This window comes from Lagenorhynchus albirostris, chromosome 4 (genome assembly GCF_949774975.1).
Source record: "Lagenorhynchus albirostris chromosome 4, mLagAlb1.1, whole genome shotgun sequence".
In the NCBI taxonomy this organism is placed as follows: Eukaryota; Metazoa; Chordata; class Mammalia; order Artiodactyla; family Delphinidae; genus Lagenorhynchus; species Lagenorhynchus albirostris.
In genome coordinates, this window is record NC_083098.1 from 62,386,953 (window position 1) to 62,513,080 (window position 126,128).

The following is a 126,128-nucleotide window of genomic DNA, read 5'->3' on the forward strand; positions in this document are numbered from 1 at the left end:
TTTTCTTCTAGTAGGCATCATGTGAAGCATCTACTCTGAAATGGTAAGAGATTGATTGATTGATTGATTGATTGATTTTTTACTATTCTTGAGGTTAAAGATCCTCTATTTTCTTCCCAAAATAAGCATAAGGAGATTTAGGGAAGGCCTTAATGAATTGTTTGTTTTATTCATATTTAGTGATTTAGAGGAGAAAGAACTTGTTCTAAATTCACCTTTGAAACTAGAATATTGATTTTTCACCAGATTAAGACCCCATACATATGTATTATACTTAAACAGCTATCTTTAAAAGCTGAGTTTACCACAAGACCATAAACTGTCATTACTCTCCATCTAGTGGCAAGATAGGTTACCTGAAAGCAAGAAAAATTCTGACACTCGAGTACTAGAGCCAAATATTTAAAAATAGAACAGTAAGTATTATAGCATGGAATAAACCTCACCCCTGTTCTGTTAAATTTTGATATAAATAAAAACTCTACGTAGGGGCTTCCCTAGTGGCACAGTGGTTAAGAATCTGCCTGCCAATGCAGGGGAAATGGGTTTGAGCCCTGGTCCGGGAAGATCCCACATGCTGCGGAGCAACTAAGCCCATGCATCACAACCACTGAGCCTGCGCTCTAGAGCCCTCGAGCCACAACTACTGAGCCTGCATGCCACAACTACTGAAGCCCGTGCACCTAGAGCCCGTGCTCCTCAACAAGAGAAGCCACCGCAATGAGAAGCCTGCACACCACCATGAAAAGTAGCCCCCGTTTGCTGCAACTAAAGAAAGCCCGTGAGCAGCAATGAAGACCCAGCGCAGCCAAAAATAAAAAAGTTTTAAAATACTTTATGTAAAATAATCCATGATTGTAATTTGATATTGTGTCAAGTCATCTAATTTGGAAATGAAAACCCTTGCTGGATGATAACAACCACAGGCCTTTTCTTGAAAGCATTTCTTCTTAACACTTTAAACATTTTATGATCTTAAAAATCTTATTGTTCTTAAGAAAATGCCAAATTATATTTTAATTGTTGCAAGGAGAAGATTTAGAAAATATGTTGCCAAGCAATTTAGAGCAAATCAAAATCAGAATTGGGTCACTGGCAGGATATTTTTGGTGCAAGAACTTTGTAGTCTGGAGGTGTTAATCAGAATATGATAGTACATATAATTAGCAAAGGTAGCTGATAGTCCCAGATTAAGCTGACATTCAATATTGACCCCATATGGGGTGGTTGCAGTGGGCATCTACCTGCTCCAATGTGTTCAACATTCTATTAGGATTAGTTCATGCCATCTGGTTATTAAATCATTTGGGTATTACTCCAGATCCTAAGGGACACAAGAAAAAATAACAAACTAGGAGTAATGCAAATAGTATGAAAAGAAAGTAAACAAATTGAGAAATCTTTAGAGGAAGCCAAGTAAATGGACCAGACCAAACAAGAATTTTTTTTTTTTTTTGCGGTATGTGGGCCTCTCATTGTTGTGGCCTCTCCCGTTGTGGAGCACAGGCTCTGGACGCGCAGGCTCAGCGGCCATGGCTGACGGGCGCAGCCGCTCCGCGGCATGTGGGATCTTCCCGGACCGGGGCACAAACGTGCATCCCCTGCATCGGCAGGAGGACTCTCAACCACTGCGCCACCAGGGAAGCCACAAATAAGAAGTTTTAAAAGCATAATAAATAATCTTAGAAAGCTAAAGGAGGAAACTGGAAACAGGAAATAAGAAAATCAGTTATGAAGGACCAATTGGAGATGTTGAATATGAAAACTCTACCAGATGAAATAGTATAGTAAGAATTGTATCAGAAACACCTTACTACTGTTTTGTGGATACTGTTTATCAGAATGAATATACTTGAAAAACAAATTAGTAAACTGCAAGATCAGGTCAATTAACATTTCTGAAGGAATTAGGAAGGGACAAAGTGGTACTAAAAAAACTGAGAGAAAAGTTAAGACATAGTGACAGAATTTTGCAAGATTAAAGAATGATATTAGTATCTAGATGGAAAGAGTGCAGAGAAAGTGTTGAAATAGGAGAAATTTCAAGGTAGCATTTTAAAATCTAATTAATTATATGTAAGGCCCAAATAAGTTATTGTAAGGTGCACAAGGCCTGAGAAGGCTGACACAGAAAGATCCTATTTGAAAACATTGTGGGATGAAGTGTCTGAGTAAGGAAAGGAATGAATCCAAGAGGTAACTAGAGATGTGGAACGTGTGGGAGAAGAACTTGTGCTTGGATCAGAAGCTGCTGGAGCATCTTTAATTCAAACAGCTTCAGGGAGAGACAAGATTGGACTGCTTCCTTTACCCCAGAGATTTCATAGAGTATACATATGTGTGACATATGTCATTGGTATGTGTGTATATTTGCTGGAGGAACAAAGGCCAAAAAAACCTCCCATGAGTTTATTTACAAGTTGTACATGTGAATATATATGTACTATTTCCTATGATCAGAGGTGATATTTAAAATATATAACATGTAGTACAGCATGGGGCACTGACCCATCAGAGCAGATGTCAGTCAAAGGGCTAGAGTAGATTCCAGGAAGCTCCTGCTTGGTCCTTCACCTGGGGATTAGGGGTAGATTTGGGACAGGCTGGGGCAGTGGGAGGCACAAGGATGGGGCTCAGGGTAGCTTCTATTTACGAACAGATATAGAATTGTTCAAAACTTTAACAGTTGGTATGGTCACGTATACTGGCAGAATAGCAATGTGCCTTCATGTTTGATGATGTAATGCAGTTTTCTAAAAGATACTTTACTTTTTTTTTTTTTTTTTTTTTTTTTTGCGGTACGCGGGCCTCTCACCACTGCGGCCTCTCCCGTTGCGGAGCACAGGCTCCGGACGCGCAGGCCCAGTGGCCATGGCTCACGGGCCCAGCTGCTCCGCGGCATGTGGGATCCTCCCGGACCGGGGCACGAACCCGCGTCCCCCGCATCGGCAGGCGGACCCCCCAACCACTGCGCCACCCGGGAAGGCCCTACTTGTTTTTTAAAACAAACCTTGGGTAGATGTTATATTCCTGAGAGATGATGACAGTTCCTGAAGTAAAACGATTTGGTATATTGGAGTGCCTTATCTTCTTTACATGGCAAGTAAGAAAAAATAAATAAGGGATATTAAGTTATAATAAAGAAGAGAGAATAATCAAATAATCTTACTCAAGATATTTTCCTGACAAGTCAGCTTGCTTGGGTTTTCACTAAGTGTTTCTGGGTTATAAATATCATGTACCATTTTCTTTCCTATAGTTTAAAGAAAGGTGACTTAAGACATGAAACCTATTAAGCTAAGTTTTAAAAAAAAAAACTTTAGGATAGTTTCCTCTCATTGCATACCTAAACCAAACTGCAGGCTAGTGCCAAGCCCAGGAGATCTGAGCAGAGTCACAACTTCCTTCAGACCAGTCTGCACACCCATGAGTGAGAAATAAACGTCGTTTATTCATTGAATTGTTCAGTTGTTTGTTACATAGCAAAAGACATTCCTTTGTCACTTATTAATGTATTCATCATTCATGTGTGCTAGGTATTGCTGTAAAAATCTAAAGCTGGTTTTTCTTGTAAAAGATTGATTAGGCCAGTTTCTGATAAAACTAATGAGGAAAAAGGGAAGAAGATGCAATAAATAACAGCACCCATGAAGTTTGCATTCTGCTATTGAAACAGAAAATACACAACTAAACATGGAAACCCAAATGGCTGATAAGAGTTATTTACCATTACTAGTAATCAGAGAAATGCAAATTAAAGCATCAATTAGAAAGTCTTATATCAAGTAGAGGTGAGAATGTTGGGAAATAAGAAATCTCCCAGGGACTTCCCTGATGGCGCAGTGGTTAAGAATCTGCCTGCCAATGCAGGGGACATGCGTTCAAGCCCTGGTCCGGGAAGATCCCACATGCTGCAGGGCAACTAAGCCCGTGCGCCACAACTACTGAGCCTGCACTCTAGAGCCCATGAGCCACAACTACTGAGCCCACGTGCCACAACTACTGAAGCCCATGCGCCTAGAGCCTGTGCTCCACAACAAGAGAAGCCACTGCAACGAGAAACCCGCGCACTACAAGGAAGAGTAGCCCCCGATTGCCGCAACTAGAGAAAGCCCACGTACAGCAACGAAGATGCAATGCAGCCACAAAATTAATTAATTAATCAAATTTAAAAAAAAAGAAATCTCCCATAAAGCTTAAAAGAAAGTAAGTGCAACCATTCCAGAGAGCAACCTGCAAGTACTTGGTACATTAACTCTACTTATACTCTCTATAGGATGTAGCAATTATGTCCTAGGTCTTCTGCACATGTCCTTAAGAATATTTTTTACAGCACTGGGTGTGGTAATAAGAATGGAAGAAGCCTAGATGCCCATCAGGAGAGAAATGAGAAGTAAGGTGAGAGATAGACACATAATAAAGTTATATGCAGTAATCAGAATTAATGTTCTAGATTAATATATAGCTAGGTGGATCTTAAAATATTTTGGCAAGTACAAAAAAAAAGAAACAATATGAGATTTATAAAAGAATATCTTTCAAGGAGATTAAACACACACACTCAGAAAACAACCCTACATTTATTTCTAAGGATACACGTGTATCTAAATAAACATGGAAGAGCATATATTTTAACACATGTATTTTTACACAAGGGTGGAAGAGAGATGATGGATGCATGGAAAAAATAGTGAAATGAAAGGAGGAAAAATAAGAGAAATTGGACAGATGCTGATAATGTACGGTGAAATGGGGGAAAGTGATTAATTCAACTTTGTGCACTTGATCATCTAAAAGTAATAATACATAGTACAACCTGGAGTATGGGTTCTGGGGTAATTTGAGAGCATATGAAAATCAGTGCTATCTGAGCATGAGCATGTTGAATTCTCAGGCTTCTAATGATTCCCTTCTCTTATATTCTTTCTGGGCTAAGGGAAAGATAATAAATATCATAGCAGTTGTACTTTAATTCTGTTTTGGCAAATGATAATAACGAGATAAGCTATAAAGCTCTAATTGATGCATCTATGTATACTAGCAAACATAAATGTAGAAAATATATTTAAAAAGAAGATGATGTACCATGATCATCAAAAACTTCACCTTTCCATGTGACAATTATGGTGATTTTTTTCATAGTGCGAATTCTTTTGCAATTATCTCATTAACTGGTATAACATGAGGCTTAAATTGCATTCTCAGATTTTAATATGTTATCATTAGAAATTACTTCAATTGTAACTACCATTTTATCTTTCTTTAGTTATCATTCATGACCTTGAATGAGGAATATCTTTGGAATATCTTTGAATGAGGAATATCTTTGGAATATCCTTTTGTCTTGCACTTACCCTCTGTTCCATATTCTATTTATTGTCTTGCTTCCTTTGAAAAATCACAAAAGGAAAAGAAGGCAGTGGAGTATACAGCACAGCCTGTTAGAGGAAATAGCTGAAATAATAGTTTCTTAACTGTTGAATGTGAATATTAAGAGGATATTATGCTTCCATGTAGAACATTTAATTATATTCAGTGTGTTTTAACATCACTGACTGCTCCTTAGTTGATGGTGTAGGGAACGTTTGTCATGTGGAAAAATGCCAACTTTACATCTCAGGGAATCTGAAGAATGTCCTTGCTTCCTGATTAAAATGCTTCAAAAAGTTTTAAAAGAAGAGTGTGTGTGTTTGTTTTTTGTGGTGAGGAATGATAGACATTACCATTTGAGAAAGAAAAAGCTTGTTATATCACTCAGTTGATGATTACAATTCAGCTGTCATCTGTTTTTTTCATCTAACTAGTGAAGGTTAGGTTACTTATTTCTTTGACTAGGTGAATTGAGAAGGCATAGGTTCAGAAATATTACCTAAGGAAACTGATAATTGTGGTGAATTGATTTATATTCACTCTGTAAATGGGTGGTGATATGGCTTTCCTCTTTATTTTCATCATAATTATGCTTTCTTTTCTGGTTATTTCATGTGAATGTTTATACATATTGCATTTCAAAATGATTTTGTAGTTGCAAAAATGACTATTTTGAAATCTATAGACAGATGAACAAGCTAACCCTTTGGGATCTGACTGTGTTGGAACTATGAGGTCCCGCTTATTTTTCTTAGCATTTGTCTTCTGGTTGCTGATTATTGTTACCATTCCTCATGATTTGCTCCCCAAAGAGGTAGGATCTGTGAGACCTGGTTCCTCCGCTTCTGATTTTGATCCATCCCTACAAAACAGGCTAAGTCACAAACTCCCTGGTTCATTGCCACAATAAGCAGGGTAACTGAGAATGACCTATAGTACTTTCTTTCAGAAGATCAATCATTCAACTCACTGAATGTTAATTACTAATTTAACCCTGGAGAAGGACATTTCCTTTGTTATTCTCTGTAGGAAGATATATTCTTCAGAGATCCACAGTTCTTTTATATCATAATGTAGAAAAGGTAATATATTCTTTTATGAAACATCTGAAATTCCAGTCTCTATTTAATGGAAAATGAATAACATTAGTCTTTATTTCATTGACCCTTTTTTCTAAAATTGTTTGATATGACTGTATATGAAAACAGGTGATGCTTCTGCTAGATCAGGAAACAGAGCTTCAGTAGTTAAAGAGAAATCATAGAAACTCATCCACATATACTGTATTTTTGTAACTTTGGAGTTGCTATCTGCTGATATTCATGAAAAGCTGTTGGTTAAAAATGATACTGTGCATATGAGGTCAGATATCTAGGCTCCTATATCTTTGAATAGAGTCAGGTAAAATACTTTCTTTTATAGCTTTTTGGAGGCAGAACTATTTCATTGACTTCTTGATTGACTTTCCCTGGAACCCAGAAATTACCAGGCATAGCTCACTAAGCGCCTGAAGTAAATGTTTGTCTTTTGTTGTTCTTTTTGCCCAGAGTACAAACTCTCTTTGTAAATTTGGGGAATTCTCCACCTTAGGCATCTTTGACAGAAGGCCCAGAGTCCATATGCTCTGTATCCCAACTTCCTTTTCAACTAGGGCGCAGGAACATGACCAGGGCTCAACTAATCTGCTGAACCCACTCAACTTTACATTGGGAGCTAGTGGAGAACCTACTCTAATAGTGGTAGCAGTATGTAAGTAACAACCTGTGGCAGGGCACCAGTGAAAGTAGAACCGGTATGGCATATGGTGTCTGGTTGCCAAAAGTGAGTGGCTGTCCAAGTGAGTAGGGGGGCGGGGTGGGGGGGTAGTGGAGCTGGAGCCAGGGCTGCTTGAAGAGCAAAGGGCTGGGAGACCCGGCACCTGCCTGCCTCTCAGCTCGGTGCCCTGCCCGCCAGTGGTGCTGCATCCGCAGAGCTACAGTCCCTGCCAGAGGAGCTGCAGAGGCAGTATGAGCTGCGGGTGCAGGAGGACCTAGAGGAGGCTTAGGTGGTGCCTCTAGGACCTGGAAGAGGCCCTGAATGAGTGAGCCTCTGCCACCATCCACCACGGCCCCAGGGGGACTACAGGCTCCTGGGGCACTCTGGCATTTCTGGGTCTCTGGATTCCCCCATGCATGAAATGGGCTATGATTATCAGCACTCCCACCCTGGGGCCCTCTGACCCTCCTTGGTTTCGACATTAGGGGCCCCACTCCCATCAGGGTCCAGGAGCTCCCCACTGCCCCTGCTTGCTGAGGCCCCAGAGCCCTCTGACCCCTCTCTGCCCCTCTCGCCTGCAGGCCCTGATCTGTCCATTTGCAGTCGAGGAGGATAACAGACAAGGAGGAGCCTTCCAGAGGTTGAGAACATTCGATAATGGAGTTCTCCCCAGAAAACATAATTGGAGCCTAATCAAGAATCGTCCCTGGGCTTCCCTGGTGGCGCAGTTGTTGAGAGTCCGCCTGCCGATGCAGGGGACGTGGGTTCGTGCCCTGGTCCGGGAAGATCCCACATGCCGCGGAGCGGCTGGGCCCGCGAGCCGTGGCCGCTGAGCCTGCGCGTCCGGAGCCTGTGCTCCGCAACGGGAGAGGCCACAACAGTGAGAGGCCCGCGTACCGTAAAAAAAAAAAAAAATCATTTTAAAAGTTATTAATAGACTAGATCTCTTATTAAAACATTTCTTTTTAACTGTAGGTATTTGGCATGGAGAGTTTAGCTGTATTCAACCCTGTTGATTTGTTCCTGCATTTGTGCAATTTTATTTCTAAGTTTTCTTCAGTTCTTACATATCAAAAGCAAGTGAGATATAGACTCTGCATGTGCATGTATTCTGAGTTTTTATTAACTGACTGAAAGACGCCTTTATTTTAGAAAATAAATTGTATTTGTATTGTATCTATCCTCATAGTTATTATTCTACATCCAAGTAAGTACCTTGTTACAGCTCTTATCTTTTACCTCTCAAAGTAAGGAAAATGAAAACGTTTATCATTTGACAACTGTCTCAAATCCTTAAGTATACCATACCCTAGATAAAATGTCTACTACTGGTAAGAAGAATGAGCTTTTTATGGGTATGATATCAAGAACTGACAAACAATATGGAATAATGGAGAACACACAAAAAGAGTTCCCAGAAAAAGTTCTTAGGGATTTGTATTTCTTGTGCCTTGAATATTTTGATAACTAGCCTAAAGGAAAGGATTTCAAATCTCAGACCGGTTTATAGAAGGGACCACTCACTGTCACTATGGCTCCATGGGTATTCATGGAAAGTCCTTGTTTGGTGGGACTTATGCCTTTTTCTTACATACAAGACCAAGTTCAATCATGCTTCTCTTTTACTTAGACCTCTTACTTCGATCCTCCATGGTTCTCGGGAATGCTGCCCTGCTGCATCCTCAGCCATTCCTTTCACTAATTTCTCATTTGTTCCCTATGCTCATCCCTGATACAGTGGTTCTGATTTTTTGAACCATTGTTTAAAACCTACTTTTGTCCTCAGCATACTCCCAAAACAACCTCTGCCTCACAGATCTTCTGTCTTGAAAGTCACTGCTAATGTCCCCTTAGCCTGATCCAGCAATCTCTTTCTGATTCCCTTTATGGACTCAGATCTATAGCCAGACGGCCTGTGTCCTAATCCAGCTACGCTATTTACCAACCGGGAGACTTGTGGTATGTTATTTATCTTCTCTAGGCTTCTGTTTCTTTATCTGTAAATTGGGCTAATACTTGTTGTGAGTGTTAAGTGAGCTAAACATATAAAGAACTTAGTATAGTGCTCAGCACACTATAGAAAGTTCTCAGCAATTGGAAACCATTATTGCTGTGGTTGTAAATTTTTCTCATTCATTTGTTCAGTAATATGTATTGAATTCCTACTACATGCTAGGCACTGGAGCTATAGAGAAAGGGGTCTAGTCCCTGTGTTAAAGAAGATCATAGTCTAGTTAGGAAAATATACAGGGAAAGAGAAAATAATAATGATGTGAGATGAGAAATACATACAATGAACCACCAAAATTGACATTGGACCTAGATTTACTGATATGGAAAGATATCCATAAAATATTGTTAAATAAAAAATAGATAAAAACCCATTTTTATTACATATTCTATTATTTTTCCTCTAAGCAATGCTGAGCACCTGAAATACTTCAAGTACATGGTAGGTACTGGGAATACAGAGGTGAGTAAGACAGACATACATATGGAGTTCGTAAATTTGGTGGTGGGGAAACTGGTACTGAACACATAATTCCAAGTAGTATGCCTGCTATGAAGTAGATGTAAGAAATGCTATACCAGCTTTTCCAGAGCTAAAGTAGATTAGAAAATCACTTCTCTGAAAATGTAACTTCTAAAGTGAGATTTGAATGATAAATACAAGGTACTTCCATGAAGCACTGGAGTAAAAGTGTTCACAGCGGAGCGAATAGAATGACAAACTCTAAGGTGGACAGACCATGGTATGTATAAAAAGGTGAGAACTCCAATGTGGCATGAGGAGGAAGAGGTGGGGAGAGTGGCATATAGTAAATATGGAAAGGTAAGTAGTGACCAGATCTTTCCTGGCTTTACAGGTTATAGTAAGGGCATAAAATCTTTCCCTAAAGGCAATATGAAATTTTAAAAGACTATTAAGGAGAGGAAAGGTTTGAATAATCTATAGTTTAAAAAAGATAATTGCCCGCATTGTGGAAAGTAAGAAGGGGCACAAACACACATAGGGAGGAGGATATATAGCAAAATGTGTTCACTTGTGGGCACAAAGTGAATATCTGGGATAGTAACAGATTTGACTAATTTGATTCTCTTTAAACTGGTTTTCTATATTTTTTTGAAATTTTCACAGTGGATCAGTATCATTTTTTAATAATAAAAACAATAAAACATATATTAAAAATGCTAATACAACATAATAGGTGCTATAGCTAAGGAAAGTACAGATTAGGAAGGACATCTAATCTAGACTGATGGCGAACACCTACCTAGAAAAGGTGAAAGATGAATTAACTGCTGAGGGATGAGTAGTTCAGCCAGACTAAGAAAGGGAAAAGAGATCTTAATCAAAAGCAGAGCATTTATAAAGATATGTTGATTAAAGGGAAGGTAGATCAGAGTGCAAAGTATGCCATGACCAATGATGTGGCTGAAGAGGCAGGCAGGGGAAAGGCATTAGATATTATGCTAATAAATTTTAAATTTATTCTTCAAATGGTAAATAGTAATTGAAGAAATTTTAGCAAGAGAGTGACATGGTGAGATTGGCATTTGAGAATGATCATCCTAGTAAGAAGTGGGATAATGTACTTCATGAGAACAAGATCAGATATAGAAAGACCGATTCGGAGTTTGACTCATGTATTCAATAATAATAGTACCAAATGCCTCGTAGGTAATAACTATTAGATCAGGCATTGGAGAAACAGTGGTAAACAAGGGAGCTCCAAGGTGCAGAATGGCTCATCAAGAATGTTTCCTCTACTTCCAAGAAAGCAAGCTAATGACATTTTATAGTACATGCTCTTAACAAAAGATCATTCCCCCCCCCTTCTTTTAAAATAAGATATTTTATTATAGGTACTCTGTCTTTGGTGTGTTTTTATTTGCCCTTCTGAATCCACTGTCTATCCTTCACCGCTCTCTACCTTATTCTTATTCTTCTCTATGCCTTATTCTTATTCTACCTTTGTCCTGGGGGGCAGACCTGTTTAGACAACATTAATAGATTCTTACACCTTCTGACTTCCATTTAGTTTCAGCCAATAGGGAGGCATAGGAGCAGTAGATCAGGGACTTGGGAAAGGATGAGGTAAGGGTACTTACCTCCTGGCTCCCTCCCTGCAAGTCTGCCTTCTGTGTCCCTCAACTGAAGGTCACTGCTCATCTCAAGCCAAATCACTCTATGTGACTTTTTCTCTCCTTTGACTTCTGGCCTAGGAGCTACAGATTAGCTGCTACAAAACCTCGGGTTCCTACATTATACCTTATAATTCCCCCACATCCACACCTTAGAAAATAGTCTCTTTATAAACAATCCTCCCTGAAAATAATCTATTTAGTTGTGCCATCTATTTCTTCTTGGGACCCTGATTGAAGAAGAGTGAGTTCATTGTCTAATCCATGACCGATATTTTGAAACTTCACAGTAGAATCAGCTGTACTGAAGGATATTGTACAGAAAGCTTGGACTTGAAGAACACTGAGCTCAAAACATTGTATGAGGGAAGGTCTAAAAGAATGACTTTATGTAGTTTCCCAATGGGCAGGAGGTGGGTGTTTTTGGTGGCACATGAGTTACGCTTGGTGAAGACATTTTTAGAGGTATAAGCATGTCTCTGGATATGTGCTAAGCAATGGAAGAATAGATTGTAGTGAATATCCACTATGGTTCTATTTTATGCCAATAATTTTTCTTTTAATCTTATATTCATAAAATAATCTGGATTAGGACACTTGCTAATTCAGCAAGACTTTTATTAGAACAAAAGAGTATGATAGGACATAAATTTACCTTTCTGGGACTTCCCTGGTGGCACAGTGGTTGAGAATCCACCTGACAATGCAGGGGACAGGGGTTCGAGCCCTGGTCTGGGAAGATCCCACATGCCACAGAGCAACTAAGCCCGTGTGCCACAACTACTGAACCTGCACTCTAGAGCCCACAAGCCACAACTAGTGAGCTCATGCACTGCAACTACTGAAGCCTGCATGCCTAGAGCCCATGCTCCGCAACGAGAAGCCACTGCAATGAGAAGCCCACGCACCGCAATGAAGAGTAGCCCCAGCTCGCTGCAACTACAGAAAGCCCACGTGCAGCAATGAAGACCCAACACAGCCAAAAATAAATAAATAAATTTATAAAAAATAAGAAAAAAATACCTGCCTGTGCATGAAATCTAAAATGATACAAGTAATTGAGATTTTTTTTGTTTTGTTTTGTTTTGGCGGTATGTGGGCCTCCCACTGCTGTGGCCTCTCCCGTTGCAGAGCACAGGCTCTGGACATGCAGGCTCAGTGGCCATGGCTCATGGGCCCAGCCGCTCCGCGGCATGTGGGATCCTCCCGGACCGGGGCACAAACCCACGTCCCCTGTATCGGCAGGCAGACTCCCAACCGCTGCGCCACCAGGGAAGCCCAGTAATTGAGATTTTGACAACACTCACCTTAAATTAAGGCAAGTAACCAGGGAAGTAGCACAGATGCATTCAAATTTAGTAGAACACCAATATTTGCAATATTTATGGTTTAATCATGTTCTTTTTATCATGATATGGTATGTGATATGACAATTGAAGTGACTATTCATATTTAAACTATTGCCCCTTTTCACATTTTCTTCACCCATACTAGGAGTCCTTAATAATGAATAAGAATGTTAGGGTTAAAAGAGAAATTATTGTCTAGTCTCTTTAGATAATCCTAATCCTAATGTCGTAATACAATATCCTTTTTGAAAAGATTGCAACCAGTGAAAGAATAATTGGTTAACATGATATATCAAGCTTAAAAAACCCTAAATGGGACCTTCTTAATACCTGTCTTTCCCTACAATAAGCAGAGTTTCTTAAGAGGTCACTATTTTCTGACCCTTCTGAATGATGCATGAGTATACCAGGAAGACAGTCATAACAAATCTCTTGACACTGAGCCCTACCTTTTCCTGCAGCTCAGTGAGAAGGAACTTTGCATAGCATCCTATATGAGGTGGCAAAATTGTTCTAGTATTGGGTTATAGTAACCTTTTCCCTGATTAAGAGTGGAAAAGAAGACAGTACCATGTAAAACTTCCCATGGATTCATAAGAAAGAACTGCTAACTTGGTGTCAAATCTTGAACTTAGATACAATGGTTTTGAACATTGTTGCTATCTTATTATAGTGGTCATTCAATGGAGGGGTAGTCCTGCCTTCAGAAAGGGTACTGATATTTAGATCATGTCCTTAATGGATTCATTGATAAAGAACTTCATGCATTTGATAGTACAAGAAGATTGCAATTAAACTTTGGAGATGTTGGAAGGGTATAAGTGCACAATAGAATACTGTATGGGTATTCAAAATGATGTTGTAGAAATGAATTTGTTGACATGGGCAGATGTTCATGATATATATACTTAAGTAGACAAAAAGACTAAACTGAATGTATGAGTTAGGATAGTTTTGGCAGCAAGTAACAGAACATCCAACTCAAAATGAATTTAAAATGATGTATTTATTATTATAATTATTAGATGTGTTAATCCAATTGATCTAGTCCAGAGATAGGGAAGGCTTTACAGTTGGTTGATTCAGTAACCTAACAATGTTATCAAGGAAACCACGATAGGCAGAGCTTGTTTCTCTTTGCTCTATCACTCAAAATATCTGCTTTATCCTCCAGCTAGTTCCCCAAATAATTGTAAGATGGATTCCAGGTGCCATTTGGTATAACTACTTGATTCCTCATTAACACTCAGATGGAGAAGAAGAGAATGGCTATCACTTGCTGTAAAGACTGAAGAGGAACCTTTTTAGAAGTCTCTAGCAACCACCTCCTCATTTATCATTGGCTAGAATTGCATCATATTCAGATTTCTAAGCTCATAGTTGGCAAAGGGAATGTGACTCTCTTTAGACTAGTCAGGCTTACTCACTGAGCTAATATCAATTTCCCAAACCAGAGTATTGCCATTCAATGGAGTATAGGTGAAATGCATTTGGAGAGTCAAATACAGTTTTAAAAATATCTATCTAATGTCTATCTTTGAATAGAATAGAAAATTAATCCCACAGTATGATAGCATTGGGCAATGGAATTACATTTCTTTTACATGTTTTCCTTTTCCTTACCTGCATGTAATAGTCTTCTATAACTAAGTATGCATTGTTGTTGTCTCTTTAACCTTTTAGTATGGAAAATTTCAAGTCAATCCAAAAATAAATGAAATAGTATAATGAACCCTCAGGTATCCATCACCTAGCTTCAACAATTATCAACTTGTGACAAATCTTGTTTCATGCATTTTTTTGTAATAAGAAAAAAGTTGATTTTAGTTAAAAAGATGTTAGGATCTAGTCACCTACTTATTTTCTCTAATCCATAGAATTCACCTTTATGCAAATCAGTACGATTAAGCTAAGGATAGCCCAATATTGTTCTTACCAGGTGCTTGAGATACTTCTCAAATTGTGCCCAATGTATTTCTTTGAAAGTTTGGTTTTGCTCAGCTTCTTAGCCTGCCTATCCTTCTCAGAAATTTGTGCTGCAGTATCCCCAACATCAAGAGGAAAAGCACATGACTCTAGGAACTTGGTATCAAAATAAAGTGGCTCACTTGAAAGCACAGAGTTCTTTTGAAATTTCATTTTTACTTTTAAAATCCATGAAAATGTGCATTTTAGTCTATGTTTATTAGAAATAGAATGTTCTAAATTACTCACAGTTTAATAAATTTGATACTGTAGGGAGATGGTCCATGTTGGTCTTATGGCTTCCTGTCTTCCGAGGCACCCTGACAAATACCCCTGTGAACACAAGGTCCCCAGTTTGAGAGGCACAGCCTTTTGAGAGGCGCAGGCTTTTTTGCATTTCAGACCCTGATTCTTCCCTCTGACTTTGTTTCCTTGACTTTGAAACCCCATTCTTTTTAAGGACTTCGGAATTCAGTGTTCTTACTTTTCTCCACTGCAGACCTCCTCAGTTAGTGTACCCTACCCTAGGGACTAATCCTTGGTTGTCAGCCCTACTGACTCATCTTGACCAGGTCTGGCCCAGTATCCTGCAGGAAGATCTTGGACCCACAAAAACACAAGGTTGAAGATATGTGTTCATTTAACAGATCTTTATTGAGTGCCAACTATGTGTCTGGCACTTAGCTAGGCCTTGGGAATAGTGTAGTTAAAAGAAAAGACACAGTTCACTGTCATTAGGGACACAGGAATATACAGACAATTATAAAATGGGCTGAGAAGTGCACATAACATGAAGTATAGCATCCTATGAAGCTCAGAGCAGGGCTCCTTAAGGGGCTCAGGAATGTCTTCCAAGAATGTGATGCAGTATAACGAGAGGGAGACAAGGAAGGAGTAGCTTGGTGGTAATTTTCTCTATTTGAATGAAAACTTACTCTGGTTCAACCACACAGAATGGTTTCTTAGAAGTAAAGGGATAGTCAAAAGTGGCATTCAATATGGGAAATTGTTTCCAGGGTTGCTTATTACACTGATCCAGCAAGAAGGGACTAGCACAAAGACTTTGATTACTTACAGGGAGAAATTAGAAAAAAACAATTGTATTCCTTTCAGACTGAATTTTTTTTGTCAACATCTTACAAGTGTATTGTGTATTTTATTCAAGTCTCAGTACTATTTACTCGTGCTGTTTCTTCTTCCCAGAATGAATTTTTTTTATATCTTGGTGAAATCTTAATCACTGGTGAGTCTTTGGCCTTCTATAAAATCTCTGCCAAGCAGAATCAGTTGCTCCATTCTCTCTTTCTCCTTAACCCTTTGTTTCATAACACAGGTGGAGCTTCCATCCCTATCTGCCTCTCCTCCTATGCCTTCCTGCTTGCAAAAAGCAATTAATCATTCTACCTTCTAACCTCAGAACTCTGTATAGTATTTAAATATAATAAATGTTTTAAAGAAATACGTGTATTAAATGGATTAAAATTTAGTTTAATTTTCATAGTCAACTGATTATTTTGATTACTCTATCTTTAAGACTATACTCTCTCGGTATTCAAAAATTTTGTTTATTTTTTCTTTCTTGTTTCCCAACAAAAGAATGAGGTAGTGGTGGTGACGTTGGCATTTGTTCTGAAATCATCTTGATTAGGTGAATAAGATGTGAGACTGATTTCCCACTGAGTAATTCAGAAACAAACACACCCAAGCAATGGTGAACTCCTCTAAGGCGGAGATAGAGGGATAGGCCTTGTCCATGCAGTTAATCAGGGCTGCGGAATGGAGTCGAATGAGAAAACAAATGAAGAAAGGCCTGTGCCTACCCTTTCCATGCTCTTCTACAGATGTATAGTCCTGCACCTCAAGTTACTTAAGCAAAAGACTGTTCTATATTTGGACTTTTTCTTTTCCACTGTTAGCCCTCCTTTCTCTTCCATTTCAGGTATGTATCAGACACAAAAATGCTGTAGAGTGACTCTTGATAATGGATGTTCCCCCTTAAATCTTTTTTAGACAATGAAAAAATGGCATAGCAGTTCTGACAGCCTGTTCAGGTGTTCTATTTTTAATAATTTGTATCTTATACTTCCACATATTCCACACAGAGGGCAGATCTCATTATCACTTGTGTATTTTGTTATAACTTTATTAGGCCCAAACAGAGCCACTAATGCGTAGGAAAACATATTACTGTAATAAATTAAGATTTGGGATGGTGACAGGAAGTTGTGGCTTTCAGAGACCAAAATAGCCTTGTTTGTGATCTTAGAGAAAAACCAAGAGTTGTTCACTTAGGGCCAGTTTTAAACAAGCAGAACATCGTATTTTACAACAATATTTCTGGTAATTTTGCAAATGCTTTTGAGTGATCCTGCTGTACTAGGCACTGTGCTAGATGCTTTGCAGAATAAAAGATGAATAAAATAAAGTTATTTCCTTAAAAGAGACTGCAGTATCAGTTAACCTTTCCCTTCACTGTAATCAAAATCATTTGTAACTTCCAAACAGAGACATATGTGCCAAACACAACCTGCTAGAACTTGTTTAAACAGCTATTCTAGGTTCCACAGTTCAAGTTCAATTAATTTAGCATCACTTAACCTCATTTAATTTGGACACTTCTAGTATTAGAAAATATCTTCTATACTATCATCCATCAAATTATTAATATTGTTAAATATCTACTCCTATCTCTTTTTTAGAATGAGGCTTACAAAAAACTATAGGTAAATTTTAAAAAGAAACCAACTAAGACTTTGTATCTTTGGATGTTGAATAGTGAACTCCTCCTCTAAGGCAATTTAGATAATTTACATGTATATGTATATGTGTATATATATATATATATATATATATTCTCCTTATGATTAGATTTATAGATTCAAAAATGGCAATACTTTTGATCTTGAATTTAATGACTTATCAAACATAATTTAAAGGTGGAAAACCACCAATCTAGAAGGTAAAAGTGCACTATTAAATTATGGTAGTTAACTCAGCCTATAAACTAGAACTAGACTCATTTGGCTCAAATCCAAGATTAGACACCAGTGTGTCACCTAGGTTAAGTTACATAAGTCCTGTCAACACAACCAAAAATAAACAAGTGGGACTACATCAAGCTAAAAAACTTTTGTACAGCAGAAGAAACAATCAACAGAGTTAAAAAACATGAGAGAAAATATTTTCAAACCATTTATCTGATACAGGGTTAACCTTCAAAATACATAAGGAACTCCTACAACTCAAAAGCAAAAATACTAGTAACCTGATTATAAAAATGGGCTAAGTATTTGATACACATTTCTCTAAAGACATACAAATGGCCAACAGATATACAAGATAAAAACATCACTAATCATCAGGGAAAAGCAAATCAAAACCACAATGAGATATTACCTCACACCTGCCTGGATGGCTATTACAAGAGAAAAAGACATTGGTTAGAATGTGAGGAAATTGGACCTCTGTGCACTGTTGTGAGAATGCAAAATGTTACAGCTGCTATGTAGAAAAGTATGAGGTTCCTCAAAACATTAAAAATAAAACTACCATATGACCCAGCAATCCCATTTCTGGGTATTTATTCAAAAGAATTAAAATCAGGGTCCCAAAGAGATATCAGCACTCTCATATTCATTGCAGCACTATTCACAGTAACCAAGATGTGGAAACAACCTAAGTGTCCATAGTCAGATGAATGGGCAAAGAAAAAGTGGTATATAAATACAACTGAATACTATTCACCCTTGAAAAAGAAGGAAATTCTGAAATGTGTGACAGCATGAGTGAACCTTAAGGACATGATGCTAAGTGAAATAATTCAGTCACGGAAAGACAAATACTTTATTATTCTAATTATATGAGGAATCTAAAATAGTCAAATTCATAGAATCAAAGAGAATAGTGCTTTCCAGGGGCTGGGGGAGATAAGAAGTTACTAATCAATGAGCATAAAGTTTCAGTTAAACAGATGAATAGTCTCTAGAGATGTGCTGTACAATATTGTACCTATAGTAAACAATAATGTATTAGATATTTAAAAATTTATTAAAAGGTAAGATCTCACATTAAGTGTTCTTATCATAATAAAATACAATTTCAAAAAATTACATAAATCTTTGTATCTCAGTACCCTTGTCTGCAAAATGGAGATGGTAATAATGCCTATTTTATAGGGTTGTTGTGAAGATTAAATCAATGAATGTGTGAAGTCCTTAGAAGAGGCTATGGCACAGGTAAGCACTCCATAAGTGTTACCTGTTACTATTTTTACTTGAGTGTGTGGGCCTGCTCCCTAATTATACCAGTAGTCTCCCACTGTGACACAAAGTGGCTTTGTGTCACTTAGGTGGCTTCCATGTCCTGGCTATTGGAAATAGAGCTGCAATGAACATTGTGGTACATGACTCTTTTTGAATTATGCTTTTCTCAGGGTATATGCCCAGTAGTGGGATTGCTGGATTGTATGGCAGTTCTATTTTTAGTTTCTTAAGGAGCCTCCATACTGTTCTCCATAGTGGCCGTATCAATTTACATTCCCACCAACAGTGCAAGAGGGTTCCCTTTTCTCCACACTCTCTCCATCATTTATTGTTTGTAGATTTTTTTTGATGATGGCCATTCTGATTAGTGTGAGGTGATACCCCATTGTAGTTTTGATTTGCATTTCTCTAATGATAAGTGATGTTGAGCATCTTTTCATGTGTTTCTTGGAAATCTGTATATCTTGTTTGGAGAAATGTCTATTTAGATTTCTGCCCATTTTTGGATTGGGTTGTTTGTTTTTTTGATATTGAGCTGCATGAGCTGCTTGTATATTTTGGAGATTAATCCTTTGTCAGTTGCTTCATTTGCAAATATTTTCTCCCATTTTGAGGGTTTCTTTTCATCTTTTTTATGGTTTCCTTTCTTGTGCAAAAGCTTTTAAGTTTTATTAGGTCCGATTTGTCTCTAGGAGGTGGGTCAAAAAGGATCTTGCTGTGATTTATATCATAGAGTGCTTTGCCTATGTTTTCCTCTGAGTTTTATAGTGTCTGGACTTACATTTAGGTCTTTAATCCATTTTGGGTTTATTTTTGTATATGATGTTAGGAAGTGTTCTAATTTCATTCTTTTACATGTAGCTGTCCAGTTTTCCCAGCACCACTTATTGAAGGGGCTGTCTTTTCTCTATTGTATACTCTTGCCTCCTTTATCAAAGATATGTGCGTGGGTTTATCTCTGGGCTTTCTATCCTGTACCATTGATCTATATTTCTGTTTCTATGCCAGTACCATACTGTCTTGATTACTGTAGCTTTGTAGTATAGTCTGAAGTCTGGGAGCCTGATTCCTCTATCTCCGTTTTTCTTTCTCAGGATTGCTTTGGCTATTCAGGGTCTTTTGTGTTTCCATACAAATTTTGAAATATTTTGTTCCAGTTCTGTGAAAAATGCCATTGGTAGCTTGATAGGGATTGCATTGAATCTGTAGATTGCTTTGGGTAGTATAGTCATTTTTACAATGTTGATTCTTCCAATCCAAAAACATGGTATAGCTCTCCATCTGTTTGCATCATCTTTAATTTCTTTCATCAGTGTGTTAAAGTTTTCTGCATACTGGTCTTTTGTCTCCTTAGGTAGGTTCATTCCTTGGTATTTTATTCTTTTTGTTGCAATGGTAAATGGGAGTGTTTCCTTAATTTCTTTTTCAGATTCTTCATCATTAGTGTATAGGAATGCAAGAGATTTCTGTGGATTAATTTTGTATGCTGCTACTCTACCAAATACATTGATTAGCTCTAGTAGTTTTCTGGTAGCATCCTTAGGATTCTCTATGTATAGTATCATGTCATCTGCAAACAGTGACAGTTTTACTTCTTCTTTTCCAATTTGGATTCCTTTTATTTCTTTTTCTTCTCTGATTGCTGTGGCTAAAACTTCCTAAACTATGTTGCATAAGAGTGGTGAGAGTGGGCAACCTTGTCTTGTTCCTGATCTTAGAGGAAATGGTTTCAGTTTTTCACTATTGAGAATGATGTTGGCTGTGGGTTTGTTATATATGGCCTTTATTATGTTGAGTTAGGTTCTCTCTGTGCCCATTTTCTAGAGGGTTTTTTAAATAATAAATGGGTGTTGAATTTTGTCAAAACCTTTCTCTGCATCTATTGAGATTATCAGATGGTTTTTATCCTTCAATTTGTTAACATGGTGTATCACATTGATTGATTTGCATATATTGAAGAATCCTTGCATTCCTGAGATAAACCCCACTTGATCATGGTGTATGATCCTTTTAATGTGCTCCTGGATTCTGTTTGCTAGTATTTTGTTGAGGATTTGTGCATCTATGTTCATCAGAGATATTGGCCTGTAGTTTTCTTTTTTTGTGACATGTTTGTCTGGTTTTGGTATCGGGGATGGTGGCCTCGTAGAATGAGTTTTGGAGTGTTCCTCCCTCTGCTATATTTTGGAAGAGTTTGAGAAGAATAGGTGTTAGTTTGTCTCTAAATGTTTGATAGAATTCACCTGTGAAGCCATCTGATCCTGGGCTTTTGTTTATTTGAAGATTTTTAATCACAGTTTCAATTTCAGTGCTTGTGATTGCTCTGTTTATATTTTCTGGTTCTTCCTAGGTCAGTCTTGGAAGTTGTGGTTTTCTAAGAATTTGTCCATTTCTTCCAGGTTGTCCATTTTATTGGCTTATACTTGCTTGTAGTAATTTCTCATTATCCTTTGTATTTCTGCAGTGTAAGTTGTTACTTCTCCTTTTTCATTTCTAATTCTGTTGATTTGAGTCTTCTCCCGTTTTCTCTTAGGCTAAAATTAGTCTGGCTAATTTTATCTTCTCAAAGAACCAGCTTTTAGTTTTATTGATCTTTGCTATTGTTTCTTTCATTTCTTTTTTCATTTCTTTCTGATCTGATCTTTATGATTTATTTCCTTCTGCTAACTTTGGGGTTTTTTTGGTCTTCTTTCTCTACTTGCTTTAGGTGTAAGGTTAAGTTGTTTATTTGAGATTTTTCTTGTTTCTTGAGGTAGGATTGTATTGCTATAAACTTCCCTCTTAGAACTGCATTTGCTGCATTCCATAGGTTTTGGATCATCGTGTTTTTGTTGTCATTTGTTTTTAGGTATTTTTTGATTTCCTCTTTGATTTCTTCAGGGATCTCTTGGTTATTTAGTAGCCTGTTGTTTACCCTCCATTTTTTTTTATTTCTTACAGTTTTTTTTCCTGTAATTGATATCTAGTCTCATAGCATTGGTGTCGGAAAAGACTCTTGATATGATTTCAATTTTCTTAATTTACCAAGGCTTGATCTGTGACCCAAGATATGCTCTATCCTGGAGAATGTTCCATGAACAGTTGAGAAGAAAGTGTATTCTGTTGGTTTTGGATGGAATGTCCTATAAATATCAATTAAGTCCATCTTGTTTAATGTATCATTTAAAGCTTGTGTTTCCTTATTTATTTTCATTTTGGATGATCTGTCCACTGGTGAAAGTGGGGTGTTAAAATCCCCTACTATGATTGTGTTACTGTCGATTTCCCCTTTTATGGCTGTTAGCATTTGTCTTATGTATTGAGGTGCTCTTATGTTGGGTGCATATATATTTATAATTGTTATATCTTCTTCTTGGATTGATCCCTTGATCATTATGTAGTGTCCTTTTTGTCTCTTTTAATAGTCTTTATTTTAAAGTCTATTTTATGTGATATGAGAATTGCTACTCCAGCTTTCTTTTGATTTCCATTTGCATGGAATATCTTTTTCCATCCCCTCACTTTTAGTCTGTATATGTCCCTAGGTCTGAAGTGGGTCTCTTGTAGACAGCATATGTACGCTGTTGTTTTTGTATCCATTCAGCCAGTCTATGTCTTTTGGTTGGAGCATTTAATTATTCATATATATGTTCCTATTACCATTTTCTTAATTGTTTTGGGCTTGTTATTGTAGGTCTTTTCCTTCTCTTGTGTTTCCTGTCTAGAGAAATTCCTTTAGCATTTGTTGTAAAGCTGGTTTGGTGGTGCTGAATTCTCTTAGCTTTTGCTTATCTGTAAAGGTTTTAATTTCTCTGTCAAATCTGAATGAAATCCTTGTTGGGTAGAGTAATCTTGGTTGTAGCTTTTTCCTTTTCATCACTTTAAATATGCCCTGCCACTCCCTTCTGGCTTGCAGAGTTTCTGCTGAAAGATCAGCTGTTAACCTTATGGGGATTCCCTTGTGTGTTATTTGTTGCTTTTCCCTTGTTGCTTTCAATATTTTTTCTTTGTATTTAATTTTTGATAGTTTGGTTAATATGTGCCTTGGCATGTTTCTCTTTGGGTTTATTCTGTATGGTACTCTCTGTGCTTCCTGAACTTGATTATTTCCTTTCCCATATTAGGGAAGTTTTCAACTATAATCTCTTCAAATATCTTCTCAGACCCTTTCTTTTTCTCTTCTTCCTCTGGTACCCCTATAATTCGAATGTTGGTGCGTTTAATGTTGTACCAGAGGTCTCTGAGACTGTGCTCAATTCTTTTCATTCTTTTTTCTTTTTTCTGCTCCCTGGCAGTTATTTCCACCATTTTATCTTCCAGGTCACTTACCTGTTCTTGTGCCTCAGTTATTCTGTTATTGATTCCTTCTAGAATATTTTTAATTTCAGCAATTGTGTTGTTCATCACTGTTTGTTTGCTCTTTAGTTCTTCTAGATCCATGTTAAATGTTTCTTGTATTTTCTCCATTCTTTTTCTGAGATTTTGGATCATCTCTACTATCATTACTCCAAATTCTTTTTCAGGTAGTTTGCCTATTTCGTCTTCATTTATTTGGTCTTATATGTTTTTACCTTGCTCCTTCACCTGTAACAAATTTTTTTGTCCTTTCATTTTTTTTTTTAACGGGTGGTGCTGTATTCCTGTCTTACTGGTTGTTTGGCCTGAGACGTCCACCACTGGAGTTTGTAGGCAGTTGGATAGAGCTGGGTCTTGGTGTTGAGATGAGGACCTCCAGGAGGTCCAGTTGATATTTCCTGGGATCTGAGGTTCTCTGTTAGTCCAGCAGTTTGGACTCAGACTCTCACCACAGGAGCTCAAGCCTGACCTCCAGCCTGGGAACCAAGATCCCACAAGCCAGTCACTGGAGGCTCCTCCCATCCCCTTAAGTGTCCATGGTCCCCTACCGGTGCCTGGTAGGTGCCCTAGTTGTCCAACAAGTATTTGAGTGCTTATGTTTCAGGTGCTCTGTAGGTCCTAGGGATAGAGTCAAAGAGAACAAGATAAAGATTTCAGCTTAAGGGCTTTCATTCTAATGAAGGAAATTGACAATAAAAGAGAAACAAACACATGTATAAATAATTTTAACAATTAATAAGTACTTTGAAGAAAAGGCAGGCTAATGGGATGAAGAGTGATGGGGGGATATTAATGGGACAGACTGTTTCAGATGGAATGGTCAGAACTTTTTTACGGAGATGATATTTGAGCATAGATATGAGTAAAGTGAGAGAGTAAGTGCTAGGAAAATCAATGAGAAGAAAATTCTAGAAAGTGGGAACAGCAAGTATAAAGGCCATGAGGCAGATCTGAATTCAGGTGTTCAAGAGCAAACAGAAGGCCCATGTGGTGGTAAAGTGAAGTGACATCTATATTTGGAAATGAGGTAGGAGTAGGCAAATAATTTTGGATTAATAGATATATTCAATGAATCAACAAAAATGATGGAGCATTTTGATAAAAAATACCTCAAGAAGTATAAAATATTATAGAAATTAGGGGACATACTAGATATATTTGTAAACAAGATTTTACATTGTTGAGTAGGACTTTTTCTGTTGCTTATAATTGAAAAGAAGAGCTAAGTAATACCCTTCGTATGAAAACCTCCGAAGAGATGCCAAAAATTGGGGTCAGTCACTGCCCTCCACCAAGGGTAGGCACACTGTGAGGTAAAATAACCTGCTGTCCTAACAAAAACCAGCACTCAACTCCTCATATGTATAAGGAGAAAACTAGGGAGAAGAGTGGTAAGAGCCAGTAACTCCTGAAGATCACAGACCTCAGAGGAAAAGGTTTCTCCTCTTCCCAAGGGAAGAAGAGAGATTATTCTCTTCTCTTCCTGAAGCCAAATTATGGCTGCCCATTGGGAGAATCATGTGTAAAGAATGTTTGTGTGTGTCTGCAAGAAGCAAGAGAGGTCCACCTGGAGCTGCTATGGTAGAGCCCTGTTGTGAAATTCTTCTTGGGGAAGTTAAGCATTTGCCATCTGATGTTTAAGCACCACCTGTGAACCAAAGACAGCTGCTCACTTCTAGTCTTCAGATTTTTGAAGAGGAGGAGCTCACTGCATTAGCTCACATTAACAGGGAAGTAAGGGACTGGAGTTTGTTCCTGAGAGGGAATACATAGCCCCCTCTATCCCATGCTGGTGTTCTGTGGCTCTTGGAGGGTTCAGAAGATGATGTCAGTGGTTACCTTGACTATATTTGAAGCAGCACAGAGGAAAGGAAAGGGGCAGGATAGCTGCTCAGTGAAGCGAGGGAGTCAGGAGCAGAACCAGTGTCAAAGCCCAAAGTGGACATGGTTACTTTTCCCTGAGGGATTCCTCAGTGATTGGGAGGCTCAGATAAAGCTGAACACCATCCAAAGAAAACCAAGCACATCATCAGCAAAGAATTCTCAATAACAAATCTATTAGCAATAGACATAACTGGATTGAACCAGAGAAAGACGAGGGACACTTTCCCACACCGACACATAGCTGATTATGTAAAATCTCTACTATCCTATCTCCTCTGTCTGACCCCAAGCTAGAAGAAATAAGCGCTGAGGAGGAGGAGCCAGACCTCCTTCCAACTTCTCTACTTCAAGCAGCCAGTGTCATAGTTTATGCTTGCGTTAAGGGGAAAAGGAGGTGATCGTATTTATATCAGATTCACTATTGAAGTTTTACACTAGACAAAGGTTTAAAATTAGACTATAATTAATAGAAAATGATTGTATGTACCAAGATTTCTTTAAGGAATATGAAAAGGAGATTTGGCACATCACGGATAGAAGCTTTTATTGGAATAAATATTAACCTATGGTGCATTTATGCACCTATTGAGATACATTATAGAATCCAGCAAACTATGAGACATAATAATACAAACTACACAGGAGCTAATAAGGAGTCAAAGTGCACTAATCTAAAATAATAATCTCATGGGGTTTTATGTTATTTAAAAGTAAATTTTCCTCCAGCTCCTCAGTTTTGATAAAGTATCGATATTGTCAATTGCCTCTTTGGTGTAACAAAGTTAATTAATCTTCCCTCAATCAGCAATGCATAATCCTAATTCTCCAGGCCTTTGTCAAGGATATGAACTCAGAATCTCCTTTTCTGTTCTTATAAAGGTCTTCTGAGAGAAGTGATATTTAGGAATGTTCATCTAAGGAACATAGCATCCCTAGTTAAGGTAATTCAAGTTCTACCTTTGGATCAAGCTAGACCAAAAAGTTTTTTTCTTTTCTATAATGAGAATTATCTAAGTTTCTGTTGTTATCCTTACTGCCAGGAAGTTCAAAGCCAAATTGCCAGCTCTATCAAAGCAAGTATAAACAATATAGAGAGATAGTATATTTGCATTTGTAGTTTTTCTTGAATTTGATCCTTATTTTATCAATATATTTATACATCTTGGGGTGTCTATTTGTAAAGAGGTAGAGTGTAGATAAACACATTTAATTCATATCTCAGGAAGAGTCTGTTCAGAAGACTGAAAGGTGATCCCTCAACATGAAATTCATAAATCTTTTTTTTGTGTGGGCTATCAAATACAAGGAATACATTTATTTATTTGATAAAGAAAACATGAGAAAAGTGGGTTGGAATGGGCTCAGACTTATTCTCAACTCACCACTGGAGTCTTGGTGTCTGTGCCAACAGTTCAGGAATCAGCAGGCTACCTGGAGATGGTTTATAACAAGAAGTACAAAACCCAAGGCTCTTCTCCAACACCCCTCTGGTCAGTGGAGAAAGCCTGCAGTGAGGCAAGAGGGGAAGTTGTGCCATTCTTCTCACCTCTCTATCACCATTTCATCTTCTGCTTGCTAACCTTGATGTAACTTGAGAGCTGTCCTTGCTTCGGCTGTGCAGTCCAGAAGCAAGAACTTCATCTGGGAATCTTTTCGTGTTATGCACAGTGGTTCCCCCCAGGACAATCCTCACTCCGGGAGTGGTGCGGTTCAGGTTATAAACTGTTAGAGCCTCTTCATAGGTGGCTCCTCCAATTATAAACACAATGATATCCTGATGTCTGTCTCTGAGTGTGCTGGGGCCTAGATAAGGATACAGGTTTTCCTTAAGCTTTCCTTTGATGAGATGGTCCAGGTTCTCATGTAAGAAAGGCTGATGCTGAGCATATACATTTTCTACTCCCTTCAATCCTTTGAGGAAATGTTTGGTAATAGCCACAGCGTCTTTGGGGCTGAAGAGGTCACTTCCTCTGACCCGTTTACCACCATATTCAACAACTGTAGACACAAGCTTTCGATACTTCTCAGAAACACCTTTATTCCTAAGGTCCATCATAATCCTGGTAGGCTATTGCTGCTGTGTCGCTCATAATGTAGAGGATAAAGCATCACCAGGCTGCACGCATCAAACTCTGTTACTTTGGGGTTCTGCAGGAGCCTCTTTACATTCTGGAGAGCACTAGAATGGTCATTTTGACAGGCCAGTTCTTGCTCAACGTCCAAAACCTCCAGCAGATTCCACTCACTGACCAACTGAGACAGCTCTCCAACCACTGTCATGTGCTTTGATACAGTCCCAGACATCTTCTTGAATTGTGGGTAATTCTCAACAAAGGCCTTCATGTCTGCTATTGATTCTAGTTTTTGCTGTTCTTTTGGTTTCTTCTTCTGAAAGTCTTCCATGAGATTCTTTATGTTGCAACCAATCTCAGCAAAGTTCAGGTACATATTGTTAGTGTAGAATTCATCATTTTCAGCAGATAGGACCACCTCTCTCATGTCTTTACTGATCCCTGGCACTCTGGAAAGATCAATCCGATTGTTGTTTATGCCCAGTAGTTCATGGACCATGGCCTGATATGTCCACTGGTTTAGCAATGGGGTGATGGCATCATTGCAGCAATCTAAAATAAGTAGCAAGGGAGGAACCTCAGTCTGCCGGAATTCAAACAGTTCATATTCTTTAGTTATCATTTGCTTAACATTCTGCAAGTCTCTTTGCTGCCTCTGATGAAAGCTGGTAATGAATCATGGGACATTTCTTCAGAGATAAAAGGAGAGCTGTCAGTCCTTGAGTTGCTCTGGATAGTTGGACTGGATCCCAATTTCGACCCTGGCAGCAACCCAGAATATTGAGGGAAAACAAATGTGGATTCACAGCAATGTAATCACCATAAAATTCCTGAACCTCAGCCACAACTTCCTGTTCATCAGGTTCAGCTAATGACTTCACATTACTCTTGCTGATCACATTACTGAAATAAATAAAATATATACTGTATTTGGGTCTTCAGAGCTCCTGAATCAGATAATCCACACTCTCCTGCTAGTGTGGGATGGTCTCCTGCAGAGGCAGAGGGTGGCTATGGCTCACCATGGGGGCAAGGACACTGGCAGCCTGATAAATCTTAAAAATGTTTTTTTAAAGACTAATTAAAAAAAATGTTTTAAAATTAAAATGGGTCCAAAAATGTTATCCTCATTCACTCACTAGTTTAACGACTAGTCTATATTGTATACCCAATACATTAAACAATAAAGATTGTTTTAGCATTGTTATTGTCTTTTAATTGTAAAAACCATATCTCTGGTTTTTGCTATATGTATCACTATGTATTGTAAAGCTTAGCAGATCCTCATGTCAATGGCCAGGAAAACTATCCCTAGCATAGGAGATAGTTATAGCAGGTGCAAAACATCTTATAGAGGACTTTGTTTTTCATTTCATAAAACTTTATTTGATTAAAAATTTGCCTTTTCTGTGTACACTGGAATGCTTTATTCCCTATGCATTTTACAGAGTTACAGTCTCTCATTTTAAATATTACCCCAAAAGTAATTTCAGAAAAAAAAAAGGTTTTTTGAAACTAAACTTGACTTTTAAATAATCATATGGACAAACAACTCTCAAACAAAATTGGGTTAATAATATTTCTTGCCTGCTTAACTACATGACAGATTTCTTGTCCCAGTCCCCTTTCTCAAAAGAAACATCATGTGGAAACTAAGCTAGAGAAAAGATTCTTCCCTAAGGCAGTTAAGGGAAAGGGAAGGGCCAGAAATTTCTTTGGCAAACAATTATATGCATAGCCATTTGTGTGTAACTGTTTTGCTTCAAGTACAGTACACTCTTTGGAGGGAAGGCGAGATGTTGTTCAGAGTGGGAGTGGTACTCTCCAACCAGCTGAAGTGCAGGAAGTTATCTACAGCCTCTTCCTCATGCTTGTGGCTGCATCCTGGAATCAACTCTGCCAACCCTATGAGTGCAATACCAGGTTAAAAGCCAATGCTAGTTTGGCTGAGATGGTCTCTTCCACTGCAAAACAATGGATAAGATGGGACTGAGAAACAACCACTACATGATGACATTCAATAAAAAAGGTTTAGGGGAGATAAAAAAAGGATTTCAAAGACAGGGACAGATAGGCTGGTGAAAAACAAATCACATTTTTGCTAAGAAAATTAGATAAAGGAGAGTGACAGAATGGTGATAGCTTGTTCTTCAGAGGAGCTCTGCATGATCTCTTTTTGCTGAAATAGAGGCCAAAGGTTAATTAATTATATTAATGCTCTTTGTTTTCTCAGCTTAAACAAACTAAGGTGCATGGGTACCTTCAAAACAATACATGATAGGAGGAAATGGATCCACAAATGACAAAATAGCTATGTTTACTCTGATAACTAGCTCATTCACTAGTTTAACATTGGTCTGTTGTTATGTACAACCCAATAAACTGGCCAATGAAAGGATCGCTTTAGCATTACAGAGACATAATCTAGGTATAACTTTGAGGGTTTCCGTAAATTAATCAGATTACTATCCTTAAGCATCCATGCATTGATATTATCAGGCATAAAAGAACTTGGTTCAAGCCAGGGGACTTGAACCACCCATGACTAGCCACACTGGCACTATACCTCTTTAGCATACTCATCCTTGTGGCCATCAGATGCTTCATTGCTATGACATTGCTAAATATGTAAAGAACTATGGGATGGTTTGTTGGCTGGTAAAAATGCCTGTGGTCTAGTTGCTATTTTACTAGTTATGCAATGTGACATATCTACTATAGGTTTCTAAGAGACTTGAATCCACAAATATATTCCTCCTGACTCTGCTTCCACATTGCACAGAAGGACACAGGTAAGACAGATTGTCGTATCTCAGAAACAAAGAGGTGGATAACTCTGAATACATTTTCTTCACACCATAGCTTAGGGCAAAGGATTGCAGAATAAAATTTATGATTTCAGAAAAACAGTATAAAGAAAATAAATATTTGAATGAAAGACAAATTTTTGCTCTAAGATACTATTTTTCCCTCTTAGAGATCAATTAATTTAAAACTGATTGGCTCTAAGAATGACTTTTTTTTTAATTTTGAATTTTGTTTTATTTTTTTTTATACAGCAGGTTCTTATTAGTCATCAATTTTATACACATCAGTGTATGCTTGTCAATCCCAATCACCCAATTCAGCACCATCATTCCCACCCCCCCATGGCTTTCCCCCCTTGGTGTTCATACATTTGTTCTCTACACCTGTGTCTCAACCTCTGCCCTGCAAACCGGTTCATTTGTACCATTTTTCTAGATTCCACATACATGCGTTAATATATGATATTTGTTTTTCTCTTTCTGACTTACTTCACTCTGTATGACAGTCTCTAGATCCATTCATTTCTCAAAAAATGACTCAATTTCATTCCTTTTTATGGCTGAGTAATATTCCATTGTATATATGTACCACATCTTCTTTATCCATTCGTCTGTCAATGGGCATTTAGGTTGCTTCCATGACCTGGTTATTGTAAATAGTGCTGCAATGAACATTGGGGTGCATGTGTCTTTTAGAATTATGGTTTTCTCTGGATATATGCCCAGTAGTGGCATTGCTGGATTATATGGTAATTCTATTTTTAGTTTTTTAAGGAACCTCCATACTGTTCTCCATAGTGGCTGTATCAATTTACATTCCCAACAGTGCAAGAGGGTTCCCTTTTCTCCACACCCTCTCCAGCATTTGTTGTTTGCAGATTTTCTGATGATGCCCATTCCAACTGGTGTGAGGTGATACCTCATTGTAGGTTTGATTTGCATGTCTCTGATAATTAGTGATGTTGAACAGCTTTTCATGTGTTTCTTGGCCATCTGTATGTCTTCTTTGGAGAAATGTCTATTTAGGTCTTCTGCCCATTTTTGGATTGGGTTGTTTGTTTCTTTAATATTGAGCTCCATGAGCTGTTTATATATTTTGGAGATTAATCTTTTGTCTGTTGATTCATTTGCAAATATTTTCTCCCATTCTGAGGGTTGTCTTTTCGTCTTGTTTATGGTTTCCTTTGCTGTGCAAAAGCTTTGAAGTTTCATTAGGTCCCATTTGTTTATTTTTGTTTTTATTTCCATTACTCTAGGAGGTGGATGAAAAAAGATCTTGCTGTGATTTATGTCAAAGAGTGTTCTTTCTATGTTTTCCTCTAAGAGTTTTATAGTGTCCGGTCTTACATTTAGGTCTCGAGTCCATTTTGAGCTTATTTTTGTGTATGGTGTTAGGGAGTGTTCTAATTTCTAAGAATGACTATTAAAGACATACCTTGAGTGCATGAAAAGCTCCATTCAGTGGATAATTTTGTATCATGTTTCATTCCTCCTTCTTTCCCTGTTATTCTTCAAATTTCTATTAAAAGGTAAGTAATATCATGAAATTTGATGATACACACTGTTAATACTCTTTGCGTAGGGTGAATGAAGGCCTTTTATATAGGAAGGAAATAGTTATGGTTGTATTTTGACCGACATCCACTCATCCTCTATTTACGTATCCTTTGTCTCTGGTTTTCTATAATTTCTAGCTTATATTCATAGGGTTTTTAAAAAATTCATGAAAGCCCTCTCATTTTTTTTTCATTTACACGTTCAGGTATACATAAACTTAAGTAACTAGACCATATGAAGGATTTATTTGAGTTTGGAGTCTGGATTTTGGTAAAGAGAAAGAGTCATGGGGTTCTGTTAAAATGAGTCTGACAAGTCTTGGCCCAAAGTCACTCTGAGGAAGAATATGTCTTCCTTTGAAAGCAAGAGTATAATCAATATTTTCATAAAATATTAATATGAAGTAGAATATAGTATGTCAAGCCAGTATTAACATTTCATTAATGAGGATTTCATTTTTTAAAGGCTATATAACAAGAACAGATTAATCTCATAACCTGAAAGTTTTTACTTCATTATTGTTTCTTTATTTCTGGCTAAATTGTACTTTCAAGTGAGTAGACAGAAACATGATACTATATATTAAGTAACTTCAAGTAAATATCCATGCTATTCTTCAGTGTTAAGTGATCTCTTGGCTAATAAAAAAGGTAGATGTGATGCTCTCTCTAGTCCTAAGTACAGTGTGCCCCAATGTAGAGGTTTCTTGAGTTACTGTTAGAGAATGATTCCAATTCTTAGCAGCCTAATCCCACACTTCAGTACGGATCCCAACTTCTACATCTGTTCAGATGAGCCATTGGCTAAATGGCTGTGTAGTAGTATTCAACAATATTTATTTGTCTTCTTTATGGTGATTTTTAGGACTGGTCATACATACCCCCTTCCTCCTTCATCCTCTCTCTCTTTTCCATGCATATTTTTGAGAGCCCATATGTCTTAGGAATAAAGTTACTGTCTGTTAAGAATTCACAGTCTGCTGGGGTTGAGATAAAAATAAAAAATTCTAGTACAATATGATAAGTGTTATGATACCATGAGAACACAGAGGAGAAACACCTTATCTAGTTTATGGGGATTAGGGGAGGCAATTTAAAGATTATACCTGACACAAATACACAGATATTTGCATATACATGTGTTGGCACACATTTTAAAAAACTAGGTTATTATCATCTCAGAAATAAGGTAGTAATGCCTCAGTGTTGGCTGATATGCCTGCCTCCACCATAGTAAAAGAAACACACTGTCTTAATTGGGGGTTAATATTTGCAAACTACTTGACTTTTCTAGTAGAACGGTGGCACATAATTTTGAGATATTAATGCTTTTCTAATCTCCGCTGTATTTTCAACAGCTGACTTATAGTAAATACCAAAGTAAAACTTTTATAATATGCATGGTAGAGTGGAAAGCATGTCAGATTAGTTTTAAAAAAAGTAGGTGTTAGTCCTATATAGAGGCATTAACTATGTGATTTTGACCAATTTAACTTAATTAAACCTCAGTTTCTTCATTGGAAACATGAAGAAGCTTAGCAAGATGATTTAAAAAAAGTTTTCTTCTAGATTTAAACATCTGACTTTTATTGAAAAAATCTGGTTTATATTAACATTTTGAAATCATTATAATCAGAAGACAATAGATTTTAAGTTCCCACTCCTAGGAAGTGCTTGTATTATTGATGTTCTCTCCCTCCCTATAAAATTTGACTTCATCTTACTAGTCACACAGTTCCCATTATACTAGCCAAGACTTGTCAGACTGGTTCTAGTTAGATCATCAGTGACTTCTTTCTTCACCTCAGTCTAGCCTACAAAGTTGCTGATAGAGCCTGGATACACACACACTTGATGGCAGACCTCGGTCTCCACAGGACCATTCCTCGCTGGTCAGCAATGTATCGGTGAGTTTTCTTCTCTTTTCCTTTGTCTTAAGTTAACTTGCTTAAAGTGGCATGAACCACACCAAGGAATGTGTAGGTCTCCAATTTATTATTTGCTTAATGTGGAAAAATACTTTTGATATTTAACATGAAATTATGTCAAGAAATAGGCTTCTCTTCCTTCTATACTAGTGTTCCCTGTCCTCTTGTGACCCATCCCAAATGTTTATGTACTTTCAGAAGAGCTCAACAAAAGATAAAGGCACATGGTGTTTAACAACTGTCTTTTAGTTTGTTTTGTTTTGAGAAAAATAGAATGTGTTTTTAGCTTCGGTTTTATTTGTCTCAAGTTTATTATATTATATTATATATTATATTATATTTAATACTCAAAATTATACATGAAAAAAAAATCTAAAACCATGAAGATCAAACTTACACTTCTTTCTGTAAGTAAATAGTATAAACTAAAAAATATATATATGTTTTAAAAGAACAAGAAACAATTTAAGAAGGTAATGTGATTAAATTATTATAGTTGGATTTTTAAAATAAATCCAGTGATGTACCTGGTCAAAATCAACTTCTCTAATAGAGAAGTCATAATTATTCTGAGGTTGTTTTCTTTAAAAGTTAGAAACTAAACAGTAACAAGATTTCAGTGTACCAGTTTGGGCTCTGAAAATAATTTTATCTTCATGTTAAAAATTCATTTTCTCTGATTGAGATATTGGCATGCTCTTTTTTGTTAATTTCTGTTTTGAGAAGAAAACAGTTTGAAAAGTATAAATCTTCTAATGGAATCTTAATAGTGAAAAACACTCAGGCTCTGTAGTTGATAGGAAGAAAGTTCTACATAGTCCTCATGAGAAATTTAATACTCTCTATATTTGTTGATGAATCAACTAAGAGCGACAGACATCACAAATTAAATCAGACTTTTCAAGGCTTCCTGCCTTCTGCAAGTACTTCTCTATAATCCATGATGGTTTTGTGTCCTAGCCTTTTTACCTAGATTATCTTTAAGAATATTACTATAGAAAACAGTGCTTTTATTTAAACATATAATTTCTATCAAACTCAAGATTCTAAATTGATTTCAGGCTTTGTCTATGCTAAATCTGAGTGAGTCTGGAGTTTGTGTAGGGGAGTTATAATTTGGAGGTATTGGAACGAATTTTCCTGAGTATAGTCTCTAATTTGAAGCAAAGATGTTTTCAGTCTTGCTTCAGAGTAGATGGAAGATACCTCTCAAGGAAAAACAAACAAACAAAAAACTCCTTCCTGATCTAAAACTTGTATACAAAGTGGAGCATATCGATGTTTGAGTCAGCCTAGGAGATGTTCAGAGAATGGGCTAGAGTGAAAAGGGATTAAATTTATTAGCACATTTGCTGGAATAAGTGTACCAACAAGAATGCTTTGAAAAAAGAGGTATATTGAGATATATAGGCAATTTCTTTTTAAAGCCATTTGCTCATAACTGGGAAGGCATATCAGAAACAGGTGGAGAGTTTTATCAAATGGCATGTTCCTTCCTCTTTGACCAAAATTTTGATAGCCCCTTCCTCACTCCACCTGTTCTAAATGAAAACCACTATGTTAGAATTTAAAGGTTAGAAGAAAGTTAGACCAGGTAAACATTATTCTTCAGATGCTATCATTTTCTCCAAACTGATTTTATACTATCCTTTGAATATGAAGAAATCAACACATTAATTTTATAAAAACACATACAACAGGTTAAAGAACACTTTTTCAGGTATAAGTTTATAGGGAAGAGATTTGAGAAGAGAAGAATATATTTATTAAATATATTTATTATTGATAGGAATGTCTGCCAACTGTATTCACCAGCAACCACTGACAACCAGCAACCACTGACAGCAGACCAAATTTGTAGACATTAATATCTACACATGTTTAGATAGATGAAGGTAAACTGAGTAATATTCAAATGAAACAAAATGGACAACTTTAATTTTTACTTCATAGGGTAAGCATTATCTCTCAACATGTGACCCATGGACCCCCTCCATTAGATTCACTGGGTACTTATTAAAAACAGAAAAGTCCAGCTCCCATCCAAGAAATTCCCGTGAATCTCTGGTTGAGGCATGGGAATTGTATTAAAAGTTACACAAGGTAATTCTTATTTACTGTACAGTTTGAGAAGAACTGATACAGTACAAAGCCATAAAAAACAGGAACTTGTAAGATAGAAAGAAATTAAAGTGGAAATGAAATAGGTCAGTTTTTGAAGTGGTAGCTTTTTGTTTTATTTAAACTGGTATAATTATACCTCAATGGGAGGTGTTCTCTCGCAGTTTACCTTTTCCTCCAAGGGAGAAGAGTAGTCATTTATGCAACATAGTGATGATTAAGGAATAGAGGCTAATTTCAGAATGTCTGGAAAACTGAAGGGAGGATACAGACATAATTTGGGTAGTTTGTGTCAGACAGGGAGGGTGGTCTTATTTGGATTAAGAATCTATTTGTTTACAGGGAAAAATCTCAATGTAAAATTAATCTATTGTAGCAACCTCTTCCTTTTTGCCCTGAAATTAGTCAGTAGATAATGATACTGAAGGGTCCCTCTACTGAGGTGCAGGTCCAGAGTTGCTTTATGATAGTGTTCCAAGCGTTTAATGCTGTGCCTCACTTCTTCAGCTAAGATCAGTCCTGGTCCATGTAACAACTTTTAATGAGTTCTCATTGTGTACTAAGTTCTGTATGGAAGAAAACTTTGTTGAGCACCTATTATGTATTGCACATTTTGTAAAATGTTATCTGATTGAATTTTGGCAATACTTTGAGAAACCATTATTGTTATCTCTCCTTAAAAAGATGAAATAACTGCAGCTCAGATTGTCCAGGGTTAGTAAGTGTTGGATCTAGAACCTGACCTTGGCATTTCTGGCTTTAAAGTCTATGTTCTTTCTACTGTAACACACTGTCTTATCATGTGTGGGAAGCTAAAAGAAGAGTCTTTGGAAAGTTTGCCCTCTAACAGAGAAATGGAAAACGTGCACACATGCATATACACACACAGAGAAAATGTGTATGTATGTGTAGGCATACATGTTTATATAATGTATAGGCAAAGAAACAGGTCAGTTCAGGTTAATATGAAAGAATGCACATATATGCTGACGGAGGAAGGGTGGTGGTATAATTTTACTTTCATTGACAGGTCTTTACAAATGTTTTGAAGAATGCACAGACTACCGTTATATAATTTTCTTAAAACTGTCTCTGTATTTAAACAAGATAAGAACATGACCTAACTTTTCCGCACTATCTCAAAGGTGATCAGTGACTGAGAGTACAGCACGTCAATTATATTATCACTGTTTTCTAAAAAAGATTGCAACATTTGCTATTGTGTGAAAATCAAGTTCATCTTAGTGCAGCATTTTATGGAAGGAATTCATCAGTCTGTAATAATTATAACTGTCTAGTGAACCTTTGTTATTTTTTCATTATTGTCTGCTTTCCTCCAAAAATATAATTGCTTCAATATAATAAGGGAATAAATAGAAACATTCAAGAAAAAAAGCAACATCATGTGCTTGTCAGCACTGAGATTTATAATTATGCCTGATGCTTTTGTGCCTGAGGATGGGGCTATTGGGCAGTTGTGGAGCAAGTCTTCTAAGATGGTCGGTGGTGAAATGAGTGCTCTGTCTGCGTTTCATGGCTTTATCAGGGTTAGATTTTAGAGGAACTCCACTAAGTACATCTCAAAGCACACTCCTTTGGACATATTCTCATCAAAGATGGTGGATAAGAATTGTGGAGAATGTTCTCACAGTTTCAAGCATAATTTGATAGGTTTGAAATGAGTGGATTAGAGGGTAGGAAAGTTTTAAGATGTTGAGGGAAAAAAAATGCGCTGCAGACATACCAGGTCATGCCAGAACCTGCAAGCTGAACCTTCTCCCAGGTACATATATGGCCTGAATGTTTGAGCAATTTCTGAGAATTTTACAATAGTAATTCTGAGAAGATAGAACTAAGTTTAGGGGAATCCAAAGTATCAGTCACCATTAAATTCTATCTTGCAGTCTTTCAACCTTTTATCTGAAGATGTCAGATGATGTCTTTTTTTTGAAGCTGCAAAAGCAAATACAGAAGGATTTAGCACTCTGTTTAAAGTTGAGCTATGATTCAGTGCAGAACAAATAATAATTGCTATCATTTGTTTCACAAGTACTGTGTACCAACTACTGTTCTAAAATAGCATGCACATTTAATCTTTATAACAAACAATGGTTATATTATTATACCCATTTCACAGATGAGGAAACTGAGGCTCAGACAGTATTTGCCTAGAGGTGATAATGGCAGAACTGGGAATTAACCCTGGTCTATCTGACTCCAACCCATGCTCTTAATCACAAGGCTATACCATCCCCACAATTCCTCCTTTATCTACCTAGGTGATGCTACTGCTATGCTGACTTAACTGTCTTATTGTGTTAAAAGATATAAAAGTTATATTTACAAGGAACAATGTTATTGTTCAATGGATAATCTTCTAAGTAGACCTCTGAGGATTGTAGACAGGAAGCATCTCTGTGTTCTATAAATTAAGGGATACCACAGTCAAAGATTAGGTAGTTTGCATGTGGTCACAGGAATGGGTGAGTCAGTCAATACTAAAGCTTGAATCTGTCCTCCCAGTTCACCTGTGTACTAAGTCCAATGTTGTCAAGTAGAAGAGTTAAACCAACACAGGTGTCTACCTGACCCAGGAAATATTGTTATTGTTATTACTATTACCATTTGAATTTGTATAGAATTATACGGACTTTTAAAAATTGGTTATTGCACATTAAAAGCTTAGCAGGTCACAGCAAAATTCAGAGAGGGTACATGTAGTAGGATATATATGTATATACACATATATATGTTCTTTACACATAATTCCAACATATATTCTTATTTGATACCTATCAACAACTGTGAGGCAGACAATTTTAATATTATCATGATTTTACAGATAGGAAAACCAAAGATTAGGAAGACTGAGATTTCCAAATCTCTGAGTAAGTGATTGGTAGAACTGGAGTTTGCCATACATTTCTAACTCTGGTCCTGAACTTTCTAATACTCCCTGCTGCCTCCACTACATCATGATCCCTGGAATCACAAGTGTTCCCCTTGGTTAAGCAGAGGTAACTTTCCTTTCTCTTTAAACAATTAGCTTAACCCTTGTGTCTCAACTTTCCTAGTCCAGAAAATACCAAAGATAATAAATAATACATCTAAAATATTTCAAACCAATCTTTCAAACCTTACAGTACATTCAAGTTGTAATTAAGCACTTGGATATATATTACTGGATTCAACAGCAAAGCTAGATTTGGGATTCCTTTTTTTCTTTTAACATCTTTATTGGAGTATAATTGCTTTACAATGGTGTGTTAGTTTCTGCTTTATAACAAAGTGAATCAGTTATACATATACATACGTTCCCATATCTCTTCCCTCTTGCATCTCCCTCCCTCCCACCCTCCCTATCCCACCCCTCTAGGTTGTCACAAACCACCAAGCAGATCTCCCTATGCTATGCGGCTGCTTCCCACCAGCTATCTATCTTATGTTTGGTAGTGTATATATGTCCATGCCACTCTCTCGCTTTGTCACAGCTTACCCTTCCCCTCCCCATATCCTCAAGTCCATTCTCTAGTAGGTCTGTGTCTTTATTCCCATCTTACCCCTAGGTTCTTCATGACCTTTTCTTTTTTCTTAGATTACATATATATGTGTTAGCATATGGTATTTGTTTTTCTCTTTCTGACATACTTCACTCTGTATGACAGACTCTAGATCCATCCACCTCACTACAAATAACTCAATTTCGTTTCTTTTTATGGCTGAGTAATATTCCATTGTATCATCTGACACCGGTCAGAATGGACATCATCAAAAAATCTAGAAACAATAAATGCTGGAGAGGATGTGGAGAAAAGGGAACACTCTTGCACTGTTGGTGGGGATGTAAATAGATACAGCCACTATGAAGAACAGTATGGAGCTTCCTTAAAAAACTAAAAATAGAATTACCATATGACCCAGAAATCCCACTACTGGGCATATACCCTGAGAAAACCATAATTCAAAAAGAGTCATGTACCAAAATGTTCATTGCAGCTCTATTTACAATAGCCTGGACATGGAAGCAACCTAAGTGTCCATCAACAGATGAATGGATAAAGAAGATGTGGCACATATATACAATGGGCTTCTTAAGTAGAGTTCTAAATCCTTGCACAAAACTGTATATGTCATGGCTGACCATTGGCTTGATGTATAGATTCTTAGAGCTAAAAAGGTCCAAAGATGAGTAGTTTTACACATTTTCTTTACCAGTTGAATCCCTTTCACACATAAGGCTAATGCAAACCCCTGCTGCGTGGAGCAGTGTTGCTCTGGGTGGAGTGGGAATAAGGCTTGGGAGCCTCACCTGTTCCATCTTCTCCTTATCCCCTCAGTCACATGAGGCAATTTGAGGGATTTTTCAACCTGTTTTGAAAACAAATTAATTCCTCATTATGAAGGAGGAATAATGACAAAGCCAACATTTGCTGTGCATGTACTGTGTACTTGGTATAATGCCAATTGCTCCATAAGCGTTATTCCATTTAATCCTTAGAAGAACCCTATAGTTAGGTTCTATCATTATCCCCATTTATGGGAGGGGAAATGTAGACTTAGAGAAGGTGAGTAACTTGCTTGGAGCCATCTAGCTAGTAAGAGGTAGAGCCGGGGCGAAACCCAAGCTGTTTGACGCAAAAGCCCAGACCTATATCCACTAAGCAAGAAAATAGAAGTCATTTGCTTAAAGTCGTAGAACTTTTTACAATGAGATTGTCGATGAAAACTTGGTCTCCTTATTTATTAGCATCAGATTTATTACTTGTATCTCAAAATTGTGCAGCTAGAAAATATTAAGTAAAAATATTTTATTAAGTAAATATATTTCTTGAATGTCTTCTTCTCCCAAAGATAATTACATAAAAAAATCACAATTTACTTTGATTGCAACTAATCTGTTTTGCATATTGCAATAGTATCAGCTTAGATATGAGTGACAGGAAGCTTAGGATAAAGTGGCTTACATAAAATGTCATTTTATTTCAGTTTAATGTAAAACAAGTCTGGAGATAGTCAGGTAGGGGCTGATAGGGAGGTTTACCAAGTAATTAGGAATCTAGGCTTCTACTGCTGTGCTGTCCTATCAACATGAACATATATCCTCCCAATCATGGTTTAGTATGGTTGCCAGAGCTCCAACTAGCACATCAGGATTCTACCCACTGGAATAGAGACTCCATTGGTCAGAACTTATATTCACAGGGAGAGTCATGGATAAAGGACATTATTCTATTTTCCAGGGGGCCATATGCTCAACCAAAAATCAAAGATTCTATTATTAAGGAAAATATTTGGGATAGGCACATATGAGTCTGTAGCACAGACATGCTTAGTTCGAATGATGAGAGGTATATCCTGTTGTGATGAACAGTAGGCAGATGAATATATGGGTCTGAAGTTTAGACAAATAATCTGTATTTATAGATTTGGTAGCCATCAGCATTTAGATATGAATTAAAGACATGGACATTAGTGACTGAAAATATTTAGCCCTTTTGGATAAAATAATACTTTTTAAAATAAATTTATTATTTTTGGCTGTGTTGGGTCTTCGTTGCTGCTCACGGGCTTTCTCTAGTTGGGGCGAGAGGGGGCTATTCCTCGTTGCGGTGCGTAGGCTTCTCATTGCGGTGACTTCTCTTGTTGCGGAGCACGGGCTCTAGGCGCACGGGTTTCAGTAGATGCGGCACATGGGCTCAGTAGATGCGGCACATGGGCTCAGTAGTTGTGGCTCATGGGCTCTAGAGTGCAGGATCAGTAGTTGTGGCGCACGGGCTTAGTTGCTCCGCGGCATGTGGGATCTTCCTGGACCAGGGTTCGAACCCATGTCCCCTGCATTGGCAGGCGGATTCTTAACCACTGCGCCACCAGGGAAGCCCTAGATAAAATAATACTTTTATAATTTTATGGTATTTGCACAGTAAATTCTACCTAATTCTAATATGAATCTGAGCATATTTCACTATGTTATTATTAAAATGCCAATATATTAAAGTATAATTAAGTAAATATATTTATATTAAGTAAATATATAATGATCAACTTCACAAATTTGTGTTCCATCCAAAAGTTAAGACTCAATACTTCCATTATATTATAGGTCAACAACTGAGGCAGGAAATTCATTAGTCAAGAAATCCCTCTTTTGGAAGAATAATACAAACACTAACAAGAGTCAATACATTTCCAGTTGTCTCTCATTGCTAAATTAATTCAGATAGGGTTTTATTATATACAGAAATTTCTAGATTATCTGAGGGATTCTTTGTGTATGGCTTATAGTACTTGCCAGGGAAACAGCAGCCAGGAGGACACCACACAGTCTAGCACATGTTGCAGCTGGCACACTCCAATTTTAAGGCCCATCAGTGGCTTGCACAAAATGCAGTTTTACAAGTCTAGGAATTTTAAAACTGGCTTAGGATGCAAGTAGTCAAGAAACTTAATGACTTCCTCATATGAAACTTGGATTATTTCAAATGACTTGCAGACTCTTAATTTGACCATTCCAAATGATCTGGCATGTAGCCATCAGAAAAATAACATGTGAAAAATTATGTTAAAGTTGATTGTTTAAAAAATGCTAAATTTTAATTATAATAATGTTGAGCATTTTTAGGTTATTTGAGGCATGGAAGGCGAGCTTTGGTGGAAACTAAAGAGCAGCTAGATCAATTAAACTTCTCATTGTTTTCTAACAAATGAAGAAAATGAGAGCATACTTTGCATCATTTAAGTTGGGGGTTACAGGATGCTGGAACTTCCGTGATGTTGAATATGCTCTCAGATTTCTCATCTGAGAAACTTAGGACTTAGATGAAAGGACTTAGTCTTTCAATAAAAGTTCTAAGATGGAGACACAGGTCACTAGTCTTCCAGTTCAGAGTTATTTCCACCATATCATGCCAACTTTCATAAGAGGCATCTAGACAAAGTCATGAGAAAGATTTGGTAGAAAGATATCTAATGTTACAAAACAATTTCTGAAAGGGAGTGCTATACATTAGCAGCTTCAAGAGTGTCTCTAGCTCAGGTTTCTCAACCATTTTTTCTTCTGACACAACAGCCACAACATAGTCACACACTCCCTGTTAATGCTTTTTTTTCCTTCCACATTTTAAAATGCATACAATTCCCTACGACTAGCTGCAACGGTGTCTCTTGTCAACATTTTTGTGGGAAACTGCTGCTTTTAAAATTGCTGACTCAGATCATTTTGACTTATTATCTTGAACTGCAAAGAGTGTGAAGAAAATAAAGCAAATATGTTAGTGTAATTAAGTGTTAAAGTAGCTCACTTTATAATTCTATAGACCCATACCTAATTACTTAATAATATCTTTAAATTTTTTGCACCCCATCTATCTGTGACTGTAAATTTCTAGACGTCAGGCAGAGTGCCAACCTAAATCTCAGTTTGTAGTTTCCTGTGACACATCATATCTGGCTGGGAACTTAATAAAGAGCTAGATGATAACACAGTGGAGACCAGAGACATTCGTTACAGTTGAATTGTCACTAATAGTTATATAACACACATGTCCAATAAAAGCCTGATGATACCATATTTGTAATCACAAATTCCTTTTAAAGTAGGTGGGAGGAAACATATTATCACTTGAGTTTTATGGTTAGTTAAATATAGGAGTCGTTAAGCTATGGGTTTTACCTAAGTTAACAGTTAGTGGTAGGGTTTTCTTTCATTCCCAATATTTATTAAAAACTTACTATTGCACTTAGTAATACTATGCTTATTAAAAACTTATTATGGTACTAAGTAATAATATATTTTTATGTCTATGATTCAACTTTTAGGTACTTTATAATGTGAAAGTGCCACACAGAGCCATTTCAATAATTCGCAAAGTGTTGTCAGATATTTAAAAACATTATCTTAGAGCTTGGTATAAATAATTTCACACTGCTTCCCCCACATAAAATTGTTTTTATTGAATAGTCATTGGTGCCATTTTCCAGTATTGAGGGGCATACTAAGAGTATTATAAAACTAATTTTTGTTTCTATGCTAAGAATATTGTGGTGAATAGAGTTCATGATATTACACAGTATTCTTTTTATTAGAATCTGAAAGAATTGTATTGTGGCTAAGTAATTGCTCAGTTTTAATCTTATGGGTGACATGAAGAATGTAACTGAATAGGGTTTAGTTGTTTTCTTGTTTAGTTTTGTTTAGTTTTGCTTTTGAGTTCGCTGCTAGAAAGCTACAAAGTTTGTCATCTGACTTAAGGAAATATCTAGATAGGAATTATGACATGTAGTTTTAGTACTCTTCTCATTTTGTGTTTTCACTTATGTTTTGCTTTATTCTTGCATCTCTATGTTTAATTTAATACCATATATGTAAATGTAATTTAATACTATACATCACTTTATAATTATATAAATGTAAATATATATCTTTATAAGCTACCTTAAATCAGTCTAGAACAAGGTAGAATATAAATAAAAACATTTAGAATAAAAACAATGAGTTTCCCACCATTTGTCTTGGTGCTATTAAAAGAAAATGGAAACAGTTGTCTGGTAATTAGACTACCACCTTATTATGTTTGTAACTTCTCTTTGAGAACTATTCACAGTTATTATGGTAGGGAATGCAACCATAATTCAGTCCAAGGGCCTGGCTGATGCTATCAGACACTTTATAGGTATGTTTGTATAACAGTGGACACGGCAGCAGTAGGCTATTTGTAATTTATTTTTTGAATTGTATTTTATTTATTTTTTTATACAGCAGGTTCTTATTAGTCATCAATTTTATACACTTCAGTGTATACATGTCAATCCCAATCTCCCAATTCATCACACCATCCCCACCCCCACCCCCCCGCCGCTTTCCCCACTTGGGGTCCATACATTTGTTCTCTACATCTGTGTCTCTATTTCTGTCCTGCAAACTGGTTCATCTGTACCATTTTTCTAGGTTCCACATATATGCATTAATATACGATATTTGTTTTTCTCTTTCTGACTTATTTCACTCTGTATGACAGTCTCTAGATCCATCCACATCTCAACGAATGACCCAATTTCATTCTTTTTTATGGCTGAGTAATATTCCATTGTATATATGTACCACCTCTTCTTTATCCATTCATCTGTCGATGGGCATTTAGGTTGCTTCCATGACCTGGCTATTGTAAACAGTGCTGCAATGAACATTGGGGTGCATGTGTCTTTTAGAATTATGGTTTTCTCTGGATATATGCCCAGTAGTGGGATTGCTGGATTATATGGTAATTCTATTATTAGTTTTTTAAGGAACCTCCATACTGTTCTCCATAGTGGCTGTATCAATTTACATTCCCACCAACAGTGCAAGAGGGTTCCCTTTTCTCCACACCCTCTCCAGCATTTGTTGTTTGTAGATTTTCTGGTGATGCCTATTCTAACTGGTGTGAGGTGATACTTCATTGTAGTTTTGATTTGCATTTCTCTAATAATTAGTGATGTTGAACAGCTTTTCATGTGCTTCTTGGCCATCTGTATGTCTTCTTTGGAGAAATGTCTATTTAGGTCTTCTGCCCATTTTTGGATTGGGTTGTTTTTTTCACACACACACACACACACACACACACACACACACACACACTGTATTTTATTTTTACAAGAGCTAAATTAACTGACACCAAGCATTATAAATGGATGACTAAAACAAAAGCAACAATGATTGCATTTACCAAACACAAAACACACTCAAACTATGTCATAATATTGACATTCAGTCCAGTAATCCTCCACTGTAACAGCTCCTTTACTTTGCAGTGAAAATTGATTTGTATATTTTTTGCCTCTGAGTCCTTGTGGGGCTTTTTTGTTTTATTCAAACAGAAATTCACAAAAATTATAATCATCTTCATCAGTTCACTCAGTCCCATGTAATTTTTTTTTCATCTTCATCTTTTGTTAGCACTTTTATGAATTCTTCAGTTTTCCATTAGAGTTCTGAAAATGCTTATTCATTCAGTTCAGCAGTATAGTCAGTTACCAGAAACCTGTACTTGTCAGAGTCTTTTCCATGAATTCCTTGAAGATGAAACCCATTATAGGAACATATTTGCAAAAGCATCACAGTGGGTTGTTTGTTTTTTTAATATTGAGCTGCATGAGCTGTTTATATATTTTCGAGATTAATCCTTTGTCCATTGATTAGTTTGCAAATATTTTCTCCCATTCTGAGGGTTGTCTTTTCATCTTGTTTATGGTTTCCTTTGCTGTGCAAAAGCTTTTAAGTTTCATTAGGTCCCATTTGTTTATTTTCGTTTTTATTTCCATTACACTAGGAGGTGGATCCAAAAAAATCTTGCTGTGATTTATGTCAAAGAGTGTTCTTCCTATGTTTTCCTCTAAGAGTTTTATAGTGTCCAGTCTTACATTTAGGTCTCTAATCCATTTTGAGTTTATTTTTGTGTATGGTGTTAGGGAGTGTTCTAATTTCATTCTTTTACATGTAGCTATCCAGTTTTCCCAGCACCATTTATTGAAGAGACTGTCTTTTCTTCATTGTATATCCTTGCCTCCTTTGTCATAGATTAGCTGACCATAGGTGTGTGGGTTTATCTCTGGGCTTTCTATCTTGTTCCATTGATCTATATTTCTGGTTTTGTGCCAGTACCATATTCTCTTGATTACTGTAGCTTTATAGTGTAGTCTGCAGTCAGGGAGTCTGATTCCTCCATCTCCATTTTTTTCCCTCAAGACTGCTTTGGTTATTTGGGGTCTTTTGTGTCTCCCTACAAATTTTAAGATTTTTTGCTCTGGTTCTGTAAAAAGTGCCATTGGTAATTTGATAGGGATTGCACTGAATCTGTAGATTGCTTTGGGTAGTATAGTCATTTACACAATATTGATTCTTCCAATCCAAGAACACGGTATATCTCTCCATCTGTTGGTATCATATTTAATTTCTTTAATCAGTGTCTTATAGTTTTCTGCATACAGGTCTTTTGTCTCCCTAGGTAGGTTTATTCCTAGGTATTTTATTCTTTTTGTTGCAATGGTAAATGAGATTGTTTCCTTAATTTCACTTTCAGATTTTTCATCATTAGTGTATAGGAATGCAAGAGATTTCTGTGCATTAATTTTGTATCCTGCAACTTTACCAAATTCATTGATTAGCTCTAGTAGTTTTTTGGTGGCATCTTTAGGATTCTCTATGCATAGTATCATGTCATCTACAAACAGTGACAGTTTTACTTCTTCTTTTCCAGTTTGGATTCCTTTTATTTCTTTTTCTTCTCTGATTGCCATGGCTAGCACTTCCAAAACTCTGTTGAATAATAGTGGTGAGAGTGGACATCCTTGTCTTGTTCCTGATCTTAGAGGAAATGCTTTCAGTTTTTCACCATTGAGACTGATGTATGCTGTGGGTTTGTCATATATGGCCTTTATTATATTGAGGTAGTTTCCCTCTATGCCCACTCTCTGGAGAGTTTTTATCATAAATGGGCGTTGGATTTTGTCAAAAGCTTTTTCTGCATTTATTGAGATGATCATATCTTTTTTATTCAATTTGTTAATATGGTGTATCACATTGATTGATTTACATATATTGAAGAATCCTTGCATCTCTGGGATAAATCACACTTGATCATGGTGTATGATCCTTTTAACGTGTTGTTGGATTCTGTTTGCTACTATTTTGTTGAGGATTTTTGCATCGATATTCATGAGTGATATTGGTCTGTAGTTTTCTTTTTTTGTAGTATCTTTGTCTTGTTTTGGTAACACGGTGATGGTGGTCTCATAGAATGAGTTTGGGAGTGTTCCTTCCTCTGCAGTTTTTTGGAAGAGTTTGAGAAGAATGGTGTTAGCTCTTCTCTAAATGTTTGATTGAATTCACCTGTGAGGCCGTCTGGTCCTGGACTTTTGTTTGTTGGAAGATTTTTAATCTCAGTTTCAATTTCATTACTTGTGATTGGTCTATTCACAATTGGAAGATTATACCTTTCTAAGAATTTGTCCATTTCTTCCAGGTTGTCCATTTTATTGGCATAGAGTTGCTTGTAGTAGTCTCTTAGGATGCTTTGTATTTCTGCAGTGACTGTTGTAACTGTTCCATTTTCATTTCTAATTTTATTTATTTGGGTCCTCTCCCTCTTTTTCTTGATGAGTCTGGCTAGTGGTTTATCAATTTTGGTTATCTTCTCAAAGAACCAGCTGTTAGTTTTATTGATCTTTGCAATTGTTTTCTTTGCTTCTATTTCATTTATTGTTGCTCTGATCTTTATGATTTCTTTCCTTCTGCTAACTTTGGGTTTTGTTTGTTCTTCTTTCTCTAGTTCCTTTAGGTGTAAGGTTAGATTGTTTATTTGAGATTTTTCTTGTTTCTTGAGGTAGGCTTTTATAGCTATAAACTTCCCTCTTAGAACTGCTTTTGCTGCATCCCATAGGTTTTGGATCATCGTGTTTTCATTGTCATTTGTCTCTAGGTATTTTTTGATTTCTTCTTTGATTTCTTCAGTGATCTCTTGGTTGTTTAGTAACGTATTGTTTAGCCTCCATGTGTTTGTGTTTTTTACGTTTTTTTCCCTGTAATTCATTTCTAATCTCATAGCCTTGTGGTCAGAAAAGATGCTTGATATGATTTCAATTTTGTTAAATTTACTGAGGCTTGATTTGTGACCCAAGATGTGATCTATCCTGGAGAATGTTCCATGTGCACTTGAGAAGAAAGTGTAATCTGCTGTTTTTGGATAGAATGTCCTATAAATATCAATTAAGTCCATCTTGTTTAATGTGTCATTTAAAGCTTCTGTTTCCTTATTAATTTTCTGTCTGGATGATCTGTCCATTGGTGTAAGTGAGGTGTTAAAGTCCCCCACTATTACTGTGTTACTGTTGATTTCCTGTTTTATAGCTGTTAGCATTTGCCTTATGTATTGATGTGTTCCTATGTTGGGTGCATATATATTTATAATATTTGTTATATCTTCTTCTTGGATTGATCCCTTGATCATTATGTAGTGTCCTTCCTTGTCTCTTGTAACATTCTTTATTTTAAAGTCTATTTTATCTGATATGAGTATTGCTACTCCAGCTTTCTTTAGATTCCCATTTGCATGGAATATCTTTTTCCATCCCCTCACTTTCAGTGTGTGTCCCTAGGTTTGAAGTGGGTCTCTTGTAGACAGCATAGATATGGGTCTTGCTTTTGTATCCATTCAGCAAGCCTGTGTCTTTTGGTTGGAGCATTTAATGTATTCCCGTTTATGGTAATTATTGATATGTATGTTCCTATGACCATTTTCTTAATTGTTTTGGGTTTGTTTTTGTAGGTCATTTTCTTCTCTTGTGTTTCCCACTTAGAGAAGTTCCTTTAGCATTTGTTGTAGAGCTGGTTTGGTGGTGCTGAATTCTCTTAGCTTTTGCTTGTCTGTAAAGCTTTTGATTTCTCCATCGAATCTGAATGAGATCCTTGCCGGGTAGAGTAATCTTGGTTGTAGGTTCTTCCCTTTCATCACTTTAAGTATATCATGCCACTCCCTTCTGGCCTGTAGAGTTTCTGCTGAGAAATCAGCTGTTAACCTTATGGGGATTCCCTTGTATGTTATTTGTCATTTTTCCCTTGCTGCTTTCAATAATTTTTCTTTTTCTTTAATTTTTGCCAATTTGATTATTATGTGTGTCGGTGTTTTTCTCCTTGGGTTTATCCTGTATGGGACTCTCTGTCCTTCCTGGACTTTGGTGGCTATTTCCTTTCCCATGTTAGGGAAGTTTTCGACTATAATCTCTTCGAATATTTTTTCTGGTCCTTTTCTCTCTCTTCTCCTTCTGGGACCCCTATAATGCGAATGTTGTTGTGTTTAATGTTGTCCCAGAGGTCTCTTAGGCTGTCTTCATGTCTTTTCATTCTTTCTTCTTTATTCTGTTCCACAGCAGTGAATTCCACCATTTTGTTTTCCAGGTCAGTTATCTGTTCTTCTGCTTTAGTTATTCTGCTATTGATTCCTTCTAGTGTAGTTTTCATTTCAGTTATTGTTTTGTTCATCTCTGTTTGTTTGTTCTAGGTCTTTGTTAAACATTTCTTGCATCTTCTCGATCTTTGCCTCCATTTTTTTTCCGAGGTCCTGGCTCATCTTCATTATCATTATTCTGAATTCTTTTTCTGGAAGGTTTCCTATCTCCAGTTCATTTAGTTGTTTTTCTGGGGTTTTATCTTGTTCCTTCATCTGGTACATCTTCATCTGGTACAAAAGGCCCTCTGCCTTTTCATCTTGTCTATCTTTCTGTGAATGTGGTTTTTTGTTCCACAGGCTGCAGAATTGTAGTTCTTCTTGCTTCTTCTGTCTTCCCTCTGTATTATTTGTAATTTTATAAGTAGTAATTTATTTGTATTTCTTTTAAAAACATAGCAATGAAAACATATGATCCATGAGCATGTATTCAATATTTTAGTTCTGCCCTGGATATTTTAATAGTCTTGTTCAAGACTAAAATAAGAATCTAATAAGATTGAAGATCTCACCAATGCCAGCTGATATGATTCTTCCACAAAGCACAAAGCATCTGAAGTGTTTGTGTGAACAAGACAAGCAGGCACAATCTATAAGGTAAAGAAATGAGCTAGTGCCAAATACTCAACAAAAACTGAATAAATATTTATTAACTAATATTTTAAAACTTAAGCACTGACTTAGGGAATTAGTAATGTCATGAGGTACTATGCTGTTACTTCATTGTGGTATCTTTCCTTATGCTTTTGTTTGGATATTGTAATTATATACAGACATTCAATGACCACAAATAAGAAGTGTCTCCTGAAATTAATGTCTCCTTATTTTCATTTATCACTTTCTGAACTATGATAATACTTCACAGTAGATAGATAAAATCATAGTTGGAAAATTATATATTTTAAACAGGTGAAATAGACATATCAACCACAAAGCTTGATTATTATATAAAGTGTTTTATGGAAATCAGGTTTTACTTAAATAGTAATTATTCTTCACAACGTCTGACCTTTCTTTTCTTTTTGTAATATTCCAAGTTCTTTTCTAAGACTAAGGCAGAACAGAAGTGCTTTGAGAGAGGTTGAAACCCATGTTGTGGTACTGACAAATGGTCAGTTCAATTTGGCTTAATCGACTTCAGTTCAATCCCCTCTGTGAATATATATTGAGCATCAGAGTGGTCAGAGAATAAAGAGATAAGTAAGGCACAGACATTATCCCCAAGGGGTTCAAGATGTATATTATGATGTGATACTTAGGGGTGAATATAGTTTACTGAAATAAAGGGGACTTTTCTGAACTGGCTCTTAAATGCACAAAGGCTTTTATGATGCAAGCAAATTACAGACTCTGAGTTACTCCATATAGGAGGCAGCAGGAACAAAGGCAAAGAGCTAGAAAGCTCGTGGGGAAGAGGGGGAATGCCAGGCTAACTGAGGCCAACTTGGGTTTCAAGTGATCCTAGCCATTGGCTCTATCACTTCCAGAAAGAGCACTTACTGTAATGGATAATGATTCAGAGATTGGGGAGGCAGATGAGAAACCTGTCATCGAGCTGGACGATGAGTTTTAGTGACAATTATCAGAACAAAGTTAGCGGTAATGGGATTGGAGACACACTAAATTAGATTTGCCATGCAGTTGAGACTAAAAAATGAAAAGACTATTTTAACTTCCCAACACAATTATCATTGACTTGTAGGCTATTGCTTATGTCAGCCATCAGTAAACTATGGCCCAAGGGTGAAATCCAGCCCACGACCTGTTTTGAGCTTGAGTTAAGAGTGATTTTTATACTTTCTAAATGGTTGAAACAAATCAAAATTAAAAAAATATTTCATGACAAGTGAAAATTATACAAAAGTCAAATTTCAGTGTACAGAAATAAAGTTTTATTGGAACACAGCCATGTTCATTTGTATATGTATTGTCTGTAGCTGCTTTTGCAGTACAATGGCAGAGCTGACTAGTTGCAATAGGGAGTGTGTGGTCCAGAATATCTAAAATAGTTACTATCTGGACCTTCACAGAAAACTTTGCTGACCTCTGGCTTAAGTAGTTAATGATGAATTAGCATCACCAGCTTTATAGATATTGTGCACGTGTTCATTCAAAACAGCTCAGCTGGACTGAGCTGATGAAACATTCCAACTAAGAATATCAGCACTGCTTACCATTACAGAGAATGGCAATGAGTTGGACATCTACTATTAATCGGTCCATGGTGGTGGTGTTAGGAAAGCGTTTGTTCTGGTAAACTTTCCTCTGAAGCACTGTGAGCCTTGACTTATGGTTCTCCAGTGTTTGCCATGTGGGTTATTTGTGGTAGTATGCTTTTTCCTCTCCTCTTTTTGTTGTTGTTTCTGCTGCTTTTCTTTCTTATACTATTCTAGAAAAAGACACATTAAGAAGTGATAATGATAATGCACCTCTGGACTTGTCTTCTGGTAATTTGGAGATTATAAAAATATAACCATATTTTAACTGCTATATTCACCTGCTACATTCACCGTCTAATTACACATCCTCAATTGAAAAGAAAAATCGTAGAAAGAAATCTGATACCACTGAAGCTATTAGAATTTATCCAGTCTGTCTGAAGGTGGTTTTATAAGAGCAGGTTCATGTAAGTTTCAACAGGCCCCAGTAATGATTGGACAAGTGTTTATGTGCAGGAAGAGGTTAGCTACACAAGTGTCTGTTGATATGTAAAATAGATTTATTCCTCCATTTTACTAATTTTTTTTAGCACACTTCTACTACATCTAATTTGGAGCAATTCAGTATGGAATCACTTGCTGAGAGAACAAACAAAAAAAGTAATTAAGGAACGGGGTGAATCAGTTTGAAAAGCAATCTCATACAGACTGGGAAAGGAAGAGATAATGTTTCAAATGAAAAAATCTCAGTAATGTGGTCATTACCATTATTATTAATAATTAAAATAATGATGATAATAATAATAGTCCTTACTATTTGTACAATGATTTTCTACTGGGCAGCTCAAAGTAATGAAATACTTCATCATTTTTATCTCTAAGAGCTCATCAAGTTAGGAAGGGTCTGGAATTCTTATCCTTGTTTTTCATATGGAGAAAATAAGGGAGAGAAGTGAATCTGCTGGTACCACACTATACAGTAGGTTGGTGGTCAGAATCAGAAACATACTCTCTTAACTGTTTATTCAAAGTGTTTTTGATGGATTCTCTTTTTTCTTTATCCCATACTATCCCTATTATTTCCCTCAAAGCCACCAAAGACAGAGCATCCCTAAAATAGTTTTGAAAGGTGGGAGACAGGAAAAGAAGACACAGCAGTACCTCAAACAAGATAGTGATAGGAACTCCATGAAGAGACATGTATAACCGTCCTCGTTACTTTCTCTCTCTTTTTTCTCTCTCTCTCATTTAATTCGAAAGCCATGATTTTTTTTAAAATCCATCATAACATAAAAAGTACCTAAATTAAAATTAAAGTTGCTCTCTTACTTCTGTTATTCCACTTCTTACTGTTAAAAATTTTGTGTGTCTTTCTATATACTTCACTATGCACCTACACATATAGCTTTATCATGTACAAAAACTGGAACATAGCATGCATATTATTCTGCAATATTTTTTCATTAAAATATATCATTGACATTTTGCATGTTAATACGGGTAGCTCTACCTCATCAATTTAATGGCTGCATTGTTTTAATTTTCTGTCTTGATTAAGAGTTATTGTAGAATAAATAGAGCTTCTGTCTTATATTTCACAGTTCTACATATTCTTTTGATGATTATATCAATAACAATTGTTTCCTACATTTACAAATTCATATTCTTCATCTGACATGTATTGAAACTAGTTGAGAAGCCCTTCCCTCCCCATATTCCCTCCAAACTTTTGCTTATGTCTGCTATATGCATCTCCTTTCTTCTACAAGAAATGAATAGCAAGCATTCAGGGATGAAGGAACAGGAGTCAATTTATAAGTTTCTTACGCATGTTTTCACGTAAGAAGTGTGCAGAAGAGAAGTGGAGAAGTCTTTTTATATTACAGTAATTGTCATTGTAGGAACAGGTGCTTGGAATCCCACTCAAGGGAGAACTGGAGATGGAAGAGATTGGGGAGAGAAAGATAGTTTCCTCAGCTACAGCCCCATGGGGATATCACAGAAATAAGGGAGGAGACCAAGTAGAGTCCCTGGAGCCTTCCACTACATTCCAGTGACTTCAGCAGGGCAGAGTCATGTAGTGATGAAACTGTTGACTTCTGCAACAGTGTTCCCACCAAACAGGACATTGAGACAGAGCCAAGATGGGATGATGGTATGCCAGGGACCAGAATGATTATGTCACTTCCTGGTCTTGTATTATCAGGAAACAGAGTTCTCTTGATTTCTGTAAGCAACGATTATTTACTGTGAAATGCTTCACAGTTTCCAAGAAGTTTTCACATTCATGATCTCATTCTGGGTCCCACAGTCAACCATGTGCTTTAAACAGAATGGGTAGGCTGTCATCTTGACAGATGGACAAACTTAGTTCAGAGTCTAAATAACTTGTCCAAGCTGGTAAGGAAAGGGCTGGACTTGGAATTCTCTTTATTCTGAAGCAACCCCAGGTGCTCCTTCAGGATAACACTTCCCTTTCCCTCAGTTCTTGTACCAGACTGCTCTGGAGATAAGAACACATGCCTTGATTCTACCAACGTGCTAAATACCTCAAGAAATTTAAAATAACAGCATCGTATTTAAACAACTTGGCCAACTCTGACTTATTTCATTTTCCCTAACTTTTGAGTTTGTTTAGCAGCTATTTTAACACAAGGGAATGGCAACTTTACTAATCAAACAAAAATCAGGTTGAGCAACATTTTTCAGTAACATGTATTTTTGAAGGCAGAACAAATGGGAGAGGTTGAGGAAGTTTCATGTAGAAGGGATTTCCTGCAGCATTGCTGAAGTTTAGAGGTAAATATTAGCTCAAACACTCAGGTTCTTTAGAAGAGACCTCTGGTTATCTCTTATGTGTATCTTCTAAGTTTGTTTCAGAAAAATAGTAAGAGAATAGAATTAGAAACTCTGCCCTCAACCTAATATGGTTCAAACTGTAACATATATAATAGGCCATTTAAGATTCTACAGTGGAAGTGCCCGACTTGGTATCTTGCACATAGCTGGCTCAGGAAACTTTCTACATGCGAGGCACTGTTGTAGGCACTTTACATACAGTAATTCATTTAATTCTTACAATAATCCTATAAGATTGGTACTATCATTATCATCTTCATTTTTTGAATGAGGAAACTGAGATACAGAGAAGTCAAATTACCTGCCTAAGGTCAAGCAACCAGAGCCAGGAATGGTTTCAGCAGCCAGGGATTAGGGTGTGTTCTAAAACAAAACAGTACTCTTCCTTCTAACTGAGTGTCCTGAATTAGTTCCCCAGGAATATCTACTTCACCTAAGGAGTGGGTATGGGTGTGCACTGTAATATAATCCATCGTTTGCTTTCTTTCTCAGGCCAGCTGTGGTGAGGGCCAGGAGGAGAGCTCGTTTGGAGCCCTGGGTTATTGGCCTCATCACCTTTATATCCCTGATTGTCCTGGCAGTGTGCATCGGACTCATCGTTCATTATGTGAGATACAGTAAGTATGGGTTGCCCTGGCATCAAGTGATTTACCTCAAATATTTCCTGATTATATACCTGTTTTGATTTGCCTCAAGCTTATTCATTCATTTCTATAATTTGTTTGCATAGCTGGTACAAAGAACTCTTCACCAGCCTTGTTACTCATTTAATCCTCACAAGCCAAGGAGGATTCTTTCTTCTATCTTTGATGTAGCAATGCTTCCTGCTGGGAATAGCATGCTAGTTTTCATATTCATTAACAGCAATAATCAAGTCTTAATTAAGGGAAAACCATAGGAAAGCTACAGTCCAATGTTTGGGGTTGTTTGAGGTCATAAGACAATCATCTTGATTTAAAATAACTCCAACTCATTGAAATCCCGACAGCTCAATAAATTGTACAATCAGGGATCATAGGGAAGTAGGCTCTATTTTGTACTAGTAAGTCAGGAAAATGCTTATAGTAATATATTGTTGAATAAATGCCTATTCGTTATTTTAAAATCATCTTGGTATATATTGCAAGTGATTAAAGGAGATAGGATATGCTGAGAATATTAATTACAAAGAGGTTCACTCTGTGGTAATCAGGTACCTCCCTGCTAGATGAACCCTGAACACTGCTATGTTATTAGAAAGGTCCCCAGGGTACTTCAGAACTATTCTTCTAGGGCATAACAACCCTTCTGAAGTTTCCTTCTTACTCTGTCTCAGGTTTTAATTAGTTGACTCCACTTTGACCTATTTGTTTAATATCTCCCTTAGTGACTAGATAATGCTTTGATGTTCAAGACCCTGTAACCAAAGAAGCTAATCACTGGATTCTAATTGAATTGGGAATTTGTAGCAGTTGCTTTTTTGTAAAGAGAGATGGTGATCTGTAAACTGGTTATCTTCTACTAGCAGACACAAATCCAATCTCAATTTCCTAAACAAGGTGGATTATTCCTGAAAGAAAAAGTATTCAAAGATTTTTTTGGGGGGGGGGGTAGAATTTGCCCACATGCAGTTCTTTGAATTTGGACTATCTGCATTTTGATAATTTCTCTGGAGCATGTTTTTTTAGTATAAAAAGAATAGCTAAAATAACTTTATAATTCTACAGTTCTATTCTGAATATATTAAGTCCCATTATGTTGTAAGCATCATTATTCCTCTCCATGGACACCTATGTTTTACTCATTTTTATATTTCTAGAACTTATTAAAGAACTTATTAGGCGCATATTAGATAATTAATGTTTACTGAATACTGAATGATAAAAATAAATGAATTATACCTACGATATTTTCTTGGGGCATATTTTGGTTTGTCTGACTTAACAAGGAATTCCTAGTCATGTTAGGGATCTTATTAATTCAGTGAGAGAAAATGTTCTTACTACTTCTCCTTTGCCTCTTCCCAAGCCAAGTATTATAAGGCTTACAAATCTTACTCATATGCATACAATAAAAACCTGGTAAGATTTCAGTAACCTGTTCCTGTGTACCCTATTGTTGGGATGATAAGCTGAGTAATATGGAACACACAACGTTCACTGCCCACACACCACACCTGAATAAACAGCAATTGTTATGATATGTGTTACTGTCATATTTGTGATCTGTCTTTTGTTTAGAGATATAACCTAAGAACAGAGTAGATATAACACATGAGAATTTAGGTGCTGGCATGCCTAGATAACCAAACTGAGCCAAACAAATCTATTGTAGAAACAGGCAGATAAAGATGGAGGTAATCAGACTGCATCATTTTGGCATAAAACCCAGGACAGCATAGAACTGTGTGTTCAGTTTTTATCCAGTGGCCTTTGGGACTGCGTTTCTGTCCCTTTTGTGATTTGACTGACAGCAGGTGAATCTATTATGAACATCATTGTAGGTTATAGAATCACAAAGCTGTTAGAAAATTATCAGCAAACTCATGTTCATCCTTATTTTTCTTCTCTGTTAATATTCTCAATAATATTTTTCAACAACTGCACATGCCATATAATTCTGGTAACTGGAAATATGTTTTGACACTTAGCAACCTATTTGAGTCTATCAGGCAAATTAAAATATTGACTATAGATAAGTTGTTCATTTGGTTGAAGCATATAAAATTGCTGATATTTGACCATTTTTAACCTATATAAATGGCAGTTTCAAATAATTCAATCTAATAACTGAAAAGAAACAGGTCTAAGGATGTAGAAGAGTATGTTTTCCTCCTCTTTAGAACCTTACTATTCAACATGTGGTTAGGTACCAGCAACATCCGCCTCATCTAGGAGCTTGTTAGAAATGCAGAATCTTGGGCCCAACTTTATTTCTTTAATTAATTTTTATTGGAGTATAGTTGATTTACAGTGTTGTGTAGTTTCTGCCGTACAGCAAAGTAAATCAGTTATACATATTCATATATCCACTTTTTAAAATTCTATTCTCATACAGGTCATTACAGAGTATTGAATAGAGTTCCCTGTGCTATACAGTAGGTTCTTATTATTTATCTATTTTATATCTAGTAGTGAGTATATGTCAATCCCAATCTCCCAATTTATCCCTCCCCCCATTTCCCCCTTGGTAACCATAAATTTGTTTTCTACATCTGTGACTCTATTTCTGTTTTGTAAATAGGTTCACTTGTACCATTATTTAAAATTCCACATATAAGCAATATCATATGATATTTGTCTTTGTCTGACTTCACTCAGTATGACAATTTCTAGGTCCATCCATGTCACTGCCAATGGCATTATTTCATTCTTTTTTATGGCTTTCTTATTCCACTATGTATATGTACCACCTCTTCTTTACCAATTCCTCTGTCAATGGACATTTAGGTTGCTTCCATGTATTGTAACAGTAAATTTACAATACAACACAATTGCTATTGCAAATAGTACTGCAATGAACATTGGGGTATGTGTATCTTTTTGAATTATGGTTTTCTCCGGATACATGTTGGGCCCAACTTTAGACCTAAAGTAAACTATTGGTCAATATTTAGATAAATTTAAAATGTTACTTGAAATTGTGTATATTGTGATCTGCTTGCATTTCAGGTCAAACAGTCCTCAGGGCAAGGGCAAGGTCATTCAGTGAAAGAGAGGGAGAAAGGCAAATCCTCCCTAGACCCTCACTTAAGTGGCTAATGCTCAGGAGACCCTGACCTTTCAGTGTCATCCATCTCCTTTATGCATAACCAACCCCTCCCCAGGCCTTGTCCGAGTCTGACCAGAGGTTTCCCTTTCTGTCCCAACAAATCCTCTGGATGGCTAGAATATTCTTTTGGAATTTACTGGTAGTTTTTTTTTTTTTTTCTTATATAACTCTCATGTAAAACTAGAGATTTCTCCTATAGCCTCAGTGAGTGTATTTGGTTTTTTCCACTCCAAGAAGCAATATATAATGAAAATTTGTGCTTTGGGAATTAGACCTTAGCTTGAAACCCAGTTCAGTCTTTTCCGGCCACGTCATGTTAAGGTTGGGCAATTTATTTACACTTCTGAGACGGTAGACCTTATCTGTTAAATGTGGATAATACTACTTTCTTATGGGAGTTATTTTAAATTGAATGAGATATGCAAATATGCTTGGGACACAGGTGTCTAATGTTAGTTTCCTTTCCCTCTGGGGTTTAAGTGAGGGAAAGGATGAGAAGCAAGAGAGCACCTGAGATTGATGAGGCACACTCCATTTTTCTATCATAACCACACGCAACCATCATGTTCCAGATGCTTGGCACAGAGTCTCTCACAGAAAAGATAGTCAGCTGAATATTCATGGAATGACTCTTCTGAGCTCTGTGCTTGCTTCATGTACAGGAGGGTAGAGGAAAAGCTTGAATTGTTGCACTAATTCTTCAGCAGATCAAAAACATGGGCTGCTTGAACTGGATGCAGAAAGTGGAGACAATGGCTAAAGAAACAGACAAACCAATTCCTATGGCTGGTGGGAGAAAATAAATAGAGTGACAAGGGAACCAGGTGAAACTAAGTAGTGTCTCTGGAGGGTTATGTCCAGTGGCAACTCTACCTCCTTAAACTTCTATATACTGAGCTCCTAGCATTTTAATCCCTACCCTCGTCTCCTTATCCAAAATAAATATTCTTACACTAGAGTCCCTATGGCAAGAATTGATGTGTAGTTTATGGAATTGGAAGAAATCTACTTTTAAAATATAAAAACGCATTTACTCTTGGGAAGCTTCCGAATCTATTCCTGTTGATATGCTCAGATGGTGTGACTTACTGCTTCTTGTGGCTTATTCAGGAATGGATAACACATGACTAATTAGCCTACAGGAACACCAAGCATTTCATATGGCTTTTATACTCTAAATCTTATGATGATGAACGTTGTTGTCTTTTATCTTGAGATAACCATGAAGGTCAGAACAGGATGATGGAGATGTTGACCAGGGTAGCATTGTTTCCTGTCTCAGTCTGTCTAGCAACTACCAAATGGGGAAATGATGATGCTTTACACTGTTTCCTGTCTCAGTCTGTCTAGCAACTACCAAATGGGGAAATGATGATGCTTTACACACATCTGATAAAAAGTATGATGAGTTTTTTCCTCTATCCTTGCAGATAAAAAGACAACCTACAATTACTATAGCACATTGTCATTTACAAGTGACAAACTATATGATGAGTTTGGAAAAGAGGCTTCTAAAAATTTCACAGAAATGAGCCAGAAAATTGAATCAATGGTAAGCATTTTATTCCCACTTCTAGGGTATTTGCTATCACTTTTTACCATAATTTTTAGTATCCTAGCTTCTCAAACATCCATTCAACTGATCTTGTATATCTTGCAAAATGGGGAGAGGCCCTACCTGCGAGATATATGACAAAACTAACAATACATGAATTGGAGGAATATGCCTTACAGGGCTAAACCTAGTGACTTTTAGCCATTTCTTTTTGTACCTCCTACTCGCCCTTCCTTAGCTAGTGCTACAGTATTGATCAGCAGAGTCTAGAAATTCTGAGAATGTTAGGGTGACCCAAGATACAGTTGTTGTATCATTGATTTCCTAAAGAGACCTTTAGCAAAAGGACACAAGATTGAAACTATTCAGACCCATACTTGAGAAGTATCTTAGTATTTTAAAATATCCAACCTTGGACAAGTTTTTGGTACATAAGTCTATAGGAAATCCTTGGATATTCATCTTTATCCTTAGGGCATCAACATTCATCCTGAGGAATGAACTGAATATTTTAAATAGTGGAAAATTTAGCAGTATAGGCCAAAAGAGCAAGAGCCTGGGTGATGACTTCTCTTCATTGTCAGACTACTTAGAGAATAATTTAGACTTTTCCTGGTAGTCTGTGAAGTAATTAGTGAAATGATGTGATGGAAAGCACCCTAAACTAGGAGTTGGGACACCTAGTTCTAGTACCATTTACTAGCCAGTGATGTGTCATTGACATATCTCTTTATCATTCTGGAAAAATTCTCTTATGTGAAAATTAAGGCACTAGACTAGAAAATTTCCAAATTGTCTTCCAGTTCCAATATCCTGAGTGAGAACAGAATGGCAGTGGCCCACCTAGAAACTGCCTGGTAGACTAGGAGCCTGAGGATTTGGATACTTTGCTGAGGAGAGGGTCAAATCCTGGTTGTATTTGTACTTGTAAACACCAAACCAGGGAAATATCAAATAAGCTCTTTTTAAGGAGCTATATTTTAGGATATATATATATATATATATATATATATATATATCTGCTTAAAATATAACATATATTAAAGGAAAGGAAATAGAACTAAAGAGATCAAGTAAAGATGCAACTATTTTCCTTGTTTTTTGTGCCATTCACTAAAATTTTTATAAGATCCAGACTGACTTAAATATATAGGAATATAAATAAGACTCTAACACTCTTAAAAATTAATAATTTTGAAATTGTTTGATGAAAAATAAACCTTTAAATAAATATTTCCAAGTGAATGCTGTCATTAGAGAACTCATTTGAATTGTGCTGATTTGTCTCATAATTGAAGTAACTTTCCTTGGGCACAAAGACTCAGAAGTCAAACAAAATGTAAGAAAGAATAAAAAGGCTCATTGTTTCTGTCAGTCAATTACCAGCTTGTAGTATCTGTATTTGGTAAATATCCATACAGTGAAAACAAGAAACACTTGCTGTGTTTATCTTGACTTTTAATTTAAAAATTTAAGTTGGCTAGAATTCTTATTTGTAGTAGTAAGAAATACCTCCACAAAATACATTCTTCCACCCTATTAGAATAAACCTTATAGGAGGTATTAGGCTATGTATCCCAGTTCACCTGGGCCTTCCTAAGAGCATCTTGAGTGCTGAATTGAGTGCAGATTAAGACAGGATATTTGGTAACTTTTTCACCAGGTTTGAGAAGCATGTGACACCATTATGCATTCATTTCCCTCTTCCAAGTACTAATCAAGCCCGACCCTGCTTAGCTTCTGAGATTAGATGAGATCCAGCATGTTCAGGATGGTGTGGCCATAGATTGTCCTTATTTTTATGATCTACCACTTGACAGAGCTTTTTCACTTCCTTTGTTTATCTACTGTAAAAATCTGTATCTCACGGTGTGGATGCTTACTCTTACTTTTCAAAACCCAATCTGTTTATTCTCTTTTGTCTTTTTCTGAGTGTAACATAGAAGATGTCACTCCTGGCCCCCCTACTATGGTTCCCCAGTTCCTATAATTCCTAAGGCAGAGTTCAGTTGAAATCACTGAGTAGAATACAAAAAGAGATTCCTCAAGTTTAGCACATTGTGAAATGTCAGTCAATGTGTTTTGTTTTTAAGTTTTTTAAAAATGTTTTTAAGCTTTGAATCAATTTGCAGAATTTCAGAAAATTATCCTTGCTGACGTATTTTGAATATTTTTGGAACAGGTGAATAATGCATTTCATAAATCTTCATTGAGGCAAGCATTTGTCAAGTCTCACATTATCAAGTTCAGGTATGTAGATCTAAAATGCTGACTTCTGAATATAATTTAAAGCTAAAGCTGTTAACCTGGTCAGTAATAAATACTGTCTGAAGTGTTAATGATATGATATAATTCAATTCAACAGACGTTAATTTGGTACCTGCTCTGTATAAGTCATGGGTTACAATGTGCCTTACTCAGTCTTTAAATTCAAAACAAGGCATTTGCAAGATGATTTTGAGGGACAGAAGTGTTATTGGTGGCTATGTTATAGAACTGTTTTTTTGTTTGTTTGTTTGTGTGTTTTTTTGGAATGCCTAATTAGCACAAATAGGGACCTAAGCCACATCCCTCGGTTTAATAGCAAATAAGTGTCCTATGTAAAATAGTGTAGTAGATGAGATTTTTCTTCTCCTCTTGGTTCTCCTTCCTACCAATTTTCTTTCCTTTCTTTCATTCCACTCATTTTTTCTACAAATACTTAAGATCTCAGATCTGATCATCAACCATCAATAAATAGAATCCAGAACATAACATTTTAAGCAAAATACTATATGAGGATCTTAAGTAATGTATCGTCTTAATACAAATTATTTTTATTTTCAAAATAAAACAAGAGCTATTTCCAACACTATTTCAATGACAAAAACTCCAAGTTACTTCTCAGTTTATTACTTAGTTGACATCTCTGAGGTGTTAGTTTGCTCACTCCTGAAAATTCCATACTGTTTGGTGTTTGAATTTTTACTTTTTCTTAGATCTGCTTCTCCAGTTCTTAAATTTTCACTCTCTCAAGGGGACTTCATCCACCCACAACATGGTTTCATGTGCTATTGAAACCCAAGTTTCTATTTCCAGTCTAAACTGTTGTCCTGATTTTTAGAACTATATGCCTGCCCATGCACACCTCCACATGGAGGTTTCACAGAAAATTCTTAAACTCAAGAAAAACCCAATCACACTAATGAGAAAACTGGAAGTCATCCCACACTCCTCCCTTTCCTGGGCCCCTTGCACTTTATGAATAACTACCAATTCTGTCTTCCAAATAACTTTCTATTTTGTTTACGCCTTCATCCCAGAAACCTTGCTACTCATTCTTTCTTCTGTTACTACAATATGAAGAAGTGTAATTTGTTGGAAAGATAAAGTCAGTCTTAGAGATGTTGATTTGAGGTACTAAGGGAACTTACGAGCCTGAAATATGCGTCTGACATAAGGGAGGAAATGGAAACTGAGCTGAAGACATAAATTTGCTCAACATCAACTCAAAGTATTAGAAAGTGTGGGTGTCAACAGAATTTCTCAGAAAAGGAGTAATGCAAGAAAAAAAAGGATGATGAAGAAAGCTTGAAGAATGACAGTATTTAAGGAAATAGAAGAAAAATAGGAACCTAGGAAATAGGGAAGGAGCAGGAAAAATGAAGAAACAAGAGAGGCACCACTGAAGCTAACAACAGAACGTTTCAGGGAGTGAGTGGTCAGCATCAACAAGACTCCTGAGACGCCAAGTAATGTGACTAGAAAGAATCCATTGGAAATGTCAATGAGGAAGTCATTAGTGTTCAAGCAGAGAAACAACTCAGTGGAACAGAAGGGGAGGATTCAGACTGCAATGAAGTAAATATGAGGCAGAATGTAATTTACCCATTTAAGAAGGTTTTCTGTGATATGAAGGTGTGAGATAAATTGTATAGCTGGGTAGAGGGAGAGTTTTGTTTGTTTTTGTCTCTATTAGCCAGCCAGTATAGGAACAGTTTAAGATAAATAAGAAAGAGTAAGTAATAGATGATAGGGTTACTGAGGCAGTGAAATGGGATAAGATATATAACAATAATCTCTTTAAAGTCCTATTTGTTTTTTTCAGATTACAAAAACAATAGAAAATTTTATAAAATTCAAATAACACAGTATTACAAAAAATAGAAAGCGAAAGCCCCCTCTCCAATAATTTCACACCCAGAAATGATACATTTTGTTAACAACTTATATTTAACATTTTCCCAATGACTGCATATAGATCTATTTCATTCTTTAGCTGGCTGTATAGTATTTCACTACAAGTATATGTCAAGATTGATTTAGCCAATGCCCTTTTGATGAACACTTGGGTTGTTACGTATTTTTCTGATTTAAAAATAAGGTTATGACAACATATGTGTACGTATCTCCTTGCACACAAAAGAGTGTATTTGAAAATTAAACTTCTAAAAGCAGAAATGCTGCATCAAAGAAGATGGATAGTCGAATTTATAACAGATAAACTGCCTTCCAAAAATGAGATTCTAATTTATATTCACACTTACAGTTTGGGAGCATAGGAGTTGATGCAGTATACAGTGAGGAGTAAAATTGTTTGGGGTTCTGGTTCAAGATGGTGAAGTAGGAAGAACTAAACTCACCTTCTCCCATGGACACACTGAGTCTGCAGCTACATAAGAAACAATTTTCCCTTAAAAAAAAAAAAGTTGGCTGAGTAAATACTACACATTGGGCAAATGAGAAGAAAACCACATTGAAGCAGGCTGGAGACAATGGGACACAATTTTGTCATAAACTCCACCCCCGCAGAGCAATCCACACCAGAAGAAAACTCAAAACCCAGAGATTCTCCCTGGTGACTGAAGGGTTCGAACCCCATATCAGGCACCTCAACTTTTAGGATGTGCACCTGAGAGATGAGCCTCCAAAACATCTAACTTTGAAAATAAACAGTGCTTGAGTTCTGAGAACCACAAAACTGTAGCCATCTGGGAGATGGCTCTTAAAGGGCCCATGCACTTAGGCTCACCCATCCCAGGGCCCAGCACTGAGGCAGCTTATTGCACCCAGACTAAAAGGGAACTGATTGCATTTGAAAAGAAGGGGTAGAGTAACTGACAGAGAATGAAAGTGTAGTCAAGGATGATTCCAAAGTAGTAATTCATTCAAATAATGCTAAAGCTAGTGAACACTCTATCTTGGAAATATAATCACGTGAAGTCAAAACAACTTGCTCAAGCTTTCTAATGTCCTTAGGATTGGGAGTTGTTTAGGATAGCCTGAAGGCTGCTTAGGAGAAATCACTGGATTTACTTAAGCCACTGGAAATTAAGCCTGAAAGCCAAAGCCAGAGTTGATTTCATATTTACCATACATTTTATTTGATAATTTTGAATTGTTGACAAGAGAATTATTTTTTATATTAATAACCCAAGTATTTAACTAGATCCTATGGTGGTAAGAGAGATCATGAGCATACTAGTTGTTTATCAGAGAGGTTGAGATGGGAGTTCTATATATGACAAGCAATAGGAGTACAGAAGAAAACAAATTAAAACTTTTAAAATTGCATTTATGGATTTGTTTTGTGTTTGTGCTTCAAATGAATGATAAAGAAAAAAATAGTTTGATATTACCATAAATCTTATTTGGAACTTTATCTTTAAAAACCATCTTTCTCTTTTTTTTTTTTTTCCTTTTTGGTCCATAGTCAAGAGGAACATGGAGTATTGGCTCATATGCTGCTGATTTTTAGATTTCCCTCTTCTGAGGATCCTGAAACCGTAAATAAAATTATTCAACATGTTCTACATAAAAAGCTGCAAGATGCTGTAGGACACCCTAAATTCCATCCTGAACTTGTTGAAATTAAAAGTAAGTTTATTTCCTATTATGTAGTTCAATTCTCTTACATAGAATAGCTCCATGTTAAGTTTGGTCTTGGGCACTGATTTTTTAAAACGTTTTTGGATGTCTTTCATTGTAGGGATCTTGCCACCAACAGAATATTTCTTTTGGACTAAATTGGTTCTAATGAAGTTTAAAATTTTTTAATACTACCTTAAACTTACACCACCCATGCAAGTCTGTCATTAACCCCTGAGCCTGTGTTCTTTTTCTATGTTGGGGCTTACACTTTAGCTATAGAATCCAATGATAAATGGAGAAAGTGGCTTTGTGCGTTTATTCCTCTTCTTTTTCTTGTTGCTTACTTTTTATGTTCTGAGTATGATGGATGGAAAGGTTCATGCCATCCACATATTTGCTTTCAAATGTCATTAGCTTCTTTACTTAGGCCCTTTACTGATGAAAAGTTTATAATTTAGTTTCTGGTATAAATTATTTTTGGTACATTTTACAACTAATTTGAAAAATCTGAGGTTTTTGTTTTAGCTTCTTTACTTAGGCCCTTTACTGATGAAAAGTTTATAATTTAGTTTCTGGTATAAATTATTTTTGGTACATTTTACAACTAATTTGAAAAATCTGAGGTTTTTGTTTTAGCTTCTTTACTTAGGCCCTTTACTGATGAAAAGTTTATAATTTAGTTTCTGGTATAAATTATTTTTGGTATATTTTACAACTAATTTGAAAAATCTGAGGTTTTTGTTTTTGTCAGGGCAGGGGGACAAGATAGACAGTGATAGGTCCTCATTACTAGAAAGTAAAAAAATAGGAGATCCTTAGGGAAAATAAAAGACTGGTTAAAGCTAAGTCATGTGCTATAGAACAATGCTAGTCTGTGGAAATAGTGTGCCAGCCACATGTAGGATCTTAAACTTTCTAGTAGGCACATTAAAAAAGTAAGAGTAGGAGGGTGGGAGGGAGGGAGACGCAAGAGGGAAGAGATATGGGAACATATGTATATGTATAACTGATTCACTTTGTTATAAAGCAGAAACTAACACACCATTGTAAAGTAATTATACCCCAATAAAGATGTTAAAAAAAAAAAAAAGTAAGAGTAAACATGTGAAATGTATTTAAATAATTTATATATTTAACCCAATATATCCAAAGTAGTACTATTTCAACAAGTAGTCCAATAACTGACTACTGGTTGAAATGCTAATGTAATTTACATTGTATTCACAATGTAATTTATATTGACAAATAGCCCATGTAAATATTACTCGTGAGATTTTTTTTTGTAATAAGTCTTTGAAATCTATTGTATATTTTATATTTACAGCGCATTTCAGTCACATCTCAAGAGCTCACTAGGCGCATGTGGCTAGTGAATAGAATATTGGATATGGCAGCACTAGAAACTACACAATAGGGGACAAGTAGAAAGAATGAATACAAGTGCTGATATAAAAGCTGACAGATGTAACTAGAGGCCTAACCTGGTGGTCAGCCCCTCTACTTGCTTAGAAAAGGAGGCTCACTTGTCAGGGCCAGCTATGTAATTTGTCGGGCCCAGTGCAAAGTGAAAGTGTAGGACTCTTTGAAAAGCAATTAAACAATGCTGTTAAAGGTACTAAGATATAAGACTTTGCTTTCTTTCATGGTCTCTCTCGACTTATCATGGCATTTTTACTTGTTAATTAATGATTTCTAAGTGAAAAAAATCCAAACTTTAAATTACTAGCATGAGTTTTGCTGTTCACCTTTATATTGTGAAATGTCAATTTCAAATGTAAATATAAAAGCATTTAACTTTTATTTGGAATCATGAAAATTATACAACTGTATTTCATAGCTCATCCATGCATGTATTTTGGTTCCATGCAATGGAAACACTACAGAAGTCTAGCTCAACATTTTTTATTTCCCTTCTTGATACAGGCACATTTTACCAATGCTCTCTACCTTCAGCTTATGTGAGGAAGAACCAAAATATCCTTATATGTCATTATTTTCAGCTGAAGCTGTTGGCTAATACAAAGAAACAACAGGAGCAAGAAAGGATATGAGAGGGTCCCTTAGTCATTCATGTTTATTAGAATGCCATTGCCTTCTTTTGTGTTCTAAGCAAGTTCTGGTTCAAACAGAAAACAGCCTCCTGAGACTGTCACTGCCCTCTGCTTACACAGTGGTAGACATCACACACTTATACTCACTTTGAGTTTGCTAAACATTGTGGGTCCACTGGAATTCTTAGTTCTTAGGATATTGTGCATGATATATACAAATGAGGTAGCAAGAATCCATGGGCACACCTATTGTGTATATCTCCCCTGCCCATACCATCTCTATTATCCTGTCAAAATTCACTTCCAAACATGTTATGAGATAAAATTATTATGAATTTCAAGACAGTGAACATTAAACCAAGTGAGATGGCATGCTGAGAGCAGGACTCAGTGCAGATACACAAGTCACACACCCATGAAGTCAGCCCTGTTAGTAGTATTGTATAAAAAAAAAAAAAGAAATTCAACTAAATAAATTTAAAGATCTAATTGTCTTTATTTAATGATTCACAAATTGTGCAGCATTCCGCCTTAGCAGATAGATAGGAGCTCTGAGGAGCTGTACAAAACGGAAGATTTTTATAGCCAGAAGGAGGTGAAACAAGGAAGCTTTCTAACAGAGTGGACTGTGTCATGAAATGGCAACTTCATTTGGGAGTAGGTGGGGTCTATCAGACAGATTACTTCACTGGTGCCGACCAGGTAATTCCAGATTGACTGATTAAAGGTCACATTCCTGAGACATGCTGAAACTGCAATTAGGCTAGGTATTAGGTGGTTTGCTGATATAGGACTTACAACAAGTCACTCCATTTTGAGTCTCCTTACTTCTTTTTTTAATAGTATCAACATGCAAAGCCATTTAAAGCTTGTGTTTCCATATTTATTTTCTGTTTGGATGATCTGTCCATAGTGTAAGTGGGGTGTTAAAGTCCCCTCCTACTATTGTGTTACTGTCAATTTCCCCTTTTATTGTTGTTAGCATTTGCCTTATGTATTGAGGTGCCCCTATGTTGGATGCATAAATATTTATAACTGTTATATCTTCTTCTTGGATTGATCCCTTGATCATTATGTAGTGTCCTTCCTTATCTCTTGTAACAGTCTTTATTTTAAAGTCTATTTTATCTGATGTGAGTATTGTTACTCCAGCTTTCTTTTGATTTCCATTTGCGTGGAATATCTTTTTTCATCCCCTCACTTTCAGTCTGTATGTGTCCCTAGGTCTGAAATGGGTCTCTTGTAGACAGAATATATATGGGTCTTGTTAAATAATACAATAGACCAGATAGAGTTAATTGATATTTACAGGACATTCCACCCGAAAGTGGCAGAATACTCTTTCTTCTGAAGTGCGCATGGAACATTCTCCAGGATAGATCACATCTTGGGTCACAAATCAAGCAGTGGAAAATTTAAGAAAATTGAAATTGTATCAAGCACCTTTTCCAGCCAAAATGCTATGAGATTAGAAATCAATTACTGGAAAAGAAACTGTAAAAAAACAAACACATAGAGGCTAAAAAATATGTCACTAAATAATCAAGAGATCACTGAAGAAATCAAAGAGGAAATAAAAAAATACCTACAAACAAATGACAACGAAAACACAATGACCCAAACCTGTGGGATGTAGCAAGAGGAAAGTTTATAGCAATACAGTGCTACGTCAAGAAACAAGAAAAATCTCAAACAAACAATCTAATCTTACACCTAAAGCAACTAGAGAAAGAAGAACAAAGAAAACCCAAACAGTAGAAGGAAAGTAATCATAAAGATCAGAGCAACAATAAATGAAATAGAAGCAAAGAAAACAATTGCAAAGATCAATAAAACTAACAGCTGGTTCTTTGAGAAGATAACCAAAATTGATAAACCACTAGCCAGACTCATCAAGAAAAAGAGGGAGAGGACCCAAATAAATAAAATTAGAAATGAAAATGGAACAGTTACAACAGTCACTGCAGAAATACAAAGCATCCTAAGAGACTACTACAAGCAACTCTATGCCAATAAAATGGACAACCTGGAAGAAATGGACAAATTCTTAGAAAGGTATAATCTTCCAATTGTGAATAGACCAATCACAAGTAATGAAATTGAAACTGAGATTAAAAATCTTCCAACAAACAAAAGTCCAGGACCAATGCCTTTACAGTCAAATTCTATCAAACATTTAGAGAAGAGATAACACCATCCTTCTCAAACTCTTCCAAAAAGTTGTAGAGGGAGGAACACCCTCAAATTCATTCTATGAGGTCACCATCACCCTGATACCAAAACAAGACAAAGATACTACAAAAAAAGAAAATTACAGACCAATATCACTAATGAATATAGATGTAAAAATCCTCAACAAAATACTAGCAAACAGAATCCAACAACACATTAAAAGGATCATACACCATGATCAAGTGGGATTTAGCCCAGGGATGCAAGGATTCTTCATGATACACAAATCAATCAATGTGATACACCATATTAACAAATTGAAGAATAAAAACCATATAATCATCTCAATAGATGCAGAAACAGCTTTTGACAAAATTCAACACCCATTTATGATAAAAACTCTCCAGAATGGGCAAAGAAGAACCCTACCTCAACATAATAAAGGCCATATATGACAAAGCCACAGCAAATATTCTCAATGGTGAAAAACTGAAAGCATTTCCTCTAAGATCAGGAAGAAGACAAGGGTGTCCATTCTTGCCATTATTATTCAACATAGTCTTGGAAGTCCTAGCCATGGCAATCAGAGAAGAAAAAGAAATAAAAGGAATCCAAATCAGAAAAGAAGAAGTAAAACTGTCACTGTTTGCACGTCATGATACTATACATAGAAAATCCTAAAGATGCCACCAGAAAACTACTAGAACTAATTGATGAATTTGGTAAGGCTGCAGGACACAAAATTAATGCACAGAAATCTCTTGCATTCCTATACACGAACCACAAAAGATAATAAAGAAAAATTAAAGAAACAATCTCATTTACCATTGCAACAAAAAGAATAAAATACCTAGAAATAAACCTACCTAAGGAGGCAAAAGACCTGTCTGTACTCAGAAAACTATAAAACAATGATGAAAGAAATCAAAGATAACATAAACAGATGGAGAAATATACCATGTTCTTGGATTGGAAGAATCAATATTGTGAAAATACCTATACTACCCAAAGCAATCTACAGATTCAGTGCAATCCATATCAAATTACCAATGGCATTCTTCACAGAATTAGAAAAAAAAGTTTTACAATTTGTATGGAAGCACAAAAGACCCCAAAGCAATCTTGAGAAAGAAAAACTGAGCTGGAGGTATCAGGCTCCCTGACTTCAAACTATACTACAAAGCTATAGTAATCAAGACAGGATGGTACTGGCACAAAAACAGAAATATAGATCAATGGTACAGGATAGAAAGCCCAGAGATAGACCCATGCACATATAGTTATCTAATTTATGATGAAGGAAGCAAGAACATACAATGGAGAAAAGACAGCCTCTTCAATAAGTGGTGTTGGGAAAACTGGACAGCTACATGTAAAAGAATGAAATTAGAACACTCCTTAACACCATACACAAAAATAAACCCAAAATGGATTAAAGGCCTAAATATAAGACTGGAGACTCTAAAACTCTTGGAGGAAAACGTAGGAAAACACTCTTTGACATAAACCACAGCAAGATCTTTTTTGAACCACCTCCTTGAGTAATGGAAATAAAAACAAAAATAAACAAATGGGACCTAATGAAACTTCAAAGCTTTTGCACAGCAAAGGAAACCATAAACAAGACAAAAAGACAACCCTCAGAATGGGAGAAAATATTTGCAAATGAAGCAACAGACAAAGGATTAATCTCCCAAATATACAAACAGCTCAGGGAGCTCAAATCAAAAAAAACAAACAACCCAATCCAAAAATGGGCAGAAGACCTAAATAGACATTTCACCAAAGAAGACATACAGATAGCAGTGAGGCACATGAAAAGATGCTCAACATCACTAATTATTAGAGAAATGCAAATCAAAACTACAATGAGGTATCACCTCACACTGGTCACAATGGCCATCATCACAAAATATACAAACAATAAATGCTGGAGAGGGTGTGGAGAAAAGGGAGCCCTCTTGCACTGTTGATGGGAATGTAAATTGTTACAGCCACTATGGAGAACAGTATGGAGGTTCCTTTAAAAACTAAAAATAGAGCTACCATATGACCCAGCAGTTCTAGTACTGGGCATATACCCTGAGAAAACCATAATGCAAAAAGACACATGTACCCCAATGTTCACTGCAGCACTATTTACAATAGGCAGGACATGGAAACAACCTAAATGTCCAATGACAGATGAATGAATAAAGAAGGTGTGGTACATATGTACAATGGAATATTTCTCAGCCATAAAAAGGAATGAAATTGGGTCATTTGTAGAGATGTGGATGGACCTAGAGTCTTTCATACAGAGTGAAGTAAGCTAGAAAGATAAAAACAAGTATTGTATATTAACGTATATATGTGTAATCTAGAAAAATGGTACAGATGAACCTATATGCAGGGCAGGAATAGAAACATAGATGTACAGAACAGATATGTAGACACAGGTAGGGAAGGGGAGGGTGGGACGAACTGAGAGATTAGGATTGACATATGTACACTACCATGTGTAAAATAGCTAGTAGAAACATGCTATAAAGCACAGAAAGCTCAGTGCTCTGTGATGACCTAGATGGGTGGGATGTGGGGTGAGTGGGGTGTGAGGGAGGTCTAAGAGGGAGGGGATATATGCATACATATAGCTGATTCACGTCACTGTACAGCAGAAACTAATACAACATTGTAAAGAAAATATACTTCAATTAAAAAAATGCAAAGCCAGAATTTTCTCTAGGAAAAGCTTGAAATAAAGAACAGGTTATTGAAATAGGGAGACTAGTGGTGGTGTTTTATTTACTGAGAATAAATGGTCACTTCTTCCTCATTTTTGTCATTTTCCCCAAATATAGCCAGAACAGAGAAAGTCAGAAAGAAGCCTCTCAAGAATACAGATTTTTTTTTTTTTTGGTAAATCAATATTATTAAATACTAAAAGAAAAATTAACTTTAAAATTTTTTGCATTTAGAACTCCCATCTTACCAGGTTCTAAGAAAATAGGTTGGGCCATTGGAAATCTACTGAGTCAGGAAATTTGAGTTCTTAAAGTTTTATGTATCTGTCGGTTGGTTTAGTGTTTGGATAGGATTAGGGCCTGATTGTTGACAAGTCAACAAACTAAGGAGCCACTGGCTAGAGTTGAATGACAATTTGAGGGCAAACTGTCTTGCTAAAACTTCAGCAGAAAGAAGACCTGGAAAAGGATAACATTTGCTTTTAAATGGGAATAAGGACAAATTTATGGCCACTGGAATATGTTATACAGATGGAACTATGCCTATGAGTTTGGTAAAAAAAAAAAAAAAAAAATCTGAAATAATGGTCAATAGAAATACTATCGCATCTGGGGAATCAATACTCTGGTTTAGAATAGTATGTCCCATGCAAAAGGCTGAACTACCTGCATCTTATTTCCGGCTATAAAATTCAGATTCCTGGGTTTCAGTACAAAGCTACTGAGTCAGAATCACTGGGAAGAGGAACAGGAATTTACAGTATAAAGATGCTCTCTAGGTGACTTTTAGCCACACTAAAGTTTAAGAAACACTGTTCAAATCTCCCTTCTCCCCAAGACAATGAACGTATTCTATCTATGATAAACTAACTGTGTTGCTTTTTTTTAACAACATAGAGATACTATCCGATAATGGAATTGAGCAACCTTTAGTATTTGAAGTACTCAGAGGCATTATGAAATTCTGATGTGCAGACCCTGTTCTATTCACCATTTCTGTGTGTTTCAGAAATCAACGAGACAGAAACAGACAACTTTCTAAACAATTGTAAGTTTAATATATTTATTAAAATTGCATTACCTGAATGAAAAATTTAACTCTGGATTATTTAGGCTTACTTTGTTGGTATTATAGGGTCAGAACAAAGTTTGATCTGTGCACAGCTCATGGTATTTTATCTTATTTCTGAGGCACATTTTATTGCAAAAGGATAAAAACTGGGAGGACTTTGGAATGGGTGTATGGGGCTTGTGGCAGATGTGTAGTGGAAGAGAGTAGTACAGTTGTTAAAGAAAAGGCAAAAATACTTCTTTATGTTCTGATTGCAGATATCTACAATATACTCTCATGAACATTTTCTAAAGATTATACAAAAGTAATCTGTATGTTGCTATTTGTCAGCTAGAGGCAGAAATTTAGTGTTACTCTACACTAAATAAAATCTTGATGTTATTAATCCCTATTGTAAAAATTACAGACAATTACGGGGTTGGAGTATAGACTGATGAAATTATTGAAGGCCCAGATAATATCTTCACCCATATTTTAAAAAAATACTGACTCAAGGCTTAGTATTTCCTTTCCCCTATAGCAGAGTACCCTGCCATGATTTAGAGAATACATTTGATATTTAACAGAATTAGTACACAATACATTTATGTTAAAAGATGAAAGGAAGTGTGTTATTCACCAGCTCAGAATGTTGGTTAATTCACAAACTTAACTAAACATAAAAACCAAAGGATAATCCCATTACCTAAATGGCATATATTTTTGTCACCAATATTTAGTGGGAACTTGCTATGTGCTAGTGCTGTGCTAGTCAACAGGGATATAAAATGGATAAGATTTACTCCTTGCTTAAGGCAGCTCATACTCAAATGAGACTAGATATATGAGACTAATGCATAAACAGAGTTCTAAAATAATAGTTCTCAAACAGGGGCAATTTGGCCCCCAAGTGACTCTGTCCTATTGTGGCATTTTGGTTATCATGATTGTAGTGGGGGGATGCTACTGGTACTAGTGTATATAGGCCAGGGATCCTTTAAACATCCTATTATGCATGAGACGGCTGCCCACACAAGGAATTCTCCATCTAACAGTGTCAATAGTGCCAAGATTGAGACATCCTGTTATAAACAATATCCCTCATACTAATATTAGACATATATACATACAATAATATAAACTAATATATATTAATCTATTATATAGAGAGATATATATACACAGAGTATTATTATTGTTATTATTATTTTGATGTAAGCATCAAGAAAGTCATAAGTAATCCAGTCTGGAGGCAAGGGAATTATTAGGGAAGGCATCCTAGAGAAGGTCATGACTGATTTAAATCTTACAAGATGAAAAGGAGTTAAATAAATGGAACACTACAGTTTAAGCAAAGGTAAAAGCAAGAGAAAATATTTGATACTGTTGGAGCACAAAGTATAAGAATTTTGAGACGCAGTAACACAATTTGATACTTAAAAAACAACTGCTAACTAACGCATCATCTCTTTTGCAGGCTGCGGGACACGAAGGCACAAAACTACAAGACAGAGTCTCAGGATTGTTGGTGGGACAGAGGTACAAGAGGGTGAATGGCCATGGCAAGCTAGTCTGCAATGGGATGGGATCCATCGCTGTGGAGCAACTTTGATTAATGACACATGGCTTGTGAGTGCTGCTCACTGCTTTAGAACGTAAGTCCTGAACCTTGAGAATGACTAAGGGTAAGCAAAGTGTACTGTGGCTTGGCAGGAAGGAAATACCTCATGAGAGATGAGTTTAATACAAATTAAAGATCATATACATATGAGAGTGGGAAATTCATAAACCTTAGTAAGAGGTTTTATAGTTTAGAAATGGAAATGGTACCAAAGTACATGTAGATAAATTATCCATTGACAACTACACAATAATTTATCAAAGGAAGCAGAAATTTGAGAGTCATCTATCAGAGATAGAGGCTAGGTGGATTGTAGGTTTGACCCTGATAGGGAAATTCCACGTTGTACGAAAAAATTAAATATGAAGAAATTTGGTAGTAACAAATTATACAACTGAATAGGTCGACTAGTTATATTTCAAGGAATTTCAATTCAATCTTCCAACCCAATGCAAAATGCCTACAGTATACAGGATAAGTAATGCTTTGTTAAATTATTGTATAACATTTTTGATTTTCAGAGAAATGTGTGGATAGGCAACATGGTGCACATAGAATACATTCACTTCTCTCATTCTGTACAGGATATGCTTTCCATATGTCCCCTGGAGTCAACTGATGCCCAGAAATGTCAAAAGGTCCTAGGATCTGGAGTGGGTGACTCAGCATGCTGAGTGGCGTGCATATCCTAAGAAACATGCCAAGGTGGAATTTCCACCTGATCTGACACCTGAGCCTTAGATCGGAAAGAGTTTGTATCTATGCATATAAATCATCATTTTAAAAAGAAAACTTACATTGATACTTTTACATTAAATTATTTAATATAAATAGTTATATTGGTAAAAATGGTAAAGTAGGATTTGTTCCTCATACTTTCTCCTCAGGTATAAGGACCCAGCCAGATGGACTGCTTCCTTTGGAGTAAAAATAGAGCCTCCAAAAATGAAACAAGGCCTCCGGAGGATAATTGTGCATGAAAAATACAAATATCCATCACATGACTATGATATTTCAGTTGCAGAGCTTTCTAGCCCTGTTTCCTACACAAATGCAGTACACAGAATTTGTCTCCCTGATGCATCCCGTGAATTCCACCCTGGTGATGAGATGTTTGTGACAGGATTTGGAGCACTGCAAAATGATGGTGCGCATCTGAGGAGAAAGTCAAATCATAGTAATTTAATTTGGTATTCTAAGGCATTTAAAAAATGGAATGCCATTATGCCAAAATATGTTTGTGGGTTGGTCATATGGACCGGGGCCAAGTCAGGCCCTACTTGTGAACTAAGTCATTTAGAAGACACATAAATTCCTTCAGGCCTTAGGTTACTATCAAATACATCACTACCACTATAGTAATTGTGCTTGGTAAGGTGTCTGAAAGAGTAAATATATCTGAAATTTTTACTAGGGTATTAACCACATAAGAGATTAGGGATCATTAATACATACACCCAGTTGTGAAGATCAGAGAATCATAAAGCCACCATTCTCCCCTGCTGAAATTATCTTCTAAGCTTAACAATGACAGAGAAATTACTTAAACAACTGGAGCTTCTTTCCTAGGTACCTAACTTCATTTAAAATAGTTAGAAAAGAATTCATTTCCCAAATTTTACTGTACCTGAAAAAATATATATCCTAAGATTCTATGCCACCATCTTATCTAATAATTAACTATAAAAGACTTTCTTCAGGTTTATAGAATATATGTAGATTTATAAATATGAAGTCTATTTTTTTCCTTTAGGAAGTAGTCAAAATCACCTTCGGCAAGTACAGGTGAATCTCATAGACACTAAAATCTGTAATGAACACAAAGCTTACAATAATGCCATAACTCCTAGAATGTTATGTGCTGGATCCTTGAAAGGAAACAGAGATGCGTGCCAGGTAAGTGGTTTGCTACATAATTTTTTGTTCACCTTTTATTTTTAAATAATTACAGCTTTACAGGAAGTTGCAAAGATAGTACAGAGGGGTCTCATCTTCTATCATCACAGAGGTCTGTCTCCCTTTATAATAACATCTATTTCCCTCCCCCAACACTTTATCATCACTAACACCTGGCAATCACCAATCTGTTTGCCCTCTATAATTTTGTAATTTTGAGAGTGTAGCATCATACAGTAACCTTTTTTTAGAATTCCACTTTGATTTATTTATTAGTGTTTTTGACCAGACTCTCTCTTTGTAAGAAAATTGTGTGTTTCCTCTAAGTTAAACACACATAACTTATCACAGTCTACTGGCGTTGAGATTTTACTAGTTTGAGTGGGGTTTAGAATAGAAAATGTATGTCCCTTTAAGTCTCTTTAACCCTCCCTCATTTATAATATTAAATATTAATAAATACAAATATTAAATATTTCCTCTCTATATGCTGAGAGCCACATCAAACAGTGTTTCTGCTTCAAGTGCCAAATGTAACTTAGAAAACTCAAGAGGAGAAGGGAAGTCTATTTACTCATAATTTGTTCTTTCTTTCCCTCTGATTTTCTAAGATTATTTTTATATCATTTCTTTCCTGTTTCAGAAACTTCCTTTAGCCATTCTTTTAGTGTAGATCTGCTAGTGACAAATTCCCTTAGATTTTCTTTGTTTGCAAAATTCTATATTTCCTATTCATTTCTAAATCATAATTTTGCCAGATATAGAATTTAGGATTGACAATTTTTTTTCCCCAGCACGTAAATCATGGCCTCTGTGATCTCTGATGAGGAATCTGCTGTTATTAGAATTGTTTTTCCCTAAAAGAAGAGGTGTCATTTCTCTTTTGCTGTGTTCAAGGTTTTTTCTTTGTCTTTAGTTTTCAGAAGTTTGATTACGTATCTTGTCATGGATTTCTCTGGGTTATACTGCTTAGGGCTTGCTCAGCTTTTTAATCTGCAGGTTTATGTCCTTTGACAAATTTGGGAAATTTTCAGCCATTATTTATTTGAAAACTTTTTCAGCCTTACTTTCTTTTTTGTCTCTTTCTGGAACTCTAGTAACAGGTACGTTAGCTCTTCCATTATGGTCTCAGAGATCTCTAAGCTTCTGTTCTTTTTCTTTCCACTCCTCTTTCTCTCTGTTCAAATTGAGTAATTTCTATCATTCTGTCTTCAAGTTCATTGATTTTTTTTCTTCCATCATCTCCATTCTTCTGTTAAGTACTTCTAGTGAGGTTTTTTTTTTTTTATAGATTATAGTATTTTTCAGTTCTGAGATTTCCATTTGATCCTTTATGTATGCTATTTCTTTACTGAAACTTCTAAATTTTTTCATTTATTTCAAGCAGGTGGTAGTTGCTCGTTAAGATATTTTTGTGATGGCTGCTTTAAAATCTTTGTCAGATAACTCCAACATCTGTGTCATCTCTGTGTCAGTGTCTATTGATTGCCTTTTCTCACTCAAGTCAAAATATTCCTGGTTCTTGGTATTGAGTGATTTTCAGATATATCCTGGACATTTTGGGTATTATGTTATGAGTCTCTGTATCTTCTGTTTTAACAGGGTTCCTCTGACATGACACCAAAGGGGGTAGGGAAGTGCTATCTTAGTCCCACTCATTGTCCTCTGACACCAGGGTGGTGAATAGTGCTTTGTTACTGCTGGATGGAGGTGGAATTTCAGGCTCTTCACTAGGCGTGGGTTTTTTTGGTTGTTGTTTTTTTGTTTTTTTTTTTTAAAGGTTAGGGAAACTTATTAAATATAGTTTTCTTTAAATATTTTCTTTTTCCCATCCTCACCAACTTGTTGGATGAATAGAAAACCCCCCACCCCTTCCATTGAGGGGATTCCACATGTAAAGCCTGAGATAGTGAGGATGAAGTATCAATATAAAAATACCACTCTGGATGGGGGCATCTTGTTACTGCTCCCCTTGTGGTCTCCACTGACCTCATGGGGTAGTGGCCTCATCACTGCTTGGCTCTCCACTAGGCCTCTTCTGACATCACCCTACTGGGAGAGAAAGTTATGCCTCCTTACCATTGGGCTGTAGTCCATGCTCCCCAGCTGGTCACCACAGAGGAGGTAGAGGAGGGCTTCATCATAACCTGGCAGGGATGAAAGAGTGGCTCCCCACTCAGACTTCTCTGACATAAGTCTGATGGGGGATTGGGCCTCATTAGATCCTGGTAAGGCTGGAAGTCTAGGCTCCCCAATTGGCCTTTGCTTATGGGGGTTGGAATGGGGCCACAGTTTTTTCTGTTATAGGCTGGAGTGTGTACTCATCACCCAGCTTCAACATTATCAACTCATGGTCGATCTTAGTTCATTCCTATATATTTTAACCCCCCAACCTTCTTCTCCCCATCCTAAACTCTAGATCTATTTTGAAGTAAATCACAGATGTATATGATTTCACTTGAAAATATGTCACCTATTCTACAATGCCATTTTGATAATAGTATTAGATGTGAATGTCTCATAAATTTGGGGAATTAAAGAGGAGAAACCAAGTTTAGCCTTGTGATTATAATATCCTGCTTTTCTATTTCAGGGGGGACCTGGCACTCATTTTCCCCCCTCTTTTATGTCTACTCTCCACAATTTTTGCCACTTTACTGCCTCCATGTATTTTTTTTTTTTTTTTTTTTTTTGCGGTACGTGGCCTCTCACTGTTGTGGCCTCTCCCATTGCGGAGCACAGGCCCGGACGCACAGGCTCAGCGGCCATGGCTCACAGGCCTAGCTGTTCTGTGGCATGTGGGATCTTCCCGGACCGGGGCACGAACCTGTGTCCCCTGCATTGGCAGGCGGACTCTCAACCACTGCGCCACCAGGGAAGCCCCTTCCTTGTATTTTAATATCTCAAAAATCATTAATAACTTTATATGCAAAAACCTTTACTTGGGTGTCCTACTCCTTCCCATCTCAGTGGCATGTGGCTACCTCCTCTTAAAATATGATCTTTCTTTGGGTTCTATGATCCTGAAATATGGTGATTTTCCCCTCCCTCCTTCTCTAACAACTCATTCCTGGTTCCTTATTTTGGTTTCTCTTTCTCTTCCTCTCTCCCTCCCTCTAAGCCTGGCTGTTCCTCAACACTCATTTTTTTCCCTCTCTATATACTCACTCAAAGAAATTATCTTTTCTTTAAGTCAGCTGTCACTTTAATGACTTCCAAATCTACATCTTCAAAATTAACCTCTTGCCCAAATTCAGTCTCACATTTTCATGTACTCCAAAACCGTTTCCATTTATATGTTTTAAGTTGTTAGTATAAGACTAAAATTTATGTAATTGCCATCTTAAACTCAACAGGCATCACGAAATGTTACCTGTTTTTTCATTTCAAGTTTCTCATTTATGTGGTTGGCTTTCATTATTCTTGGAATCTTCTTTTACTCTTAAATCTCCTTCACATGTAATCAATTAAGTCATGAAATATTTTTCCTCTTTACTATTCCTTCCAAATTTATCTCTTTGTCTTTATTCTTTCTTTAAAGACCCTACTCTATTCCTTCATTACTTCATATCTTGATCACTAACATTGGTTTCTAGTTTGGCTTCTTCTAGTTTTAAAAGTTTCTGTTGTGATATATATATATATATTCTTTTTAAAAAATTTTTTTATTGGAGTATAGTTGATTTACAATGTTGTGTTAGTTTCTGCTGTACAGCGTAGTGAATCAGTTATATCAGTTATACATACACATATTCTTTTATTTTTTCTTTGGCTGTGTTGGGTCTTCCTTGTGGCAAGCTGGCTTTCTCTAGTTGCAGCGAGCAGGGGCTACTCTTCATTGTGGTTCACGAGCTTCTCATTGTGGTGGCTTCTCTTGTTGCAGAGCTCGGGCTCTAGGCGTGCAGGCTCAGTAGTTGTGGCTCGCGGGTCCTAGAGCTCAGTAGTTGTGGTGCATGGGCTTAGTTGCTCCGCCGCGTATGGAACTTTCCCAGGCCAAGGATGGAACCTGTGTCCCCTGCATTGCCAGGCAGATTCTTAACCTCTGTGCCACCAGGGAAGTCCCATACACATATTCTTGAATAAACTTCCTGTTATGTTTCTCACTAAACCACTCACTAAAAATAACTGAATTTATGGTAAAAATAGGGTTAGATACAGACCAACAGACCCCTCAAAGGCTATGCAACTTTGTAACCAGATAATTAACATCAACAACAACAAAAATAATTGTACCTTGAAAAATAACTTAGACAATGTAGGTAGACAGAATGCCCAGGGTGGCTGGTGGCTGACTTAAGGGAAGTTAAAAATGCACAGAAACAATAGAGTAGAAATAACTGACTTGCTGAGGCTGAGACAATGCACATGGGAGTATAGCTCTGGGCAGAGGAGGAACTCCGACCTGCCAGGACCCAAGAATTAAGCAAGCCTGGGCTGTGCCACTCTGGGCAGGGAGAGGGCTTCCTCGGCACAGACACTCTTAACATTTTCTTAAAATAGAGCCTCAAAGGCTTCCGCCTGTGCAATAGCTGAGCTGAGGCCTTTTCTTCTGAAGATTGCAATTCTACTCCCATTATTCTGGCTCCACTGCCTAAGACAAAAACACATATAAGCCATGAAAACTTCCACCTTATCCTGATATAACTCCCCTATTCACCAATCGCATGTGAGCTAACTAATGTTAACAGAACCCACTATATCTTTCTCTATTTGATACTTGCTGGCATTAACTTAGTTTTCAGCTTGTAATGCTGTTAGACTCACTGCTTTCTTTTTTTCCTTAATTACCTTATTCTCAGACTCATTCACTCCTGTCTCTTAAACAAATTTAAGCTTTGTTGTCTCTGGCATCTTCTATTTCTTTTTCCTAATCTGCTATGTCTTCACATATGCCTGGGTTTCAATTATCAAAATGATTTGTTATCAAATAGCTTCATATAATACATTTAATTTCTATAAGCAGATTGTACACTGCTTGAGAGGAGGGCTCATGTGTTTATACTCTTTTTACATCTCCTACCACATATGAGAGTATAAGTAAATACTTATTGGTTAATTGATTTAAAAATTACAAACACATTATTTCTAATTGAGTTATTATTACTATTAGTTAAAATTTTTATGTGGACAAAAGAAAATTCACAAGGAAGTTAGTATAATGTAAGGGGAAAGAAAGCATAGGCTTCTGAGTTAGATCACTCTGGATATTGAGTAGCGTGTGATATCAGGAAAATTGCTTAACTTTTGTTGGCTTCAGTTTCTTCACTGCTAAAATGGAGAAAATGAAACCTAACTCCATGTTTTGTTGCCAGAATTACATGGGTTAATGAAATAATATATTAATTAATAGTTTCATATAGTGCCGAACACTTAATTGGTGGTCAGTAACTAGAGACCCCAGGATTTTTCGGGAAGATCAGTCAGCACCTTGTTTTTATGACCTGTATAAAAAAACAGCCCACTGGCTGTTTTTCACAAAGCACAAACAATTGGAATTTGTGGTTATATATAATATTTACTAAGTTCTGTTTTGTGCCAGGCTCTATGCTGAGCACATTGCATACACTGTCTTGCATAATCTTCAAAATTATCATTGAAGGTAGGTATTATTAGGAGCATTACAAATAAGCGAATTAAAGGTCTTAGCCAGCTTCAAAGGGCCAGACTTGAGATTTAAACTCAGGTGTCTGACCCTAATGTCTGTATTCTTTATCAGTAATAAATTCTTCACCCTTCTTTTGGGAGCTGTGTCAAACTGATAAAGAGTATGGGCAGTTATTTTGTCAGATGTATCAGACTAGTACTGTCCTGCCAAGAGGTGGAGTCTTTAATCTCTGTGTACTGAACCCTGAGTCTAAGCTGTTCTCCAGGTAGGGGAGTGCCTCCTTTATGTGAATTACTGGCATAGATAAAAAGCATTGCTTCTCATTTGAGCACACTGAAGATTTTTGAAAACCGCCCCTTTCATTAAACTCATGTTAGAAAAACAGCACATTTCTCTGTGAAAAACTGAAATACTAATTACCAATCTCTCCCTTCTCCTTTAGGGTGACTCCGGAGGACCACTGGTTAGTCCAGATGCTAGAGATATCTGGTACCTCGCTGGAATAGTGAGCTGGGGAGACGACTGTGGGCATCCCAATAAACCCGGTGTTTATGCTAGAGTGACTGCCTTCCGGGACTGGATCGCTTCCAAAACTGGTGTCTGAGAGAGAACAACCTAGAAGAATGGAACACATTTTTGTGTAGAGGCCGTTCTTAGAGATATAGAATTGCAGAAGTCATGCAGATCACCTGGATGTGACTGATCGAACTAAACTATCTGCTATTTCCTTCCTAGCTCTGCTTCACTTAGCATCCTGCTTCTGCCAGATGGATTCTGTCCCAACTTGCAGTCACTTGTTTTCTATCATCAAATTTTGGCTTGTTGACATAAATTTCTCATGCATACATACAATCTGAAGCGATCCCCTCCTTCATTTCCCCAGTTTCTCTCATCTCGGTAAATTTCCACTTTCAAGGTGCAGGACAAAGAGTAAAAGGAAGTATGAAAAGGAAAGAGCTACCTTTTTATGTACAGGAAAGTATTAGGTGTTTTTTTTTCTTAATGAAATGAGGAAAGTGATCTTAATCATTATGAAAGCTCAAGCACACAGACAGCGGAATACCAAACACTTCATGACGGCAAAAGAATGGGAACTAAAGTTAAGGAAACAAAGAGAAACCGAAATACAACTTTATTTTCATTTCCAGCAAACAAGAGATAAGTGTGGGGAAGATTCTGTTTTCTTGTGGCCTATAATAATTATACAAACTATATAATGTACTTATTCTAAGTTAAAGCAAATAATATTTATTTAACATTGCACTACTGAGAATGTCAATATATAATAATAAAAAATAAATATCATCAATTTGCTTGATATTATAATATAATAATTCAAGAGGAAGGGGAAGATGGGGAAAATGTCACCAATCAATTTATTGCAAATTCTTTTAAAGTCTGAGGCTAGAATGAAAATTCACTTAAGAACAACCAGCATACCTTATGTGGTAAGATTTTTGTGTGGTTGGATAGGAGGAAATAAAAACAGAATCAGTACAAACTACTGAATGAAATGGAATTATCACCAAGTGCTTGTGTATTTGTATTTAAAGCTTTTCCAAACTGCAAGGCCTTGAAGGGGAATAAGGTCCAGGTGTTAGTGTGTAGCTGTAGTTGTGCAAATGAAGCTAGAGGTCAGACCTCTATTTTGAAATGACTGCAGATTCCCCTTCTTACCACTCCCTCCCCCTCCTCCACATTTCCAGTCAGTGCTTGGACCATGGGCCTCTTAGACTCTTCTGGGCTCAGGGGGAAGACATCATCGCGAAAGCTGCCTCCTGCTACCTCTAGCATGACACTGAATTTCTCACTGCCTAGATATAAAGTTGATGAGAAAAAGCCTAATATCAACCACCTTCATAATTTCAGCTCTGGTAAATTATTACTGAGTTGTTAGATACACAACATTCAAGTGATCTAGGCACTGTGAAGTTAGGATCGGTGCCATGGCGTACAGGCCTGTTGGTGGTGAGATTTCACGGAATCTTTCCATTACCCTTTCCTCATTGTGTATAGCTACTCGTGTGAGTTCTGTATTGTACCGTAACCACTTTGAAAGAAACATTAGTAGAAAAAGATTGATTTTTATCAACCTAAATAATGCTGGTATATGAACTGATAAAATTTAGGGACTTGGCTAAAATAAGGTAGGAAATCTGATATGAACTGACAGCATTAAATATTTTGCAAAAACATATTTCATTTAATGAACTCTTTTGAAAAAAATTGAGGAAAATGTTGAATTTTAAACAAAGACTTAAGTACATTTCAAACTTAATTTCTCTTAGTGTTCTGTTAAAAATTGGTTCCCCTTGTTTGAGTATGTTTTGCAGTTGGGCCTCTAGGTAGCACACAGGTAGATCCAGGGAAGCAAGCCCTTGGGATGTTCAAGTAATAATGAAAACTGTAGTAAAACCGAAAGAATACAATTCATCTTTGCGAAGGCATTTAAAGATGAATCCATATAAATTGACACCATGAGTAGTATATTCCAGATTTCTGGACGTGACTTTCCAAATTAAAATACATTTTATAATGTGATAATGAGGAATTTCTTTGGCAAACAAACTTGAAGAGATTTAAATTAAGGAGAAATTTTAGAAGTTTAATTTCACAATGGCATCATATTTCTCAGAGAAATATTTCTGATATTTTTTTTTACAAAAGATTTGAGAAATAGAGGTTAGGCCACAGTGAAAATATGAGCAATAGTTCAAATTTTATGTGCACAGAGAAATAGATAATACTGTATCATATTTTTAAAATAACTTTCTTTGAAAGATAACTTATAAAGGGTTTCAGCATTCCTGGACATGTCTGTTTTAACCATCTCGTTGGAAAAAGTTAAGAAGTCATGACTGAAATAATACTTATTAACTGTGCAAGAGGGCAGGCCATTTCTCAGCGACATCTTTTATCTCTCTTCCCACAGTACCTAATAAAGTGCTCTGTATATAATAGTCTTTCAATAAGTGTTGTTGAACTGACCTTTTATTTTTGTATTATGCAGAAAATATAGCTTTGTTATTATTTACACATTGATTTAACACATTTTTGACTGGAGACATATTACGGCCACAGGCTTTAGTTTCTGCAAAAATCCCCCGGTTAATGATGTGTTAAGAAGTAATCCCAGATTTTACATTGTGTGACTTAATCCAGTTATTTATACACACTAAGCCTCAGTATACTCACTTATAAAACAGGGATAATAATATTTACCTCAAACACCATTGTAGAGATCAAAATGAGATATTTCAAAGTGCTTAGCAAAGTTCTTGGAACATAGTAGGTGCTCAAGAAACAGTGTTATTATAACTGTTGCTGTAACTACAGTCTTATTTTATACAATTGCTACTTGATCACAATAGCTTGAATAAGTATTTTCAAAATGAAGAGATGAGCAGGTCAACAGAATGCACTGACTTCTTGTTTAATTTTAATTCTACAAAAGAAGTTTTATTAGGATCATTCCAAAAGAGATTGTCAAGTTGTTCTCTGTTATTCTAATTTTTCATTTCAACTTTTAAAAATGATAAACCTTATTAACCATAGAGTTACTGGATTACATGAAGATCTACAGTCTAATTCAAACGATGCCTCCTCCATGAAGCCTTCCTTGACTCCCTCAAGTGGAGATAACATTCTTTTTTCTGAAATTTCTTACCACTTAAAAATAACATTTTTATTTTCAGATAATCATAGACTCACACAGAGTTGTAAAATGTAATACAGAGAGATCCCGTGTATCCTTTATCCAGTTTCTGGCAAAGGTAACATCTTGCTTAGCTATAGTACAATATCACAACCAGGAAGTTGACATTGAGACAATCTATTAACCTTTTGACATTTTATGTTTTTAAAACATGCAGTTATTTGCATGTGTGTGTGTATTTAGTTCCATGTTGTTTTTTATCTCATGTATGGATTTGTGGGCCACCACCACAGTCAAAATGCAGAATAGTTTGATCACAAGGACCCCTCACGCTACCCATGGCCATCTGGCTCCATCCCTACCCCTGTTCCCAGTCTTTAACCCCTGGCAAACATTAATCTGTTCTCCATCTGTATAATTTTGTCATTTCAAGAATGGTATATAAATGGAATCATACGATATGTAAACTTTGGAGGTTGGCTTCTTCACTCAGCATAATTCCCTTGAGATCAATCCAAGTTGTGCGTGCCACACACACACAATAATTCATTCTCATTTTATTGCTGTGTAGTATTCCACAGTATGGAAGCACTGCAGTTTGTTTAACCATTCATACATTGAAGGGCATTCAAGTTGTTTATAGTTTTTGGCTACTATGAATAAAGTTACTATAACATTTGTATGTGGGTGTGTAGGTTTTTGTGTGAACCTAATTTTCATTGTATCTTCCCATTTTTTTCTCAATCTTATATAAAGTACTATGCAAACACACATCAATTGTCAACCCTAACCTCCTTTGGTGTACAAATTTTACATTTACCACTGTTCCTGGTGCATCATCCTATGTACTTACACACTTAGAAACTTTGCAGGACCAATTATATGTTCAAATACAATAAGACTATATCTTAATAATAGTGTTATTATCTTAATATCTTTTCATGTAAAAATAGGGAATTTAATAATTAAATTCTGTGACGTTCAAGAAATTCACAAAACATTTTCAAAGAAACAACTTTCAGCAGAAAGCCAGTGCAGCAATAATGTTTTTTAACTCTAGAATATTTCTCTTGTTAGTTCTAGCACTCTGGTGGTGTAAATTAACAAACATTACTGATGTTCAGGTTTCTTCCTGCAAAATGAAGCCGCCATACCATGGATTGGGTGACTAATAAACAACAGAAATGTGTTTCTTGCAGTTCTGGAGGTTGAGAAGCCCAAGATCAAGGTGCCAGTTATAAGACAAATAAGTACTAGAGATTTAATGTACAATATTATTAATATAATTAACACTAAAAAGTAATTTTATATTTAAAAATAAATATGAGGACAGTATTAAATAAATTGTACTCAGGGTGCCATTAAAAATGGATTTTTTAAAAATCTAAACAGACATTACTCCAAAGAAGACATACAGATGGCCAAGAGGCACATGAAAAGATGCTCAACATCGCTAATTATTAGAGAAATGCAAATCAAAACTACAATGAGATACCACTTCACACCAGTCAGAATGGCCATCATCAAAAAGTCTACAAACAATAAATGCTGGAGAGCGTGTGGAGAAAAGGGAACCCTCTTACACTGTTGTGGGAATGTAAATTAGTAGAGTTACTATGGAGAACAGTAGGGAGATTACTTAAAAAACTAAAAATAGAGCTACCATATGATCTAACAATCCCACTCCTGGGCATATATCCAGAGAAAACTATGGTTCAAAAGGATACATGCACCCCAATATTCATTGCACTGCTGTTTACAATAGCCAAAACATGGAAGCAACCTAAATGTCCACTGACAGATGAATGGATAAAGAAGATGTGGGACATATACACAATGGAATATTACTAACCCATTAAAAATAATGAAATAATGTCATTTGCAGCAGTATGGATGGACCTGGAGATTATCATACTAAGTGAAGTAAGTCAGACAGAGAAAGACAAATATTATATGATATTGCTTGTATGTGGAATAAAAAAATGATACAAATGAACTTATTTACAAAACAGAAGCAAACTCACAGACTTAGAAAAAACAAACATGGTTACTAAAAGGGAAAGGTGGGGAGGAGGGATAAATTGGGAGTTTGGGATTGTGTGAATACACACTACTATATTTAAGATAGTTAACAATCAAGAGCCTGCTCTATGGCACAGGGAACTCAGTATTCTGTAATAACCTAAATGGGAAAAGAATTTGAAAAAGAATAGATATATGTATAAGTGAATCACTTTGCTGTATGCCTGAAACTAACACAACATTGTAAATCAACTGTAGTCCAATATAAAATAAAATTTTTTTTAAATGTACTTTTTTAGGTCCGCTCTGCAGCAGGCCCAGTGAGGCGCCCCGGAATTCGGGGCAGCCGGGGACTCGGCCTCCGCCCTCGCGGCCCTCTCGCCGGGGAGACCCAGGACGGCAACGCCGAGCCCTACCCTGGAAGTGCTCACAGCCCGGCGCCTGGACTGGGGACTTGCTGCATTTTGGCGTAAATTGCAATTGATTAGGGATCGTTTCTCAGACTCAAGTTAGAAGTGAGAGTTCAGATAAGTGAGGCCGCCACTGCTGCTTTGAACACCTCAGAAGGGGAGAATGCATTTATCAGGAGTGAAAAAGAAGAGCTTGCTAGGAGTCAAAGAAAAGAATAAAAAGTCCAGCACTAGGGCTCCTTCTCCTACCAAATGCAAAGACCGCTCTGATAAGCAGTCCAAGGATCGCTCTAAAGATAAGGGGGCCACCAAGGAGTCGAGCGAGAAGGATCGTGGCAGGGATAAAACTCGAAAGAGGCGCAGCACTTCCAGTGGTAGCAGCAGCACCAGGTTTCGGTCCAGCTCGACTTCCAGCTCGGGCTCCAGCACCAGCACAGGCCCCAGCAGCGGCTCCAGCTCATCTTCAGCATCGAGCCGCTCAGGAAGTTCCAGCTCATCCCGCAGCTCCAGCTCCGGCAGCTCCCCTGGCTCTCCGAGTCCTTCTCGGCGCAGGCAGGACAAGAGGCGGCGTTCCCGCCCCAAATCCAAACCACACAAAAGAGATGAAAAGGAAAGGAAAAGGCAGAGCCCTTTGCCTAAACCTACCAAAGTGCACATTGGAAGGCTCACCAGGAATGTGACCAAGGATCACATCATGGAGATATTCTCCACCTATGGGAAAATTAAAATGATTGACGTGCCTGTAGAAAGGATGCACCCGCATCTGTCTAAAGGCTACGCATATGTGTAGTTTGAGAATCCAGATGAGGCAGAGAAGGCGCTGAAGCACATGGACATGGACGGAGGACACATCGATGGCCAGGAGATCACTGCCACGGCTGTGCTGGCCCCCTGGCCTCGGCCAACCCCCTCCCCCAGCCCCCCGGCGATTCAACCCTCCCAGGAGAATGCTGCCACCGCCTCCCATGTGGCGCAGGTCACCCCCACGGATGAGGAGAAGGTCGCGTTCCCCTCGGCGCAGGTCCCCTGGCCGCCGCAGTCACAGGAGCAGCTCCAGCTTCAACTCCTCCCGATACGCAGGGCCACCGAAGCTCTGCCCTGTGACTTGTATCGCATCCAACTCACTTCTGTCATTTTTTTAGCCGAAGGAGGATCGGTAGGAAAGAAATTCCTCACTCAGGGGCAGGCTTCGAAGGTGAAGGCAGTAATTGCCCTGGCGGCAGAGTTCCGGCTGCAGGAGTGTTGTTCGTTTGGGGTCGTGCTTATAAAGATGCCCTCCAGTTTTCTGGCTAGAAATCTTCAACATTTCTAGTTCCTGAGAGTCAGTTTAGTGGCAAAGCCAGCAGGGATGAGCCGGGGGCTCCAGGAGGTGGTACAGCCCCAGACTGGGAGCATGTTTTCCCGTTCCACAGGTGACCTGGGGCCGATCTGGTGGCCTGCTCGTGCCCTAACCTGTTGACCTGCAGGGTCCCACAGGAAAGGGTGTGCTTTTATGCAACTGCCGTTCCTGTGAGCCTGGCCCTGCTCTCCTGCTTGAGTCCTCTTCTGACCTCTAGGGCCAAATACCCAAAATGGTTCTTTCCATGTGTACTCATGTGCGTGCACACACACACACACACACACACACACACACACACACATACACACACACACACGTCTCCCTTTCTCTCTGAAACTGGTAAGCTGAGAGCCATCTCTGTCGGGTCATCACAGAAGCCCCCCGTTGTGTTGGTATTCATGGTGGTCGTGCAGGTTACCTTGGCAACGTGTACATTGTTTTTTGGCTTTTATTGTACAGTCAGTACTATATATGTAGGTAGAACTCTAGATGGTGCTACTAATCTGCAAATCAGAATTTCAGCCAGGAAAGAAGACTTACTGGTCCAGGTGGAATAATTCTGAGGGGAAAATTAGAATATCTATACTTAAAAACTATGATAAAAGAATTCAATTGCTCTTTGTGATTGCATTCTTAAAAATACTCAGGTGAAGTAGTATAAAATATTAGTATTTTCAGGACACTAAAAATATTTTGCAAACCATAAGAAAATATGTAGTATCTACAACTTCAGTAGTTCTTTCCCCAGTAATTTGGAAAGTATTTGCTAAGGATAAATTTGTAATGTTTAATTATACGAACAAAATCACATTTATCACATAAATATATTTATAGTTATAAAGATTTTACAATAGCCAGGACATGGAAACAACCTAAATGTCCAATGACAGATGAATGGATAAAGAAGATGTGGTACATATATACAATGAAATATTACTCAGCCATAAAATGGAATGAAATTGGGTCATTTGTAGGGATGTGGATGGATCTAGAGTCTGTCATACAGAGTGAAGTAAGCCAGAAAGAGAAAAACAAGTATAGTATATTAACGCATATATGTGGAATCTAGAAAAATGGTACAGATGAACCTATTTGCAGGGCAGGAATAGAGATGTAGACATAGAGAATGGACATGTGGACACAGTGGGGTAAGGGGAGGGTGGCGCGAATTGGGAGATTAGGATTGACATATATACACTACCATGTGTAAAATAGTTACCTAGTGGGAACATGCTATAAAGCACAGGAAGCTCAGCTCGGTGCTCTGTGACAACCTAGGTGGGTGGGATGGGGGGACCAAGGAGGTCCAAGAGGGAGGGGATATAGGTATACATACAGCTGATTCACTTCACTGTACAGCAGAAACTAACACAACATTGTAAAGCAATTATACTCCAACTAAAAAAAAAAAATTTGAGAGTAGGGGTTTTAAATACCAGCAGTATATTTAAAATTTTACACATTTAGCTATGTAAATAATGGGTACTCATTTTCTTCTTATGAAAACTCCATCTGAAAATGGAGTGCACTGAAATGTGTAACTCTTGACAAGTTTTCTTGGAAAAAGTCATTTAGTTATTATAATAACAATATTCACATATGTTTCAGGTATATTAAATTTCTTATAACATCTAACCTCTTTAGATCGCAGATGCATTCTTTTCTGCATCTTTCATATCTACCTTCACAGCACCTTGCAAGGTGCTCGGCAGTGTAGTAAGTTTTCAGTACATATTGTTGACAGGCTCTTTATTTTGCTTTCATACAGAAATAATTTCCTTTTGAATAGCTTACATATTAATTTTTCAGAAATTTTGCTGTGAAATATAACACAGAAAAGAACACAGGAAACAAAGGTACAGATCAATACATTGTCACAGAGTGAATAGCCATGTAATTACCACCTAGTCAAGAAATAGTACACTGCCAGCATCCCAGAAAACAGTAACCTAGACTTCTAACTCTATACTCTACATCTAATTGTGTTTGAATATTACAGAAATGAAATCATAAGGTATATATTATTTTGTAACTTTTCATTTGTGAGAATTATCTATGTTTCTGCACGCATCTGAAGTTCTTTTACTTAAAATGCTGTGGAATGTTTTATTATGTAAAAATACCACAAGGTATGGTATTTTGTGGTAATACTTTTTTTTCATTGTGTGAAAACTTTGCTGTCTTCACAATCATTAAGACTATTTCCTAAATTATCTTCTAAAACTTTATTATTTTTCCTTTTACATTAAGATCTATGATCCTCCTATAGTAGAATGCCATGAAGGGACCAAGTATCATTATTGTTTTTCATAGAGATATCCAATTCAGTCATTGGGCATATACTTTCATTTAGCAAATTGCCTTTCAGGAACCCAACTCAAAGCATGTTGGGTTTATCAACCACCCTTACCCAGTGTGGGCCCTGGATTCCAATTTTTTATGCTGTTGCCCTGATATTGTCAGATGCCTTACTCAGCTTTAGCATACTTTTCAGAAATAGCAGCTCCAAATGGCAGGCTAACCCAACTTCTTTGAGTTTATCTTCGCCGAGATCTTGGCCCTGAAATTTTTATCTTGTTATCTCTATGACCTCGTCAACAGAATTTCTAACTATTTATTTTACCCATCTTTCCTACTATAATTATCAGAAGTGTTGGACTGAATTCCTTAGTCCATCATTACAGGAAATGCCAGACCCATGTATTTTTTTTAAAGTGTTTATTGCATTTGTTTGCTTCTGTTTTATGTTTTGTTTTTTTGGCCCCGAGGCATGTGGGATCTTAGCTCCCCGACCAGGTCTCGAACCCGCACTCCCTGCATTGGAAGGCGAAGTCTTAACTACTGGACCGTCAGGGAAGTCCCAGACCCATGTATTTTAAAAAAAATTTTATTGGAGTATAGTTGATTTACAATGTTGTGTTAGTTTCAGGTGTACAGCAAAGTGAATCAGTTATACATATATCCACTCTTTCTTAGATTATTTTCCCATATAGGTCATTACAGAGTATTGAGTAGAGTTCCCTGTGCTGTACACTAGGTCCTTATTAGTTATTTATTTTATATATAGTAGTATGTACATGTTAGTCTCAATCTCCCAATTTATTCCTCATCCCCCTTCACCCATAGTAACCATAAATTTGGTTTCTACTTCTGTGACTCCATTTCTGTTTTGTAAATAAGTTCATTTGTTCCATTTTTTTTAAGATTCCACATATAAGTGATATCATATGATATTTCTTTCTCTGTCTGATTTACTTCACTCAGTATTACAATCTCTAGGTTCATCCATGTTGCAGCAAACGGCATTATTTTGTTTTTTTATGGCTGAGTAATATTCCATTATATCTATGTACCACATCTTCTTTATCTATTCCTCTGTCAATGGACATTTAGGTTGCTTCCATGTCAGTCCCATATATTTTTAAAAAATTAATCTTGATTTCACTACTCACTATCTGGGTGATCTTTGACAAGTAACAAACTCCTTGAAGTTCAATTTCCTCATTTGTAAAATGGGAGTGGCAAAATTTATCTCATAGAATTGGTGAAAAAATTAATATGAAAGGTATATAGAAGCTTGGAAGATGCAATATAAGACTGATAGTATACCTTCAATGAATGGCAGCTATTATCTTTGTTATATTAGTGATGACAATAATTATTAAGATGATGATGAAAACAGTAAGAGTTCTAAGTACCTCTGTCTACCACATTGCCCTATTCTCCTAATCTAAAAGTGGTATAAAGTTAATCTCACAACATTTATTTTAAGTGAATCAATATAGTCTTCAAGTAATGATTGCTTCCAGTTTTTAGATTTGCTCAAGACATACTTTTAATAATTTATCCTTGATTTTTTTTTTTACCCAGAATTTTGTCAAACTCAGTGGCAAATGATTTTCAATAACAACTTTTCTCTTTGCGAAGACCTAGAGGGGTGGGATAGGGAGGGTGGGAGGGAGGCTCAAGAGGGAGGGGATATGGGGATATATGTATGCATATGGCTGATTCACTTTGTTGTACAACAGAAACTAACACAGTATTGTGAAGCAATTATACTCCAATAAAAAAATAAACTGTGTTATCTCCACTCTTGTATTCCTCTCATCTTATGATTCATCAAAATTTCATAAACATTAGCTATAATGCTGCACACAGTTTCATTTGTAAGTACTCTTAGTACCTAGGAATGTAATTCATCTTACAAAAGACTGAAACCTATTGAACAGCAGCTTGGTCTCTTACAGTCTTTTTATTAATGTTAGACTTCAGTTCACTATGTTACAAGGGTTGGCAAGGAAAGTCAATCTTCTTTCAACTTTCCTTAGTCTGAACAGAGTATATAATGAAGTTATAGTTTTAGCAAAAAAAATTACCAATGCACAAGAAACGGTGTTTTAATCTAGAGGATTTATAGGAAGTGGGCGGGCACTCAAGTATCAGAATATTTGAATTTGATACATATACATCACTTTTTAATTTTTTTAAAATTTTTGGCCATGCTTCAGGGCATGTGGGATCTTAGCTCCCTGACCAGGGATTGAACCCACGCCTCTTGCATTGGAGGCACGGAGTCTTAACCACTGGACCACCAGGGAAGTCCTACATCACTTATTGACTAACAGACCTATTGACTAGGTTAATAGGTTACCCAGGTTACTTGAGAATATGAAGGTAGCTTCCTAGTGATGGACTCATGCATTCTATAGATAGGGAATACTGTAGCTCCCATTCTAAGTTAACTACATGACATCTTGGTCAAAAAAATACACCATGAGTTTGATAAATATGAAGTAGTTCCCTAGATCTGGATCATGATCGACTATTGATAAAACTGAGCTTCTGGTTTTGCTATTTTGAGAAACAGGTTCTGTTAGAAGTATGCTTATTAAGAAACAGTGTCCTGAAAAAGGCCACTGTTACCTCACTAGACAAGCTAAACCAAATATTATTGTAAATGCAAAAGAAAATAGTATAAGAGCCAAATACTATGTAGGAATAAACAAGCAATAAAGAGAAAGGAGAAGAGGTACTTGCTTCCTGTTCCAGACAATGAAACTGTAAGTGCTTATTGAGAACCTGGAATGTATGAAAAATTAGTAAAATACATAAACCCTGCACTTTAGGATCTTATCATCTTCTTGGGGAAACAAGTATGGCACAAATAGAACAATAAATAGTAATTAGTTGTTGTGAGGTATGTGCAATTTTATGACAGAAAATATTAAAATTAATGTGGACCAGAGTTATTGCAGAAGATTTGGTAGAAAGGTTTAAGGTGGCTTTGAAGGATTTTGAAAATTTTGAAAAGAAATGTATTTGGATGCAAATGTCATGATAATGTTTGGGGGGAAATATAAACCCAGGAAGAGGAAGTGCTGTCATGAGATGGATAATTCCAGCTGCTACAGAGCATTTCATTAATTCTTATCCAAGTTTGTTAAGACACTGAGACTTCATAAATGAATTGAAACTGGGACATGCAGCCTATGGGAAATGTATTGGAATACATGTGCATTCTATAATATACTCATTTATGATGAGTTCAACCAGATCATTAATATATAGCATGACATATTGTGATTTTCCATTACTATTGACAGGACTTTTGTGGTTATGGGACCAAGGGGAGAAAAAGTGCATAAGTACTGAAATTTTAGGCTTTGTTCAAGATGGAAGAAAGGCTTATACTGTTTCAGCAGCAACACTGTTTATCCGTGGAAAGTTGAAGAACCACGTCATTCAGTAGTTGCTATTTTTGACATTAGAAGCAAATCAAAAGAAAAAAGAGATGAATATGAAATGATTGATATCTAATATAAATATTTTATATACATCAGCTTCAAATCTTTAAGTCTTGTTTTAAAAAGATAAATTGACAGTAAATGTAATATAACATCTCTATGAGTCACGGATCATATTTCTATTAGCTGTTTCAACAAATATTGGGTTGGCCAAAAGGTTCATTTGGTTTTTTCCATAAGATGGCTCTAGTAGCACTTAGTTGTCTTTAACTTCATTCAAAACAGTTTTGTTAGATTGTATGTGACAGCTGTCATATCAGCGTGCATTTAAAAAAAAGACTTCAAAATTGGTGAATTTTTGTGTAGGCATTTTAATATTGAAGATGGAAGAAAAAAAGCAACATTTTCGGCATATTATGCTTTATTATTTCAAGAAAGGTAAAAACACAACCAAAACACAAAAAAAAGATTTGTGCAGTGTATGGAGAAGGTGCTGTGACTGATCGAATGTGTCAAAAGTGGTTTGTGAAGTTTTGTGCTGGAGATTTCTCGCTGGACAATGCTCCACGGTCAGGTAGACCAGCTGAAGTTGATAGCAATCAAATCGAGACATTAATTGAGAGCAATCAACATTATACCATGTGGGAGATAGCCGACATACTCAAAACATCCAAATCAAGCCTTGAAAACCATTTGTACCAGCTCAGTTATGTTAATCGCTTTGATGTTTGGGTTCCACATAAGTTAAGTGAAAAAAACCTTCTTGACCGTATTTCCTCATGCGATTCTTTACTTAAACGTAATGAAAACGTTTCGTTTTTAAAGCAAATTGTGACGGGTGATGAAAAGTGGATACTGTACAATAATGTGGAATGGAAGAGATCATGGGGCAAGCGAAATGAACCACCACCAACCACACCAAAGACCAGTCTTTATCCAAAGAAGGTGATGTTGTGTATATGGTAGGATTGGAAGGGAGTCCTCTATTATGAGCTCCTTCCGGGAAACCAAATGATTAATTCCAGCAAGTACTGCTTCCAATTAGACCAACTGAAAGCAGCACTCTACGAAAAGCATCCAGAATTAGTCAACAGAGAACGCATAATCTTCCATCAGGATATTGCAAGACCACATGTTTCTTGGATGACCAGGCAAAAACAGTTAGAGCTTGGGTGGGAAGTTCTGATTCATCCGCCGTATTCACCAGACATTGCACCTTCAGATTTCCATTTATTTATTAAAAGGTTCCTTTTATTTTGGTCTTTACAAAATTCTCTTAATGGAAAAAATTTCAATTCCCTGGAAGACTGTAAAAGGCACCTGGAACAGTTCTTTGCTCAAAAAGATAAGAAGTTTTAGGAAGATGGAATTATGAAGTTGCCTGAAAAATGGCAGAAGGTAGTGGAACAAAGGGTGAATATGTTGTTCAATAAAGTTCTTGGTGAAAATTTAAAATGTGCCTTTTATTTTTACTTAAAAACTATAGGTAATTTTTGGCCAACCCAATAAATTTCTGAATCTCAGGGAGTTAATTTATTTTGACTTTGTGCAAAGTCCAAAGGTGGTATGCTTGAAGGGCAGGTAGCACTTCTTAGAGTGGTGATTACATCAGTTTTGGAGACTTGAATTTTTTCCTAGGAATTTTTTCACTTGATATAAATTTAAAATTTTATTTGCAATAAAATAGTTACTTTCCAACTTGTTTTATAAGGCCAACATAACCTTGATTACAAAACTTAACAATGACATTAAAAGACAATAAAATTATGTCATTCTTTTTCAGAAGCATGGATGCAAAAATCCTAAACAAAATAAGATATGAAACCCAGTGACACACAAAATATATCATATTTTATTTGCAATCAAGTTGGGGTTATTCTAGAATTACAAGGTTGGTTTAACATTTAAATATCAATCAATGTAATTCACAATATTGGTCAGATAAAAGTAGAAAAATGATATGATTATCTCAATAAATGCAAAAAAAGCATTTGGTCAAATTCAAAATTCATTTATTATAAAAATTAGCAAACTAAAAGTAAAAGAAAACTTCTTTAATCTGATAAAATGATAGCAAACATCCTATTTAATGGTGAAATACTGAAAGCTTTTCCCTGAAATTAGGAACAAGAGAAGGATGCCAGCTATCAACCCTTTCTATTCAACAGTGTACTAGAGTTCTATGATGTAAGGCAATCAATCAACCAAGCAACCAAAAAAAAAAGAAAATATAATCGATGAAAAGGAAGTAATAATACTGTTTTTATTTGAAGATGTAGGTGTATGCTAAAAATCTAAAATAATATACAAATAGAGGGCTTCCCTGGTGGTGCAGTGGTTAAGAATCTGCCTGCCAATGCAGGGGACACGGGTTTGAGCCCTGGTCCGGGAAGATCCCACATGCCGCGGAGCAACTGGGCACGTGCACCACAACTACTGAACCTGCTCTCTAGAGCCTGTGAGCCACAACTACTGAAGCCCACGGGCCTAGAGCCCATGCTCTGCAACAAGAGAAGCCAGAGCAATGAGAAGCCCGCACACTGCAACGAAGAGCAGCCCCTGCTCGACACAACTAGAGAAAGCCCACGTGAAGCAAGGAAGACCCAACACATACAAAAATAAATAAATAAAATAAATAAATTAAAAAATATATATATATACACAAATAGAAAAAATAAAATTAATAAATGAATTGTTTTCTCAATACAAGGTCAATAGACAAAAGTCAATTGTATTCTATATGTCAGCAATAAATATAACATGAAATTTAAGGAATAATACCATTTACACCAGGATAGAATAAATCAAATACATGAGACTGAACCTAGGAGAACATGTATAAGACTTCTATTCAGACACTTGTGAAACACTATTGAGAGAAATTAAAGAAAATCTAAATAAATGAAAGAATGTACCAAGTTCACAGATTGGAAGCTTCAATATATTAAGAAGTCAATTCTTCCCCAATTGATCTATAGGTTCAATGCTATATCAACAAAAGTCTAGAGATTTCTTTTTGGAAATTGATCAGTCAATGTTAAAATTTATAAGTAAAGGCAATGGACTAAAAATAGCCAAAATAATTTTGAAAAAGGAAAACAAATATGGGCTTACATACCAGATATCAAGTGTGAACAGAGAAAAACAAGTGTTTTCTACAAGGATTAAGTCATAACCCACTACATTCGCTGACCTACTGCAATCTGAGAAGAAATTAAGAGGATGACAGGATGAGACTGTCTAGATAAACATCTCCAGAAGAATTTTAATAACCCCGGATTCCTGCATCTTCCCATACATAGAAAAGCACTAAAATCACTGACGAGATATCTGTTCTTTGTGATAGCAGTACACTTTTACCAAGATGTATGCTTGATTGCATGTATTTCCCAGCCAAAAATCATATATAAACTGGTTTCTCCCCTACCTCTTTGCAGCAGTTTCCTCAGAGCTAACTGAGTGGCTAGTCCTCAGTAAGACCTTGAATACAACTTAAACTCACAATTCTTATGTTGTGTGTTTTTCTTTAAGTTGACACAAGACATTCTATAACTTCAATAATTAAGGTGGTGTGATATGGCACAGTAATAAAAAAATAAATCAAGGAAACAATAAAAAATTCAGAAAGAGACCTGCATTTGATTTATACTTGATTTATAACAGAGGTGACTTTGCAGGGCAGTAGATAAAGAATTGCACATGCATGATTTCAATAAGATGTACAGGGTCAATTAATAGTCATATGGAAAAAAATGCACCTTTACTCCTACTTCATAATATACACACAAATGAATGCAATGTGAATTGGTGACTTAAATGCAGATGGTAACACATTAAAGTTTTTAAAATAAAACATACAAGTATATCTTTATAAAAGGCAAGGAATTCTTCAACAAACTACATATATATACACATAAAATACTAACCTTGAAAGGAAATATTGACAAATTTTAAACTAAAATTAAGAAATTCTGTTTTTTAAAGGTCACCAATAACTAGTTCCACTTCCAGCAATGGTGAAATTTCTTATATCAAGCCCTTCTAGAGTTAATAGTTATAAACTTTGGAAAAAATATAAAAACCATATGAAGGCAGTACAGAGTGACAAAAAACTGATAAAAACTGTCTCAGAGTCAATTCATGAAGGGAAGGGACTGTACTGGGTAAGATTTACATACATATGGTTTCTTGCCAGAGGGCACTGGCCAGTCCAGGTGATGTAGAGGAGCTAAAAAGTTAAGCAGAAAGCCACAGTCTCACTGGCTTTAAGAGTCAGAACACAAAAATTGGGGTTGCAGCATGGCTGAAAAGTGAAATATGTAAAATAATGATCACAATGATCATTCTCACTGGTAATTAGGGAAATGAAAATATAAACTGCAATTAAATAGAATTTCATTATATCAAAATTATGGCAATATTAGTTATGTTAAAATCGGTACTTTGTGGAAAGTCTTTTGTCAGAAACTTCTACATAGTTACAGATGGTTTCAGTTGAGGAGGAAGAAGCCAGAATGACGGAATTGGTCAAACACAAGAGTTAGGATTATCCTGATTTACCACAAAGCTGTTTCTTGGGTGTACATTTTAAGTGACTAGTCCAAGACTAGGCTATTACTTTTTTCTAAATAGCCAAGTCAAGGAAGTTTGTCACCCCCTGGATGACTCCTATCTTGAAACCATAGAAATATGACAGTCATTAACACTAATTGGACAAGTTTCATCTTATTTGTTCTCTATATTTCAGCCAGCCCATAAAAACAAACCAACCAACACTGGATGTAGCACATAAACCTGTGAAACACTGATCATCTTAAAATCTACACCAGAAGGCCCTTATTTTTATTACCACTATCATCATTGCCATCATCAATCACTACCCTTGTCCCTGACATCACCACCACAATCAGAACATTATGTTCAGGTAAATGGGATTTTATTTGGGAGATTAAGTCTATAAAAGCTAACAGGTTGCTACAGAGTATTTTCTAGTTTTTTGTTAATTGGTTGCTTTTTATAATTTAGATTTTTATTTCTGGACCCATGCTATTATTTCTGAGGTCTAGAGGCCCTGTAAAGTCTCTGGGAAAGTTTCAGAAATTTGGAAAAAGAATAATCAAAGTTCAGCAAAATTTTGTTTACTTTTTAAAAATAATCACTCATAAGAATACTACCATTTTTGTTCTCTAATAGTGTAATTAAAACCATATATTCTAGCTTGAATGTTTTTTAGAAATAATTTAAAAACCTGAATGCCATTATAGATTTTTAGAATAATGTACTTTACAACACAGATCCTAAATTAGCACTTGACAAACTGCAGTGGGCCCACAAAACTTAATAGATTTTCAAGTGAGTTCCTTTCCACCGACTCTTGGCTTTCCTCGAGTTCCAGAAGAAAGTTGGTGGTGGAGGCCATTTGCTTCATTTGATCATTAGTTTCTTTGTTCCTTATTCACAAGCCTCTCCCTAATAATTTAAAGTCCTCTATGAAAAAAAAAAAAGGTTTATCTTTACAGAATTTGAGGAATTTTGTTTTGGAATTTTTTTTAACACTTTTCACTGTATAACAGAAATCAGGTTAATCCAATTCAAATGGTTGGAAATGAAGTTTTAATAAATTAAAACTACTGTTTGTAATACTTTGCAGTTTAACTGCTAATGCAGTATCAGAATGTGGTTATAGGGAAGTCTAATCTAGGAAATGATACCTGGTATGGGCTGTAGGAGATAAATTACAGTGAGATTGATGTTTTAAAATTGTGGGGCTTCCCTGGTGGCGCAGTGGTTGAAAGTCCGCCTGCCGATGCAGGGGACACGGGTTCGTTCCCCGGTCTGGGAGGATCCCACATGCCGCAGAGCGGCTGGGCCCTTGAGCCATGGCCGCTGAGCCTGCGCGTCTGGAGCCTGTGCTCCGCAACGGGAGGGGCCACAACAGTGAGAGGCCCGCGTACTGAAAAAAAAAAAATTGTGAATAATGTAGTTACCATCATTTTTTAACATTATTGTAATTTGATTAAGGTGAATGGTTGATTATACCAGAATAACAATGAGCCCTTCTTTGAAGTAAATTAAATCCAAAAGTGAGTCAGGTATAGTTTAGTTAAGCATATGGAGTTGGTTAAATTCATTGAAGATTAATTTTTAACCTATTCTCTTTGTTAAAAGAGGGGTTCATCCAAGAACTCAAATTCCTACCTTTAAAAAATATTATGGGGCTTCCCTGGTGGCGCAGTGGTTGAGAGTCCGCCTGCCAATGCAGGGGATACGGGTTCGTGCCTGGTCTGGGAAGATCCCACATGCCGCGGAGCGGCTGGGCCCCTGAGCCATGGCCGCTGAGCCTGCGCGTCAGGAGCCTGTGCTCCGCAACGGGAGAGGCCACAACAGTGAGAGGCCCGCGTACCATTAAAAAAAAAAAAAAAAAAAATTATGGCGCAAAATTTTTTTGATAGATGAGAGAGTAAATTGTTTCGTGAATGGACTTTTTTGGATATTTAGAACATGATTTTAACAATTTCAGCTATTAGTAAAAAATAATAATCAATTTTTAGAGTCCATACATCCTATTTACTAGAGGAGAAATTGAATAAATCATAAACTCTTGTGATCTTTTAGATATAAAAAATCTCCTTAATTGTTTTTGACAGGAAGAAATTCACAATGAAGGGGAAAAAACAATATCAATGCTATAGTCAACAGTATGTATTCTTTAGAACTTTCAAGAACATCTAAAAGGGGTCTTCCAAGAAAGGCATTTTATAAACTGTAATATAGTGATTATTTGTATAGAAACCATCTCAGCTACTTTCTGTACTACGTACATAATTTAGGCTACATAGTGTTTGAGTCCCTCAAACTAATATTCATGTCTCAGAAAGACTAAGCTACCAGGCTAAGTTACAACCAGCTAATCCAAAACAAATTTGAGAATTCACTATCACAGTAAATTTTTCTACTCATTAGAAGACACATATGATCAGATATTAATAAGGTTATAAATATTGTTATTATTTATTTTAATTGTATACTCCTTTTAAAGTGTGATTTATCTAGTATAAGAGGATGAGATTAAACAAATGAATTCCAGTATAAAAGCATACATGGAATATGGGGAGTTTCTTTGAAGACCTTTGACAATGTTGGCTCAGGGAAACATTAATTAACAAGTCATCAAAAGAGATAGAAGGAAGAGTAGGATTAAGAACTGAGAACAGAACAGAGAGGAATAAGACTGGGTGGAGTTGCACAGGTGTGGCATAGGTACTTATTACTCATTGCTTTTTTTTTTTTTTTTTTTTTTTTTGCTATACGCGGGCCTCTCACTGTTGTGGCCTCTCCCGTTGTGGAGCACAGGCTCAGCGGCCATGACTCATGGGCCCAGCCGCTCCGCGCCATGTGGGATCTTCCCGGACCGGGGCACGAACCCGCGTCCCCTGCATTGGCAGGCGGACTCTCAACCACTGCGCCACCAGGGAAGCCCCTTATTACTCATTTTTAAAGGATCTTCTCTACCTAAAAGTTAATTAGTCCTGGAAGGATAAGAACAAAAATGTTCTCCTGCTCATAGGAAACATCTAATTTGCCAAATATATCCACTGCTTACAAACTCTTCTGTTTTGTAAGTTTTATTTAGGATAATGCAGAGATTGAAGAGATTGAAGAGCTAGTTGAGGCTATTTTGAAACTTGAAATCAGATTTGTGTGTGTGTGTTACAGCTCTTTGTCCAAATGGACTATTTCATATCATCATGTCTTTCAAGATATGAAGAATAACTAATGTCCAAACCTTATAAAAATTAGACTAAGGGTGGCCATATGACCTAACTCTAACCCTAGACCACTCTATCTGTATGATGCCAAGTCACAATATTTTCTGATTATTTTTAATCTAATTGATTGGTTTTGGTGATGAAACTTATCTGTTAAATTATGTTATACAAATAATCCTTGTTTATTGTCAAAACATTAGGAAATATAGTTAAAGAAAAAGTAAACAAAAAGAAAAAAGTCTACCCATAATCTTATAACATGGGAAAGTTGCAATTGACATCATGTTTTCTTACACATTTAATTAAACATATAAATGATGTTATATATGTGTTTATAAATCTATATATGTCCATGTAGATGATGTGGCTATAGTTTGCAAAGATAAAATCAGATCACATGTAATGTTTTGTAACTTTCTTTGGATAAATAAAAAAAGCAAATTAATTTCTCCTCATAAACATGAGTACACAAACCATGCTATTTTGCTTACGGTTGTATCCCTAGCAGCTAACATAGTACTCCCAGGATGATTTGTTAAATGAATGAGCATTAGGGTCTATCCTCTTTGACACATTTGAGGCGTCTATGTTTTAAGCTAATATAAAGACCTGATGCATAAGTTATAGATTGTGTTGTATGAGTTGGCAGAGAGACAGATTTAGAATATTTATCATCTGATTTGAGCCACTTTCCTCCTATCATAGGTACAACATATCTTCCCAGAGAAGATCTTGGCCACTGTGGATGACAATCCTTATTTTTCTTGGAGTGATGACAATCTTGGCAGTAACTTTGGTCTCATTGTCCATTTTCTGGCAGTTGGTCAGTATTGACACTTCAATTTTCACCCTTACTACTAAATCTCTTTTAACTCTTAGAAATTGACAAGAAACAGCAGGAATATTAAATTTCTTTATGGAAACTTTCTCATCTACTTACTACTTTATTTCAACATAATAACTTTATATTATTTGACACCAAAGTTTATAATATTTTGGAATCAGATGCCTCTTTGATCCAGTCTATAAGTCATATCAACAGTTATGGGAGTATGGGCAAGAATGAAATGCTCAATACTTTGATGCCAATATTCATTGTCAATAAAAGTGCTTATAGAGTAGGTTTGTAGTTAAGTTGTACATCTTTTAGTAAATATACCTCAAACTTTGGAGATCCCTACTCTTCTTGGCTCATTTCCGATATTGGTTGTTAAGATATAATTGATAAGCAGCAATGGATAATCCACTAATGACTCTTCTAATAGTGGATAGTCAAGAGTGGTTAAATGGCTGAATGCTCATACTAACTTGATCTTATTTTTAATAACCCTACATCCAGAAAAGCATGTTTTTCCAGCTTATTTTTACCTTTCAGAAAAGTAAACCCTTAAATCTGTGTAACCATTTAATGTTTTTAAAGAAATTTGATATCCATTATTCTGATTGATCCTCATACTAATCCTTTGAGCCTGGGAGGGCAGGTTTTACTATCATCCTTATTCTCATATGCAAGAAACTGAGGCTCAGTAAAGTCAAGTGACTTCCTAGATATCACAGGCTTTTCAGTGGCATAGCTGAGCACAAATCCACATCTTAATACTTTAAGTATATTATTCTATTGACTTTATCATGATTTTCTGTTTTACTCCTCTGAAATATATCATCCTATACAATAATGCAGTGTGGATACATTTTGCTTGATTCAATGAAAATTCCAGTTCTCTTCCAAACTAACCTCTTCTCCTTTGCTTCTCCCCAACCATCTTAGTTTCAAATTTAAAAACTTATCCTTCAGAAGCATAGTGGTTGTTCAGTCTCTTGCTTGCCATGTCTACCCACGAACTCTCTGTAGTCTGAATCTTTCTATCCTCTTCTTGGCTCTACTCATTAAAAAATAACTTTATTGGGGCTTCCCTGGTGGCGCAGTGGTTGAGAGTCCGCCTGCCGATGCAGGGGACACCGGTTCGTGCCCCAGTCTGGGAAGATCCCACATGCCGCGGAGCGGCCAGGGCCGTGAGCCATGGCCACTGAGCCTGCACGTCCGGAGCCTGTGCTCCACAACGCGAGAGGCCACAACAGTGAGAGCCCCACGTACCGCAAAAAAAAATAAATAAATAAAATATAATAACTTTATTCACAAAATTTCCTTATATATAGTGCTCTTGAGTTTTCCAAATCAAACCCTCGTAAAGAAGCCCTGTCAGCATGTTAGTGAGGACCAGTAGCTTAATTAGCTATCCTTCCAAAATATAGTTTGCATTTAACATTGTTTCTTCTTCTGGGGAAACAGTGATTTAGTGGAAAGGAGTGATGCAAAAGGGAGAACTGCAGGCATCCTGGCTTGAGCAGGAAGTGTGTGGATGAGAATTTACTCTTGAATTTCTCTATATGATCAACTATCTACAATTTCAGATATAAGGCTGGACGAGCTTATATTTCCTGAAGTTAAATTAGTTGAACTGGGCTTCTTGAAGTAAAAATAGACACTCAAACTCTGTTGTAAATGTTGTTTGAAGTCATTTTGGAAGATGGGTTTACTCTAGGATTCTGGCTTAGGAGCTAACACAATCTTTGTTAATACTGACAGTAACTAGAGTTGGATGAAAGCTAGGGGAATCTCTCATTCAAGTGGTAGTAAATTAATTTCCCTGTCTGAGTATATCCATTGAATATTAATTTTGAGATAAAGATATGGAGGGACTTGAGGTCACTTCCTATTTTAAAATTTTCTAAGTATTTCTTTATTTCACAGGAAAGACTTACTATTACCAAGGTGATTTTCATATTTCTGGAGTCATATACAATGATAATTGTGAAAAAGCAGTTTCACAAGTCAGCACAGATCTGAGAAAATATATTGAGACTAAGGTAAGTCAGAGATTTATTTTACTAATTTTACTATAAATTTGATTGAAACATGTGGTGGCTTTGTTTTTTTCTCTTGACAGATGTCTGATGCATTTCAAAATTCTGGTGTATACAGAGTATATCAACTCTCAAGTCATCAAACTTCTGTAAGTACAAATTCATTCAAGATCTTATGGAACAAAAAAATAATTAAAAAGAAAGATCTTATGGAATGAGAAGTAGGTAATATGTCATATCAGCTCCAGTTTTAAATAACAACAACAGCAAGAAACAGAAAGAGAGATAGAGGGAGCAAAAGAGAAGGAAGGAAGGGAGGAAAGAAGGGAAGAAGGAAAGAAGGAAGGGAGGAAGGAAAGAAGGGAGGAAGGGAGGGAGGGAGGGAAGGGATAAAGAGCTCCCCATAAATTAAAGTATCACTGTATTTAACAAATTTTTATTCAGTGTAGGAAGTGTTCTGTACATATCTTTAATCTCTGTACTTGAAGGAGAATTGTAAGGTTTTTGGTGGCAGTCAGTCCTAACTGATTTCTATGATAAAAGATAACTGTAACTATGCAAAACACGGAGTCTCATCTGATTGTTTTGCTACCTATATACTAGCCACCTCTTCTTCCATCCATACCCATCTGGCCATATCTTTCCTAAAATAATCCTCTTTTGGTCTCTTTAATAATTACCATCACTGTAATGCCTGTGAACAAAAGTGAATCTTTTGAGATAACATTTGTCTAAATATGTATTGTAAGTGTGCTTGATAGTGGTAGTGGTGAGGGCTGCAGGGAGACAGGTATCACAGGGCATAGGGGATGAGTGATAAAAGAAGAGACAGCTGTAATTTGGTAACTGCCAATATCTATTCTGGGGAAGTCTGAACTCTCCAAACAAAACAAAACAAAAAATCCAGCTAGCCAACCAACCAACCAACCAATCTACTTACCTACAGACAATATCTTTTGAATGCTTCCTGGCCCTGCATTTAAGTTCTCATTTATCTCTTTCTCTAAAATTAAGTTATTAGAAAATATCTGTACAAGAACACTTTTGTTTTTACTGTATTATTATAAAATCTCAAGTCAATTATTTGTTGGTCAGTACTCAGTTTCTCAAATGTGTTTGAAATATTCTGATTTCTAGTTTGTGGTTCATATCCTCTTTCATGAACAATACCTCTTAACCAGTTAAATTTTTAGGGACCATTGCACTTTATTTATACTGGGACAATATCTGTGTATTTTTTTTAATATGTATGTGAAGGCAATATAATAAATTAAAATGTGGCAAATCCAATGTGTTCATGAAACATCTAAAAAATCAAGAAACAACACACTAGAACATTTCTGTTGCTTCTAGTTCTTATCCCAATGGTTCAAGTGTACAGTTACAGTTGACATTCAAGTTTCCTCCAGCAAAAAAGAATAGCATGAGGACTAAAATTAAGGCTATCTTACATCTGATGTTGAAGGACAACATGGCATCTTGGAATGCAGTTCCCACTTCCATCAAACTTATAGGTATTTCACTTATTTTCAACTACTTAACTATCTAGACTATTGAAAAAAGTACTGGAAAAAAAAATGAACCAAGAGTTTCAGGAATTTGCTTAGGAAAAACTAGTCTTCCCAACTGTGGCACTCCTACCATTGAGGTGGTAGTGGAGAAGGCAGTGCTATAGAATCTGTCTGCACAGTGACAGAAATAAGTGTTAAGCTACAGGTATGCTTGTGAGTTTGGAAGGGTTGGCTGTAATGGATGGAAAGGGGGTGAAAAATAATAATTGAAGCATTATTCCTCCCTACTTCTACTTTTGTCAGGAACTCATTATAGGAAACAGACAGGGTTTTCTTGATCATTAAGCGTGAAGACTGCAGAAGTCAGTGTGAAGTTGAGGACGGGGGTTCTCATTGTTTCTTGTGGAAGAATGGAAGTAATACTATTAAAGATAAAATCTGTCTGAAATAATTCCCTAGAAAACAAGGGAAGAAAATGATAGGATTTTGCCCCAGTACAGAAAGTAAAGTTTGTAAACATTCAAAGGTCCTACGAAGTTCTTCAAACGTTAACTTGGATTGTTAAAAGGTCTATTAGGTGATAAGCTTGTGTTTCCAGAGCCCAGTTTTGTGCTTCTTCCAGACTCACAGTTGATCCAGAAGCTCTGATGGCTGCCAGCTGCCAGTTACGGCTCTTTTGCCTCAGAACATAGTCCCTGTCACCAATGGGCCACTCATGAGAAGTGAGTTTGAGGTAGAGGTTCTGAAAGGAGCGATACGATTCCTTTGTGGGTAGTCATTGGGAAAGAAGGCTGTACAAGTTACTGCCCCTCTGTATCCCAGGGATTCAGAGTCAGCACTTTCTGATGTGTCTTTTTTTAGTTCTCTCTTCTCTTTCTCTCTAAAGCCTACTCCCAATAGAAAAGAGACTTGAATTTAAGTTAAATTCTCAAAATTTCATAATTCAGTCTTAGTAATGAGATGACTTCTAAAGAGCAGGATAGGTCTAATGAAATGTAATTTGAATTGGGTTTTTTTCTTTAAAATATAGATAACTACATTTCAGAGTAATGAGAATTATCATAGGGAAAAAAAAATCCAAAGATTATGCCCAGTGCCGTTTTTAGTAAGAGTGTCAGCTTCTTACTTCACTAAATATTTTACTTCAACCATCATAAAACTGAGAGCTTTGCTTTTTTATTTCCTTTTCCCTTTTCCTATACTACGTGGTAGAGATGCGGAGAGATGGCCAAAATATAACAAGTAGAAGTGAGAGAGGTTGATAGACAATACATGAACTAGTCTGAATAGTTAAATGTTGGGAGTAATTGGGTTAGGAAATTTAGTCCTCGGGCTGAAGAGAATTGCTTGGTGATATTTTATCAACCTTATGTTTTTATTTTAATTTCAGAAATCAGCAAGGCTAATGCTGAAATGCTTACCAATAACTGTAAGTTTAGAAACTTTATTATAAATTTAACACATTCACAGATAGTTCCCCATCATTTTGCTAAAAAGGATCTAGAAGTACTTAATGTTGGAAATCTATAGTAGTTTTTCAAAATTATTGGATATACCACATATCTATCTGGCATTTCTTTTTGAAAAACACTAACCATTTATAATGGGTTGTCCAAAAGGGTGAAATGAGAACTGTTTCCAAAGAATGGAATCATGAAGAATATCATGTCTGAATTAGTTTTTAAAAAAAAGTGAAGGAAGAAAGAACAACTTAGGATAATAAGAAAATGCAAAACTAGGCTATATCAAATATATTTATTATAAGGTAAATAATAGTTCTGTACCGTTTAAGCAAATTCTCTTTAGAGTATCATGAGGCCTACAGTGTGATACATACATGTATTCATTCATTCAGTGGATATTTATGGAGTATCTGTTGTCTACATGGGGCTTTACAGACAGCATTGCATATGCTATGCAAGATACAGACCTTAATGAAGCAAAGTCTCCACCTTCAAGAATTATGCAATCTACTTGGGGAGACTAGAGTTATAACAGATAGATACAACAAAAATCAGTAGTTGAAAAATGCTTGAAACTGGAAAAGAGGAAAAGTAAAAGTCACCCAAACAAGGATGGAATGGGCTATCATGATAAGGGTACATTCCAGGAAAGAAACAACACTGATTAGGAGATGCTGGACAATCCTTGAAGGGTTTCAAATAATGTTTGAAAATATATTTCTTAAAAAATATAATGAAAGATACATGCTCTTATATAAATAAATCCTTTCTTCAGGTTGTGGGGGATGACTGACCAATAGTATCACAGCAGGCAACCGAATTGTGAATGGGGAAAATGCCTTGACGGGGGCCTGGCCATGGCAGGCAAGCATGCAGTGGAAAGGCCAACACCACTGTGGTGTTTCTCTGATCAGCAGTAGGTGGCTCCTATCTGCAGCTCACTGCTTTGCTAAGTAAGTTTGAAAGTCTGACTAAATGCAGGATTCTGGTTGCAGGCCTATTTGGGAGGTCTGTGGGGTTAACCTAAATGTGTGAGGTTCTGCCAAGACCATATGAAATTTACAACCACTTACATAATTGAAGGGCAGCAAAGACATTTAAATTGGGCAACTAAGGGAAAAATGAATGGAAGCAATTAACATTTTCCAAATAGGGGCTTTGGCCTGATGTTAAGTACTTTACTTACATCATTTTATTTAATCATAACAATAATTCCATATGAAAGGTATACTTTAACCTATTTAAAGATGAGGAAACTAGGGTTTAGAAATGGTGATGTAACTTGACCAAGATCATACAGCTCTTAAATAAAAGAAACTGAGTGTGAACTTGGGTATGTCTGACTCCAGTTACAGAGTGCTTATTTGTCTTGCCCTCTGGGGGTTTACAATCTAGTTGAAGAAATTTAAACGTGATATATTAAAGGTATAAGGCAGCACAGTGTAGTAAGTGTCACATGTACAACACAGATAGCATGTGCTATGGAAACTTGGTGAAGAAAGAGAACACAATCTAGCTGAGGTATTCAGTTTTAAGATTTGATCTAGACTCTAAAGATATAAGCTTTGATTGATTGGGGTAGGTAGATCAGAAAAAAATAATATGCATTTTGAGTTGGAAAAATAGCCTTCTTCAAATGTGTTGAGATGGAGCAACACAAGTTGTATTCTATGGACAGCAAACAGAAAGAACTATTTGAAGTAGAGAAGATTTGTAAAAGGAAACATTAGAAAATATGCTTAGAAAATGTAGTTTTATTCATTGGGGACACCTCTAATGACAAGATGCTTACTTACTGGAAAAACACAGCTAATGAATGTGTGGAGTCACTGAAGATTTCAGAAGGAGAGAAGGACTGAAGAGGGTCACAGTTACATGAAGGTCTTGAAACCTTAAAAAAAAAAAAAAGGCACCTGACATTTTGAGGAAGTGACAATAGTTAAATAGGATCTTAGGGCCTAAACTGAGAAAGAATCTCAGGGGAACTGGAGAAACTGGTCAGAAAAATCTAAATTAGAAGCCAAGATGCATTGACTTGGTAAACATAATGGGGTGATTGGGTGAGAACAAATTGCAATTGTTTATGCATGCAGACGGATGCCCAGAGCCTGCCACAGGCTCCTGGAGCCCAGGGTATATGGCAGTATGAGTGATTCTGGACTCCATCCACTGAGACTGCTTACATGATTCCTACCCAACTCAAATGCATAGAGACCAGATGGGGCTGAACTAGCAGGAGACATCAGTGACTCTAGTTAGGAGGATTTGAAGAAGGCTGACAGCTGTAATAGTCCTTAGCACTATTTTTATGTGTCTGTAGCATTTATGACATCCCCACATCAAAGACATTTTAAAAATAAGAATTTAAGTGCTTTATAGTGTTGTTTGGGAAACTCACACCTTAAAGTGATAAGATAATCACTGTGAATACCGTTTTGGCCCCCAAACTGAGTGTATTTTAATTAAATTGTGTCCTCCAGGAAAAATAATTCAGAAGATTGGACTGTCAACTTTGTAACTATAGTAAATCAACCATATATGACACCGAAAGTCCAAAACATTCTTTTTCATGAAAATTATAGCAAAGCTGGGGTTCATGATGATATTGCCCTTGTGCAGCTTGCTGAAGAAGTCTCTTTTACAAAGTACATTCATAGGATTTGTTTTTCTGAAGCCAAAATGAAGCTCTCAGAAAATGACAGTGTTGTAGTTACAGAATGGGGAACACTTTATATAAATGGTAAGTTTTTCTGTAAATATGTAATAGCTTCATAAGAATAATTATTTAATCAATCAATCAATCATTCTTTCACACAATTAACCAGTCCACAAATATACTAAAAAGAAAACCAAGTGATGGGACCAAAGGCATGGTGTTGTCTTCAATTTCTGAAATATCTCTGGGAATAAGAATTGGAAATTTTGGAATTTATGTGTGAGGCAGCCAGCTCTAATAAACATTAGAAAGAAAGCAATCTAGCCTGGGACTGGTCTGGCTCTTGGTGACCAAGAGAATCTGCTCTATTCCATAGACGTTCTTTGTCTCAAAAAACAAGGTTAAGATCTCCATGATATGCAGAATTTATTGCCCTTAGGTTCTCTTCCAGTGATACTTCAGCAGGCTTTTTTGAAGATTACTGATAACATAGTTTGCAATGCTCCACATGCATTGTCTGGCTTGGCAACTGATACAATGCTGTGTGCTGGATTTATGTCAGGAGAAGCTGATGCCTGTCAAATACTTCTAGATACATTATCAAATCATTTTTTCTCAAGTACTAATTCAATGGAAGTTTTTATCACCATAATTTTTTTTGTCTTAATGATTTTCACAGAGTAGCTTCTTATTTCAATCCACATAAACAAACATTTATTAATCTCATTAATGTACCAGAACCCAGCTCATAAGCTGGAGATGCAGTGGTGAACACAATCCCTGTTCTCATGGAGTTTTCAGTCTAGGAATCCATAGTTACAAGGTAATAAAATAAATTTGGCCCTATTTTCTGGGCAACCTGCAGAACTAGAATGCTTGCGTCTCTCTTATCAGGAGATGCAGCAGGAGGCTTTACAGGTGCACATGTCATGCATTCCTCAGAGACTTCATCATGAAGCCTCTGAGTCACTTTCTCCAGAGTTAAGTTTGGACTCATTAAAAAGTCAGCTTCTAGTCTTCCCAATCCACTCCAGTCCAGCTGTAGGTAATATACTCTGGTTTGTAGTTGCCCTGGGTTTTGAAGAAATTCAAGAGTCCCACAGTTCTAAGCCCAAAGAGGGTGGATTGTCTCACTGCCTAGGGGCTGTTGACAACTCCAGAGGAGAGATAGAAAGAAATGTTTCAGGACAAGACACATTTTTTTTCTCTTTTTATTCTAGAATGATTCTGGTGGACCACTAGCTTATCCCAACTCTAGGAATATCTGGCACCTTGTTGGAATAGTAAGCTGGGGTGAAGGATGTGGGAAAAAGAATAAACCAGGTGTCTATACTTGAGTGACTGCTTATCGTGGATGGATTACCTCCAAGACTGCACTCTGAAAGAGAAGTAACTTTGAAATGGAACAAAAAGACAACTATAGGGTATTCTTATCCATTGCTTCAAAATCTTTTTCTTTTGATTGTTGGTATACCAATCATTTTCTTATATACAAATGCATAAAGGTCTTGATTAATGTTTTATTTTATCTAAAACACTATCCATTTATTTATCTATTTAACTAGTAAACAGAAAGAAAAGAAAAAGGCCAAAATATTTTTATTCATAGCCTAGTTCTGATTTATCTTACCTTTATATTTGGAATAGACCTTAATTTATTTTTCAGAATTTAAAAAAATACAGATTTTGTTAGTATGAGAACATGAATGCTGGATCTACCAAATATATTATTTTTAATTCTATAAATCATAAATTTATAGATTTATAATTCTATAAATTATAAATTCATTTTGTTAAACTGGAATATGTAAGGCAAATAATGTACATTCACACTTTGTTTATATTTGAGATAGTTTGTGTATCTTGTAAAATCATATAATCTTGGAATGGAGAAGGGGTAACATAGGTTCAGTTAGACCAAGTCTCTTAATTTACAGAGTGAGGAACACTAAGAAAAACAATTATTTGCTTGAAGTCATTCTTCAGCCTCTCTGATAAGTTGTAACCCTCACATGAATTTTCCCTCATAGAATTTAAATCCAAAATTAGTCAGGAATTTAAAAATGATTTTTAAGTTGCAATTATTTATATAATATTTTCTTCATGTCCTTCTTTTGTCATCTGTTTGCATTTTCTTGCAGCAAAAATAATGTGAGGCCCTCAAGGGGAGAGGACGGTGTGGCATCTATTGCAGTAGCTCTCCTGATAGTGCATGTGAAATTGTATGGAGGGCTGATTTTGTAATCTCTGCAAATAATTCACCTTTTAACTCTCCTAAAAATAAAACAAGTACCTTAAAATTTTAAAAACTGCTAAAACAAACTAAAAATTATCTTCCTTCAATTGTTTGTGACATTACTTTTATTTTCTCTTTATTATAAATTATTGACTCAGAGCAGAAGCCAGAAGAACTGCAAACCTGCAGCCTGTGGATCAAAAACCATATTCACAGAAAGATAGACAACACAAAAAGGCAGAGTGCTATGTACTAGATGAATGAACAAAATAAAACCCCAGAAAAACAACTAAATGAAGTGGAGGTAGGCAAACTTCCAGAAAAAGAATTCAGAATAATGATAGTGAAGATGATCCAGGACCTTGGAAAAAGAATGGAGGCAAAGATCGAGAAGATGCAAGAAATGTTTAACAAAGACCTAGAAGAATTAAAGAACAAACAAACAGAGATGAGCAATACAATAACTGAAATGAAAACTACACTAGAAGGAATGAATAGCAGAATAACTGAGGCAGAAGACGGATAAGTGACCTGGAAGACAGAATGGTGGAATTCACTGCTGCAGAACAGAATAAAGAAAAAAGAATGAAAAGAAATGAAGACAGCCTAAGAGACCTCTGGGACAACATTAAACGCAACAACATTCGCATTACAAGTGTCCCAGAATGAGAAGAGAGAGAGAGAAAGCACCAAGAAAATATTTGAAGAGATAGTCGAAAACTTCCCTAATATGTGAAAGGAAATAGTTAATCAAGTCCAGGAAGCACAGAGAGTCACATACAGGACAAATCCAAGGAGAACCATGCCAAGACACATATCAATCAAACTATCAAAAATTAAATACAAAGAAAAAACATTAAAAGCAGCAAGGGAAAAACAACAAATAACATACAAGGGAATCCCCATAAGGTTAACAGCTGATCTTTCAGCAGAAACTCTGCAAGCCAGAAGGGACTGGCAGGACATATTTAAAGTGATGAAGGGGGAAAACCTACAACCAAGATTACTCTACCCAGCAAGGATCTCATTCAGATTTGATGGAGAAATTAAAACATTTACAGACAAGCAAAAGCTAAGAGAATGCAGCACCACCAAACCAGCTTTACAACAAATGTTAAAGGAACTTCTCTAGGCAGGAAACACAAGAGAAGGAAAAGACCTACAATAACAAGCCCAAAACAATTAAGAAAATGGTAATAGGAACATACATATCGATAATTACCTTAAATGTAAATGGATTAAATGCTCCAACCAAAAGACATAGACTGGCTGAATGGATACAAAAACAAGACCTGTATATATGCTGTCTACAAGAGATCCACTTCAGACCTAGAGACACATACAGACTGAAAGTGAGGGGATGGAAAAAATATTCCATGCAAATGGAAATCAAAAGAAAGCTGGAGTAGCAATTCTCATATCAGACAAAATAGACTTTAAAACAAAGACTATTACAAGAGACAAAGAAGGACACTACATAATGTTCAAGAGGTCAATCTAAGAAGAAGATAAAAAAACTGTAAATATTTATGCACCCAACATAGAAGCATCTCAGTACATAAGGCAAACACTAACAGCCATAAAAAGGGAAAACAAGAGTAACACAATCATAGTAGGGCACTGTAACACCCCACTTTCACCAGTGGACAGATCATCCAAAATGAAAATAAATAAGGAAACACAAGCTTTAAATGATACATTAAACAAGATGGACTTAATTGATATTTATAGGACATTCCATCCTAAAACAACAGAAAACAATTTCTTCTCAAGTACTCATGGAACATTCTCCAGGATAGATCATATCTTGGGTCACAAATCAAGCCTTGGTAAATTAAGAAAATTGAAATCATATCAAGTATCTTTTCTGACCACAATGCTATGACACTACATACTAATTACAGGAAAAAATCTGTAAAAAATACAAACACATGGAGGCTAAACAATACACTACTTAATAACCAAGAGATCATTGAAGAAATCAAAGAGGAAATCAAAAAATACCTAGAAACAAATGACAATGAAAACACAATGACCTAAAACCTATGGGATGCAGCAAAAGTGGTTCTAAGAGGGAAGTTTATAGCAAAACAATCCTACCTTAAGTAAAAAGAAACATCTAAAATAAACAACCTAACCTTACACCTAAAGCAATTAGAGAAAGAAGAACAAAAAAACCCCAAAGTTAGCAGAAGGAAATAAATCATAAAGATCAGAGCAGAAATAAATGAAAAACAAAAGAAGGAAACTATAGCAAAGATCAATAAAACTAAAAGCTGGTTCTCTGAGAAGATAAACAAAATTGATAAACCATTAGCCAGACTCACCAAGAAAAAAAGGAAGAAGACGCAAATCAATAGAATTAGAAACGAACAAGGAGAAGTAAAAACTGACACTGCAGAAATACAAAAGATCATGAGAGATTACTACAAGCAACTATATGCCAATAAAATGGACAACCTGGAAGAAATGGACAAATTCTTAGAAATGCACAACCTTCCGAGACTGAACCAGGAATAAATAGAAAATATGAACAGACCAATCACAAGTACTGAAATTGAAACTGTGATTAAAAATTATCCAACAAACAAAAGCCTAGGACCAGATGGCTTCATAGGAGAATTCTATCAAACATTTAGAGAAGAGGTAACACCTTTCCTTCTTAAACTCTTCCAAAATATAGCAGAGGGAGGAACACTCCCAAACTCATTCTACAAGGCCACCATCACCCTAATACCAAAACCAGACAAAGATGTCACAAAGAAAGAAAACTACTGGCCAATATCACTGATGAACATAGATACAAAATTCCTCAACAAAACACTAGCAAACAGAATCCAACAGCACATTAAAAGGATCATACACAATGATCAAGTGGGGTTTATCCCAGGAATGCAAGGATTCTTCAATATATGCAAATCAATCAATGTGATACACCATATTAACAAATTGAAGGAGAAAAACCATATGATCATCTCAATAGATGCACAGAAAGCTTTTAACAAAATTCAACATCCATTTATGATAAAAATCCTCCAGAAAGCAGGCATAGCGGCACCTTACCTCAACATAATAAAGGCCATATATGACAAACCCACAGCCAACGTCGTCCTCAATGGTGAAACCATTTCCACTAAGATCAGGAACAAGACAAGGTTGCCCACTCTCACCACTATTATTCAACATAGTTTTGGAAGTTTTAGCCACAGCAATCAGAGAAGAAAAAGAAATAAAAGGAATCCAATTAGGAAAAGAAGAAGTAAAGCTGTCACTCTTTGCAGATGACATGATACTATATGTAGAGAATCCTAAAGATGCTACCAGAAAAGTACTAGAGCTAATCAATGAATTTGGTAAAGTAGCAGAATACAAAATTAATGCACAGAAATCTCTGGCATTCCTATACACTAATGATGAAAAATTTGAAAGTGAAATTAAGAAAACACTCCCATTTACCATTGCAACAAAAGAATAAAATACCTAGGAATAAACCTACCTAGGGAGACAAAAGATCTCTATGCAGAAAATTATAATACATTGATGAAAGAAACTAAAGATGATACAAATAGATGGAGAGATATACCATGTTCTTGGATTGGAAGAATCAACATTGTGAAAATGACTCTACTACCCAAAGCAATCTACAGATTCAATGCAATCCTTATCAAACTACCACTGGCATTTTTCACAGAACTAGAACAAAAAATTTCACAATTTGTATGGAAACACAAAAGACCCCGAATAGCCAAAGCAATCTTGAGAAAGAAAGAAGGAACTGAAGGAATCAGGCTCCCGGACTTCAGACTATACTACAAAGCTACTGTAATCAAGACAGTATGGTACTGGAACAAAAACAGAAATATAGATCAATGGAACAGGATAGAAAGCCCAGAGATTAACCCATGCACATAGGGTCACCTTATCTTTGATAAAGGAGGCAAAAATATACAGGGGAGAAAAGACAGCCTCTTCAATAAGTGGTGCTGGGAAAACTGGACAGCTACATGTAAAAGAATGAAATTAGAACACTCCCTAACACCATATATAAAAATAAACTCAAAATGGATTAACGACCTAAATATAAGGCCAGACACTATCAAACTCTTAGAGGAAAAGATAGGAAGAACACTCTATGATATAGATCACAGCAAGATCCTTTTTGATCCACCTCCTAGAGAAATGGAAAGAAAAACAAAAATAAACAAATGGGACCTAATGAAACTTCAAAGCTTTTGCACAGCAAAGGAAACCATAAACAAGACGAAAAGACAACCCTCAGAATGGGAGAAAATATTTGCAAATGAAGTAACTGACAAAGGATTAATGTCCAAAACATACAAGCAGCCCATGCAGCTCAATATCAAAAAAACAAAAAACCCAATCCAAAAATGGACAGAAGACCTAAATAGACATTTCTCCAAAGAAGATATACAGACTGTCAACAAACACATGAAAGAATGCTCAACATCATTAATCATTAGAGAAATGCAAATCAAAACTACAATGAGATATCTTCTCACACTGGTCAGAATGGCCATCATCAAAAAATCTACTAACAGTAAATGCTGGAGAGGGTGTGGAGAAAAGGGAACACTCTTGCACTGTTGGTGGGAATGTTAATTGATATAGCCACTATGAGAACAGTATGGAGGTTCCTTAAAAAGCTAAAAATAGAACTACCATATGATCCAGCAATCCCACTACTGGGCATATACCCTGAGAGAACCATAGTTCAAAAAGAATCATGTACCACAATGTTCATTGCAACTCTATTTACAATAGCCAGGACATGGAAGCAACCTAAGTGTCCATTAACAGATGAATGGATAAAGAAAATGTGGCACATATATACAATGGAATATTACTCAGCCATAATAAAAAATGAAATTGAGTTATTTGTAGTGAGGTGGATGGACCTAGAGTCTGTTATATAGAGTGAAGTAAGTCAGAAAGAGAAAAACAAATAGCGTATGCTATATATATGGAATCTAAAAAGCAAAACAAAAAATGGTCATGAAGAACCTAGGGGCAAGACGGGAAGAAAGACACAGACCTACTAGAGAATGGACTCGAGGATACAGGGAGGGGGAAGGGTAAGCTGGGACAAAGTGAGAGAGTGTCATGGACACATATACACTACCAAATGTAAAAGAGATAGTTAGTGGGAAGTAGCCACCTAGCACAGGGAGATCAGCTCGGTGCTTTGTGTCCACTTAGAGGGGTAGGATAGGGAGGGTGGGAGGGAGACGCAAGAGGGAGGAGATATGGGGATATATGTTTATGTATAGCTGATTCACTTTGTTATAAAGCAGAAAGTAACATACCATTGTAAAGCAATTATACTCCAATAAAGATGTTAAAAAAAAAGGCACTTATAAATGAGCTGCATGAGGCCTGTGGGCTTGAGGGTGCTTATCTCTACTATAAACTCTTTTGTCTGCACTCTTGTAGTCAGCCTACTATGTTAGCTTTGCCAGATGCATATCCTTGATCTTATATTATCTATAGCAGTGGTTCTCAAACTGTGAGCTCTTAGGATCGATTTATATTCTTCAAAATTATTAAGAACCCCAAAGAGCTTTTGCTTATATAGGCTATAACTACTGATAGTTATCATATTAAAAGTTAAAAGAGAAAAGTATTTAAAATATTTAATCCACTTAAAATAACAATAATAAACTCATTACATGTTAATATAACAGAATTTTTATTTAAAAAATAGCTCGATTTTCCAAGACAAAAATATGAGAAAAATGGCATTGCTTTATAGTTTTGCAAATGTCTTTAATATATAGCTTAATAGAAGACAGCTGGATTCTCATATCTGCTTTTCTATTAAACTTTTCGTTTTGGTTAAAGTACATGAAGAAAATCTGACATTTACACAGGTATGCAGTTGAAAAAGGAAAGAGTATGGCAATAATATTTCTAGATATTCTCCATTGAAAATACTACTCAACAAGTGGTAGTTTCTTCCAATGTGGAATTTAACCTTATCAATGAACGTTTGGTGCTGTTCCAAGTATTGACAGCTTTCATTATATAATACCAAAAAAATCATATTCATCAATATCAGAACCAACCTCATCATAAAGTCTTTCATTATCTGGGGGCTGTCAAGTTCACAGGGGCACATATACATTTACCACAATTCTAATTTTTCACAATAAATCTCAAATTTTATCATTAACAACAAATACTGTTAGTTGTTTTCCTTGTTTACTTTATACATTTTCAAGATAATGTTTACCAAATACTGATTCTAAATAACCATAGTTTTCAGTCATTCTTTTCAAATAAAATGTTGTTGCATTACAAAAGTGGTGACTTCAGCTTATAAACTGTACAATTGCTCAAGTGTTGTCCCTCAAGATAGCCGTTTTAATTTAGTATGCAGCAAAAGTGCTTATGTGTACTTCTCATTTTGTCATTTAGAATATTACAAAGACAGATACTCAGTGTCAAGATTTTATACAATTTATAATTTTTAATGTTTCATTCAGGGCATTCTTGATGAAACTTGATATTTTCCCCTGTGAATATGTGGCAGTGAAAAATACTATGATACAATGACTCCTATTATAGTTTGATTCCACTAACTTGATTTGCTAAAGTACTAGCAGTTTTAGCAGTTACTGCTTTCACACCATTGGTTTAATTTCACAGACCTCTTGAAAGGATCTTAGAGACCCTCAGGGGTTAACAGACCACACGTTTAAAACCACTGATCTATGCTAATTGTTCTCAAGGGAAGTGTACATAACCAATATCCAAAATAATCTTATCAATCCATACAAAACCAAAAATCACTAATCTATATACTCATGTATGACAGAAGCATGTGGAAGAGGCAATTAACTCAGAAAGGGGGATGAGGGCAACCAAAGGTTTATCAGAGGACATGCCCCTGAGATGAACAAGAAGATGAACAAGAAAAATCCAGGAAAAGACTTCCTGGTAAAGGGGTGGAGGTGCTTGGGAATGGCACCCAAAACAGAGAAAACATATTGTCAAACACCGTGACTGGACATACCATCGTGTATTAGTCAAGATAGGCTAGATCATATTGTGCTAATACACAACTAAATCTCCATAGTTTAGCACATCAAATTTATTTCTCCCTCATTGACTATTACCAGTAGGACAACTCTCTAAGGCAACTGGATCAGCAGCCCAGGCTTGTGTTGTGGCTATGCCATGTGAACATGTGGCTCCAGAATCCATGGCAGAGGAGGAGAAAGCTGCTAATAATAGCTCCACTAATAGAACTGAACAAATATCCGCTAATGCTCCTAGACCATTAGCCATAACCCCTCAAATGGCCGCTTCTAACTTTAAGAGGCTGAGAAATGTGAGAGAGGGCTTGGATATTTGGAGAGCCTTACATTTCTATGGCTTAACCTATTTCCTTAAAAGAGATCCCTGGCACACATAATTTCTAAGAGTAAAGAGTTAAGGCCTCTGTTAATCAACCATAATGATGACTAGTAGAAAGATCCACACTGCAGTTTCAGACCAAAAAGGAGTATAAGTAGAGGACGGGAGATCAGATAAAAAGCGAGAGATTCTTTATGGTATAAAGATCAAAATCTCCCTCTGATATTGGAGAGCTAACTTTTTTCTTTAAATGGGTTAAAGAGGGAAAGAGAAACAGGTACTATGTAGAGAGAAGTCTAGAATTACACAAATTTATATCATAATGCTAATAGAAAAAATGTTATACTAAACTACTATGTAGTTTGTCCCTACTGTGTAAAATATGCATAAAAAGACTAAAAGGAAATACAGGATGATTTCAACAATTAATTCTGGTGATATTTCTATTTTCCATAATGAGCATGTTTACATTGTAACCAAGGGAAAAACTTAAGTTTCATTTTAAAAATGCCAATCTAAATGATAACATTTTCTACAAATAAGTCTGATATTGAGATGAGATCTTCATTAATACAGTGATCATACTTTCCCCCACCTTAAATTGGGATGTGTGGCTTGATATAAATTTGACAAGATTGAAAATTTTGCATTAAACAGTCTTGGAAAATCATATGGCTGCATAGCCACAAAGAACTAAAAAGCTGTAATAATTCTTCTTTAAGAGCAAATGGGACATATTTACATATATGTATATATACATAACATATATATAATGTGTATATACGTATACATATGTATATATGTACATAATGTACATATATATATTTTAACATACATCCTTGCTCTCCACAGAGGTGTTACTGAAATTTGTGTTAATCCAATTTCTGTAAACTGAATTATGTTTTAAATCACCAAAATAGCTTGGTATTTAAATAATGCATTATTTTGAATTATTTTTCTATAGAAGATACACACACACACACACACACACACACACATATTTGCTTAAAGGATAATAAGCATCTAATTTTTACCTCTGAAATCTGGGCTTTTTTTTTTTTTTTTTCTTTTGCAAACAGGAGAGAACACCTATGTTCTATCATTTCTCCCAGCAGAGGGCACTACAACCCAAGCATCATGCTTCACAAATTAAATCTTTATTTTGGGTAAAGGAGGAATATAAGCTGAGGTGATTTGTGCATGTTCTTATCAATTTGTGCCAGACGTCAAGTGTGTGGAGACAGACAGCTAACAGCCCAGAGGGCAAACAGTTTTTAATGAGGGTGTCATCACATTTAGGGAAGGTTAAAAATGGTTCTGGGAAGAAGCACAGGTTAAGTTCATTTTTTAAAATCCACTCTTGCAAAGGACAATATCAAGTTCCATGATAAATAAAGATATATCTATTAAGTAATGGATTCTGTTCTAAAAAACACATGATCTAGTGAAGATAAAGTATAAATACCCAGCAAACTCAGATGCAAGATAGCTGTAATAACTGACAGTTTTAGACCTCTAAATACCATTTAATATCTCTGGACACCCCTGAGGCAGACGCCCCTGCAGGAGAAGACATGGCACAGCGGTGTGTGTTTCTTCTTGCACTTCATGCCCAGGGGACAGCAATCTTTGAGGATGTCCGTGCAGACCTCTGCCTGAGGGACACGTAGACGTGCCTATAGGGACAGTAGCTGTTACGGCAAATTCCCTGAGGCAGGGGCAGTGCTCTCTCCTCAGTTGCACCTGCCCAAGTGGATGTAGTAAGTGCAATACTCCTCCTTCTGCTGCTTCTGCCTGGCCTACCAGATGATGGTCAGGCTGCATTGGCTGGCCTGGCTAGCCAGGGAGCAGCTGCAGGTGCTGGTAGACTCTAACCCACCCGTGTGCAGGAAGGGCCTGCTGCCCCCATTGCAGGTTTACCACCAAGTATTTTCTGAATTTATATTTGTTCAGAACCATAAACATTGTTATTGAATCTGTTGAAGAAGTACAAAATATGTTTGTTGCCTACAAACTTGGAGAGTATAAACTAAATACTATATGAAATATTAGTGGACAAAGCAAGGCAGAGCAAAGTTGGGAAGTGTACTTTCTGTCAGCATTCTAAGATGGTAAAATCATATCAAGATGGAATAGTTGTCCCAGAATGATTTAAAGCATGAATGTCAGAATCATCAGACCTGAACTGGAATTCTGTCCCTGCTGCCCAGCTGTATGAATTTGGCAAGTTTCTTAAGCTCCACAAGTCCCCATGTCCTTGTCTACAAAGTAGGAATGATAATAGTACCAAGGCTCATAAATAACATAACGAATGTAGAGTATTTAACACAGTGCCTAGTGCCCCACCATACGTGTACACACACACACACACACACACACACACCCGCCCCAAATGGTGATCTACTGTTAGAGAAGCTTTAGGGAAGTTTAGGCCTTGATGGAAAGGGAGAATCTGGACAGGTAGAAACCGTGGGAAAAGGCTGGCATTTTGGGTGAGGTGAATAATGAACTTGAACAAAGCAACGATGGTGGTACATTTGAGCACACTAGGAAAGAAATGCACATTAGGGAGCATAGGGATGGGATCTGGCATATGGGGTTAATCTAGAGAAGGGCTTCTCAGCTTTGGAGCCCTAAAGGAGGGAGTGGGATGTGTAGCTATTATAAGGAATCCTCAAATCTATTAGTGCTCCAAACAATGCCTTAAAGTGAATAATATGTATTACTTCCCACTTCCAAATATGTATAGATGCTATTGAAATTCATAAAATATAAATTTACTTAAAAGAACTGTTGAATTAAAGCTATTTTAACATTTATCAAAGAACACCATTCTTCAGGTCTCAACTTAAATCTCACATCCTCAGAGATTTTTCTCCTCATTCCACTACTTGAAATAGTGCCCAGGTCCTCATCACTTTCTGCCCTCATTTGCTTTAATTTGTTTTTTAGCATCAAAACCAACCTGGAATTATGTGTTTATTTGTTTACTCCCTGTCTCCTCTCTTTGTAAGCTACCATGAAGGCAAGGACTTTGTCGTATTCACTACCAAAACACCAGCACCCAGAACAATGCCTCTACATGGTGGGCTTCCAGTAAATATTTGCTGAATAAATGAACAAGTCTACAAAATACTAGATTCAAATGCACGCTACAAGGCAGATAAATTATGTTATATGCATCATCTTTGTCTTCTCAATGAATAATTTAAAGTAAAATTGCAGCAGAAGACTCTTCACTTCCTCTTTATAGTCATCATCAGCCCTTTTCATGAAATGACGATTTCTTATTAATATAAGAGATGCCACAGAAGAATTGGACCAATTATGACACACATAAGAGGGAAATGAATCTTTGTTCTAAGAGGCTGCAGCTTAATCATGTGAAAGAATATTGCTTTTGAGATATAAGTATATGACCTAACTATTCATTTCAGTGTTGAAACGATAAAGACATTAATCAGAGTTTCCCCTAACCTCACACAGGTTAAACCTCTACCATATTATTTAAAATTAGGTAATATGTATTGTCACTTGGATGCCTAGTCATCTATTACCAATACATTTTGAAGTCCTGCAACCCCAGACACCTTAAGAAAATGATCGTATGTCATGATATTGTTTAAAAGCGTGATAGAAACAAGATCTGTTATTATATATTAAACAAGCGGGTCATCAAAGGATATACTGAACATTTGATGAGAAATTTGGTGTGATCCAAAGTACTCAATATATAGTATTATGTCAGGAGGCATCTGAATTTTTAATAAAAATGTCATATTATTGTTCCCTGGTCATGTTTATTCATTTCCCTGACCTTTATTCTGACATAATTAGATTACCGCTAATTATAGGGCAAAAGTTGATAGTTCCATTAAAGTATTTTATGTTACTGAGCTTCCTCTCCCAAGAATCTGACAGGGTTGTTTTCACTTCATTGTCTTCCTATGAGAAGAATGTGAAAATAGTGGTCATGCTGCGCTCTTTTCTTCTCTCTAGTCTGGCTGTTATTATTTAAACACATTACATTAGCAAATTTGCTCTGGTTATTTGGCCACAAATGAATGGTGTGCATTAATATTAATCAAATAGTAATCAAATAAACAATTACACATGGGATAACCTGTTTATCTATATACTCACCTATTACTACATCAGAGTTTCTGATATGTCTGTCCCTAAAACATCCTAAACTCTACCTCTTGCAAATCAAGTAAGATTTTTTACAGTGCTAATGACTTGAATAGTTGCACATATAACTCC

General features: G+C 36.4%; 3 protein-coding genes and 1 pseudogene across 3 annotated transcripts; 3 read left to right on the plus strand and 1 right to left on the minus strand.

The window, feature by feature from the left end:
• Window positions 1–26,415: 26,415 nt before the first annotated feature.
• LOC132519317 (vacuolar protein sorting-associated protein 45-like) lies at window positions 26,416–27,781 on the minus strand. Its single transcript, XM_060147256.1, is given in 3 exon segments — window positions 26,416–26,497; window positions 26,613–27,124; window positions 27,127–27,781. Coding segments are annotated over 2 exon segments (1,131 nt in total). The 5' UTR covers window positions 27,761–27,781; the 3' UTR covers window positions 26,416–26,497; window positions 26,613–26,627.
• Window positions 27,782–33,301: 5,520 nt separating this feature from the next.
• Window positions 33,302–87,151, plus strand: TMPRSS11E (transmembrane serine protease 11E). The gene is made up of 10 exons (XM_060148077.1): window positions 33,302–33,408; window positions 55,037–55,161; window positions 59,725–59,846; window positions 62,032–62,099; window positions 65,542–65,705; window positions 73,655–73,693; window positions 75,174–75,351; window positions 76,205–76,464; window positions 77,071–77,213; window positions 83,261–87,151. Exons 1-10 carry the CDS (start codon window positions 33,356–33,358, stop codon window positions 83,420–83,422), a joined length of 1,314 nt encoding a protein of 437 aa, XP_060004060.1. The 5' UTR covers window positions 33,302–33,355; the 3' UTR covers window positions 83,423–87,151.
• A 1,735-nt stretch (window positions 87,152–88,886) lies between these two features.
• Window positions 88,887–90,802, plus strand: LOC132519318 (RNA-binding protein with serine-rich domain 1-like; annotated as a pseudogene).
• TMPRSS11B (transmembrane serine protease 11B) lies at window positions 90,254–113,634 on the plus strand. Its single transcript, XM_060147038.1, is given in 12 exon segments — window positions 90,254–90,336; window positions 104,463–104,548; window positions 104,551–104,580; window positions 106,510–106,625; window positions 106,706–106,737; window positions 106,739–106,771; window positions 107,976–108,136; window positions 109,524–109,562; window positions 110,372–110,549; window positions 112,077–112,336; window positions 112,692–112,832; window positions 113,471–113,634. Coding segments are annotated over 12 exon segments (1,323 nt in total).
• The last annotated feature ends 12,494 nt before the right edge of the window (window positions 113,635–126,128 follow it).

Bases quoted from the DNA above. Each gene is read 5' to 3' on its own strand.
- TMPRSS11E (XM_060148077.1), top strand. From the start codon at position 33,356: ATGGCAGACCTCGGTCTCCACAGGACCATTCCTCGCTGGTCAGCAATG. The intron at 65,706-73,654 runs GTAAGTTTATTT...TGTGTGTTTCAG, and splicing joins TGAACTTGTTGAAATTAAAA to AAATCAACGAGACAGAAACA. The intron at 75,352-76,204 runs GTAAGTCCTGAA...CTTTCTCCTCAG, and splicing joins GCTGCTCACTGCTTTAGAAC to GTATAAGGACCCAGCCAGAT.